At 38.8% G+C, this 102,894-nt stretch overlaps 5 protein-coding genes across 5 annotated transcripts; 4 read left to right on the forward strand and 1 right to left on the reverse strand.

The window, feature by feature from the left end:
* Positions 1-10,895: 10,895 nt before the first annotated feature.
* LOC111230865 (LMBR1 domain-containing protein 2-B-like) lies at positions 10,896-20,010 on the forward strand. The gene is made up of 18 exons (XM_022757738.1): positions 10,896-10,996; positions 11,759-11,976; positions 12,247-12,356; positions 13,469-13,567; positions 13,707-13,874; positions 14,091-14,301; positions 14,490-14,564; positions 14,723-14,827; positions 14,951-15,134; positions 15,956-16,137; positions 16,429-16,562; positions 16,840-16,945; positions 17,130-17,227; positions 17,668-17,771; positions 18,067-18,113; positions 18,244-18,346; positions 18,863-18,956; positions 19,099-20,010. The coding sequence occupies exons 2-18, from the start codon at positions 11,803-11,805 to the stop codon at positions 19,160-19,162; spliced, it is 2,058 nt and encodes a 685-aa protein (XP_022613459.1). The 5' UTR covers positions 10,896-10,996; positions 11,759-11,802; the 3' UTR covers positions 19,163-20,010.
* Positions 20,011-20,450: 440 nt separating this feature from the next.
* On the forward strand, positions 20,451-26,961 carry golm1 (golgi membrane protein 1). Its single transcript, XM_022757814.1, has 10 exons — positions 20,451-20,633; positions 22,028-22,169; positions 23,455-23,634; positions 23,843-23,897; positions 24,025-24,127; positions 24,367-24,493; positions 25,004-25,154; positions 25,361-25,573; positions 26,536-26,688; positions 26,870-26,961. Exons 2-10 carry the CDS (start codon positions 22,041-22,043, stop codon positions 26,959-26,961), a joined length of 1,203 nt encoding a protein of 400 aa, XP_022613535.1. The 5' UTR covers positions 20,451-20,633; positions 22,028-22,040.
* Positions 26,962-31,218: 4,257 nt separating this feature from the next.
* LOC111230926 (kallikrein-8-like) lies at positions 31,219-33,045 on the forward strand. Its single transcript, XM_022757823.1, has 5 exons — positions 31,219-31,276; positions 31,537-31,702; positions 31,967-32,268; positions 32,346-32,476; positions 32,560-33,045. Exons 1-5 carry the CDS (start codon positions 31,237-31,239, stop codon positions 32,704-32,706), a joined length of 786 nt encoding a protein of 261 aa, XP_022613544.1. The 5' UTR covers positions 31,219-31,236; the 3' UTR covers positions 32,707-33,045.
* Positions 33,046-34,992: 1,947 nt separating this feature from the next.
* Positions 34,993-43,483, reverse strand: naa35 (N(alpha)-acetyltransferase 35, NatC auxiliary subunit). Its single transcript, XM_022757625.1, has 23 exons — positions 43,321-43,483; positions 41,859-41,987; positions 41,642-41,675; positions 41,228-41,342; positions 41,009-41,083; positions 40,707-40,874; positions 40,369-40,435; positions 40,202-40,245; positions 40,034-40,084; positions 39,533-39,616; positions 39,276-39,390; positions 38,605-38,783; positions 38,419-38,478; positions 38,088-38,194; positions 37,867-37,933; positions 37,471-37,569; positions 37,129-37,307; positions 36,873-37,009; positions 36,650-36,717; positions 36,421-36,561; positions 36,159-36,281; positions 35,731-35,811; positions 34,993-35,478 (listed from the first exon to the last, which is right to left on the reverse strand). The coding sequence occupies exons 2-23, from the start codon at positions 41,977-41,979 to the stop codon at positions 35,419-35,421; spliced, it is 2,175 nt and encodes a 724-aa protein (XP_022613346.1). The 5' UTR covers positions 41,980-41,987; positions 43,321-43,483; the 3' UTR covers positions 34,993-35,418.
* Positions 43,484-43,605: 122 nt separating this feature from the next.
* agtpbp1 (ATP/GTP binding protein 1) lies at positions 43,606-74,108 on the forward strand. Its single transcript, XM_022757628.1, has 26 exons — positions 43,606-43,765; positions 45,260-45,318; positions 47,269-47,399; positions 51,741-51,808; positions 52,378-52,441; positions 52,745-52,891; positions 53,221-53,352; positions 53,537-53,630; positions 53,802-53,839; positions 54,155-54,363; positions 54,484-54,661; positions 55,998-56,098; positions 59,327-59,443; positions 59,739-60,514; positions 60,856-60,939; positions 61,117-61,206; positions 61,464-61,612; positions 61,728-61,815; positions 62,482-62,626; positions 63,197-63,347; positions 64,119-64,299; positions 64,511-64,640; positions 65,306-65,437; positions 66,078-66,254; positions 68,058-68,209; positions 71,678-74,108. The coding sequence occupies exons 2-26, from the start codon at positions 45,287-45,289 to the stop codon at positions 71,853-71,855; spliced, it is 3,744 nt and encodes a 1,247-aa protein (XP_022613349.1). The 5' UTR covers positions 43,606-43,765; positions 45,260-45,286; the 3' UTR covers positions 71,856-74,108.
* The last annotated feature ends 28,786 nt before the right edge of the window (positions 74,109-102,894 follow it).

A 102,894-nucleotide genomic window follows, 5' to 3' on the forward strand; every position in this document is an offset into this window, starting at 1 on the left:
TGATTGGAGATTCCTGTGGAGAGTGAGTCAACAAAGAAGTTAAAGTCCTCCATCCATCAAAAAATATGGAAGTGGATTAGCCATTCATAGGTTTCTTTTGGCACATCCCCAACAGACAGACTCATCCATCAATATCACTTTGCCTTCTCTTGCTGCATTTTAGTACATTATACACATTCACGCCCGACAAAGTCCACTTGGCCATGATTTTTCTTTTCATGGAAAATGATGGGCTCTTTGGTTTGTTAAGCTAAACACAGCAGGTAAATATTAACCAAGTGCCATTGGTGCAGCTGGTGCAACTTTTGGCTCTGAAAGACACAAATCTGTGTAAACTAAGTCTGGAGGTTTTTTGGCAAACAGGCTGACGACAGTGCTGCTGTGACGGTGAGCTATGTAAACGTGCTGCAATAAAAACGTGGTGACTACCTGAGCTTTAGCACGGGAGAGTGGCTAGGAAATAAAACAGTCCCACAGAGGATGATCCAAACACAAGCAGGCAGAAGTTTAGTTTGGCAGCAAGACTCAGGAATTCACAGTTTGGCATGTGCGATGCGATTAACACTGAGGGTGTGCACGGGAATGTGTGTGTATGTGTTTGTGTTGTGTGTATGTGGGTGAATGTGTCTGGAAAAAAATTGAGAGAGAGAGAGTGAATGAGAGAGGCAGAGCTGAAGGCATCCTTTCTGACTCATACTGAGGGAATCCATGTTTGGCAGAGATGAGATGAGAGTTGAGAAACGTTTCAACCGAACGGTCCACACGCGCACACGCACACACACACACACACACACACACACACACACTCACACACACACACACACATACTATGCTTTATGCTTCATTTGACCTCAGTGAAATTACATAACCTCTTTACTACTTGAAGGAAGAAAGCAGAAGAATTTTTAGGAATGATACAGACACATATCAGTATTTGCACTTGTGTGACAGTTCATGCAGTTAGACATTTTTCCTCTCATCCAGAATTTGGACATGGAGGATTATTTCAAATCTCCCATTTAGGTTTGAGTTATTCAAAGCGCCAAACATTTCAATTCAGAAGAAATATCTTTTATATAAGACACAATTATTCCACAATGTCCCACAGACCTTGATGTGAACTGATTCTTTCTTTGTTTAGAGCATACAAAAACATGCTATTAAGTAATGACTGTCTGTGGATTATTGTTAATAAATATGCCAGTCTGTTTGAAAAGACTTGCCGTCAAGCAGTGAAAATATATATATATATATTCTTGGTGCTCTGATGACCACAGCCCAAATGCCACTGAGCTTCGTTGCAACCTGCTACTGACTGAACGTTGGCAAATTACACTGAAACTATCTTGATGGAGAAACAGTGGGATAATACGTTTTTCCCATGATTTTTGTTCCTTTATTGGCAACAACAGCCTTGTTTGTTCTTTTGTATCACACATGGGTGACTGCAAAAATCAATTAGCTGGCTTATTTATTTTAGTTTATATACACGAGACAAACTATATTTATGACTCCACTTGATCGGCATTTCTCCAGGGAGGTTAATGCTGGTTGATCGGGTCAACACTTTGGTTCAGACTGAAATAACTCAGCAATTATTTGAAAGATTACATCAACATTCATGGTCCTCAGAGGATGAATCCTAATGACTTTGATGACCCCTTAACATTTCCTCTAGTTTTACAGTGAAGTTGGTATTTGTGGAAAAATCTTGTCAACTACTGGATGGATGGAATGAGTTTTGGTACAGATACTAAGGGTCCCCGTCAGGGTGAATTATAATAACTTTGGTGATCCCTTACTTTTTCATTGCATCGTGAAATCAAAATTTTCAATTTGTCCAACACTTCAGTTTTTGACAAAATAGTAATGGCATTCCCATCAGTCAGAGCTGTACTTTGTATTTACTGCTAATTCAGAAATGGAAGCACAGTAACTAAAATGCTTATATCACTGTAGTTCTGAGAATGCTTGTATGATGACGTTGTGGTGAAGAGCCAAAGTACAGTTTCAGAGTTAGCAGCTCTGTGGCTGAGTTAAAGGGACAACCAGAGCTTAAATTAACAACGCTAACTGCTCCTTCAAATCCCAGGATTGATATTACTGGCTTCATGCCCTCTACTGTCTCTCACACAGGTGCCTGTAAAAGTCAGTTTAGCAGCTGGAGGATTCTCCAACAATGAGACAAACTGTATGATTGTACTGGATCTGATTTCAGTTTAGCTGTTTTGTTTTTTTTTTTTTACTTCTAATGCTGCCTCTTCTACCTAAAAGATAAGACGGATTAAAAAAAAAGATCTAAAAAAATGTTAAAGGCGGTACTAATAATGTATTGGTGGATAATTAATGTAAATTTGAACCAGCACTTTAAGTCTGAAAACAAACCTGTGAGCACAAACTGCAGCTCAAGATACTTGCAATCAGACAGCAAATACCACAGTTATTATTATTCACAGAGCAAAAAGAAAGAATTGTTGATGAAATCATCTTTCCACGGAGATGCTTGAATAACCATCATTAGCTTTGAACACACCAGCAATTAACGTCTGAATTGCAGGGAGAGGCGATCTGTACTGTGTTATCGTTGTCAGTGGCTGCAAATCCCATTACATCATTGCTGGTATGACATTTATTTAGATGAAGAGACACTGATGAAAAGATGTTGGAACAGAGTTGTACCAAAAATCCTATCAAAAGACTATTGATATTATATTGGACTCTCTTGTAACTCACTGTTAGAGTTGTATTTTATCTATGATGATGTGATAATAATATTACTGCTTACTGTGACAGAAAACATAATCTCTGGCGTTTCCATAAATACTTTGACAACAAGGCGCTAATTTGTTAACGTCTCCTATCATTTGACTGCACAGGAATCAGATTTTCGTGGAGCGTGTGTGAACATGTTCAGCTCTTAGGTTGGTTGCAGGGTTGGTGGTTCAATCCCCAGCTCGTGGCCACATGTCGAACTGACACAGAAGTGGCCACTGAGTGTATTATTTGTTTGGCGTTTTAGATTACTCTCCTGAAGAAGCAAGAGACTCCTGGCTAAACAACAACAACTTACACGCTCCATGTCAAGCTGCATGAGCTGTAGCTATAATTATCATCTGCATGTTGTTTAGGACCAAAGGAAAAAAAAAAAAATGCAAGTGGGACTGTCTGTCTGTCTGAGATGTAGAAACACTCACGGGCTCTTCTCATCAGGTGATGTAATAGGCTGCGAACAGAAAAAACATACTGTACAAATAGATCCTAACAGCTCACAGCTCTCTCTCTCCTCTGCACCAGGATCAATGATTACATCTTTAGTAAATGACAGTAAGATGTTTCGGGTGCAAATTTGCAAGATGCAGTGAGGTAGATTTCTTTTTCCTGCAAGCACACAAAATCACATGAGAGTAGTTCATTAACTTTAGTAACTCGCTATTCATAATCTGATTTGGTCAGCGGAGGACATTGGCCTCTGTGTGTATTTGTCTGAAGTAACTGATGTGAAAATGTTAATGCTTCACCACAGCCGACAGGCCGAGGATTCTTTCTTCATTCTTTTGAACAGATTTTCAGATGTCCAAAGAATCCCGACCATTTTCAGAGAAATCATCCCTTTACATTGTGCATGTGTGTGTGTGTATGTATGCGTGTGTGTATGTGTGTGTGTGTGTGTGTGTGTGTGTATGTGTGTGTCACCAATACTGACAAAGCCAAATCCCTGGCTTTCCCATCATTAAACCTCAGCTCCTCTGGAAAGCTTTAAATCAGGACCTTACCATTCCTCACCCTCACCGCAGCGACCCACATGGCATCCATCACAGAACCATCAGAACAAGCAACAACAGACAACAGACTCCTTTGTCTTCAGCGAGCAAAGCAAGGGATCGGCTGATGGGGTCGGCCGAGGAGCAGGACTTGTAAACTGAAGAAAAGGAGAAAGAATCAGGGATCCTGCCATAAAACACACAGAAACAACAGAGAAACATGTGAATGTGACATATTGCCATGGCTGCTGGGTTGAAATTTGTTGTTGCCTTTGGAGTGCGTGTGTGTGAGTGTGTGTTGTTGTGTCATTGTGTCCAATTAGGATGTGTCTAGAAAACTGTCTTCACATTCATCCTCTTAGGGATAGAATCTTTGTGCTTACCTTGAACAAATAGTTTGATATTTTGGGAAACATGCTTGTACCACTCTCATGTCTGTACAGTGAAGATGATGCTACTGCCAGCAGGTAGTTAGCTTAGCTTAGCATACACACTGGAAAAAAAGGGGGAAAACAGCCTGGTTTTGTCCAAAGGTGATGAAATCTACTTAATAAACCTACAAACTTCACTAATTAACACGTTATGTCTCTTTTGTTGAGTCTGTAGAAAAATCTATAGAAACAACAACAACAACAACAACAACAACAACAAGGAAGAAAAAAATAGATGTAAGAAGAAGTTTTCACTATGGTAATTGAACTCATTCTGGAAAACCCACATTGGATTAATTACCATTCAAAATGGAGAATTTTTATATGCCTTAAAACATGTCTGGAGGGGATATTTAATGATTAATTTTAGGGTTAAGACTTGGTTTTTGAATGAGGCATGTAGTGGTTATGGTTAAAGGTTGCAAGGAGTGAAGGTACGTCGTTGTGATATCCTGCTAATCTGTCTATTCATAGATCCTGTCCACCACTACTCATATGGTACAGTTATAGATTACAGAGATTATTCATGGCATGTTTTTTTTCTTTTTTTTTGCGTCAGTTGGGTTTGAAAAACCACAAGCATTTTCAATTTTCTTGTAAGTTTTACTGCATCCTTTTCTTTCTCTCACATATAGATGGAACAACTTCTCTGCTCTTGCATAATGATCTGACTTTGGGAAAATACAATGCCTCAAATGCTTCATTTTGAGGTCTGGTCTGAGTTCTGTTAAACAGAAACAGGAGGTATGTGGAACAAAATGGATTTATGTTTTTCCATCCTGATGTGATGATCTGTTCATTAATCGTTGACCACAGTCATGTGCTTTTAATGGCATCACATGTTCTGCAGGAATTGACTATAAAACTATATATAGACTATAAAAGTGGAGAATCACTTCATGACAAACGTGCTGGCAAAAAATATGAAAAATTTTGACTTCATGTTTTGTTTTTAGCCTTGGTAAAAGAGAAAACAATGATTGCCTGTTGCCTCTTTAAATGACATAAACCTTTGGAGAAAGCTGTTTGGGCAGTTTTCTTTTGCAAGAAAGTGAAGAAAACGAAGCTGATGGAATGGGGGGGTTTCATCACCTCATCCAGCTGCTTTTGTACTGTATCTACAGTATATGATGTCATGAGCAACCTATATAAAAGACCTGGTGTCGCACACACACACACCCACACACCCACACACACACACACACACACACACACACACATACACTTTATATACAAATACACAGGCCATAACCTCGATCTAAGCACTACTGAGTGTGTGTAACTCTAGCTGGCCCAGGCTCCTCGACCAGGCCAGTCGTTTCAGATGGGAGTGGTCCACTCCCAGGGGGGTGATGAAACCAGGACAGGTTATAAGATCTGCAGTCTACAGTGGCCCTCTGGGGACACACAGAACTGGGGCCACATTGTTCGCCAGTGTTATTGTGCATGAGGGTTTCCCATGGATCAAATGTTACAGACTTCAAACCCAGGGGTCTCAGCGCACTCGTAGCTGTTGTTCAATGGGCACGATGGGAGACGAGGCTGCTCACACACCGTTTCTCACTGATCTGAATGAGACCACACTGGACGTGGTCCCAGTGGCTCGTCGTCCGTATGTGCAGAAGGTAGTGATGGGAGTGGGGAGTGAGGAGGGTAGAAGGGAAGATGCTAGACACATTGATAACAACACTAGGGCTGAATTCTGAGGAGGAAGAGAGTGAGCGAAGGCAACGGAAGAGACAGAGGAAGTCTAGACACTCAGTAACAGACACTAGCAGACTGGGCCAAGAGGCAGAGTTTGCCACACAGGAAAACAAACTTCCCGTGCACACTCAAGGAATCGATTCTGTTCCGCACCATTTATGTGACAGAGCAAAAGGCAAAATGAGACATCTCTGAAAAGTCATTAAAATTGTCAAGGGCTGAAAACACATTATGTGCTTTCACAAAATACATTATGTGTTTTCATGGGTAAGAGCATTAATACGTTAGTGTGCCAGTCTTCAGTGGTAACTAAGTAACTAAGTAATTAAGTGCATATAGCCTACTCAAGTACTATACTTAAGTACAGTTTTGGGTACTTGTTCACTTGTTCACTGTTCACTTCATTTATCTCACAGCTTTACTTACTAATCTGCAGATTCATGTTATCAATAGAAAAATAATCAACTAATAACTTATGATGTATTATAGATGAAGCTACCCAGCAATATATATATAGTGGCAACAATCAGCCCCAACATTAACAGCTGCAACATTTAAGTGATGCTTACACATTCATGCATCAATAGTTGTAATCCAATAATATGATATGATTCTGAAATGAGACACTCTGCATTTTAATGTGTTACTATGTTTATTTTATTTTAAAGTATTCATGGAAACTAAACACTTTTTTGTGATCACAATTTCTTACATCATTATAATGAGACAATGGCATATATGATAATGATAAATTGTTGTCTCATCATGACAATGAGGTAATGAGTTGAAGTTGTAGTGTCTGCTTGTGTCATACCATAACTAAGGCAAAAATGTGGATGTGTTCATAAGAAGGAGAACATACACACCTATTAACTCTGATGTCTCAGCATGTTATCTTCTTTGGGATTATAGCATTAAAAATAAAGATTGTATCAGGGCTGTGAATGTCCCGCTTCCCCTCCTGCCTTTAATGTCAGCCAATGAGCCAGAATAGGCGTGGATCTCTCCTTCAGTTATTCACTGATCAGTCATCCTGATATCGTCAGTTCCACTCTGGTGTCTACACTGACACTACCTATCACCCTCTCATGAGAGCAGCAACAATGCACCAGTGGAAACGGTTATCCTGAGAATACAAGATAATTATGTTGCGATTTCAAGATAACAAAAAAAAAAAAAAATCCACTGATGCGATGATTGAACCATGAAGTTTTGCTTCATCACAACACTTTGTGACCAAACTATCATAATTCACCATGTAAACCAATTACATCCTGAACTGGAGAAATCTAATTTTGGTGGTCACAGGAATCTGATAACTGAATTACACGATGTAAATAGAACCAGTCATTTCTTGTGAACAGAGATGAAACAAGGCTTTTACAAATACATAAAGTTAAAAAAAAAAATCGCCTGGAAATCAAGAGCTGGTCATAAAAACAACACAACAAACAAAACCCTAAAAAAAAAAAAAAAAAGAAAGAAGCTCAAGTGGAGCTCCCCTAAATAGAAGGGAGTCATCGTTAATGTTATTAGCCACACCTGTGTCAAAGTGTGATCTTTATTATAGTGTTAAGGCTACCACTCACTCAGACCGGTACATTGCTCAGAAGCAAAAGGAAACAGTTTAACCTGTATTAGCGTTCACTTCTCCTTAAAATGATCTCCCGTGACAAAAGCAGCAAAAAATAAATAAATAAAAAAATTAAGTTATTCTAGTTGTTCTTTACAGAATTGCAACACAAGCTAAAACTCACAGTGTCACAGAAAGTAAATCTGCAAGGATGATGGTAGTACATTTACAGTGTAATTAATTTCAGACAGGGTTTGTGTTTCTCAAATAATCTGTGGCCTGTGGTGCCAAGGGGAGTGACCAGAAACCTGACCGTGTTTTTGTTAAAGATGCATTTGAGGTTCTCAAAGACTAAAATATGACACCCTTCTTTTTTGTGTCATAAACAACTGGGTAAATAAGCCCATCTCTGTATAAATAAGAGATGAAAGTGATGAATGACAGCAGAATAAAAAAAGGGGAAACAATGGCATGAAGGAGAGACAGCTAGTATCTCATCTCGTCACAGCTTGGTTTCAGTCTCACCACCTCTGAGATGAACCTTCCTTGAGACGAACATGTGGCATGTATTATTTTACTTCATGTTGCATTCAAGGGATTCATGTATAGCTCTGGCTGAAGACATGCCTTTGCAGAACTGTGACTGAATGATTGAGAGAACACCATAATCATCATCATCATCACCATCCGCAGCATACTCTATGTGCGATTGTGTCAGTTTATATCATCCTATGTTTATGCAATGTGTCATTAGGTATTTAGTTAGTTGGAAGAAAAATGTGTCTGTTTTTATACCCTGGTCCTAAAAGAAATTATAATTTAGTTTAGCTATATTTTTTACAGTTTAAACTTTTCTTTTTTTGTTAAAAGTTACACTTGATTCTGCTTCATCTTTTCACAAACTTCATCTGGTTTCCCTTCCCTTGCTATGCTGTCTAATGCTTCATAGGTTTAAGGACAGATTCATTACCTCCATCTAGTGGTGGCAACAACAACAACAATACTATACTACTATACACACGGCAATCAGACAGGTTAATAATAACAGTAACAAAATAAATTCATTTCCTGGCTTTGTGCGTGCTAAGCTAAGATAACCAGCTGCTGGTTGAGCATCATATTGCTGCACAGATGTGTGAGTGGCATCCAACGCTCAGCAAGGAAAGTGAATAAGCATATTTTTTTTTAAACTTGTAACTTAGTCCATCATGTCAGAATATTTGTAATAAAAGCTGTTATTTTTCCATTTGATGTAATACAAATGAATTGAAGCTGAAAAAACAATAAAGGACTGCTGGTTTATGATGATAGTTTATAGTTTATGTATAGTTTATGTTTATAGTATAGTTTATGCTATATTAATAACCTGCTGAACGGAATGGTTTTCACTACTTAACCACAAATTCTAATCATTTTACCCATTCATTTCTTGGGACGTGGATTCAAGTTTCAACCAAATGTTTGCATGTTCATATTTTCTCACACAGCCCAGAGACATACAAGTCCAATTAGATTTACAGTCTGTGTTTGTTGGAATATGTCTGTGTGTGTGTGGAGTGGAGTGTCAGTGTCAGTGGCTGATTAATGATAAAAAAAAAAACAGGATCAGTCTATTTCCTACAATGAATGATGGATTGAATATCACTCTCACAGGTTCATCAATGAGATTACTGATGACATAGTTAGGACATTAGGGCCTGAATGGTCACATGGTTTATTACATTAATCCAGGAGAGTCAAGGAGAGAGAGAGAGAGAGAGAGGGCAGGGAGGGAGGGTGGCTGGAGGTTAAGGTGAGAATGTAGGTTGACAGATGGCCTCACTAAGCACCTGCAAATGCTGCCAGGTTTTATCTGCACTGTAAGTGTTTGGCTCAGGAAAATTAGCCTAGCACTGCAGAAACAAGATGGAGGCAAAGCAACAGAGAGGAATAATGTGACAGAGCAGTCAGAAACTGCAAATGGACCAACATAGACACTACTGACGACTCTACTGAGTTTGTAAAGAGTTAAATACACAGGACTTCTCAGGTCATATATAGCTAAAAACCAGATGGAGCTGATGGACAATTTTCTAGAGGACTGGCCAGAATCTCTGGACATTTTTGGGTCAGTGTGGATGGATGCATTGGAGGTGTCTGGAGCAGCTGAAAACTGGTCTATTTGTCTGAATCTTGTGGAGCATCTGTGTCTGGATTTGCTGAGCCAGATGGATTTTTTACTGGAACACCAAGCTGTGTGCTTCAATGTACTGGGTCCACTGTTTGCTGACGACCCATATGTGTGGATGTTCCTCCACAACTGAATTGGACTGAACATTTTTCAAATTTGTTGCTTGGAAAAAATGTGAAGCATTTGAAGTACAACATCTCTAGTGAATTTGCTGTTGCAGGTGGAAAACAGTGGTTTGTCATAGTCATTAAAACTGAGTTAGTGTGAAGCAAAGGTTTCCTGTACGTGATCAATAACTTTTATTGCATGAGCATGATTTTATTTTTGTTCCCAGGAATGAATGAATGTGCATCTCACATGGCTAGAACGGAGATTCATCAAGACCATAGCACATTATTATGTGTATTGTACAGCAAGAGTCATGCATTTTCATCCAGTACTGCACAACCAAGACTGCGCAAATCAATTCAGCTTGAACTACTGGATTAAAAAGAAATCTTGGAGAGCAACACAGGATCAAATATATGTGTGTTGATGTGTGTGTGACTCATCTGTGGAATGATGAAACATTGTAATGCACATCTGAAAAACTGTCTGTTGTTTTGTGTCATGATTCAGTCTGTGAGTCTGGATGAGATGAGAAACTGAAACAATATTTTGTACCACTGCAATAAATTATCACAAATCTTTGACCAGAGGCAGTTGCTGATCATTTTAACACTGATATGACTTTCATTTTTTACATCATAATTATTCAACAATCTACACACTATCATATTTCACTGAAGCAACAAACTTCTCCTCCTTATAAGCAATAACAGTTTGATAGAGGATGTACAGTATAGTCTCACTGATTCAATCTAACATTGGATTAATCCACAGACATTGCTGCTGGCTATACTTTTTTAGTATAGACTGTGTGATTATCATCATTATATGATTGCCATCCTACTGTGCCAAGTATTTTATACACATTCTATATATTTTACCATATAGGAATAAAAATAAATTGGGTAGGCTACAGTTTACATATCTTTTGCAGTATTTAAATCTAGATTTAAGTGTCACAATAATTATTTATTAATCTACTTTATTTATTCATTTATTTATTCAGTTAGTTAGTTAGTTAGTGGAAGTATACCAGTGAGGGTTTCAGCTTGCTGTTAAGGATTATCAATCCTACAGTACCCAGAATTCCATGCTGCAGTAGCGTGATCACGTTGTACGCTCGTTACGCAATGTTGTTTCAAAGGTTGTGTACATTTGTCGGACTGCACGTCTGAAGAACACAATGTGACTGCAAATTCCGGCAGTTTATCAGTTTACAGGCTTTAGTCTGAGAGAAGAATCTCTAAAGGTAAGAATCACTTGAGCTGTGCTTTCTCTGACAAAAAGGCTCTTTGTTCATAAACCACAGAGTCTATCAACCTCAACGAGACAACAGCCGCTGCGTTGTAAACAAAGTCTAATGCTCGCCGTTTTAGCTTTGATGTTTAACATGATTACACTGTCGAATCATCGTGAAACACACTATTCACCAAAAATTCAAAACTAAAACAAAAGAGATTGAGAGCAAGTTTAAATGAACAGTAAGACCACCTCACATTTTAAACATTGACCTTATTGCTCTTAACTACAAATGATTTATAATTAACATTTTTGCTTATTTTAAACTTGCTTGAGTTTGGTATTCTAACAGATTTGTACAGAAATGAATCGTAGACACTAGAAAAATACCAGACTTCTACACCACAATAGAATGGTTTCAGAATGGTAAACTGTAATGTAAAGTACAGGTTATATATCATTTATAATAAAAAGTCTAAAACATGCAAAAACCAGTGTTAGAGTCTATATAAGGCACTCAAACAGCTTTTTTCTATCTGCCTCACTTCATCACTTAATTAGTTTTTTTCCCCCCTCATTCCTTCTTCTCTCCAACTCTTTTCCTGTTGATTTTCCCTGCTTACCTCATCGCTGTATCATGTTCAGTATTGCCCTGAGTGTTCAGGTCATACTGTTTCTCCCTGTTATCCTGCAGATAAGAGCTCATATCCAATCTGTTTGCAGTTTGTCCGATGAGCTCCTCTCTGCTCTCTCTGTTTCTTGCTCCCTCCAGTCTGTCATCATGAGCTCCTGACGTCTGTCTGTTCGTTCATCATCATGAGTGGTGCTGCGCTGGCTGTCGTGGTCGTAGTTGTCTTCTTCTTGGCCCTCTACCTCCTCCAGCGTTATGGAGATTTGCGGAAGCAGCAGCGGATGGTCCTGTTCGGGACGCTGCTCTCCTGGTTCCTCTGCTTCCTCATCATCTTCATCCTGCCACTCGATGTCAGCACGGTATGAAACCATTGCAGCTGTTTGAAGTGTGTGTCAACACAAGGTTATTTTTGGCTTGGGTTTTTTAAGAATAAAAACGGAATCACCAGGATGTGAGTCCGTGTGTGTTCTTTGAGAATAATCTGTGTAAGAGTGATGTTGAGCTGTGTGTTTACTCACACTGCTCTTGCCTCTGGCGTCATACCTGTACCATTGTTATGTGATGAATAGGCTCCATCCTGTGTTTCACTGAGTGTTCACCTGACTGTGCAAACTCTGCTCCTCTCTTAGACCATCTACAAGCAGTGTGTTCTTGACAATTCAAACCACCCTACTCCTGTAACTCAAGCAAGACGCACTCATCAGACCGCAGCCAGCCCATCTCTTTATCCATCTGTGAGGTAAATACGATTTTTGATTTATCAAAGCCAGGGCTACGGTTTGCTGATTTCAATGCAGTCTCTTCCTACGTGTTGTGTTTCAGAACCATTCAAAAATCATACACAATATATAACCTTTTGGCTAAATTGGACAGTTCTTACCTAAACCTCAGATATTCAAATTTCTTCTGATTTTCAATGTATTATTGCTTTAAACTATATAATTTACGTATTTTATGGTATTATTTTATATATTGTGTAGATTAAATAATAAATGATACCACATCAAAAGCCAATTGGAAAGAAGAACATGTGTGTTGTATTATCTGAATGACCTGATCCTGTTATCAGTGTTAGTGTTGACAATTTTATAAACTTTTTATTGATTCATACATGCACAAACAGTTTTGCTGTGGCATTATATGATGTTATTTGCTCAATATTATTGTAATAGTGTTCTGCAGTCACTCCTCTGCAGCAGAGTGTCTGGTCATAAAGGTGTTTCTCAGACTTAAAAAAAGACTCATCCATTTCCTCACCTATCTCTCATGGTAAAACATTATCTGCATCAAATCTAGCTGTGCATATAACCCTGTTGCAAGGGAGGTGAACTGAATTCCATATGTGGTGTTCACAGCACTGAAATAATGCAATTATAAAATTTGGCATATGAAAATATCTTTCCATAAACAGTACCCCGTTTTAATCTGGCTCTACTGAGTTTTTTTTATTGGAACTACATCATGTTGAAGAAATAGGATGAATAGTTTTAATTTTTTTTTTTTTTTTTTTTTTTGTAATTTCCCTTTAAAGCAACTATAGTGTACGATTTGACTCTGTAGTAGGCAGCTGTGCACTCTGCTACAATTGAAAATGCTTATTGCACTGTGGTTGTGTCATAATTGTGATGTCACATGTATACACATATAATGTGAGAGCGAATTGCATTTAATCTCTGTGATTGAGTTTTATATTACTGCAGGTGGTTAGGCCAAGCTTATGTTAAATCCACTGTAAAATGCTTTAACTCTGCTTTTTGGAACTGCGTGTGTATGTGTATGTGTATGTGTGTGTGTGTGTGTGTGTGTGCGCGCGTGTGCGTGCATGCGTGTGCGTGCATGCGTGTGTTGCAGTGTACCAAAGGTGTGTGAGGAGCCCTGGAGTTATATCCCAGATGGCGTCCTACCAGTTTTTTGGAGAGTTGTATACTGGACTTCTCAGTTTCTTACTTGGTGAGATCCTACCACACACACTCAGTCGCTCACTCAACTATAACTGTATGTTCCACCCTTTGTTATATAGACAGTTGTGTTTTGGTATATTGACTCTCTGTCTTCTCTGTGTGTGTATGTGTGTTTTCTGAGTGTACAGGCTGCTGTTGCCCTTCATGCAGTCTTATGCACGGTCGGGAGCTTTCTCCAGAGTTGGAAAGATTAAAACGGCTCTCATTGAAAACGCCATCTATTATGGCACTTACCTCCTTATCTTCATCTCTCTGCTCATCTACGTGGCTGCTCACCCACAGTGGAAACTCACATGGTCAGTCAAGTGTACCTGCATTCATAAGACAGTGAATGGGCCCACCTATTTTAACCTAGAAGAAAAGAAAAACAAAAAACCCACTTGCTCATGTTGCACCGTGGTTGTGTTTTCTAAGCTGCCATTATCTATTATGTATTGTGTATTGATGCGTTACGTATTGATTAAAATATTGATTAAGTGTATTGATTATCTGTCTTTGTAAAACTTGTGCAGGACGGATCTCCAGACCATCTGTATAACAGCTGCCAACACCTGGGGCCTCTTCCTTCTGGTGCTGTTGCTAGGCTACGGTCTGGTGGAGATCCCTCGTTCTTATTGGCTCTCATCTTCCCATGGTTACCTGCTGGCCAAGACCTATTTTAAGGCAGCAAAAATGGCTACTGAGAAGGCAGCAGCCGAGGAGAACCTAGCAGATGTTATGGAGGTGAGTTTTATAAACAATTCAGTGCTGTAAGAGTGTTAAGAGAACAGCTTCCAGCAGGTGTTAAAAATGTTGTCCTTATATGTATGAAAACCATTTTTTAACAACAAAATCAACATATCATCTGCATTTTTGGCTTGTCTGGCTTTTATTTTCACTTTAACAAGAAGAAAAATATTATGTATTATCAGGAGGTGGCAGCTGTCCATAAATCTGTCAGGTACAACCACTCTCTCAGGAAGTGTGTGGACACCATTTTGACAAAGGTGAGAAATACATGAACACGATTTGTTCCCTAAATCAAATTCACTAACCGATACAAGTTTTCCTTTTTATGTCTACGTGGAAAAAGTAACGTTGCACTTATAGTTTTTACAGTCAGGATCTGTGGGACAGCCTTCATTTGAGTTTCATCTCATTCCAGTGTCCCACTGAGTACCAAGAGGAGATGGGAAGAAATGGGGAAAGCTCTTGTGAGGAACAGAATGTCCTTCCCACCAAAAGAGGACTAGTTAAGCTTCATAAAAAAGTAATTATTATTTTTAACCTTGCACTGTCATTTTAAAGGAAGCAATGCAAAAATATAGCAGCATATGGAAATGCGAATAATATTTATTTGCCCTGGTTACCTGTATGTGTGCGTATGTTTCAGGTCATTTCTGCAGTGCAGAGACACGGTCAGACACAGGTTCAGTGGTCCATCTTGTTAGACCAGGCTTTTCACCTGGAAGATGTAGCTAAAAGTCAGAGCAGCCCGGTACGACACTTTGTCCACAGCTTCCCCTCAGCGCACCACCACGGCTGGATCTGTAGGTTCATCTACACTCCTACTGTGGGTGAGTACAGTCACTACCAGAATCTCAAATTCATAGATGAGGCAACTTTACTTGACTACAAAGTAAAGGTACTTATAATTCAGTATTTTCATTTTGCTAGACATGACCTTTAGTAGCCTGCCAGTGTTTCTTTGAATTGTGTTTCCTGTTTTTGAATAAATTTTTTCCACCACTGGTCAAATTTCTCATCCTATAACAGTGATTTCTTTGGATCCTGATTGCTGCTGTTTTTTTATTCCAGTAATTCTGGTCTTTTCTATGTGTATTTAATGTATCCCAGAATTCCCCCAATACAGTTGAATTGGCGGGGTGGGTGTCACTGCCTTTAAAAAGCTGCTGAACTTTAAGTTTTACTGATGTAGAAGTGTTGTTTTAGAGTGTCAAAAACACAAATCTTAAGGAAACACTGTATAATTGAACTCTGTGGTATGTCAATTATTGGTAACTTCAGCACAAACCCAAGATCTCATGATCTCAGATAATAATTAATAATTAAAATAGAACAGACAGGTTTTAGGGGAACACATTCATGCACATCATGGTAAAAGGACCGAGTTTTAGAAAGACTTCAGTCTGTGTGGCAATAAAATGTATAATCTTCTTTGCTTGTGAGCTCTTTTTGAATCCATGCCTACAGTATGTGACATGTGTAACTCAAATGCCAGTTTGAATGTTCCTCCAACATTTGTATTTATGCATGTGCATGTGTGTGTGTGTGTGTGTGTGTGTGTGTGTGTGTGTGTGTGTGTGTGTGTGTGTGTGTGTGTGTGTGTGTGTGTGTGTGTGTGTGTGTGTGTGTGTGCGCGTGTGTGTGTCCCCAGAGTGGTTCTGGGAGTGTGTGTTCAGGCAGGGTTCCTACAGGCTGTTGGCAGTGCTCCTGGGTCTCCTCTCTGCAGCAGTGGTCTGGTCTGAGTGCACCTTCTTCAGCACACACCCTGTCCTCTCTCTCTTCGCTGTCTTTATTCAGATGGCTGAAAAACAATACAACTACATTTGTATTGAGGTAAGCATGTGTCGAGTGAGGGGCATGGAAACACACATACCCAACAAACCTAAGCTTCCAGTGCAGACCAACATATTATTTATTTATTTATTCATTATACCTTTTTCTCTTTACGAGGAAATTGTTAGAATATATTTATCATTGCCTTGTAAACACATGTAGTCTCATCTCATTATATTGTTAATAATCTGCTGTGAACAAAAAGTATTTATACTCACAATAATACGCTCGTTTGAGATGTGTGGCATTGAATTAATCCTCTCTACCTGTTGTTTTGTTTCTTTTCACCAGATGGCGTGCTTTATCAGTATCCTCTTCCTGTGTGTGTGCGTCTACTCCACAGTGTTCAGGATACGAGTTTTCAACTACTATCACCTGGTGCCACATCACCAGACGGATGCTTACAGCCTGCAGTTCAGCAGCATGTACGTCCCTCATGAAGTCAGAATTTAAGATATTTTATTTCACATAATAGGCATAAGGTGTTGGTTTAGTTAATCTGTTTAGACATTAAAATGTAAGTTTCAATTTTAGCATCACATAACGTTTCCGTCATAATGTTTTTGATTTTATACGAGTGGAAGTTGTTACACTAAACTGTTTTCACCAGTGTTACAGGGCATAGTTTCTGTAGATCTTCTCACACTGTTTAACTCATGTATTATGACATTATGATTCTTCTTTTTTATCTTTTACACTCAGGTTGTTTTGTCGCCTGACTCCTCCTTTGTGCCTCAACTTCCTGGGCCTGATTCACATGGACTCCGCCATCTCGCACCAGGACAGAATTCAGACATCCTACACTTCTGTGGGTTCCACACACACACACACACACACACACACACACACACATACACACATGCGCGCACACACATACACACAAGCCAACACAGGCATTCATATTAAAAAACATGTATTAATGTACCCGTCACAAAAATATATATGTACAGATAATCTAAAATGGTGTGACTCTTTTTCTCTCCCTCCGTCAGATCATGGGCTCTATGCATCTTCTATCTTTCATATCTGATGGGTTCTACATCTATTATCCCATGCTGGTTTTGCTGCTTTGCTTTGCCACCTTTTACAAGTAAGCCAGTAACCACAAACAACTAAACACTGGTTTAATATGAAGACTACCTTAAAGTATACTGTAGTTTTGGTTATATGCTTACAAAATTAAGATCGATTCTTCAGCCGATATGAGCCTTTTTGCAGATATATCAGAATCAGTGTATGTGTCAGCCGATAAGTAACAAAAAATAACAGTACAGAAAGGAATTTGCCTAAAAAATGTTTTTAGGTAATTCAGAAAGGGTGTCTCCATTACATAATTTGTCCACCAGAGAGCACTGACAAGTCGATTTTTCAACCTTAAACTGACCCACTTGTTTTTTGACCGATCAGACCTGCATGGGTCTGGTAGGAGGATTCTGCTCTGAGAGACCTTTGTTAGTTAGATCTTCTTTTTCATGTTGCACATTAAGAAAGTATGTTCAACAGAATATTTGAAATTGTCTGTGTTTGTAGCCTGGGCTCTCGCTGTTTGAACCTCCTGGGCTTCCATCAGTACATCACTGACGATGACTTGACCTCTGACCTGGTGGATGAAGGCAGGGAACTCATCAGAAGAGGTAGTTTTAGTAGAAAGTCAAACGCTCACTTTCCGTATTTGTTTGACTCTTTTATTAACTTTTGTGTGAAATATTTTGCAGACTTGATCCAATATTTGTTTCTCTCCTTTTTTATAGTAACTTTTATAGTAAATTAACTACTTATTTGATACAGCAGCTTTCCTATTCATTTTATACTATATATTTACTTCTTATACCTCAAGTTGTTGAATGTGTGGAAATGAATAATTATCAATTTTAATGAATAAAAGTGCACATTCTTTTTAACGATGCTCTATAATTTGTCCATTTGTAGAAAGAAGGAAAAGACAGAAAGCTGAAGATGGAGAAAATCGGAGATGGGTTAGGAATTTTTATTCTATCAAATCATTTCTCTCAAGACAATCTCCCCAATCTGTTGGCTCACTGGTTCTTTCTTGTTTGTGCTTAGTGTATCCAGGTATTTATGTGCCTGTTTTGTTTTGTGTTTCAGGCCTGGAGGGAGCGGTATGGAATCCATGGGACCGCTGGACGGAGCAGAGCTGATTACACTGAGTTAAAGGATGACAGTCCTGTAACAGAGATCAAGAAAAGTGGTAGGGCTTAGAAAAACTACTATAATTAATAGTTCTACTAATACTAATATTTCTCTGTGTTGCTCACTGTTACTGATATGACAATACATTTTCAACAAGGTTCTGGGTGGATGGCTTGGTTTTACGAGAATGTTTATAGACAGTTGACCCCTAAACTTACTGCCCTGTGCCGGAAACTAAACATCTGCCATTTTAGCCAAAAGGCACCCCACCCACACAAGGGAGGCTTTACGCTGTGACAGGGTGGGTTACTCTGGAATTTGCACCACCCAGTGACGCTATATTCCCAAGCTCCCACAATAACTTACATGCATAATGAAACATGTACAACAAAAAAGTCATTTTGGAAGAGCTAATCTGTCCAACAAAAAATAGTGGCAATTTCTGTGTTCTGTGTCACCTTACAACTCTATGTTCTCATTCAAATAAACCTTTTGTTGATCAAGATCGCTTATGTCAGTCAAAAAATGCATACTTAAAGTATACTGTCTATACATTGCTCTTTGTCATTCTCAGTTATCACGTTCACCAGAAGAGATGGAGAGACAGACGAGCAGCAGACTGGTTTACTGCAAGACAACTCCAGTGATGAAGGCTCTCCAAACAGAAGGTATGGTTCTCGCTACATAAATTACACATGTTTAGTGTTTGATAGAGGCTGAATAATAATAATGTCCTACAGAGTCAAATCACATATGGTCAAACATTCTTTCTCTGTCACTTACTCTGCCTCTCTGTGATTGACACAACAGATCTACAGGAGGACGTTACCTGTCTCTGTCACCTTCTAGCACGGGCATCTTTGAAGATGTTTGATTGACCGAGGACATGGAAGGAAAGCATAAATAATAACATAAAGGACTGTATATTTTCTTGGAAAAAGTCTAAACGCAAAGGATTATACCTCAGGAATTAAAGAGGATGACAATGTATCTGAGATGTGCATATTATCAGGTAATGGATGAACATGAACACTGTAAATAAAGGTTTTATATCAGCTGATTTATGTAACTGGTTTATAGAAAGAGATTGGTAACTCTAAAGGGATGTTTTTCAACCAAAGACATAACCAGTTTTTGTACAACCAAACCTTCTTGATATTATCTTTCGAGTTGTGTTTCATAAGTAGACTGAAGGATGAAAGAGATGAGTGAAACATTTGTGCACGTGTAGTAGCTGTGGTCAGATACTATTATCAACCTATGCATTAGGTATACCACTTATCCTTTGAGGATCACAGAGGGGCCGCTGGATCCAATCCCAGCTGACATTGGGTAAGAGGCGGGGTACACCCTGAACAGGTCGCCAGTCTATCACAAGACTAGCATATAGAGACAAACCATTCCCACAGAGAGAACATGCAAACTCAACACTGAGGGGCCCAGGCAGGCCAGTAGGTTCAAACCCAGAACCGTGCTGCTCAACACTCATTATATATGTGGAAATTCATTGTTTTCCAAATATTGATACATTTTATATAGGAATTAAATAGCTTACTGTGCCACAAACCAAATGAAAACAGTTTACATTTACTCAAAGGGAAGATATTAACATTAACCTAATTTTTTTCTTGTTGAAAGTTTTGTGTTTATGGAGTATTTGTTTACCATATTTACTAAACAACATGACTTGTATGTAATACATGCAATGTAAACTAAACTGAATAAATGTAATGTCATTTAAGTAAGGAGAGTTTTTTCCCTATAATAATACGTTCCATAATGCATTATAATTTGCCCAAACACTGCACAGTACAATTAATTATATTAAATGTATTGGTGATACAAGGTTATGATCATTCTAAACAGGAATTTATTCAATACTTCGGCAAATGCATTGAGAAAATTCCTTTGTAACATGGATGGGAATTTTCCACATCACATTGAAATTCAATTCGTTTTTTTCCTGACAACACGATTTTAAATTTCCTCAGACATATAAATCAGACTGCTTCTCAGTCGGAGCTATTGCAATTTTTAGAACATCTAGTAAGACAATTGACATTTTCTATTATAATGCATAATAATAACGCGTCCATTTTTGGCCGTTTCCAGCACCCGTACCGTAAATACACGAAGAGTGCACAAGAAAAACCAAACAGCGACTTGCCATACAACACAGGGACACTGCTGTTTGTATGTCAATAATGGATACGAGCTAACTGTCTAGCGGGAATGCGCTCATAACTGCCGAGGAAGCGCGGCTACATTGTTTAATATATCACCAAGTGTCACTCTATATATTAGGTCCAACATTTAATTCCTGTTTTGTGACTCGAATCTTCCGGGTAAGTAGATGGTCTGGCTGCCAACATTAGCAAGCGGCAGCTGTAGATAAGCTACGTAGCTAGCTTAATGACGCGAGCGTACAGTGGCAACGCTGATTGCTTTTAGCATTGACTCAGATAGTTGGCCGAGCTGTGCTTCATTAATTACCCTACTTTGTCTGTCTGGTTTTGAGTCCTTTAAATAAATTATACTATAACATATATCTATTACAAACTACCAGATAGGTCCAGGTGTAGCGGATAACAGCCAAGCTCCTTCCTGGCCTGAGTTTAGCTGATCGACCCTTTTGGCTAGCTGTTAAATGTTGGGTTAGAAAGAAGAGGCTCTGTCTGGTTACTGCCAAATGCGTTTAAGGAAGCTGTAACCTGTAATTTGATAGCAGAGGCCAGATTTTCCCATTTTATCCCGGTGCTTGTTTGTCATCTTGAACTGAGGTTGGCTCCCCCTGGGCCATCTTTTGCTGTAACGACAGGGATTCATCAGTTTACACGAATGTAAGCATCATTCACCAGTTTAATACAAGGCACCTCTTTCTCCTCAGCCATATCACGTCTGATTATACGTGTTGGCAATACTGTTATTTCCTGGTGGTGATTTATGTATTTACAGCCACAGTTTTATGATTCTGTCTTGAAATCTATTCCTGTTTTAATCTATGATAAACCTGCATGACGTAATTTACGAGTGACCCACGGTCTACCAGTCTAAACAGTTCTTTACATCTGGTTCATTCCTGGATCGTTTGTATGGAAGGGACCCAAGCATGGAAAGCCAGGGTTGGGCATATTAGTTACATGGACAGTATGCCTTGCCACCCCCAGGCAATATGATGTGATATGAATATGATATGACGTAAAGTGTTTATGGTATGCGTGAATAGCATAGAGTTTCAGCACCTATGGGTCCGTGGAAATGTCTTGATAATGTGTGCTTTATAGCCCCCTTAAGGCATTTTAAGTAAGTCACCATTGTTAGGAACAAACTGAGATCTTCCTGTTGAGTATTTCATAATACAGTGTCCAGTCTGTCATGAATGTTCTTTAGAATAGTGGTCGTAATGTTTGTGGTCTAGTCCTAAAACGAAAGTGTGCACATAAAAACAAAGTTGCATTTATGCAGTATCTATAGTGGAATTGCTAAACATACTGTGATGTCAGATAACATTTTCTGTACTCAGATTTCTGTGTTTTTGCGAACTCCAAGGACATTAACTTGGCGCATTAGACTGATGCAAGTAGTATGCAAGTCTGGCAGTGAGCTTTGTACATGTCTATAATCAACCATAAATGCTTATGTACTTATTTAATGACCTTAGCCATAGCACACAAAAGACTTGTCATTTTAGAATTAATGGAAAGTGTGCTGACCCTAGCTGTGGTTTGTGCTTCTCCAGTCTGTAGACAGCTATGGGTGGACTGGGGAATGGGCGTCGTGGAGGAAGATCACCCCCTCTAATGATTGGCGCTCTAATCGCCTGTATCCTGGTTCTGGGCTTTAACTACTGGGTGTCCAGCTCACGCAACCTGGAGCTGCAGGTAAGTTAATTTTCTTGTGTTTGTGTGTATGTATATATTTGGTTTTGTAACCATAGTAAACAGCACAATTTATCCCTTTTTAAAATGTCAAAACAAACAACAACAACCTACTTTAAAACTTAAAGGTATAGTAAGCAGTGCTTGAGAAAGGCTGTTGATATTTGAGCTCAACATCAAAGCAAATACACCCCTTCCTTCAGTGCTCCTTCAGAACCTGCGCCCCCAAAATTAATGGATGTGTATTATCAAAGAATTGACATTGTGTCTCCAGAGCATCATATATGGTGTGGAAGTAGATACTCTAGCTGAAGAGAAACAAAGCTTATAAAATCATCATCAAACAAACAACATGCACACAAACACAGCACCATAAACACAGTAGAGTAAAAACTAGCAAGAGTTAAGTTAGTTGGATTGTTTTTACAGAACTACAGTGAAGAGAGGAGAGGACTGTAGGTTTGTAGGTAAGCTAACAAGAAAGCTAACATTGCCTGGCCTATGCATCCCACCAAATAAATCCACAACACTAGCAGACTTGTGTTTTTAGGTGTTCATGGCTATAAAACCTTTTGCACCTTGTACAGATAAATGCCATGATACAGAGCAAAAAATGAGCCAGCAACCTCTGGCTACAGTTGCTGTAGGAAAACTAACATGCAGAGAGGATGAGAAGGTTTCCCATAATCAGCACTCCAGCTGCAGACGGTGATACTCCCAACGCTGCTGCTGCAGATCTGCAACATGAGTGCATGATTCTTCTCTCCATTCTCATCGGCTGTGTTCCTCATTTTGTCTTGGGTTTTTTTTCTTCAGGGTTTCACAGTTTTTACAGTTGGAGGGTCTTTTTGTATGTTATGCAATGCTCTTTAACAGCTTTTACAATAGCCATCAACATTAATTTTGACCACATCCTTTAATGCAAGTCACTGTAAGCAACTAACCCAGTACCTTGTTTATTTGTATTGTAGAACAGGAATAGAGGCCCAAGCAAATATTTCTGCTGTTTTGTTGAAACATTTGTGCAGTTGTTAGTGCTCTACTTTTGCTGTCTTGGGTATAAGTGACATGAAGAAGAAACTCCTAAAACACAACCATAGTGCTTTGTATTGGGTTTCTATCAATCTGTCATTACCCAGTGTTTTTTCAGTGTTCACTGCACAGCCAGACTGTTGTTATCATTACCAGTTTTCTCTTTAGTCTAAATATTATGAGTTTAGCACATATTAATTGCTTAAAAAACTAGTAAATAGTAACCCTAATCCCTTTGTCTTTCTGTGTGCTACAGACTAAGCTCTATGAGTTGGAGGGCCAAGTTCGACGTGGAGCAGCAGAGCGAGGAGCTGCAGAGATGAAGAAGAATGAGTTCCAAGAGGAGATCCAGAGACAGAAGGAGCAGATCAGCCACATAGAAAACCTCTACAAGAGACAGCTGGAAGGAGCCCAGAACACTTGCAGCCAAGAGAAGGTGCAAATAAACATCACTAGGAGTTATAATGGGATCAAAAAGCAACAGGGACAAATTGCACATTAAACTACAGCCACAGAGTAGTTCATTTTGGGCCAGTGAAACCACCTTTTTGACTTGCTCACTGTTGTGGTTCACACTAAACTCACAAATCATGAAGTGAAAAATTGATTGTGAATATTGATAGTTGCTGTTTTGTTACTTCTAGGGCACACTGCAGCAGAATGTTTCCTCCTCTACCAAAACCATACAGGAACTCACAGGTAACTGTTAATATGTAACTTCTTTATCTCAAAAACAATAGCTGACAGTCCTCTGAAAATAATGTGAAAAATAATGTAATTCAGCTCTTATATGGCTGTTAATGTCTTGTTTGTGTCTGCACTGTAGGGCAGTTGAATCAGCTAAATGATGACCTGGGGAAGCTGCAGAAGGAGCTACAGAGTTGCCAAGGCAACATCAACACTCTTAACAGCAAACTCACTTATGACATGTAAGAAAAAGATTATTTTCCATAATTGGATTTATACAAAGATGAATTGCTTTATCTTTGTTTATGGTATATGCAGCCCTCTTGATATTAATAATAGACAATAACCACAATTCAACATTAACTCAGCTTCAGATATATCACATGAACATGAAGTGCTGTTAGGGAGTGAATATATTTCTGTCATTCCTGGTTAACACATATGTGTGTGTGTGTCTGTGTGTTTTTGTGCACATGTGCAGGACCCATTGTCAATCCCAGGTTCTGTCCCAGAAGGAATTGTGTGATGAGAGAGTGGCGGCTGTTAAACTTGAAGCTCAGAAAAAAATGGAGAAGCTCATTGTCCCTGCAGCAGGCATCACAACACAGGTGAGTTGTTTGATAATGAACCATGGGACATCCAGACCCTCTCCACAGGACTGGGATTGGGGCAGAGGGCTGGGGCCGTTCAAGCCATTTTGTAAATTGATAAGTATTGGCTATATAAGGCCTGATCTATTTCTTATGCTTGGTTCATTGTAACCCATTACATTCTGGGCAAACCAGTTGTCATAAATACTTTATTCTGGTAAAACTCTGGAAGTGTTTCTCAACACATACATTTTCATTTGTTTGTTATACAGCAAAACAGCAACTCATCTAGCTTGGTGATGTTCTAACCCACCCACCTGACACCCACAATTATTCCTTTTTCTTAGTCCGTTCAAGATCATTCTCGTTAGTCTTTTTTCATGCAAGTGTGGAAATGGAGTTGATGACACCTATTTATGCAGCTAAAACAAAAGGACAGGACTGGTCCATTTATTCTGTAGGGCCAAGTGTATAATCTTTTGGTAGTGTAAAAGAATGTGGTATATAATGATGTTCACTCCTCAACAGGAAAATGCAGTGGATGGAGCAGTAAACGAGGACAGACCAGTTATGACTGAAGCTGATAAGACACCAACTGTTGTAAACCACACTCCAAGCCTATCTCAGCCAAAAGGAAATGAACCTGAACTACTGACCAATGAGATCATTGTAGACAAAGGTAAAAGAAAAACATGAATGGCTCAGGAGGTGGTGAATCAGTATACTGAACAATGTATATGTATCTATGTTTATGCACATACTGAACATCCGATGCATTTTGTGTGTGTTTATATCTCTACATATCTAAGGACACTTGCAGTAAGTGTACACCCTCACATTGCGCTTACTTTCTGCCTTGTTATGTCCCATTTCCCGATGCCCCAGTGGACCTGCCTTCAGTGAAGGATCTATCCAAGGTAGATTTCACTTTTGTTCCCTCTGCTGCTGCAGTCAAGCAGGACATTTTGCTACCACCAGGGGGAGCTGACAAAACACAGGAGGTTGATCCAGAGAACAACAAACTCTTGAAGAATAATCTGACTGAGGATAAAGCGATGGAAGTGATGGATGATCATGAAGAGGGAGCTCAGACACAAGGTAAAGAACTCAGAGAATCAAACACCTTGAACATGCAAGTACTTGTGTTTTCAAAGTGGACAAAGTGGTTGGCAGTATGTTGAAATTACAATTGCCTGGTGTCTGGCCAATATATTTTATATTTTGAATGTACACATGACACATGAACCTTTTAAAAGCACAATTTTCACACTTAGCTTCAAATGTTTCTCATTGAACCGCTTTTTAACTGGCATTTAGCACATGCAAAGTTGGTATGCACAATTAATTGATGAGTATTTGCTATCCTCGTTATTGCATTGTTTATCAGGGTTAACAGTCAAAACCACAAATTATATCTCTTGTTATGGACACATAATTCCACTCTTACAAAGAGTAATGGTTTAAATTCCCCATCACTGCAGTGACATAGTATTCAGCCCAAGTTGCAATATATAAGTAAAGTGGTGAATTTGACTACACACCAACTGTTACTCACCACACTGTAGTTGTAAATGCCATAATTTCCATAATGCATTGACTTCTTCCCATCAGCTGATTCCATGCAAACAGAATAACGTACTGGGAAGTTATCTTCCGATATATTACTGGAGTTACTGAACATGTGACATAACACTGAAAAAAGAGAAGAATAATAACCTTTATTCTTATGCTTTTGTTATATATGCACTGTATTATATATATTGTGTGTGTGTGTGTGTGTGTGTGTGTGTGTGTGTGTGTGTGTGTGTGTGTGTGTGTGTGTGTGTGTGTGTGTGTGTGTGTGTGTGTACATACATACATTGTTACATGTGTGTGTGTGCATGTGTGTTCACCTGCTTGAAGTGTGTGACACAGTGGAGTCAGCATGTCAATTCGTTGTCCACTCCACCTCATTGAGTAGCACCAGTGATAGACAGTTATCTTTGACCCTTTAGACAGTTTCAGTGAAGAGGTTGTGAAATTGTTCATAAGATTAAACTGCGATTTGTTTCCATCTCCAGAGGCAGATCCTGGGATGGAAGGCATGCTGATCGGCCAGGGGAAGACAGATGAGACTCTTGTTGGTCAGAAACTGGAGGAGCCAGAAGAGTATGATGCAGTGGGTGGAGTCGATTTGGAGAAACAACAGCAGAGTAACCGGCCTGAAAATATAGGTATGTGTGCTTATATAGATTGAAACTGAAGTGGGAGAGAGAGTGCATTTCAGTCTCCACTTTGGGGTTTATCAAAGTGCACTTGACCATTTGAAGACCAGAGATGAAGTTTGACTGAGGGATAGATACTTATATAAAGAAATAAATGTACTGTGTACCATGTTATTGTACTATTTGATAGACATGGCGGAGGAGCTGGCTGACTATAACGGGGATGATGAGAATGAAGGAGAGTTCGAAGCAGACAAACAAGCTGAACTTGCTCAAAACTAAGGTATACACTGAAACACACACCGATATCTTCCTCTCTGACATTTACTTGCTTTTTTGTTCTTTGGGTTTTTATGGTATGATGACATTGACGCAGCATGTCATCCTATCCTATTCTATCAGTCATTTCTGAGTATCTTTGCTGTGTTTTTAAACAAGTTCTACAAGGTTTAAAACCCAACTGTGCACTAAGAGCAATGGGATTTTTCTGTCAAACAAGCATAGGGTCATCTAGCTGCAGCTAAACTGGCTGTGCAGTATGAAGAAGGTCTGCCCCATTCATGGGAACACTACATAATAATGCCGTTCATTGTTTTTATTTTCCTAGGAAAATGGCAGTAAAGGAAATTATCAGTGGTTCCAGATTTCTGATGTTCCAGTTCAGCTGACTATATCACAAATTGCTAAGAAAATACTACTGGACCTAGAATGTATTTTCATAATTCATTGTGTATTAACATTTTTATTATCCCAGATGTTATTTTTTTGTAAGTTGTAGTTTTTTTTTTAATATGCTTCCATGAAGAAACAATTGAAAAAGCATTTTCGAATGAACATCCTTATGTCTGCTACAGCTTTTACTGTTGGACAATCATAATGTTTTGTCTTATTCACACAATTTATTTTTCTTGCAGGGATGAAGTTGGAGAAGAATCCTGGACAGGACATCAGGAAGCAAAACCTGTTTTAAACCTAAGCACAGCAGCACAGTACAGGTTAATGCAGCCCTTCAAACACAGGTCTACACAAAACAAATCCAGAAGGAAATTACAATATGAAAGACTTGACATTTTCATGAGGATTTATTTCCTGGTCTTTTTATGTGTCATTTTAATTACATTTTGTACATTTGATTATATTACTTTTTGTCAGATATTTCCTCATTTGGGATCATCAAGTTTTCTCTTATTGTAGTAAGAATATTTGCAACTACATATCCAATTCACAACTGAGTGCAATATGCAAATGATAGCCAAGCATACACATGTTTTCCATTCACATGCATTTCACTGTATATATAAAACCCTTAATATGTTGGTGACTGTGCTCACATTCTTTGCAGTAAGTTTAGATGATATGAAAGTACTTACTACTAAGCTTTTTTATATCACATGCTATGTAGTACTCATGGAATGGCGAACACAGCTTAAGACATCTCAAGATTTGACACCATTTGGCTTGAAAAATTTAACATGCCTGGAAAATCAGTAGATTTTTATAATGGGATTAGATTTTCTTTTTATGTCTGCTGTTTAGTGACTGTAACTGGATGATAATGTGCAGACCCTTGCAGGGTTAAGAGGTGTCGAATACTGTAGTAAATGTAAATAATCTGAGTGATCCCAGTGACAGAACGCCTTCATCAGAGGGCTATATAGGGCAGGCCTCTTTACTCTGAGGCTCAACAGCATCTTAATGCCTTAAGATACTTTTGCACAACGTCCAATAGAGAGGATGCTGACTTAAGAACACTACATGCTACAAAATGTCCATAAAAGCAGCAAATGAAGGAAACGGGGTGATATTCTTGTTAGACTGTTGTTATTTTGATATTAAACCCAGTCAAATGGAAAGACAAAAACAGCAGCTTTTTTTGATTCTCATATAGCCAAAGGCACTGTAGGCTGGCATGCCACATAACAAATGGGCAAATTCACCTCATGGATTACATGCTGCTGTAACTTTGTAAAGCGTTAAACATACTATATTATGATCGCTGTAAATGGACATTTTTGATCACTCTTCTCTAAACCGTCACTTTGTTGATTTGCTTGGGCGTTTTTATTAGCAGCAAGGCTTCTATTCTCAGTCCTATTTCAGATCAAATGTCATAAGGTTAAATGTGTGCTGTTTTCCACATGTAAAATAGGTAAGACAGGACAACAGGATTATTTTACAGTGAAAGGAATAGTCTGGAACATCTGGATATTTGTAGATTAACAATCTTACTTTATTGTGATGCATGCCTTATTAATTCTGTGTGTACCAGTTTTCCTTTAAGGTCAGGTGCTTCTGACTGTGGACCTGCTCATATGTTTGTGATTTTTTCTTTGTGAATATTGTCTCTGGTCTGCTGAATTGGATGGACTGTATACTTTGAGAATGTGGAGAGATTTCTGAGAATTGCTGTAATTTCATGAAGGACATTTCCTTGAAGTAGGACCATTGTGTTGTCCTTTAAGGTTCCTGCAATCCAGTAGATGTGAACTATTCAGTAGCTCTACTAAAATGTATTTGTCTACTCAACTTAAAACTGTACTAGACTGGAAATTGTGTGAGTGAACACAAACATGGGCTAATTTTAGGCATCAGAAATAACAAAGAGTTAGTTAAATTTGTGGCGGGATATTTTGTTGCCTTGTGTTTTATACAGGTCAGATGATTTCTTTTTATTTTCAGGTATTCTGCTTCATGTAGGAACGTGACTACAGACCTACTCACCACACTGGCTGTAATTTCAATAAACTTCCATAAAGCACTGACTTATCAGCAGATAACGTACAGGTGCAGGTATTTGCCTATCTGAAATCTTTGTGGGTTTAAACACAGATGTTTTTTTTGAAATGCAATGGGCGTGTTAAACTGTATATACAGTTCAGCTATTGTGCACGAGAAGTGTGCAGGAGAACTAAAATTTAATCACTGAAAACTGCCCTATCCATTTCATTTCCGAAGTTTCAAGCTAAGGAAGCTCAAGCAAACCTGCTTTCATGTCTGTCATTACATTTGGCTTGTGGTTCAGTCCCACAGAAACTACAAGTCAAGATTCTGAGGTTTTTCCCAACATAATTTTGTTAACTTATTTTTTAATTTATGTTATTATCGTTATTATTTTTGAAATCTGGGCCTGCTCATCATGTCTCAAAGGAACCAGGGAACATACAAATAACGAATAGGAGTGCTGATGACAGATTAATGGTCTAGTCACAAAAGCAACAAAGTTTGATGACAACTAAATGACAGTTACAGAACAGGGAAGCCCTTAGTATATTGGCAAGATTAACTTTCAATGCAACATCGAGCCAGACAGCTAGAAGGTGTTCAAACCTATTCACCTTCAGCACGCGTGTTTAAAGTGAAGAACATGAACCCTTTTGTCTCCCTTTTAGTTGATGTTGCAGGAGAGGTTCCTGAGATATTTTTTATTATGTCGTGTCGTTTCCAGAGTTGCTGTTCTTCATTGTCTGATGCTGCAAAGCTTGGAAAGCCATTGCTTTGTTTCGTCAGAAAGCTTTGTCTGCCGAAATGTGTAAAAACTAGGAATTTCTGAACTAGAAGTCTGTTTACCTGGAGAGAAAATGTTGTATGATTTTTATAAATTTGATTAACGTTTTTGGTTAATTTGTTGGAATTATTTTTTATTTTATTCTGTACTGCTGAACAAATTTATCAAAGATCTAAATAATCATAGGATTTATTGATGATAGAGAATAAAAAATGTTTTTATTATCACTATCAAGATTTGTTTCATTTATTGTTTGGTGTGACCATTAACTAATATATAAATAGAATATTTTCAGAAAATATTTTCATCTCGTCAGGAGGAATCTTATTTCAAAATTCATGCCATCAAATCTTATGTAACACATTAAGACAACACATTAACATGCTACTGTAAGTTTTAATGGAGAAAAAAACATTACATAACCTAAGATATAAATCACAATTTACATGAACATGAATGAACATGAACTGTATTTGTCAATGTCCTACTACTGACATGACATGGTTCTGAGACTTCAGCTGTGCTGTAAATGAGTCAAACAAAGTGAAGAGCTTGAAGAGGTGAGGTGAGATATGTAGTAAATACAGAGCTTTAAAGGGCTGTTCTTGAGTGTGAAAATATAATACAAATATTCAGAAAAATCATTTTAAATGATTCATCTGCATATCCCCAAAAAACTTGTTTCAACAGAACGCGACAGGTGTACTCACCTGGCTCTTCCTGTTCAAAGGATCATATGTTGTGTTGGTGGCAAAATGCTGCTGAGGGTTTTTTTTTTTTATTTATTTATTTTTTTTTACTACACTCCTTTCCGCTGTAGCAGTCTTCTCTTCGTCCCACCCTAACTGTTCATTCCATTGCCATAATAGGTATATGAAATGAAATGATGACAGCTGGGGGGAGTGTACCGATGGCCACCTAACAGCTTTCTGACATGTTAATGTTGCCAACAGGTAGCCAATAAAAAAAAAAAAATTAATCTGATAATCACTATATAAACATAGAAGCACCAGCCAGAGAGCCACCTGAAGGGATCCACATCCAAAGGGACCATGATGAAGCTTGCCTTTGTCCTTGTTTTGCTTCTTGCTGGTGAGTTTTTTTTTCTCTCCTTGAATTACAATACATTGAAATTTTTAGGTGGAGTATATTATTTTCTCCTGCATGTACAATACTTAACAAGCAAAAGTTGGATTAGGGGAATGAAAAAATAAAAGCTACAGAGGATCTTAATGTAAACTAGAGTGACTTTTTCACATTTTGAACCCATTCAGGCTTAAGTGATTTCTAAGCCTGAACCTGACTGGTGTGCTTTCTTTTCACATGTTATCTGCTCCGCTTCCATACATCAGGTGCTGCTGCATCAGAGGCCATTGAAAAGAGGATTATTGGGAGTCAAGACTGTAAAACGGACAGACAGTACCATGTCCAGGTAGAGTCGCTCCAGGGGGGGAAGTCCTGTGGAGGCTCTCTGCTCAACACCCGCTGGGTCATCACTGCTTCTCACTGTGCAGAACAGTAAGAAACAATCCATCTTCTCATGTGGCGCAGTTTTCATGTGTTGTCTGCGTGATGGGAAATTAGACTCAAACTTTCTAAACTGCTGCCAAAATGTAGTTAAAGAGAAAAGTTAGATTTAGGCAATAAACTACAAGTAAAGTGACCATTAAAAGGAAAATGATAAAGATTGAAAAGATAGACTGCATTTTTAAATGATTTGGATTATTTTTTGACTTGCATCAATCTCCTCAAAGTTTTCCTCTTCTTTTTTTTTTTTTGCAGGGAGGTGAAACTGAAGCTTGGCTTAAACCAGGAGCTTTCATTTTTTAAAAAACTAAAGTCAAAAGCAAAGGCTTTATTTAATGGACCATCCAAAAAATACGAACAAATAATTAAGACTGGGCAACAGTTCACCTACAAAGACGAGGAGGGGCGTGCCCATGACATCATGCTCATAAGACTGAATGAGGATATGTCTGCTAGCGTTCCCTACATCACTCTTCCCCCTGTTGAGTGTTCCCAACCAGAGCCAGGACAGCAGGTTGAAGTTGGAGGGTGGGGAGCCAAGAAGACTAACTTGAAAAGTGAGCAACACCAGGATACTTAATTCAGTTTTTTGATATAAAAGTCACTTTTCTGATGCTTTGTTTTAAATTCTCAGAGGCGAAGAATTTGAGGTGTGCCACCACAGACATCAAGGCATGTGGTGAGAATGATAAACCCGATGATAAATACTTCAGTGACGAATCTACCACCATGTGTGCCTTCAAACCTGGTGTGGAGGCCTGCTATGTAAGGAAACAGTTTTATTCGATACATTTCTTTAATTTTCAAACTACTTTTCCATGTAATGACATATGATCTCTCTCTCCCAGGGTGATGGAGGTTCAGCTGTGGAGTATAACAATGTCTTACATGGGATTATTGTAAGCGACCCTGTTGATAAGTGTGCAAACACCATTGTAATGCTCAACATCTGTCACTACAGAAAGTGGATTGATGAAACCATGGAGAGCAATTAGAGTAAAACTTACAGTTTAATACAGAGAGAATTGCAAGTATACTTAAAATATCTCATATATTTTCATTTACAATCATAATCACCTGCCAAATTAGCTACATTTTATGTTAGTGGATAAAACTGGAAAGATCAGGAGTCAGTATGGTTTGACTGTACACAGTTTGCTATGTTACCTTGTGTTTAATTTTTTAACAGAGGCAAACACATTAATTTAAGGTGCATTAAAACCACCAGAGCTCTCCTTATAAAATTATGACTGTAGGCTTCATTTAAATTCATGTTTTCTTTCTGAGTTCCTTCTGTAAAACCACATGTTTTCCACGAATTAAAAAATGTGATCTCTCAGAGTCCGTGTGTTGTCTGTTATGTCTTTTAAGTATACTTGAATGTCATGTGCCTTGTTTGCACAAGGGTTCAGCCACATTCAAATTCTGGTCACACTTTAACTTTATGAAGCACATGGTATCATGCTGACCTACTGTATGTCACGTCACTGAGGAACAACGCTATAGTTATAAGCATTATTTATTACAGGTTAACCTTTGTTTAACCAGGTGTGTCCACTGAGATCTCTTTCTCGAAGGAGCCCTGGCCAAGACAGTGGCAATACGGTGTTCCACACAACATACAGCAACTATACCAAATAACATACAATGACAAGCCTAATAAAAACAGACAGTGGAAGATATATCTGTCCTTCACCATATCTTTAAAAGCCTTGATCGGGATCAGCTCATCTAGCTGTAGATCAGCCTGCAAAAGGTTCCAGGCTGCAGAGAACATAAAAGCCTTTTTGCAAAGTTCAGTGTGAACCTAAGGGACTAAGTTAGTGAAAGAGTGTCATTAGAGTGCTAACTTTTTTTTTTTTTTTTACTGGTTTTGAGTGAGATATACCCAGAAGGGGAGCAAATCAAGCATGGGTTTATAAATAAATATGTATCAATGAGTGAGTCTGTGCAGGGTCAGAGAAGGCCACTGAACTCTGACATATAGGGCGCAATGGTGAGTGAGAGCTTTACAGCCTGTGAGGAACAGCACTGTGGTACACAGTGGACATATTACAGGAGATTAACAATACAAGAAAGACAGATCTCTGTTTTGTAACACTATAGGGCGACTCATTGGTAGAATGTATCATGCTGACAAAGTCAGGAAACACAATACAGCTTTCAGAGCAGAGAGGCACAGAGGACCAAGCAACTCTACAGAATTGAAAGAGTTCATGTGAAAAAGTCTCAGCCATGCAAAGTGCTTACGTGCTCCTGACACTAGACGGGCAGACGAGGGTGCTCCTCAAATGGCCGGTTAATCCACAGCTCCCAGATCTGAAGCGCAATAAACAACTCAAACGGGGATTTCATTGACAGTAATGCAATTCAGTTTATGAGGCAGAAATAGTGTGTGAGGTGTTTCAGTAAATGTAACTCAATTTGTGAAATAGTTCAGTTTATGGAGAAGTCCAGCTTGTAAATGTGCCTGAGTGTGCATGTGTAAGCAGAGGAGGGAGGTGGAAAGGTGACTGAGCCTCATGGACAGAATACAGCAGATCACTTTCTTCATGTATGGTGATCTATCACTGCTACTGACAGCTCAAGACCTCCACTCACAAGGTCACTCAGTTTCCTATTTGTCAAAATACAATAAGAGGACAGGGCTTCAGACATCAAGTCTGATTACATGTACTTTTATGAGCATTTTGGGAAACTAACTAAATTGCAAATGGAATTTTTTCATCATCTGTCTACCTGTTTATACTTACTTACAAATCTAGAGATATAAAGATTTTCAACTTTTTGATTTAGGATGTTTTAAATGGATTTTATCGTTTAAACAAACCAATGAAAACATGTAAAATTCTTTTCCACTAAGGAATTAAAGGATAGATTAATACCACAGTAAACGTGTGATTTATTATGTTCTTGAGTTGTGTGAGGGCTGTAGATTATCAGTCCTGTGGGGTCAGTGTTAGTTTGAAGAGGCCTGGAAAGTATCTCTTCTACTGCTGTTAGTAGTGAAATACGGATTTCTGAAATCTCCCAATTTTGGAAAATCAAATTGCCCTTTTCATAGGCCACAGGTGCTTGCAACTTCACTTTACACTTACAAGATCATGAACATCATCAATAATCCTTTTCTACAAATTGTCCTGTCTATATTTCACAATGCAGACTGATGCCATCAGGTACTAATGTGAGACTGGTGATGTACACGGTGCAGCAAGGTAATATACCTTTTTTTTCAGCCTCAACATTTTCATATGAATTCAGATAAGCATATGAATACAAAGAAAGGTTTCATATGGTTTAATGATATGCACACACTTTCATTACAGCAATCTTTTCAAGCCTTAACAAGACTGTTCTGGAGGCAGCTTACAAAAATTTTTATTGGCCAGTTTTTTGCGCAAAAGCACCTCGACTTGTGTCTGACTTGCGCACACACACACACACACAAACACAAGACTTTCACAGATGCAGATGTGGATATTGTCACTCATTTAGGTCCAGTTGTGACTTCTCTCATTCAGGTGAAAAAATGGGGTGAATCAAACACTCCTTTATACAGCTTTACAGTTAGGTGTGTAACACACACACACACACACGCACACACGCACACACGCACACACACTGTTCTGACATGGACTGGATCAGGGCCATTGCACACTTGTTCAGGTACGGCTGATGCACAGAGACTGTCATCCTGTGAAGCAGAGTCAGATGATCTTGACCACGGGGAAGTATTTGTGAGCGGAGAAGTCAAACTCTGGGAGCACCTAGGGATGCAGACATTTTTTTTTTTTTTTTTTTTTAACTGAAACAATGTCTTCACAGTACACAACAGCTGTTACAAAACACACTAAATTAAGGTAAGCCCATCACAATGCCTGGTGATTAAACACCACCGTATAAACATCTCAATTCTTTTAAAAAGATAGATTTCACAGTTGTAATCTCTCTTTTTTCCCTTTGTGTGGCAGCGAAATGCAACTAATTTGTATCATTCGAGAATGTGTGTATTTTGTTACCTTGGTCTCCTTTTTGTGCCCTCCAGCCAGCAGCTTCATAACGACAATGTTGGGTTTGGCCACCTTCAGTATACGGTTCACCTGTTATCAATTTTTAATAGCTGGTTACTGACAATGGAAAAGGTAAGAACTAACATGCAAACAAACCATTTGTCTAGGTTGGTGCAATAAAACAGAAAAATATTGTGTCCCCATAAACCTGGAGTCCCTGACCTAATACTTAGTTCATGTGCAATATTGTTATTCCAACTAATTTATGTCTCAGGGAGAAAATCTTTTCAGGAATAGATTTTGACGACAACTAAATTTGTCCTGAAGTTTGAATTTGGGGACTCAGTTTCTTAGCAAATAAAAATCAGACATAATAAAACACCAAACCGTTAGCTGTAAGAGCATGCATTTATTTTACAATAATTTTATTTCCTGACCTCGGGATCTGGGCTGGGCACATTTTCTAGGATGAGCTTGGCCTGCTGAAAGTGTTTGCTGGCTGCCATGTAGAGGTCAGCAGAGCCAGGCGGAGGATTGTACTTCTTCAGATCAGACATCTCCTGCAGTGGGCAAGAGCAGGAGCAAAGTCAGGAAGAGCAAAGAAAAACAGACTGTGGAGGAGAGAGCACAAACAAGAACGATGGGATAAAAATAAGGGGTAGGGAAAAGATGAATTACACACACACAGACAAACAGTACCTTAAACTGGATGTAGTGCACAGGTGGGGGGGTGACCACACTGTTGAAGGGGGCAAAGCGATGCTCATAGCGAACCTGCTCGCTGTCCAGCTCAAACTGAGGCTTACGCACCTTTCCGTCCATATCCAAAGCTACCATTGTCTGAAGAGAGAGACAGAGGCAGAGAAAGGACGGGTTATACCTGATGCCAAAAAAAGGGGTGAAGAGATGTTATGAATTTATGCCTTACCTTGTACATGCCAGCACACATGTTCTGGTATGCTTGACTCATGGTAATCTCCTTGCTGAGGGGGCGAACTGCAAAGTAATCCCAAACATAACATCAGTATCCTCTCTCACACCTACAGGAAGACATCACTTTGACAAAAAATGGGAGTATTTCTTAGCACATTTGGGTTATTGTCATACACAGAGAATCCACTGCTGATTAATGCTGATGGAACCAAATGTACCTTTCTTTTTCTTCTTGGTCTTTTTGCTGCTGCGTCCTTTCAGTTGCTCCTCCAGAATCCGCTCCTCTGCCATCTGAGAGGAGTCGGCTCTGCTCAGAGTGGACATCAGCCATGCGTAAAGGAACTCTGACAGGTACCTGCAGTCAGAAACAAGCACATATTCATTCACAGATGAACTAAAGTGCACCTGAGATCTGATATTGTGTGCCTCAACTGCAGCAACAGTTACCAGCAACAAACAAATATGATCCCTTACCAGTAGATGTAGTAGTACTCATGCATGCTGTAAAGTTCCAGTTCAAAGCCACTCAGCAGGTACTGGATCATGATCCTCAGGTTATGGTAGAGGATCCAGGTACCAAGACAGGCTAGATGCTGTCGCTGAGGCTCAAGTTTCATCAGCAGGCTATGCAGCGCTGCATCTACTTTCTCTGCCTGCAGAGCATAAAAGAAGATTTTAGTATTTGCTTTTTAAGATATAAAGTCACAACTGTCATCAGGATGGATGCAATGGGTTCATTAATAAGTAAAACTTTTCTATCCAAATAGATGCTGAGCTTGTATGGCACACAATGCAAAAACAACAGCTGCAGTTCACCTCATCCTGCAGTGTAGCAAACTCTTCAAGAATGTGACCCAGCTTGTCTCTCTGCCGAGCTCGGTTGTGCCCGTGGATCTGGATCAGACTGCAGAACGGCTACAGGGACACGCACATACACACACACAGTTACAGAGTTACACCCAACATCCAAAGTATCAAAAACTCCGATTAAAGTAAGACTGAAAATTTCCTGCTGTCCTTTCATTTCAGTCAATATCATGGCAATCATCAAGCTCTATTATTAAAGCAATTTTAGACCTCTCCTCCAAACTATCTGTTTTTATTAAACTATTGAAAAAACAGCCCATAAAGCGCACTGAGTAACTGAGGTATTAAAATGTAGCAAACTGCAGCAGATGCACAGACTAACTTTTAACAGTAAAGGTGACGTACCCTGGAGCAATGCGTAACAAATGAGTCAATGTAGTCCTTGGCCTGGTGGTTATTAAACAGACAACACCTGGAGAGAGACAGGTGCAAACACACACAATAAGCTCAAGACGCAATCATCTCACTCAAGATAAAAAACTAAAACAATGACCAAAATCAACCACTGACTTTAACAACCTTAAATGATTGACATGGTGTTATCTTTTAACCAACGCCAGACTTACTTGTAGGAGAGGACAGGTGGGCTGACAAAGTATCTCAGAGCATCTTTAATCATGTCCTGCATCAGATGGGTGCCAAACACTTTCTTATTATCTATCAGGAACGTCGTCTGAATTTACAAAGAAGAATCTGATTAGTTCTCAAATACTGGGTTTTTAAATTGACATCCCATTGAATGATACCATCTGAAGCACAATTTTCTACTAAATGGATTTATTAATTGTTGCAAAACAACAACAACATGTAACAAATTTCATGCCTCTGCCTACTCTGTAGGCATCACAGGGCAAAAATAGTGACTCCTTATATACATGCATGAGAACAGCAACTCACTTGAAGTAGAGATCTGGAGAGCACACAGGGAGACTGCTCACTGAACTCACAGAAGAAGTCCTGGTAAAGCCACAAACACAATATTCAAGTCAACAACAGTCTTCATCTTTTATATTTTATATATATATTCAAGGCTAATAATATTTTTGTATGTGTATGTCTGTGTTTCTAATCAGCTATGCTTACCAGTATGCCATGTAGGTTGGTAGTGTTGATTACGTCACAGACAGTCTTGATACGTTCTATAAGTTTGCTGAAGTAGGCCACCATGTCCTCCCTCTTAATGATCTTGGCGTAGCGAGGAAAGGTAGGTGGCAGCAGTCTCTGGTTGACCAGGGGCTCAAAGCCCATCATGATGGGGTGGTCTGCAACATATACAGAAAGAAACCCACAAAGGTTAACAAAGGTGAAGAAGCTGTCTCAACTACACGTAGTACAGTGGAGGAAGGTAAAAATTAATTTAAGTTTTTAGGAGGCTTCATTTTTTTTTTTGAAGATAGAAGAGGCACCTTTAGTGGGCACTGTAATGTAACTGTCTAGGTTGCCACGACGAGCTCTTAACTGGATGGCTGGAGAGCAAGAATGCGTATAATGTGTGTGCAATTTCATGTATGTGTGATACTGTTTCGGTTAGGTAGGTGTGTGTGTGTGTGTGTGCAATACTTCAGAGCTATTGGTTTGTAAACTCATGCCACACCAAAGCATATGCTTGACTTGATGGCTGAAAAGTGTGTGTGTGTGTGTGTGTGTGTGTGTGTATGTGTGTGTGTGTGTGTGTGTGTGTGTGTGTATGTGTGTGTGTGTGTGTGTGTGTGTGTGTGTATGTGTGTGTGTGTGTGTGTGTGTGTGTGTGTTACCTCCTTTAGTGGTGTCATTCTGTGACTGGATACCGTGCTGAATACTGGAATGAATGGCTGATAAGAGGTCAGCTGCCTGAGCAACAAGCTTCTGGGCCTCGCCCACTGAACTGGTCTGAAACAAAACACATGAATACAAAGGCAAATAAATTCCCAATGTAATATAGAAGTGTCTGTAAGTACACACAATGCTTGAATGCAATCCTCTTCAATGCTCAGTATCAAACAGAAACAAATTGGTTTTGTACGTGTGTTACCTCCTTTTTGGTAAAAGCAATCAGTGCAGTCAGTAGAAGGCGAGTGAACTTGATTCTATTGAAAAGTGCCAAGCACTGCTGATGCTGAAAAAAAAGCAAAACATGCAGAAACATTAAACAGGTACATAGATACATACAAAGCTTTTATTACAGACATTTTAATTCGTCTTTGAACCTCCTCTAGACACAGGAATTTACAAAGGCTGGTTTTTCCCCCCGACCACCCACAATACATCCATTTTTTGGTCGGATTTTTTTCTTCCTTTAATTTTGTTACTATTATGAAACAGCCGGAAAATTCCAGAGTAGAGTCTCTAAAGGTCATCTCAGGCCCACACTTTGATAGACATGAGATAGTAAACAATTCATAATAAGCAGAGACTGAGATAGAGGGTTCATGCTTTAGTTTTGTGACTTAAATGTGGGGATACTAAATGCTACTCCAAAAAAACAAATCTGCGGCAAAAAACTCCACAGACATGGAGGAATGATGCGACTCACCTCCAGCTCAACCTCTGGGTCTCGCTGCTCCCCCTGTCGACTGCGTGTGCTCTGAGGAAATAGAAGATTTTAATTAAGAAACAGTGTAATACTCAGAATAGCATTTGTATCAGTAGTAGTTCCTTTAAATGGCAAAGACAGGTGCTTAAACTGGTTAAGAACAAATACCTTAACTTTCCTCTGTAACTCATCCTCCACATCTTTTAGCATACCTGATGGGATGAACACATGAGAGAAAGAACATCTGCTATCTCTGGTCCTCTGAATCAACTGTATGAAACTGTCATGGCTTCAGTTGTCCACAGCATTACACGACAACAATACAGTACTTGTACCTGTCACCCGCAGGTCTGTGACATTATTGGCCATCTTGAAGCCATACGTCATGGCCTGGAAATCCTCCTACAGAAAAGAATGAGGTTAATCATCATTCAGACATTTAAATATGAAACTGAGTTATCAATGGCCTATTGCAATTTTAACTAATCATAAATAAATGTTTACATAAATACCAGTGCACAGAAAACACTGATGTTAAAAAGGATTATCTAACCCAAAGGGAATATAAAGCCTAGGAAATAGCTCAAATATTGTCACACACATTTGCACATAATTTCAGTGCTGTATGATGTACACACACATCCACACACACACACTGTAGAAAGATGCTTACCTCCTCGAACACAGCAGCCTTGTTGACTTTCTCTCGGGCGATGTCACACACCTTCAGGATGCCCAGGGCGAAGGCTTTGAGTGCTGGCTCCTCAATCAGGTCGGGGTTATGGACGTACAGACAGGTGAACACGGTCTGCGCCAGGGAGTGGCCCTCCAACCACGTGATCTAGGCAAATACATGTTTAGATAGACACAAAAACATGCTCCAGAGTGAGTTTCCCACAGTGGTGAACGTAGTGAAATTCAATGAGCCTCCATGATTCCATACTTAGACGCTGCCCTGAAACTCGCGAAACTCACCAAACAACAGAAACATGTGTCTATGATCCCAATGAGTTCAGGAAGACTAAGGTCTTTAACCTTGATGGCACCTTCCTGAAATGAAGATAAGAGAATAATACAACTGCATGGTTGAATTTGGTGTTATGTTTACAAAAAAACAAATGGGGGGAAGACAATGTGGCACTTATTAAATTGTTATACAACATAAATATTAGGTTTTGTGTGTTAATTCCTGACCTTGATGGCTTGTTCAAAGTTGAGCACTTTCCTGTTGACCTGATTTCCAATCATTCCTGCATCCATCTTAGGATCCATCATCTCTATGGCTGACATGGCCTCAAACAAGCCAAACCTGCCACCACAGCAGAGAGTTTAGTGTTACATTATCAGTATGGTCATATTCAAACATGTTTATCTCAAAATGACAAGGTTTCACTGCAATTACTTTTTCATGTAACTGCTATAAAGTCACTGAAACACTATTTATACTTTGAGACATGAAACATTTTTCTCTACTGAAATCAACTCCTATCAATTTTTTAGAGGGTAAGCAAACTGACTTCACCTAGGGGTAAGCGGAAAACGTTTTCGTTATTTGAGCTAACTATCCCTTTAAAGTGTGAGTTTGCAAAAAGTGTTTTTATTACTCACAGTTTGTCATGAAGCAACTCCCCAAGGTTCAGCTCTGCATAAATAAAGGATGAGGAACACGTCAGCCACTTTCATAAGACATATAAACATAAGACATATCTCTCACACACTCACACTCACTCTCACGCACGCACGCACGCACGCGCGCGCGCACGCGCGCACGCACACACACACACACACACACACACACACACACACTTTCTAGCAGAGCCTTTACCTTTGCAAGCACCCTTGAATTCTTGTGTAATATCAACCCAGTTGGCATTGTTCTTCATCTTTTCTGGGATGCCCAGCCCCCAGCCAGCATCATCATCCTCAACTGCTGACTTCATCACCATGGTGACCACTGATGACAAAGAGAACCAGGGCAAAGATTTCAGAATATTACAAAACATTAGCTATTACAAAGATTTTCCAACATAGGAAAATATTAAAATATTTTTTAACTGGATGAGACTGATTGTAAAAAAGCTAATGTCATGAGATGATCTGCCAAATAAGAGACAGCAGACAGTGTGCCTCATCGTGGCAGGGACTGTTTTTATATAGGTCTTTACATATTTATGAATCATGAACTGGAAAATAGACATTTACATACACACAATCATTCACTACATCCCTTGAACCCTGTCACTGGACACTCCACAGTTCACTTGGCAAACTCTCCGCTGCCTGATCAAGCTTTAAACATGCAGTGTAACTGGCACAGACAGCTCACAAGTTTAGGCTATATCTCTAACCAGTCATGGATTTTGTAATATTCCAGTGTAGCCAAAGGTAGTAACATTTTCAAAGGGCAGTGACAAAGAATAGCTTGTTTCCCAGCATTAAACCCTTAAATCGACCATGCACTGATAAAACCTAAGAAAAAACCTACATGGTTAACCTACAGGTTGTTGTATGTTCTTACAAATTTTACACATGAATGTTTATACTTGACCTGTACTCCTGGAAAGCTGGACAGGCAGTATATCATGATCTAGCGCAACAGTAGAGGATTAACATCATGCGCTGTCAACCGACTTGAGAAACTAATGTTAGAGCCTAAAAAGGTGTAAATTGCACGCGTGAGTGCAGTGGAAAATCTCAGCCTTTTAAACCAAGAACATGTCAGTACTGTGAAAAAAAACCTTCCACCTCTGTATGATTGATTTTTTCATATTTAACTGATTCGTGAAGGTATATTTGCATTATTATGTTTATAATACATCTACCTGATATTACAAAACACAGACAACACACTGAAATCGATTTGACCTGATCATATGCCGGTGAAATAACCTGAGGTTAAAGATATTGGTGTATTTCTTTCAGTCTAGCATTCAGAAGCACCTCATTGAATTAAAAGCAACTTAGCTACATGCTCAGCACATGCACAATAACACAAGTCTGTGCTCTCATTGGCTATCTCGGTACTTTCATCAACACTAATGTAATGAGTTAACCTAAATTGGTACTGTTTAGAAAAACGACGTACGTTACAACAACAGCTAGCTATCACCAACGTCCAATTAGCTTGTAACACCGTGTGCTAACAAGCTAATGTTGCCCACAGGGGATAATTCCAGTGAACAAAGCCTGAATATCGCCAGTTTAACAGGTTATTCAATTTGATGAGGTATACACAACACGAATACTGTAATCGGAAACCCATATTTTCGTTGTTAATTAGCACGTACCTTAGTATTTTGTATTAACCATGTAGCTAATGAAGACCTACTTCGAAGACTGTAAAGATTGACGCATAGATTTAACGTCAGAAGCCACTGTCAATATGGGAAATGTAGTCCTTGTAAGTCATTAGAGCACTCAAGCCCCCAATGAACAGCTTATAGCTTAAAATCAGGCCAGTGTTAGTGTAAAACAACATTAAAGTAATACTTTGGTAAAGATTGTGGTACACTTAGCTCATTCGGGAGCCTTCCATCCTAGTCCTAACTGCACCCAAAATCACACAGAAGTGTACTCTCGCGTTGTCCAAACACAGCCCCTGTGACAGTTGGGGCTGGTCTCATCGGTCTCATCGCATCACAACATCAACAGGGCGTTTCAGGCAACGCTCACACATACAGTAGCATTGGAATTGGTCCACCCTGAATGGGACAACAGTTCCTTTCCATACAGGTTCGTAAAATCCTCGTTCTTGTTAATATTATACATGCGTATTGCTTTAGCTAACATCGCTTGTGTGCTCTTCATTTAGCATTACCGTTAGCATATTTCTCTGTTAGCTAGCCTGCTGCCGCAGACAGGCGGCCGTTAATGAGTGACTAGTCTAGCAGGTGCAGCGGCCACCAGCCTCAGCTAGGCTGTCTAACTTAGCATCTTATAAAACAGCCTTACCTGGTTGTTTATCTTGCAAACAATAGCCCACTTGCAGCGACTAACTCACATTCCCTTGCGGGCTGCTTGTATGACAGTAGCTTATCAAGTTTTCCTTGTTAATGGATTTTGCATTCTGGTTTCCATGTAGGGTTATTGTGGCCTGGCTGCCATCTGTCCTGTTTAAGCTGGCCTCCACAACATGTCAGTTTTATAGTCGATTTGGTTCTTTATGGTCTGACCTCTAGTTACATCTATGCCCCCCCTCAGTTCATATGTACCAGGGCGTGACCTTCGGTCCTGTGGCTACCTTGCTGTACCTGTATAGTAAGAAAGGGTGATGGGTGTTGGAGTCTGACTCTGCAAGCTTTGGAAAAGCCTGACTAAGGAGTTGAGGTTAGCCAGCTTAGTTTCAAGCTTATTTTTAGCCAAAAATGGCGTCTTTCTGTTGTGTGGTACTGTTTCTGATTACTCTTTTTTACTTTTAAATGTGTTTGTTGTATTGGTTAAATGTTTAGAAAATATCATTGGGATTTTAAGCACATTATAAGCTTGTTAAATAAAAGCACCACGGAATAAAATTAAATGTGGCACCAGTGATTTAGAGCTTTAAATTTTACAGCAGTTTATGACTCATCTTATCTCAACCCATAAATGCTTCTGTATTCACTGTTTGACCTCATCTAAAACTCTTTGGAGACCTGTGAAAATGCAGTAAGTGTACTTGCATTACAGTACTTAACAGTTGCTGTTGTCTGTTGCTACACTTTTTTTCTGAATGATACTTTTGCAATAGGTTTTTGTCTATTGCTGTTTGATATGATACAGCTGAACACTAGTAATGCTTTTTAAAACCTTGTGTTCAGATTACCTTGTCCACAGCTATTTTGTTTCTAGACATCTGAGATCTGCAGCATGTTGGGCAGCCCCTTGTGTAAAGTCAGTCAGGAGGCACTGTGTATTTGATAGTAGTTCTATCCTGGTACAGTCAATATGAGGCATCTCTTTGCAGCTGCAGGTTGCCCCTACATTCACAGCAAGACAGATACAGACAGGTCACTAATATTTTACAGGGCTAACACGTATGGACAGACCATCACATTCACAGCCATGGGAAGTTTAGATTTACCATCTTCTGGTTCTGGCTACAGCCTCAGATTGCAACACATATAGTTTGGCCAGATCTCTTTTGCACTTGGAGCAAAGGTTTATTTGCTACACTCATTTTTAAAATGTTCATAATATTTATGTTTGTCCTTTTTTGTCAATGAGGTCTTTATTTTCTTTCTCTTGCAGACGACATGAAATGTTGATTTGGTAAAAATGAACAAACCCAAAATGGCCACAGAGAAAGGGTGAGTTGCTTTGCTATTCCAAAGCAAACAGATGCAATTTCATTATGCATGCACAAACACACATGCAGGCTGCGATATGTGCTTGTGTTTCAGTATGAAAGCTGCTCTGTCACAACCATCTGTTCACATACTGTATTCTCTCTCTCTCTGCCTTACCTTTACCCTCCCTGATATGATTCTGCGCTTTTACTATTCTACCTTTAAGCTCCCTTTGCACCATTTTTTTCCCCTGCTGATTGTTGTCTCTTGTCACACTGTGTGTGAGAAAGAAAGTGCGTGTGTGAGTTTGAGTGAGAAAGCAGGAGTGTGTGTGTGCAACACAGCAGTGTGTGTAGATAATTAGATGGCCTTGCTAGAACTAGCAATATGTATTAGTCATGACTGAAAACAACAACACATATAATTAATGCAGAAGCAGTATGCTTGGAAAACCCCTTTGTTGGATTTTTCTGTATCAAGTTTTAATATTTATACTGCTCATTTTCTAGTTAATCTGTGTTCATCTATGTCTTATGCAGTGTGTTTATTTAAGCTGTATGTCTCCCTCAATATGTTTTCATTACGCCATTCCTGCATTACTTGTTTCATCATTCTTTCCATTTTCCCAGTTTTTTCTTTTTCTGTCTCCAGCACACACACACTTCCCTCTGTCTCTCTGTCTCTGTCTTTATAAGGACATATGAGAAACTCAGCTCCACTGGGTACAATCACAGAGTTTTGATTCTCTCTCCCATGTTTGACGTTGCTGTACCAACAACTGACCTATAACCTTGTGTTTCCATCTGAGCGCCACTGAGTTAAGATCATAAGAGGATGGGTCAGTATTCCAGAAATAGTGAAATGCTAGGAGACGGCCCCAACAGTCAGCTTTATTAAAATAAATTGAACACTTCTTAAAGTCAGACTCAAGCTGTGTTTAAATATGGATTGCCATTTTGTTACTGTTTTTAACACTGCACAAAATTACAGAAATGGCTATTTTTGTTGATTATTACTCTGACATATATAGAATTTGCACATATTAGGGCCTGTTTTATGTTTGTTCGACAGTTTCACTCGGTGACACTGGGACACTGACTACTTTGACACACTTGTGTGATAAAACTGGCCCATCATTCTGTTATAATTCTAGACATTGAGCAGGAAATCATGACAGATTTTTTTGCCTCCATGCCGATAACAACCAATGCCAGAGGCATTATGTTTTCAGTTTACATACCATGTTTACATATGTTCCATTCTCAGGAATGAGATATCTCCGTAGCGTCTTGAGGGAATTTCTTGAAATTTGGTACAAATGTTCACTTGGACTCATGGATGAACTGTTTAGACTTTGGTGGTCAAAGTTAAAGGTCATGGTGACCTCAAATGTTCGTGAATGCAATACATCAGGAATGCCCAAAGGTCAAGGTCAATGTGACCTCACAAAAAAATGTTTTTGGCCATAACTGAAGAATTCATGCGCTAATTACAACACAATTTAACACAAATGTCTAAGAGGATGAAATGATGAAGTGATGACATTTTATATCCGAATGGTCAAAAGTCAACTTCACTGTGACATCATAATGTTCTGCAAAAACCCCTCTGGCCATATTTCCTGCAACTTAGCTGGTTTGGGGAGGCATACAACCACGAGGCGGTTATTCTAATTGTTTCAGCACTTGCTTATATATTATAGCATCCACTCACTATAGCATCATGATACATAGTGTGTAGCCTACACTGATCTCTCCATACATGAGTATGCAATGTTTTTCGCTGGACTGCAACAGCGGGGCCAGCCCTATAATTTTAAATGTGTGTGACTGACTGACCATATGAAGTCCAGCCATATACTAGGTTTTGACCTGGTTTTCTTTCTTTAGTAATCCTTTTACTGAATGTTTTATAAATGAAGTTATTACATACAGTCTTAAGGTAAAAATGTGTGTGTGCATGTGTTTCCAGTGTTCCCAGTAACTCCAGGGTACTGATGCTCCTGAGCCAACTAGAGAGGATGAATGGAGAGGCCATGGTGAAGGATGTCGACACAGCACGACAGGTCACTGCAAAGATACTTCATCTCATACAGACGCAGGGTGAGAGCAAACACACACGCGTGCGTGCACGCACACACACACACACACACACATACACACACACACACACACACACACACAAAAATATAACATGCATTCTACAGTATTGAATCCTACAGACATATTATAGACAATAGATAAGTGAAAATCAGTATTTTGTATTTATTAATATATTTGTTCTTAAACCAAGAATTTATATCTTTATAGATAGATAGATAGATAGATAGATTCAACTTTTCCCATGGTTTAGTGTTAAAAAAGTAAACACAAATCAAATCAAACGTAATATGGAATCACAATAGTTGCAGAATTGCAATACTTAAAAGTATCAGGATCATATTGAATTGGGATATAATCATATTGTTCCAGCCTGAATAGATAGATGGATGGATAGAGAGAGAGATGGAGTACTCTATGAATTGAAAAGGAAATTGCAGACAGTTCAGTCAGAGATTCAGGTGTGTTTCATTAGTAGCCTGTAGCCTCTATCTGTAGCCTCTAGCCTCAAGCATAGATGAGAAATGGGCTGCAGAGGTCTGATAAGCTCACCTCTTTCTAACTCTACACTGACATTTAGTACTCCTCAATACCTGTAAACTAACTTTGATGTGTATAATCGATGGAGTTCCTCTTTAAAATGTCTTGATGCAAAGTTTCAGGTTCTCAAGTCGAGTTGATTAATTCTTTTAAAACGTGTTCACTGCAGTTGCTGTGTAAATAGAGATGGGTTAGAGTAGCAGTAGTCAAAGTGTGGATGGACCGAGACAGTGTCTCCTGATGTGGTTTCTCTGATTACTGTTTTGAAACGAGAGCAGAGAAGAAGATCTCACAGCTGAAGAGCAAGGCATTGTGCTGCACTGCCGTGTAGAACAGACTGAAACATGAGTGTGCCTCTGCCACTCTGAGGAGCGGGGATGGATAGAAATCTATGATGCAAGCATCACTGCTCTAGTGCTTTTAACAATTAGTTAATTAATATATATCAAACTGACAAAAAAGTTACAGTTTTGATACTTGTTTGTCATTTATCAAGAAAAAATGCCAAACATTCTTTTCTTTGACGCTGATATTTTACATTATAAATTCAATATTCTTGTATTTTGGACTGTTGGGCTGTTGGACAAAATAAGATATTTCAAGACATAATCTTGGGCTCTTCTAAGTTATGATGTGAATTATTTGACCGCTTTGGGACATTTTATAGACAAAATGATTAATCAGTTAATTGAAAAAAGGATCAAAATTGACAGAGTAATTGATGATGAAAATAGTTAATACTTTCTGCCATCAATTCATCAAGATCCAATCTGTGATTTTTCTTTCAGACTAAAGAAAAGCCATCTGAATGCTAACCCACAAACTTTATATTTTGCTTGTAGTTCTTATATTAACTTTGTCCTGGAGCTAGTGGTTTTCAGTTTTCAGTAGCATTTTCAGTGTGGATCTTTTGAGCGAGGAAAACTTGTAATCACTTGAGTCATTCCTTGGTGGAGTCTGTGTGAATATGTAGTGTGAAGAATTCTGCTGAATCATTACATAGTATTTTGAGCCTGCAGGTGTATTGTCAACTTGCTTTGAACTTCTTTCCACTCATTTTTCTTGAATTTGTCTCTCTTACCATATTTGTTGCTGCCTCTTCTACAAAGTAAACCTGTCGTTAATCCATCATGACTTATGGGCACAGTGGAAAGGCTTCTGTCTGTGACCATGTCAATCGTGATATATCAGCTGTTCCCCTCTCATCTACTGCTTGGCGGTCTGTCACACCCTGCTTGCAGCCTCTACTTGAAATGTGTATGAGTGAGACGTTGGTTGGTTGGTTAGGGGGAAGTGGGGGGGTTTGTGACCCTATTTGTGGTAACTATACACCCCACAGGACTTTGCTGTACTCTTGTCTCAAGTTCAGAGTCTTTGGAGCTTAGTGTAAAGTCAAGAGATACCAAGAGAAAGAACAAGGATGATAGGAAGAAAGGAAAATCAGGAGCTGTAAGTGGGGTAACTATAAAGTCATAAATCTGATGAAAAGATAAATAAAAATAATACAAAAAATCACTTCACAGACAATAGGAGTTTTGGTTTGGTTTAGTGGAGAATGAATTCAGTCTTAGAGGCAGCAGTTCTCTTTTTTTCCTCTCATTTTCTGTCAGAAATCCAGTGTCTGTTGTCATTTGAGAGCTTGGCAGCTCTCCTTTCCCCCCAGTGCTGAGTAGGAGAGAGGGGGGAGGCAAGAGAAAGAGGAGAGGACGTGTGAGGAGAGGTATCCTATGCAGTTGTCAGTTCTCTATAGGAGCAGTCGGTGGTTTAGTTTTCTTGTAGCGTGCAAGGGGAGGTGCTGATTTCTAGGTTCATAGTGTCATGCCCTAAGCTCAGTGTGTTTGTTCGCAGTGGGAGTGTAGCAGGATTGACCAGTCGAATAGTTTACTTCTCGCCTTAGAGGGATAGAGAAATACTAGTGAAGTTTTAAAAGGGATTTACCGTTTGGCGTCACATACTGTAAAGGATCAAACTCTTAAGCGCCTCTTAGATTTACGGCAGACTTGCACTGTACACTTTAAGGAACCCAGATGAAGTGGACCTGGAATTTTGAAAAGTAGGACATCTTTTCACCCAAAGCTTTGGTGAACTTTGGTGAGACCTTTTGTTATGAAATGGAGTACCGCTACACCAGGAGATACTGTGAATCTGTGGTCTCTCCGGAACCACCAGGTACGGTCCAGAATGATGAGAATAAACTAGAAAAATATAAGGCATTTTAATTGCTTTAGATAAGCTGTATTTAATCTTAGACTCTTAGAATCGAATCATCCAAGGTATAAATTTTCACAACATCATTATCCATGATAGCAATTCAAGGGTCTCTCGTGTTTCAAATATTTTTAAATATTTCACTTTGGTTGGGTCAGGTGAGGACGGGAAGTAAGATTAGAACAACCACGCTGTCCTGTACCCCCTCAACAGTTCATGTGCAGTACTCTCAGCAGTCAGTCTTAGCTGACTAATGACTGAAAACACTAAGAAGACATAAATGATGGGTACTGAGTTGAATTTAAAGGCAACACTTACAGAATTAGCTCTGCTTTACTTTTGAGTGCCATCATAAACTTTAGAACTCACATTTTATTTATTTATTATTATGTTTGTTTCAGTGATGGTCTATGTATAACCCCTCACTGTTTTGTTTTTGAGGATTGGTGTTGAAATGCCATTTTGTTGTGTAGAGCTTTAAAAAGTCTGGCATGACAGAAATGTTTTAAGAGGCCACCGCTCTCCAAGGCACTGAAGTGTGTGCGTGTGTGTGTGTTCACATGCTCAGATATGCACATAGTTGTGCAAGTGTGGAAAGGGAGTTTGTGGAAATTCTCTGTGTGCGTGTGTACACACATCAGTTGTGTTTACTTTCACATGCTTTTTGGTAACGGATCATGAATCTTGAAAGCTGCATGCTTGAACTTTGCATCTCACCTGCTGTTATGATACCTTCCTTAACAGGGACAGTGTGCAGTGCCAAAAACATGAACCACTCGTGTGTGTACAATCAGCAAGTGATATAATCTTTCAGTTGGGATACTTGTGATACACAGTGATCACATATCTGATATAATCTGCTGCCATACAAGAAATCTGACAGCATTGTTGATATCAAAGTCTTGTAATATTTCATGTATTATATTAAAATAATACTAAATATACTATATTTTCAGAAATTCATATTTATCCATGATTCCCTCCAATCTTTGTAGATGGTTTCGAGAATTTATCTTTAGGAGGTAGAAAGACTTCAGTATCTGTTCTTTCCTCTTACTCATGTGTTTGTGATTGGAGAGTTTGCATTCGTCTCAGGACATGACATGACATGACAGGACCACTCACTGCGGCCTCTTCAAAGAGGTCAGGAATCTGTCAGCTCCTAAATTACAGGGCAAGCATTGGTTTTAAAGAGGTGGAGAAGAGAGGAAGGGAGAAAGAAAATAAAGGCTGAATAAGAGTTGTACCCATGTATTGTTTTCTAAAAGGAGAATAGTAAAGCTCATGTGTGCAGAAGCTAATATTTAACACAAGCCCACAATGTACTTTAAAGATACAGTATCTGTTTATTGTTAAATGCAGCACAATCTTTCTAACTACATGTAACCCAGGACAGTGGTCCTTCACACGTTCCAAGATAATCCCCTATGACATTGTGACTTGTCTTTCATGGTCCACCTATACAGGACCACATGCTGTACTTTGAATAACAAGCCTCTCTTTGCTTGCGTGAGAAGCCCCTCAGCTGTGTTCCACAGCAAATGCGGTGCTGTTTATTATCACATTTCTGATCATTTAACTTTGTTTGTGTTACAGAGAAGAGCGGAAAAGAGGTGATGTCGAAAGGCTCCAGTGGCATGGAGGTCATCCTGGCTTCACTGGAGGTCAGTTCATCCATCAACACAACCTATAAGCAATAAAGCCAAGTCTACTAAGTATTTTTTTTAACTATGTCTGCGTGGCATGTATGAACGTAAATGAATATATTAATAATAATCTATATTATTGTCCAATAGCAAGTGCAAAACATTAAACCTTCAGTTCTTGAAAACATAAATACTTGCCTAACCTCTGCTTGAGATGTCTCATTGATCCTTTAGATATCCATTCATCCATTTGAGCTTTGCCCAAACACTAGCCTCACACATTGCTTTATAAAATAGTGCCTCTTTTCTCTGCGAAGGGTCAAGAATTATTTCAGTTTCTTCTGATCTTAGTGGATGCCAAATTAATTTAGTGGAGGTTGTCAGCTTCTGACATAAACAGCTGCAGGAAACTGGTGTCACATTGATCAGTGTGTTTGATTTGGGATTACGCTGCACACCTTGGATCAATGACATTAAGTAGAATCGAATTCATCTCTCTCGAGGCAAAGAAGTAATGGTACAAAATTCTGCACTCTAGTATACTGTATATTCAGTTTTAACAAGTGTACTGTTTGTGACTTTGACAGAACACCCGTGATGTCCAGACCACCTTGAACATCCTGTACATTCTCAGTGAGCTGCTGACTGTGGGTGAGCTGAGTTTTGATGAGCCTAATTTTGAGAGCCATTAACAACATTTAGTCCCTTTCTTTTACATTTATTTGGGGGTACACGCAAAGTGGTTACTTTTTCATGACTGTAAGAAGTCGTAAACATATTCTAAAGGCAAACAATTCATTTCGCCACTCTAATAAATGGTTCAGTGGCTGTAATTGTAAATTGAGCTGGAAAGCTAATCAGTTCCTTCTTAGGCCAAGTGCCTCTAATCCCATCTTGAATCTTGAAGTTTTTTATCACATTTAATGTTGTTTTATTGGTTGCTTTTTGTCTCAGGCAGAGGTCGCAGGGTGGGAGTATTTGTGTCCAAAGGAGGAACAGGGATATTATTTCAGATTTTGATCACTGCCAGTAAAGAGTTGCCTCCCAGTGAGGAACTCATGCTGCAGCTTCACTCTCTGCTGGCCAAGGTTGGCCCAAAAGGTATGCGTAATGTTACAGCTTAACACAAACACAGAGTACACCAATATACACACACTGGTGAATCAACTAATGTTTACTTTCTAGATATTTCATTTAGTGTGTTTTTTTTGTCACGTCAGTTACATCAGTTTAAGTCTCATCTGTGCTGTTAGTTCCTCATAAACAAATAAAACATTTACATTTAGTATCAAACTCTCACCAAAATACATTGAGTGTTGAGGTTTTAACAAACATATTGCCTTATGGTCAAAAACTCAAGGATGTAGAAAAAGAGGGAGACAAAAACACTGTTATTTTGTGCATACTGACATTGCAGCCTCTGTGTTCAGACAGAAAGTTTGGCGTGAAGGCGCGTTTGAGCGGAGCTCTGAACGTCACAGTCAACTTAATGAAACAGAACCTACAGAATACCAAGCTGCTTTTGCCCTGCCTGCAGGTTCTCAGGGTTTACTCTACCAACTGTGAGTAACTTTAAACTTTAAAATACATTTCTCAAAATGTTACCCTCCTGTCTTAGAATTCAAGCAGATAACTACCAAAAATACAACAGAATCTCAAACTGATAAAAATCCTGTAAATATACTGGCACTGTCTGTTTCTGCTTTTGCCTGATATTTTGCCATTTATGTGTTTGTTTATGTACAGCGGTGAATTCTATTTCTTTGGGCAAGAATGGAGTGGTGGAGCTCATGTTCAAGATTACTGCGCCGTACAGCAAGAAGAACACCAGCCTGCTCAAGTGAGTGTCCTTCTCTGTTAATGAGCCGAGAGGAATGTTGTGTTATAACAAACCAGTGACATCCACAGGCTACATCTCCCTCACCTCTTTCAGGCGGAGTTTTGTAACATCTGTCGCTGATGTTTGTTCGACAGACCATGTAACCCATTTGCCTTGTTTCTAAATCAACAGGGTAGCTCTGGACGCACTGGGAGCACTGCTCAAATCCAGTGAGTAATTTGCTTTGTAGCATTGACTTTCGACTCATCAGTGGTAGTGTAGTGATCCTTAATTAGTGCTTGTGTTCACGCAGTATAGCTTCTTTCTGCCTTCTCTCACCTCCATCCTCATGAACCCTATGTCTGCTCTAAATCAAAAACTAATTGGTAATTCAGCATGGATTCAGAGATTGGTAACCCACAGCTTCTCCCCTCACTATACTGCTTTCCTTTTACTCCACCCATACTTCTCTTCATCCCATCCCACAGTTGTAAGGTGCCATTTATCAATACTTTCTCCTCTTCTTCTTCCACTTCCCTGTACAGAAACTAACGCTCGCCGCGCAGTGGATGGCAAACATGTGCCTGTCTTGCTTGCTCTGTACCTGGATTGGCATCGAAATGACACACGGCATCGCCATATGCTGATTCGCAAAGGGTTGCTGGTCTGCCTCAGGAACATCACCAACATCAAGCTTGGCAGGAAGGCGTTCATAGAGGCTGATGGCATGAGGATCCTCTACAACTCATCCACTGTGAGTGAGAGTATGACAAACGAATGGCAAGCAATTAAAGCATGCAAACATTATAAGTACTGCGCACACACACACTCGCTCTCAGCTAGTCTCTACTTTCTGTGTGGTTTTCATTTCTAGGAGTGTCTCCCGGTGCGTACTCTGGATCCTCTCATCAACACTTCAAGTCTCATCATGAGGAAGTGTTTTCCTAAGAACCGTCTGCCTCTGCCCACCATCAAATCAGCCTTCCACTACCAGCTGCCACACATACCTGCTGTAGGACCTGTGGCACAGTTGTACAGTCAGCCACCTGGGGGTGAGAACACACACACACACACACACACACACACTTCACTAGAGTGTGCCCCAGCTTATCACAGTGTATGCGCATGCCTATCATTGACAATTATGCAGCACAGACAGACACTTGTGTATTCTAGTCATCACTCCTAGATTAAATTCTTCATACCACAAAGACACACACACACACACACACACACACACACTTCACTAGAGTGTGCCCCAGCTTATCACAGTGTATGCGCATGCCTATCATTGACAATTATGCAGCACAGACAGACACTTGTGTATTCTAGTCATCACTCCTAGATTAAATTCTTCATACCACAAAGACACACACACACACACACACACACACACACACACACACACACACACACACACACATACAACCACATACACACACACATATATAATGCTTATATCCCTGGACCGAATGAATGGTTAATGACAACACTCATGACACTGCTGCACACAATGTGCCTTACAGGAAGAACAAGTCATCAGCTCAGCGACAAGCCCTTAAAGAAGGGTAAGACGTACGTAAGACATGACTCCATCCTCCGATTACATAGACTCACTCACTACTGCTTTCTCATTTACCTCACGTCATACTCTAACTTCACTACTCTAACACACAACATGTGTTAGTAATAAAGGTTTAATAAAGATGCTTAGTGCTCATTGCATAGTGCTTGCTCACTCACTAGCAGACGTCATGTACTTGCACTGTACTCGACTAATTTGCTTCCTACAAATTATCTGAGCCGCTGTCCTCTTCCTTCAATTTAATCTAAAATTTAAAAATATCTCATCAATCAGTTCTTTTCCTCCATTTCTGTTTTGCCGAGTTATGAAATTCAAACAGGAACTGTATAAAGTATACACCACAATTTTTAAGGCTCTAATTGGCAACAGCAACCCAGTAATTGCCTTAGCCTTAGCACAAAGTCATGTTGACTCATGTATACTCCAAAAAATGTGTCAGTGATGTCAGTAACTCAACCATGGAGAACAGTGTAAAATTGTAAGCTACTGGTATTACACTGACTTGTCAGTGAGACCACCAGCTGAATTTATTGGAAGAAATATGCCCAATTTCTTCTCTCTTCAAAATCTCTCACTCATCTCTTGATCATGGCTGCTCACATCTTTTTGTAAACATTTTCATTGTTCCTGTCAAAAACTGAGACTCAGTGACGAAAATCATCTGAGGTCTGCTAGACTGGTTATGTACCACCCCGACACACATTTTGAAAAATACTAAACTCCTGAAGAAAAGGGGAAAACATCAGGTAAATCAGTTTTAAGGATAGTCATCTAATAAATTGTGTGTTTGTGTTTTGTACCAGTGGATGATGTAGTGGATGAAAGTGATGATAATGAGGAGACGGAAGCAGACACAGAGAACGATACTGAGAACGAAGAGGATGAGAAAGATCATTGCACTGCGGTAATACTCACATACACACACCATATTTCACATGACAGCATTATTTGTTACACTTACTGTTCAAAATGTTCTTTCCTCTGTATGATAGTGGTGTTATAGAGACAGCGCAGAGTGTAGGCCAAACATTGCAACATTTTTGTGATTAAACTTCACAAAGGGTTGTGATGTATAATGTAATTGGCCCTAATTGGCAAGATGACTTTAAATCATAAATAGGTCATTTGATTAAAATCCCTGCAGTTTTGTGAATTACTTAACACTTAATATTCCAATTACATGACTTACTTTCATTATATAATATTGAATCTCTACAGATTGTGTCATTTGGGGACAGAATTTCTCAAAGATGTGTCAAAGTTTTGCCAAATACACTCATATCACTATTAGTGCTCTCACACATGCACTGCAACCCTGAATTTATTTAGACATTACCCTGAGGAGCTGTATGTGAGAACGCAAATGTCTGAATCTGTTGGACTGGCCATTAAACGGACTTTACCCTGCCAGCTCCCCAGTATAAAGTCTGTGTAATGTCCGATTGAGCCAGTGTGTGAATAGAGCAGGTCATTGTCCGGAGAATTCACAGCAAGCCAGTGGGCGTGTTGATGATGTTTCCATTCTGCCTCCTGCACACTCTACCCAGGCGCTAGCCCTTGCCTAAAACAAACAGAGTATTTCTAGTAAGTGAGAATGCATCAGGTGGACAATATCCTGTTGTGTGCTGCATGTGTGAAAGGGCAACAAATCAGTTTGTATCAGTTCATAGAGAAAAGGGCTTATGTCAAACATATCAACCATGTGTGATATGTATTTCTGTTTTTTTCATTTTAATCAAAGAGGGACTTTGACCTTTGGGAAATGTTCAAGTAATACAACCCACCCACCCAGAGTAAACACAAAATATCGGATCACAGATGTTGATTTCAAATTANCACACACACACACACACACACACACACACACACACACACACACACACACACACACACACACACACACACACACACACACACACACACACACACACACACACACACATACAACCACATACACACACACATATATAATGCTTATATCCCTGGACCGAATGAATGGTTAATGACAACACTCATGACACTGCTGCACACAATGTGCCTTACAGGAAGAACAAGTCATCAGCTCAGCGACAAGCCCTTAAAGAAGGGTAAGACGTACGTAAGACATGACTCCATCCTCCGATTACATAGACTCACTCACTACTGCTTTCTCATTTACCTCACGTCATACTCTAACTTCACTACTCTAACACACAACATGTGTTAGTAATAAAGGTTTAATAAAGATGCTTAGTGCTCATTGCATATTGCTTGCTCACTCACTAGCAGACGTCATGTACTTGCACTGTACTCGACTAATTTGCTTCCTACAAATTATCTGAGCCGCTGTCCTCTTCCTTCAATTTAATCTAAAATTTAAAAATATCTCATCAATCAGTTCTTTTCCTCCATTTCTGTTTTGCCGAGTTATGAAATTCAAACAGGAACTGTATAAAGTATACACCACAATTTTTAAGGCTCTAATTGGCAACAGCAACCCAGTAATTGCCTTAGCCTTAGCACAAAGTCATGTTGACTCATGTATACTCCAAAAAATGTGTCAGTGATGTCAGTAACTCAACCATGGAGAACAGTGTAAAATTGTAAGCTACTGGTATTACACTGACTTGTCAGTGAGACCACCAGCTGAATTTATTGGAAGAAATATGCCCAATTTCTTCTCTCTTCAAAATCTCTCACTCATCTCTTGATCATGGCTGCTCACATCTTTTTGTAAACATTTTCATTGTTCCTGTCAAAAACTGAGACTCAGTGACGAAAATCATCTGAGGTCTGCTAGACTGGTTATGTACCACCCCGACACACATTTTGAAAAATACTAAACTCCTGAAGAAAAGGGGAAAACATCAGGTAAATCAGTTTTAAGGATAGTCATCTAATAAATTGTGTGTTTGTGTTTTGTACCAGTGGATGATGTAGTGGATGAAAGTGATGATAATGAGGAGACGGAAGCAGACACAGAGAACGATACTGAGAACGAAGAGGATGAGAAAGATCATTGCACTGCGGTAATACTCACATACACACACCATATTTCACATGACAGCATTATTTGTTACACTTACTGTTCAAAATGTTCTTTCCTCTGTATGATAGTGGTGTTATAGAGACAGCGCAGAGTGTAGGCCAAACATTGCAACATTTTTGTGATTAAACTTCACAAAGGGTTGTGATGTATAATGTAATTGGCCCTAATTGGCAAGATGACTTTAAATCATAAATAGGTCATTTGATTAAAATCCCTGCAGTTTTGTGAATTACTTAACACTTAATATTCCAATTACATGACTTACTTTCATTATATAATATTGAATCTCTACAGATTGTGTCATTTGGGGACAGAATTTCTCAAAGATGTGTCAAAGTTTTGCCAAATACACTCATATCACTATTAGTGCTCTCACACATGCACTGCAACCCTGAATTTATTTAGACATTACCCTGAGGAGCTGTATGTGAGAACGCAAATGTCTGAATCTGTTGGACTGGCCATTAAACGGACTTTACCCTGCCAGCTCCCCAGTATAAAGTCTGTGTAATGTCCGATTGAGCCAGTGTGTGAATAGAGCAGGTCATTGTCCGGAGAATTCACAGCAAGCCAGTGGGCGTGTTGATGATGTTTCCATTCTGCCTCCTGCACACTCTACCCAGGCGCTAGCCCTTGCCTAAAACAAACAGAGTATTTCTAGTAAGTGAGAATGCATCAGGTGGACAATATCCTGTTGTGTGCTGCATGTGTGAAAGGGCAACAAATCAGTTTGTATCAGTTCATAGAGAAAAGGGCTTATGTCAAACATATCAACCATGTGTGATATGTATTTCTGTTTTTTTCATTTTAATCAAAGAGGGACTTTGACCTTTGGGAAATGTTCAAGTAATACAACCCACCCACCCAGAGTAAACACAAAATATCGGATCACAGATGTTGATTTCAAATTATACATCAAAATAATTGGATTTTGGTGTCTTTGGACAAAATTCACAACTTTTATATTTTCTTATCCACTGTCATTATTTTGTTACTTGTTTCCTCCATCTCAAAATCATAAGAGAGAAGCAGACTTGAGCAATGGGCCGAATACACCTGCATAACGCATTTAGTCATGTTCTCCCTTTGTGTCCTGTTAATCAGAATGATGACATAGAAACCGACCTAAACAAGCTACATCCCAAAAAGAGCCCTGGCCGTCCATATGAGGAGTTAAGAGTCTATGAGAGATTCTTCCTGGAGCTATCTGAAGACTTTCAGGTCAGTGTTTTCTGGACATGGTGACAAAATTTAACTGCAAAAGATTTACCAGGACATAGATTTAAACAAAGATTAAGGCAGTATATTGGCACAAGACACCGATCAGACACAACATGAAAACTGGTAACTGGTTTTCATGTTGTGACTGATTGGTTTAGTTTAAGTTGTGTTGGTATAGTTTTAACATGTAACATGTACTAAAAATGAATTATTATAAGACATCCTGTGTATTTGTGCAACTTGGTCATTCAGAAAAAAAAACAGTTGAAGACTTCAGTATATCTTGTTCCTACAGGGGTATAACTTTGAATGCTCAAAGACTGCCTCTACCACATCTTCATCATCATCCTTCTCCTCATCATCAGCCTCAAGCCGATCCACTCGGCCAATTGTAGTGCCCACAGCTCAATCCCTGTCCCCAAAGCACGTCCCCACACAGAGTTCTCAGGAGGACTGCAACCCTACCAAAGAACAACACAGTCAGCCATCTCCCTCTGCTCCCGCGCCTTCTCCCCCGGCTCCTCTAACACCTCTCGAACTGGACACTATCCAACTCACCAAGGACCAAGACAAAAAAAAAGAGGCCCACATTCCTTCCCCTGATGGACATGCAACCTTGTCCTCCAGGCCTCCATCTCAAGGGCAGAGGATAGAACAAGAACTAGCACATGTGTTGGAGTGTGTCTCTCTAGAAGAGGCGGGGGCTCTGAATGCAGGTGAAGAAATACTGGGAGTCAAACAAGAAGGATCTCCAGTCAATGCCACAAGACACATACAGTCTCCTTTGCTCTTTGGAGGTATCACGACACGTCGCGTGGGAGGAGGGGGCAGTAACTGGGGTTCAGATTGTGGTTCAGAGGGTGCTGAGGATGAAGGAGGGGAAGGAGCAGTTCTGGAGGTGCCAGACACAGCACTGCTCCTCTCTCTGCATGACCCTGACCTGTATGTGGAGATGGTGAAGGGAACACACTCCGTACCCCAGTATGCTGAAGTGGCTTACCCAGACTACTTTGGCCATGTAGCCCCAACATTTAGGGAATCCCTTCTGGAGAGAGTTTATGGTGTGCAGAGGTGAGATATTTTCATTAAATTGGTGGTTAGCAAAAATCATTTAGTATAAAAACTAAGGTAAATATCCAAAACCATTCCATTAAAGGGAGTAGAATAAATTAACTGAAGTGTGCTGTAGTGTGTCTATGCCAGAAAATGTGAACATTTGTCTTCAGATTTGTGCAAATCTTTTATATTTAGAATATTCTTCTCTAAGTCTTTGACATACACTGAAACTTCAATTGTGGGGCTCCAGACAGATGTATGAGACTGATGTGAGGTACAGTTTATACATTTAACTTTGCTGTGAATGTCTTTCCATTGCGTTAAGCATGAGTTTGCTTGTGGGTCTAACTCTGCAGGTCTAAGATATTCCAGGACATTGAGAGGTTGATTCATCCTAATGATATCCTGGATAAAGTAGTTTACGACCTGGACATTCCTAGGTGAGTTCCTGTTACTGAGTCTGCTAACCCAAGCATAAATGGAGCTACAGTTTATTGTTTTTCTGGTAATGTTGAGAGCTGTGACATTCACAAAGCAGATTAACTCAATTCATCATCTATATTTTGAGAAGGGTAATGACTTCTCAGGAGTGTCATTTGTTCCTCATCATGTTCCAGTTGTCCCGTGATTGAAGATGATGGCGAATCCCTGAAGTTCAACTCTCAGTTTGAGTCTGGCAACCTCAGGAAGGCAATTCAAGTTAGGAAGTAAGTGTTTACTGTCACATCAGCTACAGGGGAAGGAGTAGGAGTTCCACAGTTGGATGTACAGTGTTAATTAGAGTTACCTTTTATCACATTAATAACATTTAAAGCTGTGGTCAACTTTTACTATAATTAATCCCCTCTTTATCTCAATTTTACACAAATGAGATTAAAAACAAAATATGGGGTATATGAGTGTTTTTTTGTGGTTGATAATGTCTGGGTTCACATTTACAGTTTATGTTGTGCTATTTCTCCAGATATGAGTATGACCTTGTGCTGAATTCAGACATCAACAGTAATCACTACCACCAGTGGTTCTACTTTGAGGTGAGCGGTATGCGTGTTGGCACTACCTACCGCTTCAACATCATCAACTGTGAGAAGTCAAACAGCCAGTTCAACTACGGTAAGATGCACAACACCACCTAGATAAAAACAAAGTTCTCCATCTGACCCACACAAGATATGTATGTTTTTATAAATGTGTGTGTGTGTGTGTGTGTGTGTGTGTGTGTGTGTAGGGATGCAGGTGCTGATGTACTCTGTGCAGGAGGCGATCAGTGGCAGACCTCGCTGGGTCAGAACAGGAACAGACATCTGTTACTACAAGTAGGTACACTCAAAATACAGTGTACCTGGAAAAATATATTGAAGAGAAAGAAAAAAACTAGTGTTATGGTTACATGGGGCAAGATCACAGTTTTCATGCATTTCTACAAACCAATTTTTCCCAACTACGCGTATTATATAGTATTAGTCTTGTATCTTTTTACATTTAACATAGCTATAAAGCACTCTCTCAACTTCTTTGTCTCTTGCTACACTGACAAAATGATTATGTGGTAGTATTAATGTACTTAGTACTGCAACATTTTCAAAAAGGATCCTATGGAAGAGAAGGGTGACATCCTTTCTGCACACACCCCTTTACCATATGATGTTACGTACACTCAGTGGTCATTTTATTTGATGTACCTGTACAATCTAATGAAATTCAGTCCAACTTCTACCATAAACTCTACTTGTGTGATGTCTGTAATGTCATAGTGGTGTTTGTATTTCCTATTTAAATACATTACGAGGGCAGAATATTAGAAACACCTCTCAATATGATACAGTCGAGACCCCAGTGTCACCAAAATCAGAACATTAACACTAACTTGGAAGAATTTATGGCTGAGCTGACTGAACGCATACTACAGGTGTACTTAATACCGTGTAATTGTTGCTATGTTGTGCAACATTTACTCATAAAATGCTCCTCCTTCTCCACAGGAATCATTTTGCAAGGAGCACCATTGCAGCTGGTGGGCAGAAAGGAAAGTCCTATTATACGCTGACCTTCAGCACAAGCTTCAGCCATAAGGATGATGTCTGCTACTTTGCCTATCATTACCCTTATACATACTCCACTCTTAAGGTAGTATAGCAATACCACTGTTTTTTTAACATTCGCAGTTAGTGGTCTTCATATCCCTGACCATTAAAAAAAAAAATTACCCCACCTCTTGACCCTATTGTTTAGTACTAATGTTTTTTTACTACTTTAGTACTTATGTTATTTTGCCCTGAAACAGAATGTTGAATTGATGTTTCGGTTTTGCTTGTGCTCATACAGTAAATATTTCTCTTTCTCTGCTGTTCCCGGTGTGATCCCTAATGCTGTTTTGTTTTCATTTTTTATCATTTATATGTCTTCAGATAACTACTGTGCTCACAATCTACTGTATACTCATTGTGTCTGTAGTTATGATATTATAATTACATTTTGTCTGCTTTTATCTAGAGTGACTATGCAGAACTATGTACCGTATAATACAAACGCATGACAGAGAAGCCCGATCTGAATCACTTAATCACAAGTTGTCTAATAAACAGCCAGAGTAACAATACAACAGTAAAATGTTCACAACTCCAAGAGGGATGGGGTTTAAATGGTAAGTAAGAAGTTCAAAAATTAATTAGTTTTTTTCTGTCATTTTATCCTCAGATGCACCTGTGCAAACTGGAGGCTTTGAGGACCCCTCAGATCTACCTGAGGCAGGATGTCCTGTGTGAAACCCTGGGGGGAAATAGCTGCCCCCTTCTAACCATCACTGCCATGCCGGATTCCAACTCCAATGATCACATCTGTCAATTTAGTAAGTAACTTGGTGCAGATCTGTGTATATGTGTCTTTTTATTGCAGGATATATTGCATATATCCTGGAAAAACTGGAAAACCAATGTAGCTTCACCAATCACCATGCAGCTCTGTGGAACCAGCCTGACTGGTCAACAAGGGAACAATCTTGTCTGTTTTCAAATGTAAACTGAAATCTGGACAATAGCACAAATGATTGACTGTGCTAACTGCTTAAAATCTGTTATGAACTGTTATTGTTTGTTACCCAGGACTCCATGGAAAGCAGAAATGATATTAAATGGATTATTCTGGGTAAATAAAATAAATTTAAATTGAGTCCCAAATAATTACAGAAAAATTGGCCAAAATGTCTGAGGAAACACTATCAAGATCACAGTATGCCAACTGACAGGGGTGGACAAAAATATTTTTGCTGTATGTCTTGACGCTTGTAGTCATTGGTAATTGGCCACAATATCTAAACATTTAATAGCTGGTGAGAAAAACCTCTAATTTCGTTATTTGTAAATTGAACTCATAACAAATAATTAGTCATTGTCCTTTCTTACTAATGCTTGTAAGAACATTGGGTTGTACATTACTACATGAGAACACCCCTGGGGTATCAGGGCATATCATTATTGCCAGGTTTGCAGTCCACTTTAGTTCATTGATGTTGTTTTCATCTGTGAAAAACTTTAAATTAAAAGAATCTTTTTCTTTTTTTCTCATCCCATCTTCCTCTGTTTGTGTTTGTGCTGCGCTCTCCCGCTTTCTCCCTGTTCAGGGAACCGTCCATTGATCTTCCTGTCAGCCAGAGTGCACCCTGGAGAGACCAACGCCAGCTGGGTAATGAAGGGCACGCTGGAGTTCCTGATGGGCACCAGCCCGCTGGCAGCCAGCCTGAGAGAGGCCTACATCTTCAAGATAGTCCCCATGCTCAACCCTGATGGAGTTGTAAATGGAAAGTGAGTGAAAATATTCAAGTGATAGAAATGGATTCACACACATTTGCAGCACACTGAGGACACATCTGCTTAACCTGGGCCTGTGCAGCGGTTGCAGCTTTATGAATATTAACACACACAAAATCTTTTCTCAAAGGATTCTTTAGCTGTTGCTCTGATCTCGTCCACTCTGTATCCCTTCTCCTCTTCTGCCATCTCCTTTCTGCTCTAGTCATCGTTGTTCTCTGAGTGGCGAGGATTTGAATCGCCAGTGGCAGAGCCCCAATCCTGAGCTCCACCCCACCATCTACCACACTAAGAGCCTGCTGCAGTACCTTGCACACATACAAAGGGCACCACTGGTATGACCTCTAATTAACTAGACTTAGATTACTCTGGGGCATTTAGCACTTTGCTGCATCATCTTTCAGCGGTTGAGTATACAGAATATTTTCTAACTTGTTGTTAATGGTGGTGTTATTTCTCCTGTTCAGCCGCACATTCTGTTTGGCTGCATGTCCACTAAGTTTCACATCAGTAAATCACCACATTAGCTTTAAGACATTAATGCAGCTACCATAAACAACTGCCTTTGCTGGCCTCTGTGCTACACTGTGTGTCAGCAAGTTAGATATAATGGGATAGTTCTCTTGGGGAGATTTGTTTACAATGCAAAGGGTGATGACTTAAAGGAATGAAGCAGGATGAGGCTGCTGTTCTTTGTCTTCAAATGGACCTGAGATTTACTCATAGAAAATATCTACCAGTCATCTTTACAGAATGTTAATGCATAAAAATCGATATGAGTTATTGTAGCTGTCCCTCCAGTCCTTACTCTCCCCTTGCTTTGTTTGTTTTATATATTTATCATTTTAAGCTATTATTTTAACCACTTGACTAAACTAGTTTGGAAAAGGACAGACAGCAAATTTTGGTTACCAGGATCTTAGTGAAAAAATGTGCAATATACATTAAATCCTAAACTCAGTGTTTTCTATGTCTGCTTCCTTTGTGTTTATGTGTGCAGGTGTTTTGCGATTACCATGGTCATTCCAGAAAGAAGAATGTGTTTATGTACGGCTGCAGCGTGAAAGAGACAGTCTGGCAGTCAAATATCAGTGCTACATCCAGTGACCTACAGGAGGACCTTGGATACAGGGTGAGTGCGTGCATTCACATGCACATACTTTTTGTCCTTAGAAACCGACAGTAATTGTATTTTACTTGCTTTCTATTCTCAAACATCTGCACATATGTAAATATATTCTGTTTTGAAGGACCTGCTCCGTGTTTATCTTGTGTTATGATACCTAAGTTATTGGCTTTTTTACACTGCCGCTAATACATGTTACAACACCAGCTCTTATCTGACAAACATGCTCAATTTTGTTGTACTTTTAGTAATTCACCTTGAATTTTACTCTACAGTTGGGAAGGACTTTTTCCTTGGTCAGGTCAAGATCAGTTTGTCGTTCCTCTCTGCATTTGAGAATGCAAAAAATATATTTTTCACTGAGCAGAATGATAATAAAGAAGCCAGTTCAATAGAGAGTTTCCGAGTGGATATGCAGCTGCGGGCTACAAGCCCACAGCAAACATTTTGGATTGCAGCAGTCAATACTGATTCTCTCCCAAGCAACTGCTCTGTACATAAGCCAGTCTTTGTTGGACACAGTTATTTGTCCCTACTATAAATTGTACTTCATCATCTGCCCCCCGGTGCACTAACACATACACACACACTCACACACTCACACACCTACACAAAAACACTCAGACTTGTGTCATTTGTTTTTCAGGCGCTTCCTAAGATCCTCTCTCAGATCGCCCCAGCCTTCAGCATGGGGAGCTGTAGTTTTGTTGTGGAGCGCTCCAAAGAGTCAACCGCCCGCGTTGTTGTATGGAGAGAGATAGGAGTACAGCGCAGCTACACTATGGAGAGCACGCTCTGTGGTTGTGACCAGGGCAAATACAAGGTAAGGGTGTATTTGTTTATATGATATGGACAAATAGAAGGCTTGCTCAGTGTAATGAAGTTCAATACAATAAACCTGGAACCAAATACTAGAGTTGCTTCTTCTTAATTTATTCTTAAATTAACTTGGAATATTATTTGTGTCAAGGAAGAATTTATTATTTTCTTAGACTCAGAAAGTATTCAGACCCCTTCAGTGTGATCCAGTATCTCTGGAGCTCAGCTAGAGTGACCATCACGTTCTTGGTCACCTCTTGTACCAAGGCCCTTCTCCTTTGATTTCTCAGTTTGGCTGAGCAGCCAGATCTCAGAAGAGTCCTGGTTGTGCCAAATTTCTTTCATTTAAGAATTATGGAGGCCACTGTGCTCTTGGGAACCTTCAATGCAGAAGATTTTTTTTTTGTAATTTCCCCAATCTGTGCCTCAACACAATCCTGTCTCTGAGCTCTGCAGGCAGTTCCTTCCGCCTCATGGCTTGGTTTTTGCTCTGATATGCATTGTCACTTTTAAGACCTCATATATATAGGCAGGTGTGTGCCTTTCCAGATCATGTGCAATGAGCTGAATTTAACACAGGTGGACTCCAATCAAGGTGTAGAAACGTCTCAAAGATGATCAAGAGAAATGGGAGGCACCTGAGCTTAAGTTCGTGTCATGTGATGAATGCCAATGGGATATTTTAGTTTTTCAAATTTCTAAAATTCTGTTTTTGCTTTGTCATTATTGAGTGTAGATGAATGAGGGGAAAATTATTATTATTATTATTATTATTATTGTTTTGATTGAAGCATAAAGCTGCAACATAACAAAAAAATTGAATAGTTTCTGAGTGCAGTTATAGTATTTAAAGGTGACAAATTAGCCAGAGCCATTTTCCTTTTTGTCAAAATCTTAACATTAAGTAGATGATTAATTAGTGGACTCATGTGTATGATCTCTCCCATACCTCCCTCTCTAAGTGAGAGGGAGGTGCCCCATAAATCTCCAAGAGTCCAGCAGGTGGAGCTGCAGTCCTTTCTGATCCTGCTCTTTGCTTTGTCTCTGTCCTTTCTCCTCTTTTCCTTTAACCTCTTCACCTCTCTTTCTTCTCTCTCTCTCTGTCTTTCCATCCCAGTAGATTTCCTTCCGACTGAACTCTGCTAATGTCAACATCTAACATATCCCACGGCAGTCTTCAGATGCCATTTTGGCTTCAATTTGCACCCCCACTGGTTTTTGTGAAAGTATTTGTCCAGATGTGAAGGAACTACTGTGTTCTGAACTGTGGCTGCATATCTTTGTGGCCAGGCCAAGTTTAGACGTTCCTAGCTTTGCTCTGGGAAAAAAAAACATGAAAGTTTGTGTGTGTGTGTGTGTGTGTTTGTGTGTGTGTGTGTGTGTGTGTGTCCTTGCATGGGCGTTCAGTTACTTGTATGATTGAACAGTGCTGTGTAGACTTTGTTAGGGTTGCAGGTATGAGTGCATATGCGTTTGAATGTGTGCCTCTTGCAACTGAGATATATTATCACGTTTCCACCTGAAAAGTTTCCTCAGCATTGAAAATTGGGGCGTTTGAAGATGGACAGCGGCTCCATCCCCAGGCTCCAGAGCAGCTATAAAAAAAAAACAAAAACACAGCAAGCATTTTAAAGTGCACCTCTGTTAGAGTTTTGAAAAAATTTTTTGGATTTAGCTGTATATTGGAAAGTTGAATGTACAGTACGCGCAGGTTGGTGTGATTGTGATGTTTTTGTGTGAGAGAGTTTCTTCTGGTGAATACACAGTATTTTAAAATCTTTGATGTGTGTGTGCATCTTCTCTTTAGGGTATTCAGATCGGCACCAGAGAGCTGGAGGAGATGGGAGCTCAGTTCTGTGTGGCCCTGCTGAGGCTGAAGAGGCTGACGGGGCTCCGCAACCACCAACACCTGCTGGATTTGGAGAGCGACATCATTGGGACACAGTGTAAAGTTGCTAGGTTAGTAACATGGAACATGCTGTAAGGTCACAGACAGACCACAACACACAGTTCATGCACTGTCATGCTGGTGTAAGACTATTCTGCGTGTTGCTTTAAAGGTTCCAAACACAGCTCACAAACAAACCATTCACAGTTGAGGAATTAAGTCTGTGATTTCATAGAAACAGGAAGGCAGGCTAAAACTGCAGATGTCAAATTTTTTTTTTTCTCAGCATTGTAACTGCAGTGTTGTTATCCTCATGCAACCTTCCCGAGATATCTGAGATTTTAAAACGTGTGCTCTGTTGCCAAAATTCTACCTGATAAACAGTAAAATGGTTACAGACTTGTTTTCTTTTTTATCTGTACAAAACACCCTCATTACTGCCAGACACATCCCCCCTTGGCACTGATACTCAACGGTGTGACTGTCACTCCAGCTCTCCTCTGAAGCACTATTCGAGAAACAAATGAAGGCCTGCATTTATGCAGGGCTGCTATGAGCATCATTGAAATTCTATCAATGATTATGTGTGATGAATATAATGAAAACTCGGGAGTGAGAGGGGAATGGGTGTGAATAATTGTCAGCAGTGTCATTATTTCTCTAAGACAGAGAGTAAAGCAGCCACATTTTTATTTGATGAAATAGTTTTCACCTACACTGTGAGGTTTTTAAGACAGCCAGCAGTCAATGGCATAGGATGGCACTGTGTGGATTAAGCACACATGAAAGATGCAAGCACAATAGCAGCAATAGATTTACTGTACATACAAGTAGTGCCAGTACACTGCTTTCCTACACAGTTGCTTGTGGTTTGAACATGGTAACACAAAGTAAGAAATAAATATGTTAATGTGATCAGTGTCAGAGCATGTTCTCATCCACATAAGTACCATTACATTCAAGGGATGGCAGCATTGAATGTGTTCATAGTTCATCTGTAAGACAAGCACTAATCTCATTAGTCAAACCAGTCGAATGCATTACATTATATCTTCACACTGTTTATATCTCTTGTCACATCATGTTTGCAGTGATTCATTAGAGCTATCGTCTTGATTATTGTCTTAGAGTTTGCAAGTTAATGCTCTGATCTCTCTGCTTTCTCTGTATTGTTGTTCAAATCGTAAAAAAAGCTCTTACAAAAACCAAAATTATCTTCATTTTTATGTTCTCATTTTTGTGGTCATACGGACCACAGTTCTGTAAGTTTAAAAATGATAATAAAAATTGCAAAATAAGCCAACTATTTTCCTTCAAATTAGTGCTGAAAAGATTGGTCTATTTAATCATTCCTCAGAAAATAAATCAACTTTGGTGTCAATGTTGGTATTTATCAAGAAAAATACCAAACATCCTCTGGTTTCAGCCTCTCCAGTGTGAGGATTTGCTTCTCTGTTTTATATGACTCTAAACTGAATATTTTTGGGTGTTAAACTGTTGTTTGGATAAGCTAAGGTATTTGAAGAGAGGGTTGTGGGAAATTGCCATGGACCTCCCCACTCTTCTGACAGTTTATAGGCTGAACAATTACGCAAGAAATTGATAAAATAGTCAATAGATTATTTAATACAGTAATTAGTCATTACTTGAAGCCTTATGTCAAATAGATGTTTGTATGTATATGTTAGCTTGTAGTGAGGGCCCAAAATAGAACATAATGGTTAAAAGATAAATGAAAAGCATCATTCAAATTGGAATACAGACTCATTCAAAATTGGTAGTTGCACTTAAGTTTTTTGAGTCATCATCCCACACAGCTTTATACCGTATCTAATCACCTCTATTTGAAATTCCCTGCTCAGAAATATGAGGTCCGCAAAGATTAGATTGTACTTCAGTTCAACACCACAAATACATTATGAAACTTGGCAAAACCCAAGCCATGACCACCAAGGTTATCTTAATTTCCTTTTTATTTTAAAGCGTCAGCATTCTCTTCTCCAAAGATTTGTTAAAGCAGCTCATTTGGAAGAATGGCTTCATGCTCAAAACCACTTAATGCTCACGTCTCTTTCTCTTTGTGTCTGCCAGTCTCTCTCTCTTACTAACCTGCTCTACTCTCATATTGATATATTCATTCATCATTTATGTGTCTGATCATTAAGGGACTCCAAAAGTGTTCTGGTGCTTGTGTGTGTGTTTGTGTGAGTGTCCTTTGGGATTGGTTGCTCTCATCCCGAGTTTACTGTTTTATGCGTGGGGCTTGGTATGGTACCACTTACCGTTTAATAGGTCATCACAGCAATGATATCGTGGCCATTGGGAGGCGTCTGCAAATAACTGGACGTCTCGGAGTGTGTAAAAGGGCGGATACGGGCATGGGTGTGTTTTTGTGTGTGTGTGTGTGTAAAGAAGATGGAAAGAGATGTTATATGTAAGGATTTGAAAATGCAGAGGTTTTGATGTGCATAAACTGATCAGTGTATTAAGATGGACTGTATAGGGAGATGTCTGCAGTCGGTGGATTCTGAAATTGTAACCCAAAGTCAGGAGAGATTGGGTTTGGTATTTCTATAATGGCCTGTAATGGTTGAGTCACAACTCTCATTATTTATTTGGACAACATGCTGTCCACCCCCATCATTGCGCGCGCGCGCGCGCACACACACACACACACACACACACGCACATTTACTGTACATATACTGACGCTCAATTTCTCTCTCTGCCTCTCTCACTCTCCCTTGCACTCACACACTGGTAAACTTGGTGGGAGATCATTGTCTGAGCCCCCTGATCGACTGTCTCCCTGGGATCACATTTCAGACCATTAACACCATTAAAAACCCACTAAAGCCACTAAAACCTCAAAGAACCAGCAACCATTTAACCATTAAGACCCACAGGAAAAAAAACAGCCTCACCAGTCAGAGCACACAAGCTCCGTTTGTTAGCAGTCTCTGTATTGTTATGATTTTAAAATATATTTTAGTATGTATAATGTGGTTGATTTAGTATCTGTTGTCGGGAGTTTTTTTTTTTAACTTTTATTTAGTTGTTATTTAGAGCTGAAACAATTATTCAGATAGTCCATCAACAGAAAATAAAACTGCAACAATTCTGGTTATTCATAAATTGTAAATAAGATAAATAAAGTCATTTATCCAGCAAATATATCTTTGCTTTCAGCTTATCAAAAGGTCTATCAGACAAAACAAGAAAGTTGGCTTTTGATAAACTAATGAATTCATTGATTAATCTTAAATAATCGATGGACTAATCACTACTCAGCAATTAAAATAATTGCTAATATGTTATACAGTATGTATAAATGAAGATGTGTATTTCTATAGAAATACTTTATCATTTATTATGTTGTATCTCAAAATAACACATGCAGAAATAGGTTTAGTAAATTAAAATATTCATAGGCATCATCTTGCTTCTCTAAAGTTTTGAAAAGCTGACATGATGTAGATGCAGACTTTTCCTTGTGACAGACTTACAGCAGCATTTTATTTTATTTTGTCATCCAGCAGCTGCCCCACTACCTATGTGATGGAGGAGGACGAGCCGTCCTTTCTGGAAGCGATAGACTACAGCGCTGAGAGCAACGATGAGGACCCTGAGCCTGAAAACGAACATAGCAGCGAAGTCCTCAAGAATCCTGATCACATCGATCATCTGTCGGACTCCGAGACGAATCACAGGGACTAATGCTGAGGTGTTCATCTCCTCTATAACTGGCAGTTGAACTTATAACCAGCCAATGCTTGGATCATTAGCTGATCAGTAATACAAAAAATAAAAACACAGGTTAAATATCCAGTACCCACACTGGTGAATAAGTAGCATAGAGTTACACCTGACCGTATTATAGAGACACTTTATGATGGTATGTAGGCTGCATTAGCACCATTCAGGTGCTCTTTTCCCAGATGGATTGATTTTGTTTGCCCACTGAAGGCGACCGTGTTACTCTTGAAGGTGCAACTCCACCTGCCTTTCCTTTCAAATAGGCTGATAAAAGCCCTCAGTAAGATTTCAATGAATGTTTTCACCTTTCTCCGTCACACTATAACCTTCATGAACTGTAACCCTTGACCTCAGACACCGTATAGCCTCTGAGATTCACATATAGCTAGCCAGAGCAGCAAACAGCAGGCACCGCCGATCCTTAACTTGAACCCTTGTCCACTCGCTCATTTTTCACAGCCGATCTTACACTGACGCTACCTGATAGGCTGTGGTAGTGTAATAGAGCCAGTGGCCTCTGTAGATACTGTTTTTGAAACCCCTCTTACCTGTGACACTGTTTGATCAAACTGGATCTCCCACTGACCAGCTCCAGAGATCCAACCAACCTGCCTTTGTATTTCCTTTCCGTCTTTTTAGCAGTCTAATCCTGCACTTTAACTTTTTACTCCTTTTGTTGGTCTGGGCCTTTCTTTGTTTCCTTCCTTCCTTCTTTCTTTCTTTCTCGATTCTTTCTGTCTTCCTTCCTTTGCTCTTTCTTCCCTACCTTGCTTCTTTCCTGACAAGCCAAGGTATTGGTGTCTAAAGGGGATGCAGGGATAACCAAACAGCTCTTTATCTTAGCTTAGCTGCTGGTTAAACCTACTCACATGTGACTACACTTGAGTTATGACCTCACTCCCTCTCTGTAACCCATCCCTCTTCGGTCACAGTGCACATGGTCCAATAACCCACGTGCTGTTTGCCTTGCTTCATCCAAAACTGAAACTATTTACATCACTCAAATGTAGAATGTTCACGTCTTTATTAAGACAAACCTTGTTCAATACATGATAAGCGGATATAAACTCACACCACAAACTAACTAACACAGGTTTGGTTTGAGTTCCTTGGTCATGCACAGCATTGAAGTATTAGGATGGAGTATAGAATATCCACATGCACTGTAGGTGTTTTCATTATTTGTAATAATGAACAGTATTATAATGTTAGACAAAGCAGTGATAAACAAGACGCATGAGCTGCAGAGAGCAGAAAACCCTTTTGCACTTTGGATGAACACTATACACGCAAAACTAGGACAGAAACAAACGGAATGAGGATAAAAACATCATTTTACAACATGTCACAGTCTGCGAACCTCAACTTCAGTCACCTCGTTAGTTTTTAAGTTCTCAGAGCCCAGCCTAAAGCTGATGGTAACGTTGCTGTGATGTTTTAGAAATTATACTGGAATTGTGTTTTATTTGAATCCTTTCCTCCACTCTGTGTGTACATTTTGTGAATTTGCCTAGATGAGACCCATGCATAAAAACAGATGGTGCTTTGTATTGAGAGTGTAAAGTAGTTTTTTGGATTTTTTTTCTTTTTTTGTTCAAGGAGATGAGTTTCTGTTGCAATTGTACAGCTAGCGCATGGCTATTTTCTGTTGTTTTTACTTTGTAATTTATTAAGTATTGTTTCTGGGATGCAACCTGTATTGTATATGAGGCATTTCAAGTGTGAGTGTAAGTGTGTGTGTGCAGGAGTTTTAAGTTATTCCATTATTCAGCTAATGCTCTTACTGTGTGTTTTCTTCTTTCAATTTGATTATCCCCTCTCACTCTCCCTCACTCTCTCCAATCATTTTCTCTCTCTCTTCTTCCCTCTAAACCTCTTTCATTCCTCTTTTTCTTCCTTTTTCTCAGCTCTGCTTCCTTTACAAATTTTACTCTTAAACATCCTTCAAACCCAGGGATTTCATTGCTCTGGGTGTGCGTATGTGTGTGTGAGTGTGTGTAAAGGATATATGATGTGTAATGTGTGTGAAATAATGTTGGAACCATATGAGAATCTGTGTTTGTCTGTAGCACTTTATGTCGACACAGTGCTGGGCTACTCTTATTTTATGTTTGTTTGGAGTTAAAAAAAAATGGAAATAGCGACTCATTTTAAGTTGATTGTAACGCAGAAAAATTAAAGCTAAGAGTGAAGACATGGGAAATAAAATGTGAATGTGGTAAACTGTCTCCGCAACATGTTTCTTTTAAGTCTCAACTGAATGAATATTAACATTTGTCACACAGCCTTTGTCCTCATGAAGACCTTTCTCCAAAATGTGGTTAAGTAACTGTGACTGCTCCTTATTGAGTTATGGGGAGAGGTGCTGTGATTGTCAGACCAAAACAAAGACGGGGGTAAAAATGCCTGTCCTGGAACCCGGATCTTCTTCCATGAGGAACTTTGCCCTTCACCTTCATTTTTATCCCCAGATATTAGTTTAGATAATTACATTAAACTGGATGTTTGAACTAAACTCTTCATGTTTCCACTGTAAGGCTGTCTCACAGTGTTGCCATGTTTTTCTACAGTAAACTGGTGAGAACAATGTTAGCACAACCGGGGTGAATGAAGTGTGAAAATAATAAATTTACAAATACTTATAGTTGATATGTACGGGAAATATGAATGGTTAAGGTGCAGTTACAAATCAGGGGCTTAGTTTAGCTAAGGTAAAATCTTTAATAATGATTCTCTTCACGGACAGTCTCATTTTTTTCTAACTTAAAAAATACTCACATGCCCATATGTACATTTGAAGTTCATTATTGGTTGCTACATTTTTTCCTCCTGTCCATACTGAAAAGATCCTTTCGTAAAACTATTTCATTGGGCAATGGGCGACAAAAGCCACCGCCCTGGTTCTGTGCAAAAAATATTATTTTCAGTTCAACAATATGAAGCTTCAGTAGTCAAAGTTAAACAAATTAACTCTTGTCTCTTTTTGAATGAAAATCCCTCTTTCTGTTATTATCCCTTCACCAGAGCTCAGCACAGAAACACTGGCTGTTGAAACAGAGGGAAATGTGATAGAAAAACAATGTCACTTTGGAAGATATTCACTTGATTTTCCAGACAGCTGAAGCCTTATATTAGCTTCTGCTGAAATGTAGAATGCATTTTTGTTCCTCAAGTCTTACACTGAAATTGCTTCAGAAAGGGGCATGCGAGTATTGTTTGAGGACAGAAGTGAAAAAATATAAGCCTAAAATTTAATAGTGTCTCATATACGGTCATCTATTCACTGTCCGCAGATTTTGGTGCTTGGTATTGGAGGTTGTATGTCTCTATAACACAGGGAGAAACTTTGACACTCACAAATCTGACCAGATCTGCTTCCAAGATCAGCAACATGTCACGTCTTAAAGGATTTTCCTGCTCTATCTCTTGCTTTTTAATCTTTTATTCCTAGATCAGTATTGATTCTTCCCAGATATAACATTTTTATCACCAGCTTCATTTTACAGATAGGCTATGTGATAATAGCGCTAGACAGCCTTGCAATGGAGTGTGCAGCCTTCGCAGACATGAGTAATTATTTTTTTAGGAAAATCTTCTTTAATATAAACCAATATCTGTGGAGAAACTGAAGGTGAAAGGTGAAAGGTGAAAAAAAATTTTTCCCGCTATACATTTTTTTACCATATTTCTTACCTTTTTTTTTTTTTTTTATTCCTACGTCCATATTGATTTTAATTCTCTTAAAACATTAAAATTTTTGTTCATTTTTTTTTAAAACCTTGCTCTACTGTTGTTGTAATGCTATAAATGTGCAAAAAAACTATATCCTCTTTTGAATTGTAGAATTCACTTATGTAGGTAATCTGCTCCTGGCAGCCTTGAATGACTGGAACGTTTTTTCTTTGCCGTCAGTTCTCAGATTAGTGGTGGGCGGCAACAAATGATATTCCTGCTGCATCCAGTTTTATAGCCCATACCTCTGGCACAGCTTCTCTATCTATCTATCTATCTAATCTATCTATCTATCTATCTATCTATCTATCTATCTATCTATCTATCTATCTATCTATCTATCTATCTATCTATCTATCTATCTATCTATTTATCTATTTTTGAGGTTGATACAAAGATAATTTTTCTGTTTCCAGGCAAATGCAGCAGTTCAAGGCTTCAAAAATCTGATGATGTAATGCTTTGTCCTCAATCAGCCTCTATGAGTGCTCTCAGTTCAGGCTTGAAGGCTCGAAAATGAATTAATTTTTTTACAGAGGCCATTTGTAGCGGTAAAATTGTATCAATATTATGACATGAATCTGAAAATTAAGCTATGAAACACATAACATCCCATGCATCGGCACCACTACCTGCATGTCTGCAAATCGCCGTCTGGGTTTGGTTTGGTTTGAGTAGATTTATTTCTGGGCTAATAGAGCATGAGTAGATACTCAATCACTTGATGTCAGTGGCACAGTTGTATAAGCAGTTGTTTAGCAATGTACCTCCGCTTTAAGTGCCCCGAGTAACCTAATCTTTTGCTTCTGAGGAAATGGACAAGGCGAGAAGAGGGTAACAAAAAGCCAGCACAAATGTCCTTAAAAGAAGTATTGTATGATGCTGAATAAATGGATATAAATGGACAGAAGGACACAGAGGAGGAGGAAAAGTAAAACATGGCAGAAGAAAGAGAGAGTGAACGCAGAGGGAAAGGCAGAGAGGAGGATGAGAGGAATTTGAAGAGGTGGAGGAGAATGTTAATCTGAGGAAGGCAGCATAGAGAGAAAAGCTCTTTTCCTCTCTGAGCCCCACGCCCTCACTTCCTGTCCCTGCTGTCAATCAGAGCAGCTGAAGTGCATCAGACAAAAGCCCCCCCGCCCAACCAACACACACACACACACACACACGCACATACGCATGCACGCACACCACACACACCACACACACACGCACACACATACACACACACACACACACTTCCCATCCTCTGACCAGAGCAGTAGCTGATTGGTAGGTGCTGGTGTTTGTGGTGTGTGTGTGTGTGTGTGTGTGTGTGCGTGCGTGCGTGCATGCGTGTGTGCGTGCGTGCGTGTGTGTGTGTGTGTGTGCATGCATGTGTTGCAGGGTGTAGGGTTTTGAACTGCTTCTGTAGGTTTCTCATGTCCATCAGAGACCCCTAATTAGAAATCTCTCTCTCTCTGTCCCTCTCTGTCTCACGCATTCGCGCAGGCACTGTGCCCAGCCTCCATCCCCACACTGACGAGCTTATTTCTGTAGTCTAAGTGTGGCTCTGTGGGCCTCTAATAGCGTAGCCAATTAGTGCCAGAGTCCGACTTGGCTGCTTCTCTAACTCACTGGTGGTCCCACTGAGGAACAGAATGGCTCCCCTGAAAAGGTACAAGTCCACAAAGAACAGCCTGACAAAGACGTGTGTGTGTAGGCTGCATGTCACAGCGGCACACAAGACTGGAATAACTCTGTGTGTGTGTGTGTGTGTGTGTGTGTGTGTGTGTGTGTGTGTGTGTTTGTGTGTTTGTGTGTTTTTGATCTCATTGCAATTCAACATTAGAAGTCCTCAATAAAGAGTTCAGCAGTATAAGCTGTTACACATTATGATAGGGAGAAGTGCTTTTGATGATGGTTGAATGGTTAAAAACGGTGCCAGTAACACTGAAAGTATTACATTCAACCACATATCCATGTGTTGCAGACTGACACCATTTTTCCCATCTACTTTTACAATAAATGGCTATTCATATTAACAGTAATAATTCTTTCATTTCAAAACAACGTTAAAAAGTTCCACACAGAAGAACAAACAAAATTAATTTCATTTTAATGTTTTTTTTTTCATCAACAGGGCAGCATAAAAACATCACCACAATAATTAATACAAAGACTTATATACCTGTCATACACTACAAAAGAATAAAGACAATATATGGTTAAGAGGCAAAAACAAGTTCAAGGTTACAGAGGTATAGCAATAAAGTTACAAGACTAAGTGCCCACAGTCATGCTAGCCACTCTGTGAAACTACTTTGACTTCAAATTAGTTAAGAGATGAGGAAGTCACTGAAGCAAGACAGATTTCAAGAGATTGGCTGTTCCAGCCTATCCTCCACGAGGAAACTGTAGTTCAGTGCGGGTAATTTTATGAGAATTTCTTGAAAATAGTGTTTTGAACTGATGACATGTTTTAAAGCTCTGCTACTAGAAAATTACACACTTTTTGCTGCATTTTTGGCTGCAAAATATGATTAATTAAAATATATTTTCATATGCACCATCAGTGTGATCAGAAGCACTTTATACACAGCAGGACTCCCAAGTCTCAAATAGGCCTAAGTCTATTCGGATTTCTGTTTTTGAAGTTTTATAACGCTTTGTTCATAAGGAGTCAAACAGTGAGTCAGACTGCTCTGGGGTGTAACTGGCCCCAAAGACTTCAATACATTTACAATACTTTTTGGGCTTTAATATCATCAGAAGTAATCTTCGTAAACCTTGAGATATTTTGTAATATTTTGCTGTGTGATTTCTTTTGTTCTTTACATAACCATTTAACTGTGTCTTTATAGATGTTAAATCACTCATTAAGAGTTAACATGCCTGTTTATAGCAGTGTGAACACAGTGGATCTATTACTGTAAATCTACTACTACTATATAAACATTACACCTACTTAGCATTAGCATGTTAGCATAATCATTGTGACCATGTTGCCTCACTCACATTAACGTTTAGTTAGAGGTACTACTACGCCAAAGTAAAGCTTCACAGAGTGGCTATGGCTGTGAGTGGGTAGTCTTGTGACTTTAGTTTTATACCTCTGAAACCTTGAACGTTTTTACATCTTAACCGGATATTGTCTTCATTCATTTGTAGTACATGACAGGTGTATTACCATAGGAGCACAATAAATCCTGGCTATTTTAGCAAACCATTTTTGCCAAACTGTATCTTGACAAAGGCAGATGTTCCCGCTGATGGAAGACGTAAAAGAAAACCAAAATATAAAAGTCCTACTGCATGGAAACAGTGTGCCATAGGTTGTATCTCTCACTAGGGGGAGTAATTTGTGACTGTGTTCTTGTAATGCTATAAGCCCTTTGCGTGCAGCTTTTTGTAACCAGTCTATGAATGCCACAGTGTGAACACGGTGGGTTTTGTGTGCTTTTGTGTGTGTGTGTGTGTGTGTGTGTGTGTGTGTGTGTGTGTGTGTGTGTGTGGGTCTGTGTAGGGGACGGAAATTGCGACTGGTGATAAACTGACAGAAGACAGCTTGAAAAAGAAGATGCAAACACACCACGTTAAAATCAAATGCCCTGCAAACATTTTTGCAGAAGCTCACATGGACCTGCTTTCTCTTTTGCATATCAATAGCCCCCAGATAGTGGATACACACTCACACACACACACACACACACACACACACACACACACACACACACACACAGACATAATTGGTTACGTAGGGAGCAGAGCCAACTTGCACCTCTCGTTGCCGTGGTAACCAGAGAGACTGATTTTTCTAGAAGCACTTACTCACATCCCGTCTGTTATTCACTTGTTTGTTCATTCATTCCTCCTTTTAGCCTTTCTTTATACACCTCTCTCTCTCTCTCTCTCTCTCTCTCTCTCTCTCTCTCCCTCTCTCTCTCTGTGCTTTTCAGCCAATTTTAATTCCCATCTCTCCTCCAATAAGATGCCCTCTTAGCATGCATATGCAAATGAGGCAGACTTGAAACCAATTAAAAAGAATTGAATAATGAATAGCATTGTGTCCTCAGTGGCTGGACACAGAGATAGTGGCTCAGACCCACTGACACAACATCTAAGCAGGTACAATGTCTGTATAATTTACCTATAAGAGAGTGTAAGCAGAGGATGTGGAAATCAGAACATGTTTCTTTTCTCATAGTGGAGATCAATTCAAAGAGCTCACGTTTGGTTGTTTTATCATAAAAGAGACTGATTTGATGATTTTGTCTGTATAGCACGAGTCCTTTCTTCACTTATAACCCAAATGTAGCATCGCTGTACTACCCCATCTCTTTCAACTTCTTTCCTATCTCATCTTTAGCCTCTTTTCCTCCACATCCCCCTTAGCTGGCCCCATGTCTCTCTCCAGGGTGTATCAGGTTATCATTGGCCGACAAAGCAGGAAACAGGAAGTATATATTGCTCCATAGACAAAACTCTGGAGATACTACATGGACAAACACACACACACACACACGAGCACACACACACGTGCGCGCGCACACACACACACACACACACACACACACACACACATACACTCATACTGTACACACACATTTCTGCACAAGTAGGTTTGGTCCCAAAATTGGTAGGGACGCAACAACACAGACACTGCTCCAAAACAAAGAGAATGACATTTTAATGCTGTCCCCCAAAAGGTTTATGAACATGAATTTACATTCAGAAATGCCCATATGCAAATATAATACATGTACATGTATGAAACCTGTTAGAATTGAAACAATATCATATACGAATATATCTAATGAATAGAAGCATGTATTTTAGTATGTCTGTTTGACACATGACAAATAGACATGTATGTTTAAATTTAATAAAATAAATACAAAAGTCATAGTATAGTAAGACAGGGGGGTCTAACCTAATGTGCATGTCATTGGACTGCGGGACGTAGTTGAGTACCCTGACAGAACACACGCAGATACATGCACATGCATGCATGAGAACTTGCAAACTCCACACAGAAAGGCCCCAGGCCTGGGGTTCAAACCCAGAACCTTCTCACTGTGAGGCAACAATAAAATGTCATATTATAGTAAGACATAAAAAACTTCTTAAAAAAACATAGTATAAGAAGATGTAAAAAATATAATAAAAACATCTTAGTATAGTATGGTGTAAAAAATGTCAGTATAGTAAGGCATGAACAAACGTCTTGAAAACGACATAGAATAGTAGAGCATAAAAAATTTTATGAAAAAGTCATAGTATAGTAAGGCTTAAAAAACATCATAGTATAGTAAGGCTTAAAAAACATCATAGTATAGTAAGGCATAAAAAAGTCATAGTATAGTAAGGCTTAAAAAATGTCATAGTATAGTAAGGCATAAAAAGTCATAAAAATATCATAGTATAATAAGGCATAAAAAAGTCATAGTATAGTAAGGCTTAAAAACGTCATAGTATAGTAAGGCTTAAAAGATGTCATAGTATAGTAAGGCATAAAAAGTCATAAAAATATCATAGTATAGTAAGGCTTAAAAAATGTCATAGTATAGTAAGGCTTAAAAAAATCATAGTATAGTGAGGCTTAAAAACATCATAGTATAGTAAGGCTTAAAAAATGTCATAGTATAGTAAGGCTTAAAAAAATCATAGTATAGTGAGGCTTAAAAACATCATAGTATAGTAAGGCTTAAAAAAGTCATAGTATAGTAAGGCATAAAAAGTCATAAAAATATCATAGTATAGTAAGGCTTAAAAAATGTCATAGTATAGTAAGGCTTAAAAAAATCATAGTATAGTGAGGCTTAAAAACATCATAGTATAGTAAGGCTTAAAAAAGTCATAGTATAGTAAGGCATAAAAAGTCATAAAAATATCATAGTATAGTAAGGCTTAAAAAATGTCATAGTATAGTAAGGCTTAAAAAAATCATAGTATAGTGAGGCTTAAAAACATCATAGTATAGTAAGGCTTAAAAAAGTCATAGTATAGTAAGGCATAAAAAGTCATAAAAATATCATAGTATAGTAAGGCTTAAAAAATGTCATAGTATAGTAAGGCTTAAAAAAATCATAGTATAGTGAGGCTTAAAAACATCATAGTATAGTAAGGCTTAAAAAAGTCATAGTATAGTAAGGCATAAAAAGTCATAAAAATATCATAGTATAGTAAGGCTTAAAAAATGTCATAGTATAGTAAGGCTTAAAAAAATCATAGTATAGTGAGGCTTAAAAACATCATAGTATAGTAAGGCTTAAAAAAGTCATAGTATAGTAAGGCATAAAAAGTCATAAAAATATCATAGTATAGTAAGGCTTAAAAAATGTCATAGTATAGTAAGGCTTAAAAAAATCATAGTATAGTGAGGCTTAAAAACATCATAGTATAGTAAGGCTTAAAAAAGTCATAGTATAGTAAGGCATAAAAAGTCATAAAAATATCATAGTATAGTAAGGCTTAAAAAATGTCATAGTATAGTAAGGCTTAAAAAAATCATAGTATAGTGAGGCTTAAAAACATCATAGTATAGTAAGGCTTAAAAAAGTCATAGTATAGTAAGGCATAAAAAGTCATAAAAATATCATAGTATAGTAAGGCTTAAAAAATGTCATAGTATAGTAAGGCTTAAAAAAATCATAGTATAGTGAGGCTTAAAAACATCATAGTATAGTAAGGCTTAAAAAAGTCATAGTATAGTAAGGCATAAAAAGTCATAAAAATATCATAGTATAGTAAGGCTTAAAAAATGTCATAGTATAGTAAGGCTTAAAAAAATCATAGTATAGTGAGGCTTAAAAACATCATAGTATAGTAAGGCTTAAAAAAGTCATAGTATAGTAAGGCATAAAAAGTCATAAAAATATCATAGTATAGTAAGGCTTAAAAAATGTCATAGTATAGTAAGGCTTAAAAAAATCATAGTATAGTGAGGCTTAAAAACATCATAGTATAGTAAGGCTTAAAAAAGTCATAGTATAGTAAGGCATAAAAAGTCATAAAAATATCATAGTATAGTAAGGCTTAAAAAATGTCATAGTATAGTAAGGCTTAAAAAAATCATAGTATAGTGAGGCTTAAAAACATCATAGTATAGTAAGGCTTAAAAAAGTCATAGTATAGTAAGGCATAAAAAGTCATAAAAATATCATAGTATAGTAAGGCTTAAAAAATGTCATAGTATAGTAAGGCTTAAAAAAATCATAGTATAGTGAGGCTTAAAAACATCATAGTATAGTAAGGCTTAAAAAAGTCATAGTATAGTAAGGCATAAAAAGTCATAAAAATATCATAGTATAGTAAGGCTTAAAAAATGTCATAGTATAGTAAGGCTTAAAAAAATCATAGTATAGTGAGGCTTAAAAACATCATAGTATAGTAAGGCTTAAAAAAGTCATAGTATAGTAAGGCATAAAAAGTCATAAAAATATCATAGTATAGTAAGGCTTAAAAAATGTCATAGTATAGTAAGGCTTAAAAAAATCATAGTATAGTGAGGCTTAAAAACATCATAGTATAGTAAGGCTTAAAAAAGTCATAGTATAGTAAGGCATAAAAAGTCATAAAAATATCATAGTATAGTAAGGCTTAAAAAATGTCATAGTATAGTAAGGCTTAAAAAAATCATAGTATAGTGAGGCTTAAAAACATCATAGTATAGTAAGGCTTAAAAAAGTCATAGTATAGTAAGGCATAAAAAGTCATAAAAATATCATAGTATAGTAAGGCTTAAAAAATGTCATAGTATAGTAAGGCTTAAAAAAATCATAGTATAGTGAGGCTTAAAAACATCATAGTATAGTAAGGCTTAAAAAAGTCATAGTATAGTAAGGCATAAAAAGTCATAAAAATATCATAGTATAGTAAGGCTTAAAAAATGTCATAGTATAGTAAGGCTTAAAAAAATCATAGTATAGTGAGGCTTAAAAACATCATAGTATAGTAAGGCTTAAAAAAGTCATAGTATAGTAAGGCATAAAAAGTCATAAAAATATCATAGTATAGTAAGGCTTAAAAAATGTCATAGTATAGTAAGGCTTAAAAAAATCATAGTATAGTGAGGCTTAAAAACATCATAGTATAGTAAGGCTTAAAAAAGTCATAGTATAGTAAGGCATAAAAAGTCATAAAAATATCATAGTATAGTAAGGCTTAAAAAATGTCATAGTATAGTAAGGCTTAAAAAAATCATAGTATAGTGAGGCTTAAAAACATCATAGTATAGTAAGGCTTAAAAAAGTCATAGTATAGTAAGGCATAAAAAGTCATAAAAATATCATAGTATAGTAAGGCTTAAAAAATGTCATAGTATAGTAAGGCTTAAAAAAATCATAGTATAGTGAGGCTTAAAAACATCATAGTATAGTAAGGCTTAAAAAAGTCATAGTATAGTAAGGCTTAAAAACATAATAGTATAGTAAGTATAGTAAGGCATAAAAAGTCATGAAAATATCATAGTATAGTAAGGCTTAAAAAGTCATAAAAACATCATAGTATAGTAAGGCATAAAAAAGTCATAGTATAGTAAGGCTTAAAAACGTCATAGTATAGTAAGGCTTAAAAAAGTCATAGTATAGTAAGGCTTAAAAAGTCATAAAAACATCATAGTATAGTAAGGCATAAAAAGTCATAAAAACATCATAGTATAGTAACGCTTAAAAACGTCATAGTATAGTAAGGCTTAAAAAGTCATAAAAACATCATAGTATAGTAAGGCATAAAAAAGTCATAGTATAGTAAGGCTTAAAAACATCATAGTATAGTAAGGCTTAAAAAAGTCATAGTATAGTAAGGCTTAAAAAATCATAAAAACATCATAGTATAGTAAGGCTTAAAAACATCATAAAAACATCATATTATAGTAAGGCATAAAAAAGTCTTAGTATAGTAAGGCATAAAAAGTCATAAAAACATCATATTATAGTAAGGCATAAAAAAGTCTTAGTATAGTAAGGCATAAAAAGTCATAGTATAGTAAGGCATAAAAAGTCATAGTATAGTAAGGCTTAAAAACGTCATAGTATAGTAAGGCTTAAAAAACATCATAGTATAGTAAGGCTTAAAAAACATCATAGTATAGTAAGGCTTAAAAACGTCATAGTATAGTAAGGCTTAAAAACATCATAGTATAGTAAGGCATAAAAAAGTCATAGTATAGTACGGCATAAAAAGTCATAAAAACATCATAGTATAGTAAGGCTTAAAAAAGTCATAGTATAGTAAGGCTTAAAAACATCATAGTATAGTAAGGCTTAAAAACGTCATAGTATAGTAAGGCCCCAGTTCGAATCACACATTGGACGGCCCTTTGCTGCATGTCATTCCCCCTCTCTCTGCCTCCCCATTTCCTGTCTCTCCCTTTTGTGCTATCATAAAGGCATAAAAAGCCCAAAATAATATACTTAAAAAAAAACATCATTGTATAGTAAGCTATAAAAAAGTTATAGTATAGTAAGGCATAAATATGTCATAGTATGATAAAACATAAAAAAGTCATAGTATGGTTAGTCTTTAAAACCATCATAAAGACATCATAGTGTCCAAAGGCGTAAAAAAAAAAAAAATGCATAAAAACGTTATAGTATAGTAAGGTGTAAAAAGCATGAAATACCACATAGTATATTAAGGCATAAAAAACGTCTTAAAAAAACATAGTATAGGAAGTCATAAAAAATGAAAAAATAAAAAAATCATATTATAGTATGGTGTAAAAAATGTCAGTATAGTAAGGCATGAATAAACGTCATGAAAATGACATAGAATATTAAGACACAAAAAATAGCAGTATAGTAGCGTGTAAAAATTTTTATGAAAAAGTCATAGTATAGTATGTCATGAAAAAATGACGTAGAATAGTCAGGCATAAAAACGTCATGATATAGTAAGGTATAAAAACGTAATAGTACAGTATTTCAATAATGAATAGATTTAGACTAAAGACAATATTTAAGGAAATGCAATAACTTTATTATATTTACAACTGAGTAATTTGAACCATGTGAAAAAAGATGCATTGAAGTGCATAACACACATTGCACATTGCATCCACTTTTATATTGTTTTCATGTTAACCTGCACATGCAAAAATTTAGAGAGGACTTAACCCAGATAAATTTACTTTACCCGAAATGTTCTAGTCTGACATTAAACAGTTGACCTGCATCTTAAAATGTTTTGGAAATTAAATAAATGGCAGCGCCGGCAGAAATTACAGCAAGACTAAGTATACAAATAGAGGAGAATGAAAAAATTAAGATGTAAAGACAAGAAACTGTAGAGAGGAGAGTGGAGAAATAATTTTAAGATAAAGAATAAAAAGGGAGATTCAAATGCTTGGACAGAGGAAAACAACAGGAAGAAAAAAGATGCTGAGAATGACAGAAGAAAGGAAGGGACAGCTCTTTATTCTTGTGTCAGCTTTTTTTCAGGGAGAGAGAGAGGGTCAAGAAAACAAAAAGATAAAGAGACAGCGAGCTCTAATTTTCCCGTGTCAGCGTCCAGTCAGACCACAGACCACGGCGACATGGGGATGTCGATGGATGGACGCCAGCAAGGTCATCAGCCATAACCTTCAGGTTAACACAGGGACTTACCACACACTAAACACATTATGCAGATGTCTGCATAAAACACACAGACACAATTAACATAAAGCATAAAGCATGTTAAGTTCATGGGACGCCAGGGTAGAGAGCACACATAGTCCTAATGAACGTGGTGAAAGTGGTGATGATAGATCCAGAGAGAGACAGACACAGACAGACTGGCACACGCACAGTCTCAGGAGTGTAATTAATAAAGTATGGCTGCTATAGATATGAGATTGGGGATCTCTCTGCATCCCGCTCACTACACCCACATATTTTTATTTTACTATGGTGGCCCTGAGAGCTAAATGCACCGCACCTAAAGAAAACACATGTAAATTAGAGTTGTTCTGATACTGGAGATGCATCCAATACTGCCTAAAATAATATATTGGCTATCAGTGATGTTTAATGTGTATATGTTTTGTTAAGTTGCACTGCAGTGAACTCTTAGGCAACCACTTTACAGCATGTATGGAATCTGCAATGATCAGGCACAACATTAAAACCATGAGCAGCTAACTGGTTTTAATGATCCATGTAAACTGTTGGTGTAAAAGTGCAGGCAATGCAAAATCATTTCAAATCTTATTTTTACACTATCTTTGTGTGCAGGTATAGCTTTAATTGGCAGAGGTGATTGTGAAAGGAGAGATGGATGATGAGGGAACTGATGATAGCTCAGCAGCAACAAGGAGACATTTGGGAATTCCCGTGTGTGACAGGTGACAGACAGGTTTGAGTGTCCCTGACCTGACAAGTAAAAAACTATTTTTCAAAGTCTAAACTTCCTTTTTTTCCCCCAGATTTAACATGATTGTAAATAGGGAGGGAAATTGTGGTTTCCTCCGGTGCTTTTCTTAACACAATGACAATACATGACATAATTTCAGCTCTTCTATGTTCTCCCCCCTCCAGATCTCAATCAAAACATCTCTTATCCATCAAAGACTAAAATATGTGACCTCCTGTGACCCTTGAGATTGACTGAATGACTGTTGAGCCACGTGTCAAGGTAATGGGTAGCTTCCAATCCCATCAGCAAAGAAGTTGTGAAGGCAATTTAAGGATTGAGGCAGGCAGCCGGTACTTGGCTGTTGCAATTGACAGGAGAGTTGTTATCGATACAGAAGGCAGAGATGGGATGACGGGTGAATTCCTGACTGAAAGAGCCTCAAAGCTCGTTGGAATGTTAAGAGCAAAGACACACAGGAGCAAAAATACACCAGTCTACAATACAACAAGCTCCACTGAACATGAAATACAATACATGAACCTGACTATAACAGCTGGATCATATTTTATGGTTATTCATAGGCCTTGTGCTTGAATTTTGGTTGCATATAAAAAAGCAACTTTATTGAATATATTGTTAATTAATCAAATGATGAAAGGGATATATACACAATTAATCCAATAATGATCCAGGAGGCACTCAAATTAGCATAGACTGAAAATACTGAAAACATAGGCAAACAATTAGCTTGGTTCTCTCCAAAGTTAAAAAATACAGTAGTAGGTAACTGGCACCATAACCTGCGACACTTTGACTTATAAACTGTTGTTCCTCATGCAACAGTTAAAGTATGTAATTACATTTATCTTTGTGTACACATTAAACAAAGAAAATATATGTGAATTAGATGTGTGATGCTTGACCAATCACCTCTTGACTCCTCCTTTAAACATACATACAGAGATAAGAGAGGAAACAAGTTGCTTATTATACATCCAGCAGACATGGAGCAACATTAATCATTCATTTGAAATTGGGTTTCTTGATGTAATTCACTGTTATCTAAGCTCTGTTTTGGTCTCCACTAGCTGCTAAATGCTCAACCATGCTCACCAGCTAGTTGCTAACTTTAGCATACAGTACTTCAAATCAGAGCAGGCGCACATTTGTCTGTTGTGTCTGGAAAAACTGGTTTATAAGAGCTGTGAGGCTGAGCCAAAATAAAACCAAAACAACAAACTGAAAGATGCTACAAGAATCTGTAGAGCTGAGAGAACCAGAGAACCAGCGGTGTTGAGTGATAATTCCCTACAGGTGACAAGTTACATGTAATCTTTGATTTTCATCGTTAACATAAAGGTATTGATTAGTGCAGCTTTTAAGTGAAGCACCTTGGTAATGGCAGCAGTGTAGCACTCACTACTAAATGACAAATGTTTTACAAAGTAAAACCAAAGCAATAAAATGACGTGCATGTCATAAGCTGAATTAAATCATGCATTAAAAAAATAATACAATCAGTGTCTGCAAAATGAAAACGTTTAATTACACCCACTATATTAATGCTACGTACATATTTTACTTAATTACCTTTTCAGGAGGAGGAGGACGCAGGTAGCTAGTACATAAATCACCTCTCTGTTTCCACACTAACATTTTCACTGTAAAGGTTGAGACATGTCAGGAAAAACAGAAACATGTTTGGGTGTCGAAACAGGATACAGAAATACACGTCATACTCGTTTGTGGAATTAAAGTTTATATATACTTTAGATCCTAATGAAGTCATGTGATGCAGCATGCAGTGTGTTTGTTTACCCTTTTGCACCTGTGGCTTAGTCACACTAATTACATCCATTCATGGCTCCCTCTTCCTGCTTCTCTAGAAATGACAGTTAAGAGTTTAATTAGTCCTCCATGACCCTCATCAGAGCCAGTCTACCTCAATAACAGTCACCTCAATCAGAGGCAACAATAAGCACATGCAGGTGCACACAAACGCAAATGGATGGGCCCTTCCAAGGGGGTGTACGCATATGCACACACACACACACACACACACACACACACACACACACACACACACACACACACACACACACACACACACACACACAGTGGGGGCTGAGGTCCCCTCAGGATTAGTCAATTATTAAGCGGTCTATCCCTCTAAGAAAGAGTGTTATTGATTGATTATCACTATAGGTTTAATAATTCAGTTGTTTTAATAGCAGAGATATGGAGACCAAGGAGAAGATGAACAGCCTGGGACATGGGTGGAGCCAGAGGAGGAGGAGGACGAAGACAAAGGGGACAAATCGTGGAGACAAAAAGCAGGAAAAACAGGAGGGCAGAGAAAGGATGGTGGAAAAGAGGTGTTGAATGGTAATGAGCCTGTGGACACTGAAAGAAATCCACTGACAAAAACCTTTGATGGAAAAAATGAAAGAGAAATTGGACTCAGAAGTCCAAAATGTAAAAATACTGCAAAAAACAGCAAATGTTTGAGTTTCTGAAAAATTATTTGAATTATAAATATATGACTATAATTTAATTTCAGTCAGCTAATCAATTAATCAACTAATTGCTCCAACTCTAAATTTCCACATGGTATCAGTATTACTGTACACTTTTTGGCATATGGGTTTAGATTTGCTTCATTAGTGATAGCTTAGAAAAAATCAGACTAACTTGTTTAGCAATTAGTGCCATAGTGCCTAATCACACTGTCATCATCATATCATCTGCACGCAATTAGCATCCTCTTCAGTATTCTACAATCAGCATCCTCGAAATTAATGTCAACATGGCTTAAAGTTCAAGTCTGGGAGTTCACGGAAATCATTACAGACCCTGGCTGTAATTTTACCAAACCAATATGCTCTGCTATTACGCCTATTTATTTATTTTTTTTATGTTGACACTGAATAGAGGATGAATGCATCCTCCCTCTCTCTGTTTTTTCCTCCATGCTCGTCTATCGGGCCTCCATTTCAAGTCGCGTTATGATTCATCTTCTGAGTCGGGCTGTGTGAAAAGGATTGTGTGAATTGCAAAAACAGTAAGACACCAGGTCAGCTACCCTCATACCTGCACTTTAAATCCGTGGCATTTTGTCTGGTGTGTTTCTCCCTGTTAAAAATGTATGAACCAACTGTACAGGAGAGGCTCTCCAGCCCAAGAAGCACAGCTTGTCTGAAAAATTTATGAAAAAGGGTTTTTATCCCTCACTGTTCTGTGGAGGTGGAGAGGAAAAGGAGATTGTCATCCCATGTCGTCAACCAGTGCATCCTTGACCCCCTTACTCCTGGACAAAAACATGTTGATCCTAATGCATGCACACATATATAGGCATATAAAAATACTCACAGATAGAAAGCAAAAGAGAGACTATAGAGCAAGACTTGGGCCTTATTTTTGTAATAAGACTTTTGGTAATAACAACATTTTACTCACTAACTTTATTGCTAGGGTTTGTGGTAAGAATTACAAGCAGGCAGATGATCAAACAGATTTTACAGCAACCTGCCAACCAAAGAAATAATGGCAAAGATATTCAAACTTTTTATTACTCTGAGCACTTTTAGGAGATTCAGAACAAGTAAGTAAGTAATCCCTGAATGGAGATTGTTTTGTCAAGACAATTGACAGTGGATGCTGTCAGTTGTTTCAGGGGCAAGAAACCCCCCAAAAAACTTAATCTTAAAATGACAAACCACAACTGTTCTTTAACATAAACAAAGTATTTATTTTGATGCAAACCACAATCTTTCTCTAATAATGTAGGGTATCCAAGGTATTTTGCCTAAACATTACCTAAACCGTAAATTTGTCAGATCAGAGAAATCACACGTTGTGTTTTGCAGGGCAATTACAAACAACATATTTTGCTGTCTCATTTGAAGGACTTGAAGTCAGCATAAACAAGCAAATGTAAATCCAGTATTTATTCTCCTTTAGCTCTGTTGTTAAAAACAACTGCTGTTTAGTTTTACTTCCAAATAGTCTGGTTTAGATTATCTGGCTGGGTTGTTGGCTGCTTTACAACTAGTTTGATTATCTGACTGTGTTCATTGCCCCCTGTGGACTTCACAGTAGCAATGCTTCATTGTTCCCAACTCTCAGTAATATCATTGATGAGTACAATGTTGTCATAACTGACAGAGAGGAGAAAAAACAGACATGAGACCCAGGTCGGCAGTATCCACACAGAGTTATTATGAAATGAAACTGTTAGGGCTCATATCCCCTGTCATGGTGGTCGTGGTGGTTTAGCCACGGAGCTGTGAGCCAAGTCAACTAACTGTTCCACTGAGGCCACAAAGGTTCAAACCCCAAATACACCACTACTCTGCTCTGCTCTCCTCCCCTGACCGCAACTCCCAGCTGCCCCAACACCACTCACACAAATAAGACACGTCCACAAGTCCTACAATTCATGAAGCAGGTAAATGTTTGGTCCTTAACACTCACCACACTCACACAAGTCAATGCATACATACAAACAAACAAACAAACAAACAAACAGACAAACAAACAAACAGACAAACACACACCACACACACAAACATCAGCACATCCTTCCTCCATTGGCAGTACAGGAGAGTCACTGGTGTGATTGCATTATTGATTGCCCTGGATATGTTTTTTTTCTCCCGTCTTAAAAGCATTTAGCAATCTGGCAATTAGTTAGAGCTTAATGTAGGATGTCAAAACAGTGCTATTGATCCAGCAGAGCAAGGAGGAAAGATTGATCAGTCAACTCATTACGTTGCTGGCGCTGCCTCGTCATAAACACTCCAAATGAGACTCCATCAAAAGCCCATCCCTCGCTCGCTGGCTGTCTTCTGCTGCTTGCTCTGTCGCTCTCTCTGCATCAGTTTCCCCAGTGTTTTCTGTTGTTGGCTCCTGATGTTTGATTGCACTGTCTGCACCTCGTTTGAATTTGGTCATATGTTTTGTTCTGTTCATTATTGCTCCTTGCTATTTCTCCTTTATTTGATTGACTATGACCGATATGATCTATTTCATTGTCATGTTTCCTATACTCTCTACCTGCTCCCTCTTTTCTTCGTCTGTCATCATTGTATTTATTGTAACCTATTAGGGAAAGATTTATTTCCATCTTTTCTCCCAGTATTTCAGTTTATACCATCTATCTCTCCTCTCACCACTGCTCCTGTATCACCCCTGAAATCCAGTATCTCCACGTACAATGAGAAATGTACGAGCAGTTATCATTAAAATCTCAGAAAGGGCAAATGAAGCTGATTTAGTTTAGTTTGCATCACTTACACCAATTCATTAGTCAATCATATGAAAATCAGGCAGTTGCAGACACACTCGATTCAATTTGTAGAAACACATGGCTCAGCAGTAATTTTATAGAGTGTTGTATTGTTCAATGGACAGATGCTAAGCTCATTAAAGGTAGCACAGGCTGCAAAATAACGAGGGCTGGCATTCATCAAGCTCTTCATATTTTGAATTTTGATTAAAGTTGTATTTTTCTTTCACACCAGTACAATTAAATATTCAGCACATCCCTACAGAACAGATGGGGTAGAATTTAAAGTCAAAATGGGGAGATCAGAAAACAGACAACACTACCATAACAAAAGTAGGGACTTGACAAGTCAGACAAATGAGTTTGGTCGGTTTACTGGGCTTAATGTATAATTTATCTTTTGCACATTGAGAAATATGTTCATTTGCCCTGTGCACTGTAAAGTAGAAAAAATTGAGAAAGTCAAAAATTTTAGGCAACTAACTTTTAAATTTTACTTGTTCAAGTTTTCACTTCTGTTAACTTACTACAAGTTGGCTTTATTTCTAATTTTGCTCTTTTTGCAAGTTGTCAGCTTTACGTACCCTTGAGCTTAAAGCTTTAGAAGGATAATGAAACATAAATACCTTTACCTCCTTTCATTATCTGCAAATACTGTTAAGAGCTGCATAGTACCACACATTCAATCATCAAAACAACTTGTAAGTTTGATATGTTTATATTTAGAGGTCTGGACAATAGACAGTAACTCTCAAACTTAGATCAAAAATTTTAAGCCAACAAGGATGACATGTGCATGGGAAAAAAATTGAAATTTGAACATTTGCAATATCACAACAACATCCACTGCTGAGGCTCATGTGACTAAAAACTTGAGCTCAGCAACTAAATAAGCCTCGAGATGAGATTAGTCAAATGTCGTATGTAATCTTTACATTGCTAAGAAATTGCAACAGACAACTCTCCTGAAATGGTTATCAAAATATTCCTTTTACATTTCTTCTTTATGTCCAGCTGGACCAGGGCTAGGTTCCTCTTGCCTCAAGTCTGTTTGCTAAGCTAAGCTAAGCTAAGCTAAACTAAGCTAAGCTAAGCTAAGCTAAATGCCTCCTGGCTGCAGCTCTGTACTCAGAAGACACGAGGCTGATAGTGGTATTCTCGTCTAACCCTAAGCATTTATAAAGATTGTGTGAGTCACACTACATATATAATGTAGAAAAACAACAATTGCTATTCAGAAGCAACATATCATGGCACCTGTGTGATTTGTGTGCTGTTTTTGTCCCAGCTTTCTGTCTTTCTTGTGTGTTATCGTTCTTTTCCCGACGAAGAAATCTGAAGTGAGAAGAATAAGTGCATCATCAGGAGGGGTCGTGTAATATAACAGCTGTGGCTGATGGACTTTGAGATTCACCTCATTTTCTATTTGTCTCCAGTCTCCAGCCCCTTTATCTCTGCTGCGCTTCTGCTTGTTTTGAGAGTGTTTCACTTGATAACAGCTTTCAAATGGGATATCAGCACATTTAGAGAGGAAAACAGCAGGATCATAAAAGATACTGCTGAAGATGGTCTTTTGGATCAGGTCTAGACATCTGCTCTTACCAAAATCCTTTTTCTCTCTTCATCTCTGTCGGTCTCTGTTGTTTTTCCTCTCACTCTGTTTCCTCTCTCTCCCTTTTCCTTGTCTTCTCCAACCAGCACCGTCTCTTTCTCTCTCTCCGCCCCCCCCTCCCCTTGTGCCCCAACAAGTGTCTTATATTTCCAATGATGATTTAGCTCATAAATCTTGATAAAGCCACTGGCTGTTCCGTTTTGGTGGAACAGGAAACTCTTGCAGGAGCAGGAGGAGATAGAAGATGAGGAATGGCTCTCAGTTATGAGGTTGTCCTGTTTTTCATGTGTTTTCTTTTTTCCATTTTGATGCTGTCCTCTGGGAGAGAGCATTCCTGTGTATTGAGAGCACCTCTTTCACTCAAGGGATCTGGAGAGGTGTTTTTTGTGATCATATCTGTATTTGTTCAGCCACCCTAATATTTATATCTGTATCTAATCCTTTTTTTGTGTTTAAAATGAGCCATTGCTTTTAGTAATTTTCCAACCACCTCATGCATTTACCTTTAATAATTAAACTATTCAGCAGAAAATCTGTGAGAAAGAAAACGTCTCTCTGTTATTGCCCCAGCAGACTGGCAAGGGAACAGTAATCAAACTTGTCTCCTCCAATTACGTTTATATACTACTAATTTGTTTTGCGGGGAATGCCAGGTTTATGTTCAGTTGCAGGAACTTTGTTTTCAGTAAAAGAAGCTGTGTACTTTTGTGCAGCAACCAAGTCGTGAGGAGGTGATTGGGCCAGAGGATATCCGGACAAAGGACAATACACCTGCACCTGTGAGTGGTCAGGTTTAGGCACGCAAATGCAACTATTGATTGAGGCTGGGGAGAGAAAGGGGTCGCAATTAAATGTTAATTAAGTAAACCTGTTGTTACTTGTCGTCACTGTGGACTTTTTCAGTATTAAAGTGAGTCTATGTAACCTTTGCAAGAAGTAATGAGAGTCCTCTTCTGTGGTATGATAGCAAACTTTAGATATTGTTATGGAACTGACATGGCTGAGTCTGTTTGATGACTTCATGACTCTTTTTATGTGGGCCACTCTTTCCCTATGTTTTAATACGTCACACATTAACATTTCATTAACAGTTCCCCGTTAACAAATTTATCATGCTTCAGTTTGTGAGTGGATATTGTCAGGAAATCAAATAAAAAGTGTCGCACATCTGCTCATTAAAAATGTTTCTTCATTATGTTAAAATGTATTTATGTTGGCATTGTATTCCTCTTTAAATGTAATTGCTTTTAAGTAGAAATGTAAGGGTTGTAGAAATACACAACCAGTCAAGCAATTTTCAGTTGAATACTCTTCGAATAATAAAATTCAGAGGGAACATGGCTTCATTTATAAAACATTCTTTATGCTCGATATTGCTACGCTGGGAACAACCATAAATCACTCTCACACAAATAGACGCTCACATTCGCGGGGGAACGCATCCACATAAATACTCCTCCCTGTGGTGCCGATGATGTCACCACACAGGTGCAGCAGTGAAGGATTAACCACTAATGACTGCCTGTCATTGCCTTAAAAATCTCTAATTGGTCCACGTCATTATGAAGCCGCTTTGGCTCACTTCGTCTTTGTCTCCACTGAACCATTGTTCGGTTGTGTGTTTTCTCTCTAAGCCTGTGTTTCTGTAATAATGACACATTTTCTCCGAGCAACAGTTGCTCTTCCCTGCTGCTTTTAGATCTTCTGGGATGAGGCTATAGCTAATAGTATAGTATTAAGACAGAGGCAGGCTATAGTTAGTTACAACATTACCAAGGCTTTGATGTGCAGCACGCTTGATAGAGACTCTATGCCTTGGCTTGGCGGCAATTATTTCCGTGGCTGGAAAATGATGAAAAATGCTGGGATATTGTCTTTCAGTCACTCAGGTCAGGTGACGTGTTTCCTTTTTTGGATGTTTCAGAACCATTTGACAGGCTTTGTTCAGCTTTGAACTCACACACAATTTTCAGCTGTTGCGCTGCTTGAATACAAGGCCCATTAAAACAACTACTACGTTTAATCATGAGAACATAATGAAATGGTTTTCTCCTTATTATTTGGTTGTCCATACTGTATCATGCACAAGATCTTGCCTCCCACTGGTTGCATTTTTTTGAAACTCAATGGTGTTTATCAGTGAACTTATTGGCTTTAAGGGGCGCCACAACATTAAACTGTCTGTACTAAATCACACACAATACTTACAAGCTTTGCTTTCTTTACTTGTGGCATTTAGTCATAACTCAACATTATTTGTGGTCAACATAATGCTTACTGTTTTCTTCTTTGTTCAAAACTAGCTCGTGCGTGATTTTCTCCAACTATCATATCATCATCTCAGTTTGTAGCGTGTCAGTGCACTTTGTGGTCAATGACTTTTCTTCCCTCCTGGTTACTCAGATATGTCTCTGCAGCACCTGTCAGTCTGTCATGACCTCACTGGCTTTGCTGGTGTTGATGGCATTCAGGCTGCTATTGTCTATTTTGTTTATGTTCCATTCAGTTATCAGTGTTAATTCTTTGTTTGCCTGCTGTAGCCTGGCATGGCCACCCAGTCAGAGAAGCCTTTTGCAGGGTTTCTTTTCAATAATAAGGTTTCGCAGAAGTATATTAATGTTTCTCATAAGTTGGTGTCATTTACATTTATAATTTCAGAATCAAACATAGCTTAGCCTATATAAAATGCGGTCTGTATTTTAGGTAGTGCTGACTGGGGCAGAGGCAGATTAGACAAAATGATGATTTTTGAAATATTATGGAGAGCACGTTCATGTTGGTGACTTGCGGTGGAAAGATTACTTACAAGTGAGGTTTGGGTTTCACGTGTGAACATTAGGTAAACATGGAGAGACTTTCCTCCTTCAGCAGATGAATGTGAAAACAACGTTATAGTGTCAAACTCTGAGCAAACCGTCCGTCAGTCTGAACAGTGAAGGTCAAACATCCAAGTGAGTAATAATAAGCAAAACACATTTTTGAGTGGATCTCAGTTTCAGACGTTACAACTAATGATGTGAGAACTTGAAATCTCCAGTGCACTAAACTGAGAATGAATTTTTCAGTGAAATAGGAGAACTGTTGTGTCCAGCAAACTTCGGAAAGGGCAATCTTCTTGTCAAATTGTTTTCCCCAATTATGTTTTGGTGACAAACATAATTGCTTGCTGGATGTTGGTTTGAATGAAAGGCTACATTTGTGAACTGCACCAGCATCAGCATGGGGTGGATGCTGGGTGTACAAATTGCATGATAATAATGTCACAGACTGGGGTTAAGGGGATTTAGCCAACAAGAACATGTTGGTCAAGGTTAGGGAAAAATCATGGTTTTGGTGAAATGTACATTAATAGGGTCTTTCCCTAACATTAACCAAGTGCTAGACATAACCATAATAATAAACCATAACAAAATTTGATACAGCTGTTGTCGCAGTTGAATTTCCTTCAAAATATATTTGCCGTTGTGTATGCAACATAAGTAATGATAATTTCGAGGAGACAGGGCTGGTCTGGAGGGGATCTTTAATGATCTGAGGGTCATGATGTATTTACACCAAAGCTCAAGGCCCCTGAATCCCAAACCACACCCTTTACAGGCTGCCAAAACAATCTGCCAGAAAACAGATTAGTATTACTTAAATACTTCCTTAAAGCAAACCAGCTTTAATTAATTAAAATTCCTAAAGGAAATTACTTAAGAGTCCTCTGGTCTCACCCACAGTACTTTTTACTCAAGAAGAACAGTTTAAGACCACAATTATTGAGGTTAAGCGTGTACTAATTGAGATCAAGGGTGTGGTAATACTGTCTCAAGGCAGAGAGAAGGCGAGTTGTTATGATGAAGATGTTTAGCAGGATTTACAATTCAGGACATTTTGGTTACATGTTGTACAATTGTAAATTAATCGCTAATATTGCCCCAGTCTTATGAGAGTGACATCTGCTCCTCTGTTTGTCTTACCAGGACGCACGTTCCCTCATTTCCCTCATCCTTACAACTTGTGTGTGTGTGTGTGTGTGTGTGTTCTTTGATTAAAAGTGTTATTTATGAGGTTGAAGTGCTGAGTACAGGACTTCTACACTGTACACTAAGGAGAGCATTACTACCACTTGCTTTTTACACACACACACACACACACACACACACACACACACACACACACACACACACACACAATATGCTCAGTCTAAGTATTTTCCCTTCCTTCACACCCCCACACACACACACATACACACTGTTACACCAAGGTGAATTTTGTGCGCCTTGTGCATTTCTCATTTCCTTTCCAATGACGTTTTTATTAAAAGATAAATTGTAGACAGAGCTCTGTGTAAAAAGAACAGATTAATTCAGCTGTTGCTTAATTGCATCGGGGATTTAGGGGTACTCTTCTGTCCAATTTGCTAGTACAATTCCCCGCAAAAGCTCTCAGCCTGCTCCTAATCTGCAAACCACGCAAGTTTTTTTTTTTCCTTTCTTAAAAGACACTGGATTTATACTGGGATTAATAGAATGAGAGAGATGTAGCATCACTCACACAGTCCAGCTCTATCACTGAATTCAATTTCGCATATTTTCCTGTTGCTCTCACACCGCCCCGAGCATGCCTGAGTACGTCTTCTGTTACTAACCAAACCTCTCACTTTCTTTTGCATATCCCTCTGTTTGCTGAGGAGTGTGTGATTCGCCTCTCTAACACACACGCACACACACACACACACACACACACTTTTACACACACATAACCATTCATTATACTCACTTGCAGGAGCTTTGATGTGACATAACACTTTTTATTAATTACATTGTATCACGACAGACTGGTCCACGTTCAGAGAAATCATATCATCGTCATCACCATCATTACCATCATGACTCACTATGATCATTTCCACCACGCAACTGTATGACTGTACAAGTTCTTCTGGTGTGTGTTTCTCTGTGTGTGTGTGTGTGTGTGTGCGTGTGTGTGTGTACCAGCAAAGCACAGATTGGTAGCATCAAAACTTTTGCTTTGCTGAATAACAACCTGCTTTCAAAGACAGAACATTGGCTGCATCAGTCGGACTATTTCCAGCTTTTAATTACCTTGTGTGTTTTGCAATAGGTACAGCTGCTTCTAACATTTTGAAGAGTATTTTTAGGTATAGAAATAACATTTTAACATCTCTTTTAATACAGAAACCTTCTAGCGTTTTTTGTCCTTTGTCCTATTTTAAGCCTCTTACAATCCAAACATCCACAAAACATTCAAAATCCTCCTTTTTTTCTACCACGGTGGCAGCAGTGAAACCCTTTAAACACAGAGACAAATAGCACAGAATCAAAAAAAAATCTGGTACTGAAAAACAGAGATACTGCATATAGCAAAATTGGCTTCATTTTTTCTTTTTCTGTTTTTTTTCTGTTTTGTTTTTTGCAGAGAAGCATTTTTTTTTGTGGTATTACATTCTTCAGGGCTTCACAAGCATCCAAGCACGCAGGTAATCTCAAAGATGACCTTTATGATATTTCAGCTCTCTTAGCTTAGACTGTGATGTTAGTGTTGTGAGAGAGAGGGGAGTAAATGTGATATGGATAATAATACTCCTTAAGTCGTGACGTGTATCTGGACTATGTGTGAGATATGTTCCAGTCCAATGAATCACATGATTTAGACCAAACTCATTTACAGTAAGGAGATAGGCAACGGAAAATATCTGTAAATATTGCTCATATATTTCTGTGAAACCTAGGCTTTTGTAAATTGTGTAGAGAAGAAGGCTGATTTTTGAGTCATAAATAAAACAACTGAGTGATTCCATAAATCTTAGCTGCCATAATACCAACCTCAAACCTACACACCTAGGTAAAGTCATTTATCATGAATCTGTGAACAGCGACAACAAATCAGTCCCTGATTCCTCCGGTGAATCTCTTTGCATTTGAACAAGGATTTCGCTTGAGTCTGAACCCAGCCTACGGATCCCTCCTGACTCACTCTGGCATCAATCAGCCTTCTCCAAACACACACTCACACACACACACACACACACACACACACACACACACACACACACACAAACACACCGCCGAGAGAATGAGCAAACATCGCTCTGCATCCCGGGGGCTGCTGTATGTCATTTTGTGTATTTGTGAGCCCCATGCAGCTTCCCAATTCTCTGCCCTCCACTTCTAAGACAAAAGAAGAAAAGAGTACAATCTAGATACTGACACAGTCTCGGACACAGCAGTTAGCGACGCTTATTTCTTTCAGCAGCTTATTCACATTTGTACATGTATTTTTGTTCATTCCTCTCGCTGTTATTTCATTTTACAAAATAAAAAAGAAAAGAAAAAGTAGCACTTCTAGAGACCAAAGTTTAAGACTATCACGTACAGTATAGGCAGCATAGAAGAGGAAAGTTGGTTGAATAGTCTATTTTACAGTAGGTCACTTGAATAAGAGAGAGAAAGAGAGAAGTCTGTGATTGTCAGTCCCTCCTTTTCTGAGATATCCGTTCATACAGCAGTTGTTGTTTTTCCTCCTTTTCTTCCTGTGTTTGACCAGTACCTTTGATCAGAGGCATGGATTCAACGACAGCCCATCTTCAGCCACAGTTATGTTAACAGTTCACAGATCGCTCCTGCGTTGTGCTGACAAGTCTTCATCATAACAAACATCCCTCTCACAGCTTCTTCCTTGAACTGTCAAAAAAATCACTGCCATCCAACTTGACACAGTTCATTATTAAAAAAAAAAGAAAAAAAAAAGAAGAAAAAAAAAAGGAAACAGCAGGTACTCTACTCTTTTGACATCTGAGTCGTTCGTACTGTGTTCGTTTCTCACAGTTTTTTCCAGCTCACACACAGGCCCTCACACGCCCTGCCCTCTGTTATTGCACAGAGATATTGTGTGGCAAGTTTTTGAATAGAGTCGAGTGTGCTGACTCAGTGCAAACTCTACTGTACTATACAGCAGGGATGGATTTGGAGACCCTGTTAGCCTGCACCGGCAATGCTGCAGCCGTTACCTCTTGAATTCATGCGCTGACAGGTGACAATAATTTTGCAATATGGCAAACTAAATCTACAAATGTGACAGACTGGTGAAACATCCATCCCTGTTGTAGAGTGTACAGTGTACATGAGGACAGACTAGGTAGCTGTTAAGAGGGAGCCTGACGTAAAAATACATATACACTCAAGATTATCTTACACATTTGCTAAAACATAATCGATTAAACCAGTGTTCAGTTTCAATCAGTTTGTTGTTGCAAAAGGCAACTTTAGATATAGAAAGAAATGTACAAAATGCTTCTTAATTTATAAATAATAATACTATAAATCAATAAAATCAACATCATTTTCAAGTTCACAAACATCAATACCATCAAGTGCCGTTGTTAATAAACAAATAAGACTTATAATTCCAGATTGATGTGTTACATCTAATTCAAATGGCTGTTAGTGAAACTGCAGTGATTATGACTTTTCAATATGTGTGTAAAGAGTAAAATATGCCCCAGTAAAACGCAAAAACAAACATTAAATGTGTTTCGTTGCATGCATGTGAGCTGTTGTATATACAGTGTGTCTGTCAGCGTTTGACCAGATATGTGAGCTGTACCGTAAGTGAGTGAAGTGGTTCTCCATCATGGGGATGTGTGGTGCATTATTGAGTTCATTTTCAGTTTAAGCTGTTGGTGGACTGCCAGTAAAATGTGTGAGGAGAATGTGTGTGTGTGGTTGAGGGCAGCCATAGGAATGTGACGGGAGTGTGAAGTTGAAGTTGTGGTTTATTAGAACATCTGCAGGCCGCAGTAATGACGGATGCTCACTCTCACTTTGTCCCTGAGGACATTCACACCTCCTCTCTCTCCCTCTCCGTCCTTTTTTCACTCCACTGTCTTCTCATTCTCCTTCGTCTTTTCTCTAGATGACCCATTCCTACCTTTTCTCTCCCACCATCTTCTCCTTTCTACCCCATTGCTTCTGTTCTGAGCTCTCTCCCTTTCTCCCCATTTCTTCCCCAATATGCGTTATTACCTCTCCTCTTATTTCTCCTCTCCACCGCTCCTCAGTCCTCTCTCTGTTTTCTTCTCCTACTCCTCTCCATCCTTCCTTCTCAGCCATAAAACAATAAGTCTTGAATGTCTGTGAGGAGACTGTGCTAATGGAGCCCATTAGGCTGTAATGAAATATACATTACACCATTACAGAGGACGGGCCCTGGCTAAAGCACTGCACCGCTCAAATAATAAAACATGCACAATTCAATTTCCTTCTCAGCCCGTTTTGAGTGTCTTTCAGTGTGTGTGTGTGTGTGTGTGTGTGTTTGTGGAGATGGAGGGATGACAGGATAAGGTATACAGTGCGTGTGTGTGTGTGTGTGTGTGTTTGTGTGTGCGCGCGTCCCCTCTAGCACAGATGTGGTTTTCAAGGATGTCTGAGTGCTGAGAGCCTTGATGATTTAATATGGGTTGACCAAATGAACCACACCTTCTACAGCACCGTCGCCCACACATCTGACCGTGATCTGACCATTCAAAACCCAACCTCCCTTAGCAACCTTTACACCCCCAATACCCCCACCCCGCCACCCCCACCCCCAACACCAAGGCCTTGCAATAGCAGCTGCGGACAAATGAATCAATTGACCTCCGACACGAGCGCTTGACATCACAAGTGAAGCATCTGTCACTTTGGTGGGTGGGTGAAGGGGGGCGGGGGGCGGGCGGGGGGGGGGAGTTATCGTGTTACCCTGTTCTGTATGACAGTGCAGCCCAGGCTTTAGCAAAGTAATATGTAAAAGAAAACAATGGTAAAATGCAGTATGCAGATATGAGTGCATATATCCTTAAAATCATGTATGACAATCTGTTGCATGAGGAGATATTGTAGAGCTTTTTTACATTTCTAATATTCATCATTACAGTATAGTAGAATACCTTTGCCTTCTTTCTGAATAATTATTTTACCACAGCAGCTCAGTTAAGCCTCAGTTGACACTGTATTGTTAGTCTTTTGTTGCTGCTGTTGCTTTTTTTTTTTTTTGTAATCAGTGAAATT

This window comes from Seriola dumerili, unplaced genomic scaffold, assembly GCF_002260705.1.
Source record: "Seriola dumerili isolate Sdu_G_001 unplaced genomic scaffold, Sdu_1.0 BDQW01000290.1, whole genome shotgun sequence".
In the NCBI taxonomy this organism is placed as follows: Eukaryota; Metazoa; Chordata; class Actinopteri; order Carangiformes; family Carangidae; genus Seriola; species Seriola dumerili.

Coding starts and splice junctions, on each gene's coding strand:
- LOC111230865 (XM_022757738.1), top strand. CDS start 11,803: ATGAGTGGTGCTGCGCTGGCTGTCGTGGTCGTAGTTGTCTTCTTCTTG. Junction 16,946..17,129: donor TTCAGACATCCTACACTTCT/GTGGGTTCCACA, acceptor TCCCTCCGTCAG/ATCATGGGCTCTATGCATCT. Junction 18,114..18,243: donor ATGGAGAAAATCGGAGATGG/GTTAGGAATTTT, acceptor TTTGTGTTTCAG/GCCTGGAGGGAGCGGTATGG.
- golm1 (XM_022757814.1), top strand. CDS start 22,041: ATGGGTGGACTGGGGAATGGGCGTCGTGGAGGAAGATCACCCCCTCTA. Junction 24,128..24,366: donor AGCAAACTCACTTATGACAT/GTAAGAAAAAGA, acceptor GCACATGTGCAG/GACCCATTGTCAATCCCAGG. Junction 25,574..26,535: donor AGAGGGAGCTCAGACACAAG/GTAAAGAACTCA, acceptor TTCCATCTCCAG/AGGCAGATCCTGGGATGGAA.
- LOC111230926 (XM_022757823.1), top strand. CDS start 31,237: ATGATGAAGCTTGCCTTTGTCCTTGTTTTGCTTCTTGCTG. Junction 32,269..32,345: donor CAAGAAGACTAACTTGAAAA/GTGAGCAACACC, acceptor TTAAATTCTCAG/AGGCGAAGAATTTGAGGTGT. Junction 32,477..32,559: donor CTGGTGTGGAGGCCTGCTAT/GTAAGGAAACAG, acceptor TCTCTCTCCCAG/GGTGATGGAGGTTCAGCTGT.
- naa35 (XM_022757625.1), bottom strand. CDS start 41,979: ATGGTGATGAAGTCAGCAGTTGAGGATGATGATGCTGGCTGGGGGCTG. Junction 41,084..41,227: donor ACTTTGAACAAGCCATCAAG/GTCAGGAATTAA, acceptor TCTTCATTTCAG/GAAGGTGCCATCAAGGTTAA. Junction 39,617..40,033: donor ACCCAGAGGTTGAGCTGGAG/GTGAGTCGCATC, acceptor CTTTTTTTTCAG/CATCAGCAGTGCTTGGCACT.
- agtpbp1 (XM_022757628.1), top strand. CDS start 45,287: ATGAACAAACCCAAAATGGCCACAGAGAAAGG. Junction 51,809..52,377: donor TCATCCTGGCTTCACTGGAG/GTCAGTTCATCC, acceptor TGACTTTGACAG/AACACCCGTGATGTCCAGAC. Junction 52,442..52,744: donor CAGTGAGCTGCTGACTGTGG/GTGAGCTGAGTT, acceptor TTTTTGTCTCAG/GCAGAGGTCGCAGGGTGGGA.